The sequence below is a fragment of the Hypomesus nipponensis genome, chromosome 25 (assembly GCF_054491055.1).
Source record: "Hypomesus nipponensis isolate SF chromosome 25, ASM5449105v1, whole genome shotgun sequence".
Taxonomy (NCBI): domain Eukaryota; kingdom Metazoa; phylum Chordata; class Actinopteri; order Osmeriformes; family Osmeridae; genus Hypomesus; species Hypomesus nipponensis.
This window is the reverse complement of record NC_140385.1, coordinates 4,874,024-5,009,770: the sequence shown is the minus strand read 5'-3', so window position 1 is coordinate 5,009,770 and position 135,747 is coordinate 4,874,024. Positions and strand designations below refer to the sequence as shown.

At 46.9% G+C, this 135,747-nt stretch overlaps 12 protein-coding genes, 2 long non-coding RNA genes and 10 other non-coding genes across 36 annotated transcripts in view; 13 read left to right on the top strand and 11 right to left on the bottom strand.

Annotated features, from left to right (window-relative positions):
• Positions 1 to 1,203, top strand: part of LOC146221969 (uncharacterized) — a 1,822-nt gene extending 619 nt beyond the window's left edge. Inside the window, exons 2-3 of the long non-coding RNA XR_014746675.1 lie at positions 528 to 679; positions 1,045 to 1,203. This is a non-coding gene — a long non-coding RNA (uncharacterized LOC146221969). The remainder of the gene's footprint in view (positions 1 to 527; positions 680 to 1,044) is intronic.
• A 5,840-nt stretch (positions 1,204 to 7,043) lies between these two features.
• On the bottom strand, positions 7,044 to 16,796 carry aspnat (aspartate N-acetyltransferase). Its single transcript, XM_084691701.1, has 3 exons — positions 16,484 to 16,796; positions 15,062 to 15,226; positions 7,044 to 7,804 (listed from the first exon to the last, which is right to left on the bottom strand). The coding sequence occupies exons 1-3, from the start codon at positions 16,794 to 16,796 to the stop codon at positions 7,437 to 7,439; spliced, it is 846 nt and encodes a 281-aa protein (XP_084547827.1). The 3' UTR covers positions 7,044 to 7,436.
• Positions 16,797 to 20,078: 3,282 nt separating this feature from the next.
• nicol1 (NELL2 interacting cell ontogeny regulator 1) lies at positions 20,079 to 23,905 on the bottom strand. 3 transcript variants are annotated; one of them, XM_084691192.1, is made up of 5 exons: positions 23,775 to 23,905; positions 22,012 to 22,124; positions 21,651 to 21,767; positions 21,324 to 21,412; positions 20,079 to 21,120 (listed from the first exon to the last, which is right to left on the bottom strand). In XM_084691192.1, exons 3-5 carry the CDS (start codon positions 21,757 to 21,759, stop codon positions 21,049 to 21,051), a joined length of 270 nt encoding a protein of 89 aa, XP_084547318.1. In that variant the 5' UTR covers positions 21,760 to 21,767; positions 22,012 to 22,124; positions 23,775 to 23,905; the 3' UTR covers positions 20,079 to 21,048. The 3 variants fall into 3 exon arrangements, with proteins under 3 accessions (XP_084547318.1, XP_084547317.1, XP_084547316.1); XM_084691191.1 differs by lacking the exon at positions 23,775 to 23,905 and adding an exon at positions 22,596 to 22,750; XM_084691190.1 differs by lacking the exon at positions 23,775 to 23,905 and adding an exon at positions 22,521 to 22,680.
• nelfa (negative elongation factor complex member A) lies at positions 22,551 to 28,346 on the top strand. Its single transcript, XM_084691187.1, has 11 exons — positions 22,551 to 22,822; positions 23,798 to 23,969; positions 24,320 to 24,481; positions 24,808 to 24,897; positions 25,108 to 25,235; positions 25,442 to 25,511; positions 25,637 to 25,728; positions 26,115 to 26,226; positions 26,419 to 26,732; positions 26,979 to 27,078; positions 27,462 to 28,346. Exons 1-11 carry the CDS (start codon positions 22,613 to 22,615, stop codon positions 27,644 to 27,646), a joined length of 1,635 nt encoding a protein of 544 aa, XP_084547313.1. The 5' UTR covers positions 22,551 to 22,612; the 3' UTR covers positions 27,647 to 28,346.
• Positions 28,347 to 28,564: 218 nt separating this feature from the next.
• Positions 28,565 to 34,680, bottom strand: faah2b (fatty acid amide hydrolase 2b). Its single transcript, XM_084691189.1, has 11 exons — positions 34,406 to 34,680; positions 33,944 to 34,026; positions 33,032 to 33,168; positions 32,396 to 32,605; positions 30,989 to 31,108; positions 30,685 to 30,820; positions 30,296 to 30,411; positions 29,926 to 30,047; positions 29,531 to 29,642; positions 29,231 to 29,416; positions 28,565 to 28,974 (listed from the first exon to the last, which is right to left on the bottom strand). The coding sequence occupies exons 1-11, from the start codon at positions 34,589 to 34,591 to the stop codon at positions 28,799 to 28,801; spliced, it is 1,584 nt and encodes a 527-aa protein (XP_084547315.1). The 5' UTR covers positions 34,592 to 34,680; the 3' UTR covers positions 28,565 to 28,798.
• LOC146221964 (uncharacterized) lies at positions 34,106 to 35,667 on the top strand. Its single transcript, XR_014746711.1, has 3 exons — positions 34,106 to 34,620; positions 35,084 to 35,163; positions 35,550 to 35,667. It is a non-coding gene; the product is annotated as an uncharacterized LOC146221964 (long non-coding RNA).
• Positions 35,668 to 37,246: 1,579 nt separating this feature from the next.
• Positions 37,247 to 55,130, top strand: tesk1b (testis associated actin remodelling kinase 1b). Of its 2 annotated transcripts, none has more exons than XM_084691185.1 (12): positions 37,247 to 37,419; positions 37,989 to 38,249; positions 38,389 to 38,639; positions 44,622 to 44,743; positions 44,891 to 44,939; positions 45,375 to 45,521; positions 45,741 to 45,823; positions 51,503 to 51,593; positions 51,740 to 51,823; positions 52,274 to 52,360; positions 52,592 to 52,685; positions 53,009 to 55,130. In XM_084691185.1, the coding sequence occupies exons 3-12, from the start codon at positions 38,460 to 38,462 to the stop codon at positions 54,115 to 54,117; spliced, it is 2,046 nt and encodes a 681-aa protein (XP_084547311.1). In that variant the 5' UTR covers positions 37,247 to 37,419; positions 37,989 to 38,249; positions 38,389 to 38,459; the 3' UTR covers positions 54,118 to 55,130. The 2 variants fall into 2 exon arrangements, with proteins under 2 accessions (XP_084547311.1, XP_084547312.1); XM_084691186.1 differs by having other exon boundaries at positions 37,989 to 38,283.
• Positions 55,131 to 55,638: 508 nt separating this feature from the next.
• Positions 55,639 to 57,695, top strand: LOC146221962 (uncharacterized). The gene is made up of 6 exons (XM_084692110.1): positions 55,639 to 55,739; positions 55,940 to 56,060; positions 56,501 to 56,670; positions 56,865 to 57,043; positions 57,198 to 57,366; positions 57,565 to 57,695. The coding sequence occupies exons 1-6, from the start codon at positions 55,658 to 55,660 to the stop codon at positions 57,693 to 57,695; spliced, it is 852 nt and encodes a 283-aa protein (XP_084548236.1). The 5' UTR covers positions 55,639 to 55,657.
• pik3c3 (phosphatidylinositol 3-kinase, catalytic subunit type 3) lies at positions 57,630 to 67,788 on the bottom strand. 6 transcript variants are annotated; one of them, XM_084691475.1, is made up of 25 exons: positions 66,744 to 67,098; positions 65,844 to 66,032; positions 65,455 to 65,598; positions 65,084 to 65,213; positions 64,885 to 64,911; positions 63,895 to 63,981; positions 63,697 to 63,792; positions 63,485 to 63,556; positions 63,241 to 63,345; positions 62,892 to 62,984; positions 62,508 to 62,693; positions 62,185 to 62,324; positions 61,711 to 61,792; positions 61,551 to 61,618; positions 61,368 to 61,473; positions 60,795 to 60,911; positions 59,971 to 60,102; positions 59,389 to 59,517; positions 59,175 to 59,244; positions 58,992 to 59,056; positions 58,785 to 58,869; positions 58,591 to 58,665; positions 58,314 to 58,482; positions 58,037 to 58,127; positions 57,630 to 57,921 (listed from the first exon to the last, which is right to left on the bottom strand). In XM_084691475.1, exons 1-25 carry the CDS (start codon positions 66,806 to 66,808, stop codon positions 57,778 to 57,780), a joined length of 2,667 nt encoding a protein of 888 aa, XP_084547601.1. In that variant the 5' UTR covers positions 66,809 to 67,098; the 3' UTR covers positions 57,630 to 57,777. The 6 variants fall into 6 exon arrangements, with proteins under 6 accessions (XP_084547601.1, XP_084547603.1, XP_084547600.1 ...); XM_084691474.1 differs by lacking the exon at positions 66,744 to 67,098 and adding an exon at positions 67,771 to 67,788 and having other exon boundaries at positions 57,635 to 57,921; XM_084691478.1 differs by lacking the exon at positions 66,744 to 67,098 and adding an exon at positions 67,563 to 67,671 and having other exon boundaries at positions 57,635 to 57,921.
• Positions 67,789 to 69,654: 1,866 nt separating this feature from the next.
• On the top strand, positions 69,655 to 71,998 carry msmp1 (microseminoprotein, prostate associated 1). The gene is made up of 3 exons (XM_084691395.1): positions 69,655 to 69,945; positions 70,170 to 70,278; positions 71,292 to 71,998. Exons 1-3 carry the CDS (start codon positions 69,843 to 69,845, stop codon positions 71,470 to 71,472), a joined length of 393 nt encoding a protein of 130 aa, XP_084547521.1. The 5' UTR covers positions 69,655 to 69,842; the 3' UTR covers positions 71,473 to 71,998.
• Positions 71,999 to 72,109: 111 nt separating this feature from the next.
• On the bottom strand, positions 72,110 to 98,709 carry rgp1 (GP1 homolog, RAB6A GEF complex partner 1). 4 transcript variants are annotated; one of them, XM_084691392.1, is made up of 9 exons: positions 98,461 to 98,709; positions 76,092 to 76,207; positions 75,807 to 75,940; positions 75,033 to 75,116; positions 74,719 to 74,868; positions 74,340 to 74,486; positions 73,843 to 73,970; positions 73,275 to 73,452; positions 72,110 to 72,808 (listed from the first exon to the last, which is right to left on the bottom strand). In XM_084691392.1, exons 2-9 carry the CDS (start codon positions 76,205 to 76,207, stop codon positions 72,585 to 72,587), a joined length of 1,161 nt encoding a protein of 386 aa, XP_084547518.1. In that variant the 5' UTR covers positions 98,461 to 98,709; the 3' UTR covers positions 72,110 to 72,584. The 4 variants fall into 4 exon arrangements, with proteins under 4 accessions (XP_084547518.1, XP_084547519.1, XP_084547517.1 ...); XM_084691393.1 differs by lacking the exon at positions 98,461 to 98,709 and adding an exon at positions 77,115 to 77,149; XM_084691391.1 differs by lacking the exon at positions 98,461 to 98,709 and adding an exon at positions 76,585 to 77,085.
• gba2 (glucosidase, beta (bile acid) 2) lies at positions 77,242 to 89,714 on the top strand. Its single transcript, XM_084691390.1, has 18 exons — positions 77,242 to 77,709; positions 78,122 to 78,368; positions 81,522 to 81,613; positions 81,729 to 81,844; positions 82,005 to 82,223; positions 82,370 to 82,609; positions 82,740 to 82,842; positions 83,040 to 83,193; positions 84,134 to 84,259; positions 84,943 to 85,127; positions 85,313 to 85,417; positions 85,631 to 85,738; positions 86,338 to 86,489; positions 86,665 to 86,771; positions 87,391 to 87,533; positions 87,890 to 88,005; positions 88,241 to 88,432; positions 88,797 to 89,714. Exons 2-18 carry the CDS (start codon positions 78,175 to 78,177, stop codon positions 89,034 to 89,036), a joined length of 2,592 nt encoding a protein of 863 aa, XP_084547516.1. The 5' UTR covers positions 77,242 to 77,709; positions 78,122 to 78,174; the 3' UTR covers positions 89,037 to 89,714.
• Positions 90,011 to 90,083, top strand: trnak-cuu (transfer RNA lysine (anticodon CUU)). The gene has a single exon. It is a non-coding gene; the product is annotated as a tRNA-Lys (tRNA).
• trnak-cuu (transfer RNA lysine (anticodon CUU)) lies at positions 90,368 to 90,440 on the bottom strand. The gene has a single exon. It is a non-coding gene; the product is annotated as a tRNA-Lys (tRNA).
• trnan-guu (transfer RNA asparagine (anticodon GUU)) lies at positions 90,561 to 90,634 on the top strand. Its single transcript has one exon. It is a non-coding gene; the product is annotated as a tRNA-Asn (tRNA).
• Positions 91,447 to 91,518, top strand: trnag-ucc (transfer RNA glycine (anticodon UCC)). Its single transcript has one exon. It is a non-coding gene; the product is annotated as a tRNA-Gly (tRNA).
• Positions 93,372 to 93,445, bottom strand: trnan-guu (transfer RNA asparagine (anticodon GUU)). The gene has a single exon. It is a non-coding gene; the product is annotated as a tRNA-Asn (tRNA).
• trnan-guu (transfer RNA asparagine (anticodon GUU)) lies at positions 94,311 to 94,384 on the bottom strand. The gene has a single exon. It is a non-coding gene; the product is annotated as a tRNA-Asn (tRNA).
• On the bottom strand, positions 94,683 to 94,756 carry trnan-guu (transfer RNA asparagine (anticodon GUU)). Its single transcript has one exon. It is a non-coding gene; the product is annotated as a tRNA-Asn (tRNA).
• trnan-guu (transfer RNA asparagine (anticodon GUU)) lies at positions 95,062 to 95,135 on the bottom strand. The gene has a single exon. It is a non-coding gene; the product is annotated as a tRNA-Asn (tRNA).
• On the top strand, positions 95,496 to 95,569 carry trnan-guu (transfer RNA asparagine (anticodon GUU)). Its single transcript has one exon. It is a non-coding gene; the product is annotated as a tRNA-Asn (tRNA).
• On the bottom strand, positions 96,284 to 96,356 carry trnak-cuu (transfer RNA lysine (anticodon CUU)). Its single transcript has one exon. It is a non-coding gene; the product is annotated as a tRNA-Lys (tRNA).
• Positions 98,710 to 99,637: 928 nt separating the features above from the next.
• On the top strand, positions 99,638 to 112,880 carry adisspb (adipose secreted signaling protein b). 2 transcript variants are annotated; one of them, XM_084692148.1, is made up of 8 exons: positions 99,638 to 99,657; positions 99,977 to 100,534; positions 101,007 to 101,198; positions 103,082 to 103,201; positions 107,044 to 107,177; positions 109,241 to 109,379; positions 110,343 to 110,468; positions 111,603 to 112,880. In XM_084692148.1, exons 4-8 carry the CDS (start codon positions 103,183 to 103,185, stop codon positions 111,701 to 111,703), a joined length of 519 nt encoding a protein of 172 aa, XP_084548274.1. In that variant the 5' UTR covers positions 99,638 to 99,657; positions 99,977 to 100,534; positions 101,007 to 101,198; positions 103,082 to 103,182; the 3' UTR covers positions 111,704 to 112,880. The 2 variants fall into 2 exon arrangements, with proteins under 2 accessions (XP_084548274.1, XP_084548273.1); XM_084692147.1 differs by lacking the exons at positions 99,638 to 99,657; positions 99,977 to 100,534 and having other exon boundaries at positions 100,927 to 101,198.
• A 6,153-nt stretch (positions 112,881 to 119,033) lies between these two features.
• vax2 (ventral anterior homeobox 2) lies at positions 119,034 to 134,676 on the top strand. Its single transcript, XM_084691847.1, has 3 exons — positions 119,034 to 119,283; positions 122,652 to 122,839; positions 133,663 to 134,676. Exons 1-3 carry the CDS (start codon positions 119,034 to 119,036, stop codon positions 134,143 to 134,145), a joined length of 921 nt encoding a protein of 306 aa, XP_084547973.1. The 3' UTR covers positions 134,146 to 134,676.
• The last annotated feature ends 1,071 nt before the right edge of the window (positions 134,677 to 135,747 follow it).

Here is a 135,747-nt window from a genome sequence, read left to right as displayed (position 1 = left end):
CCAGCACTGATGAGGATGGGTGAGCTTGTCTCCAAGATCCCATTTGGGTGTAGACACAGTGATTGGGTAGACACAGTGTAGACACAGTGATTAGGTCGAATCTGCTGTGAATTATGAGAGGGGGGTGTAATCAGACAAGCCTGTCTGAATTGGATAGTAATACTAACGTGTACCTGCTTTTTTAATAAACTTCTTGGAAACCCACGGGGTCACTCACAAGAGTGCTGTTGTCAAGGGCAACTGTGAGGTACTTTTGGTTGGTAACCATCCCCATGGTGACGGCTAAACGAATTAGAGCGAGGGGGGCACTGTTCCTTTTGTGGGAACCTACATGAGGTCGGCACCAAATGCATCCGATGAAACTCCAATTTCCAGCATCCCTTCTTCTCTTTAGATTTCTGATCTCATTGGAATCAAACCACCAAAGAAACATATGAAAGCTGTATGCATCATTGTTTTAATTGATACAATATGTACATCCAGTTTTCATTCATAATGCATGAAATCTTATCTTTACATCTTTACAGTGTTCCCATTCTTCGGTTTAAAAAACAAAAGCAAAAAGGGACGATTGCATCCCTGGCGGTGTGCCGTTACAGCGGTTACCGTGGCGCCGCGGGAGGGAGCGAGCAGGGAGACGAAAAGCAGGGGCAGCGGCCGTGCCGAGAGGTCAAGACAGGTCAGCACACAGGGTCAAAACGGCCTCACCTTCAACCACGTTGCAGCCTTTTACTTTGCACCCCCCCTCAGCCCCTATGCACTATCCCTTCTCTTCAGACCTCCAGCCTGCCTCCCTTCAGACCTCCAGCCTCCTCTGCTCTAATCAGGGCTTCGCTGCATGCTAATTAGGACTGGAACAAACCCTTGTGCTGTTCGACCCGTCCTCTTGATTATTCCCATACCTGTGCTGTTCAGGGTCCCCTCTCTGGCCCTTGTCTTCCCCCCCCCTATACCCCTCTCCTTCAGTCCCCCACCCCCCACCCTCTCTCAGGGCAAGCAGGCTGACCTGGGCTGCCTCCCCTCCTCTCCTTCTCTCTCTCTCAGCGTGGCTGCATATCATCCCCCCCGCTGTGCTTTGTGTGGGCCGGTCTCCTAGCAACAGACAACCACGACAGGATTCCAAAGCGGAGACCAGTCGTAGCTAGATAAGTGGCTTGCTGACGTCGCCGTGGCAGCGTGGGGTTCTCTCCAGCGACCGAGCTAGCACGGACGCAGACCGGCTACGCACGACGCCAGCGATAACTAGCAAGCAAGCGATCTGTGACTTATAGGGGGGGGACAGTTAGACACAATCTGCAAGTCACAAGTATGATGAGTTTCAAGTCATCAGCTTCAAGTGACAAGTGAGTCAGAATGTAGTCAAAGTTGGCATCATGACTAGTTGGTAATGGCACCCCAACAGTTCCGCTTAAACAAGGCTAAAACGGCTGTGTTCTAGCAGAAAACAAGGACAGCTTTGAGTGACTCTGCATTTAAACGTACAGAAACCCCATCTGTCCGGGAGGAAGATGACACAGGCTCTCAAAGCGGTTTGAAGTCATTTTGTAAGATATGTATGAGGACCCCCAGTGTTAAAGCTACCTCTCTTTTTAAAGTTATAAAGTGTGATTTTGTTCATTTTGCAAATGTTTCAAAATATGCTATATTTAAATTCACTGTTTCTGTTACAAACAGATCTAAAAGACCCACAGATGCTATTTACAGTAAAATACACTTTACATTTACTCAATTGTAGATAAAAAGAAAAAGCTAATAAATAAATACAAAAACTTTAGAATTCCTTGCAAGAAATCAAGAAAGCTCAGTAAAGTGTTGAACCGGTCAGGTTTTGCATGAAGTTGGTGACCACTTTTATTATTTCAGTTGTAGTTTCTGTAACTGTTGACCACAAGCGAATCAGAAACAATGTTGTTGAGAGACTGACCAATACAGGGAACAGAGCGAAGATACCGCTGTTAGAGACCATGTCACCTTCCTCGCTCTGCTAGAACATATCCTTCTCAGCAAGACATCCTGTCACCCCTTCCCAAATGACAACTGTACAAACGCTCCAATCTGTAGAATTAATCTTCAAGTAAAAAAAAAAGAAGAAGAAAATAAAAAAAAAACATAATAATTTTGACACCTCTTATAAATAAAATACAAAAAGAATCATTGTACAATCTCACTTCTTCAGGCCTCTACATTTTCAGTGGGGATGTCGCCATGCCGACACTGTGACAGCATCACAGCAACCACCACCAGTAGTATAATAAGTAGTACAATAAGTAGTACCTTATTAATGGGATATAACATCAATGCAGCATTTTTTGCGTTAAAATCCTTAAGATTGTATCTCGTTGTTTGTTTTTGTTGTATTTATTGCTTGATTAAGATGGCACACGTGGGGATTTCCAAATGACACGGATGAATAGAATAGAATAGTGTTGAACACAGCAGCCAGGGAAAAACAATTAATTGCAGCAAAATGTTCACCTTTGGCAAGTTTCAACCTTATAGCCGTAAAACATCATCAGTAATACATTGTTTATATGACACTGTATATATTCTTAAGATATATACGGTATATGAGCAAAAAGCTGTCGAATATTCAAAAGGAAATAATAATCATTAAAAAATCCATAACTGTCATAGCAAAAACAAGACACAATTGTGCTACAAGTGCTTTTGTCTTCTTGGCACCTGTGGCCTCCGGCATGGGTCTTGTCCATCTCCACGCCTGAAAGAGGGGTGCTTACTGTGTCTTCACCAAGGAGATAGAGAGGTAGAGAGAGAAAGAAAGAGAGAGAGGGAGTCTGTAGTGTGAAGTTCTGTAGTAGATTCCCCCCCTCAGGTAAACTTCCACAGTGGCGCATTCCTCCCTCAGCCCTCACCCCTCACTCTTCACCCCTCCTTGCACTGGTGGAACATTCCAACGGCAGCTATCTTCTTTGAGAGTTCCGAAATCCCGTCAGAAGAATGGATGAAATCAGAAGCAAAAATGTACTGAAGTAGCTGCAACTGTGATGTCAGCAGATAGCTATATACACCATCGCTCCAAATACTTAATATGAGGGTTAGTCAAAGAAGGTTAGTAATTGTAATCTCTTCTTTCCTTTTTGAGAAAACAAAAAACAAAGATCTTACACGTTTTTGATCACTTTACATTCGTCGACTTTCTCCCCCAAGGCTTTTAAAACCAAACAATCCCAGAGAAACCCTTCTACCAGATGTAATTGTGCGGATTTTAAACTGATTCTTCTGCAAAGGCAGGGTTACCAACTTTGACAAACCGTCTGGCGTGAGATTTTTCTTGCACACACATTCACATCCAGGTTTCTATTGACTTGAGCGTCAGACTGATAGCCTGACAACGCCAGGCCAATTCGCAAATGCGAATGAGTCTGGAACCTCTCTGATCACTTCACCAGATTTTTGTTGGAGGGAAATCTGTTTGAATGAGGGAGTGGCCAGTCCCATCTGCCTGAGGAAACACAACATGAGCTGGCAGGTAAGTTTGGTTCCCAGGCTATCAGACAAGACGCCAATATTCAGGAAAATCTCACGGACGTGTGTTTGAGTTGGTAACACTGAGTGTTAGGTTCACCTGAAATATCTAGACTGATCATTGACATTGGGAATCATTTCCGGAATTTTCCAAGTATATAGGACTTAGATAAAGTACGAAACCATGTTTTAAGACTTTCAGCTAAAGAGATGAGATTGGCTCCATAACTGTATACTAAGGCCCTGATGTCCTGTTTGATGAGACAGAGAACCCTAGTTTGGAGGTTTGAATGAGGCCTTCAGTTCTTAAGCAGCATTCTAGTACCCAACAACTTCCACGTGACATTCTGATACCGTCCAAAGACCAAAACAACACTTTCCCTATTTCACAGAAACGTAAGACAGTTTCAACTTGGAACTAAAGTAAAAAGAAAGAAAGTGATTGCTGGATTGTACCTCTGCAGGGCAGCGGTGGTTTGGCGAGTCGGATGTCGTAACCATAACAGCGACATAACAGCGGTTGCATACGTAGGGGCTTTCCTCTCTACATTCTAATACTGCGTTTGCTTTACCAGTATCGTGTGGGGCGGTGGCGTCACAGGGCGCAGCGTTCGCTAGGTACACACAGCAGGTCGACCTCTCCCGGAGTGCCTTTACAGCCACGTTCCGTGTCAGTGCACTTTGTCGACATGAAAGCAAGTGTGCGATTATGCCTTATGGGGTTAAGGGGTGAGGATAGGTGTTGGAAATTTCAGCATGTCGCAGTTGCAGTTTCTAAGGCCCTTGTGGAGACTTTTTGAATAATGATATCCAATTTGGCCAGAAAAACCTATCTATGCATTCTCCCTCTCACGTCATTCAGCGGGTCCATAATCCCAGATGGGCAGCAGCCGTGATTCACGTTTGATAAAACCATCACATTCTTTTAGTTTGAGTTCCAGAACCTTCTCTGGAGCCTTACTGGCGTGTCTACTCTGTCCTGGCCTCGTGCAATACAGTAAAGAGATATTTCGATATCTGGAGAGAGAGGATAGAAGTCTCTCGTCGACTCAAATCAAAAGGAGGTAAACATGATTAGCTTCTAAGTGCCCTCGTCTCTCCGTCGAGTCCTGCGAGTGAACAGGAGGCAGGCATGAGAGGCTCATCAGAACACACACAATGAGAAGCTCTCTGACATCGTTGTGGATTGTCATGTGACACAGGACATCCCTGTCCACCAATTGTAGGCTCTAATGGGCTCATCTTTGTCTGACTGATATACAACCCCCCCCCCCCCCTCTCAGATAAAAACCAAATAGATAGATTTAACTCAATTTGTAAAGCAACAAAAATGAACACTATGATGTTTCTCCACAGTTTCCCGTGTGATAACATGTGTGTCCTTTAAGTCATTTGCATTCAAAGACACATTTCATGCACCCAAAAAAAAAAGGTTAAAACGGTCATTGTTTTTTTTTCTTTTTTTTCATCTCATAACAAACACAATTTTTTTTAAATATAGTCATCTAAAAAGAAGCGTATTATTTATCGTTCTTATATATTTTTTGTAACTGTTCATTTTTCTTTAACTACTCTTAACCAGGGCAGGCACCTTACGCACACACTGAGTACAGAGGCATGCCACACTTGCATTGGTTTAGCATTCTACGGTTGGCAGGCATGATGTCATCAAGGCAGTGCAGTGGCTGATGAGCGCATCACCCCCACACACACACCCCCCTGAGCATCTTTTCCCTCATAATATGCATCCGTTCCACAGGTGTGGAAGGAACACCACACTGCTTTGATGACTTCACAGCAGGGCGGGGTCTGGGAAGGCGGGGTCACAAGCTGTGATGGGTGTTTAAAGAAGCGCAGCAAGGAGCTCGGTGAGGCATGCAAAGATGGGGGGGGGGGGTCATAGGGAAGAGGGGTGGGGGGGGTCATAGGGAAGAGGGGTGGGGGGGGGAGGGGGTCTGGCCCAGGGTTGCAGTCAGATTCATAGAATGGGGAGGGGTTCAGGGAGGAGAGGGGCTCAAGGCAAGAAGGAATGGTGAGATTCATGGTAGTCATCTTTTTTTTGTCTTTTCCTAATTTTATTTTTTATTTTTTTTGGTCTACTTTGTTTCATCTTTATGTTTGTTTTTTTTTCTCCACATTTTCTTTAGTTATAACTTTGTACAAGTGAGAGGGACACCCAAATAGGCTCAGAGAATTGGTATGTTCTCTGCTGGCTCAGTAGTGGGTGTTGGATAGGACGAAAGGTTACCATGGTGACACATCGTTTGGGTATATTAGCTACAACACCAGCTTTATACATGTTGCACAAACAGGCTCAAAGGCCTCTATATTTGATATCATGTATCGTGTCGACATATTCAGACTCAACACATTTGTGCTAGGGGACGTGTCAAGTATCAAGTATATTGCTTATTGTGTTTTTACCCAAGTGATTCTCCTCAATAACCTGTATCTGGTTTGCTGTGGTTACTTTGTAATTGTAGGAATATCAATAAAACGTGCATACTACAATGCAGTAATTATTCAAAGTTAAAGATTGTAAAATCTCAACTGTCTTCTCAATTAGTTATCAAACAAATTCAAAACATTTGAAATCATCTTGGTTCAATTAGGAAACATAACTACAATACTATTCAACGTTTTATCTAACAATACTTTGCTAATTTATCAAGAAAAATATTCACTTTTTGAACGCATGATGACCTTTTAATGTAATCGTATTTCATATCCAAGGTTGTTGGAATAACTAATGTCATTGACCATAGCCTCACACGTGCACACACACACCTATCATACATCATATAATGAGATCTATCAGTGTGACATTGCAGCACGAAATCTCCACCCTCCTGTCGTCCCAGCCAATCAGAGAGCCTCTCCCCAGTTCCCATGCATGTCGAATTAAGGGAGAGGGAAGGAGGTAGTACAAGATGGATGGGGGGGGGGGGTGGGTGTTGGATCACAGGAAGAGAAGGGGGTGGTGCACTGTTTGTCTCCTGGCCATACAGGATGCACAGATCATGTCTTTCCTTTTCCAGCTCTCTCTTCCTCCCTCTGTCTCTCTCTCCCTCTACACGGATACAGACTGAGACTTGCCGGGCTACAATATGGAGACTCATCGTGGCTGGCTGGAAGCCAAGCGTCCACTTTAAGTCACACCCAAGACCTCTACAGGACTGGTCTGCTGGCCCAGGAGGAAACATCAAACCCCTCCTCCAGTCCACCGCCTTCTCTCTCTCTTTCCCTCTCTGTGTCCCTCTCTCTCACTCTTTTTCTATCTCTGTCTCCCCTGTTCATTCTCCTTCCCTTCCCCCTTCTCTCTCTTTTCATCCCTCTCTCTTTTCCTGTCTCTGGGGAGCTGACCCCCACACACACACCCTTCTCCTTATATCACATACTAATTACAAGAAATCTGGAGAGGCGGTGGGTCTTCCGTGGGCGGGGGAGGGGTAAAGACAGGGTTGGTGGGATGGTTCTAGAGAATTGATGAAAGGGAATTGATCCCATGACATGGAACACAAAGGGGATTCTTTGTTGAAGATGTCACTTAGATTGGCATGGGGGGTGGCGGAAGGGGGGGTATGCCAGGTTGTTTGTGTTGTTTGGTGTGTTTGTTGTTGTTTTGGGAGGGGGGGATAGTACCAAAATCAGGTAATAGGAAGGAGAAAAAAAGAAAAAAAATTACACTAAATTTGAAAATGCATAAAGAATACAAATAAAAAAACAAACCATAAAACGTTAGTGGCTTTATGAGGAATAGAAATAGTAAAGTGATAGGCAGTAGTAGAAGAAAGAACTCTAATGGTTTCAAATAAATAAAGCTGTCAAAGAGGAGAAGGCTTGGGTTAGGGCTTGGTGGTTGAGGAGGGCCGTTTGCACGCTCTCTCCCTCCTTCTCTCCCTCTCTCCGTCCTTCTCTCCATCTCTCTCTCCATCCATCCCTCCACCCCATCACTCCTCACGGAGCTGCAGGCGGTAACGGTGGTAACGGATCTGGAAGAACACCCTCTCCAGAGGAGAGCAGCTCATCCCGGGGAGCCGGTAGACCTCGCTCTCGCCCGTCCGCCGGAAGCCCAGCGACTCGTACAGCTTGTGGGCGGCCATCTTGACGGCGGTGGTTCCCAGGACGACGGCGGCGAAGTTGTTGAGCACGGCGAACTCCAGCACGCGGCGGCCCAGCACCTTGGCGATGCCCTTGCCGCGGAAGCGCGAGTCGACGGACATGCGGCGCAGTTCCACCGTGTTTTCATCCTCCCGGCCCTGTGCTGCCACGATGCCCACCACCTGACCCTCCAGCACCGCCACCCAGAAGCAGGAGGCTGGTGGACAAGGGGGACATGGTTAGACTCAGATACCCTAACTCACACACTCCTCTTAAACAATCACACGCTCAAAAATACCCCATCCGGACTTGGTCAAACTCGGTGAACGTTTAATATGTTGGTCGAATAGGTTGAGCTCAGTTGTTTACGTTTGACTGCAGACAGCATGAGGTTCCGCAGGTTCAAATCCCTCTCTGTACGTCGCTTTGGACTAAAACGTCTGCTAACAAAATCTTGTTTGTCATAAAACTGGGCACCCACTCCCACCCACATCTCCTGGCATTCCTTCCCCACCAACAGTGGCTCTGCCTGGGGCCACCTGCAGAGCCATGACCCCTTGACCACTCATGTGAACCAAGACATCTCAGGTGACCAGGATGGCACCACAGACTAGGCTCACAGTGTTTCAGTGCATGGAGGTTTAGAGGCTGCCTTGCAAGAGAGTCTCACGTTGTGTGATTGAGTTTTAAGGCTGTGCTTGTTCCAGTCACGCCATTCAGATCAGACTTGATCGATTGTATCTCTTCAGGTCTAGTACACACAGTACAAGATGGATGGAGTTGAGAGCGAGCTGTTGCGATGAGACACTATATAAAAGAATGACTTGAGGCTTATTAACACAATCTCCTTTACAATGGCTTAGATATGTCTGAATAAAAGGAGCGAGGGAAGGATGAATGAATGAGACAGAGTCTGTTGTTTTAATGGCATTAGACTCACTGCGAGATGCTGATAATTAAAACTGTGATCATGACGAAGCGGCCAGTCGGAGCAAATTAGATCCAGCCTACAGTCGTACACAGGAAACACACACACACACCCTGGCGCACTCACACAAGTTTGCAGTTTACAGTCTTGACAACACATAGATGAACGCTCCACAACTATGTCGCAGGAAAGTTGTGTGCGTCAGTGACAATAGCCAGGTATTATGTATCTGTAAAGTAAGAGAATTCAGATAGTCACTCAGCTTTTAGGTCTCCAATACGAATCAATGGGATAATAACTGTAGGAGATGTCCACACCATGCAGAACAAGTTGTTCACCTTTATGAGTATCACTGCCTTCCCAGCCATATCACCTGTCTGCAGCAAACCCTGCTGTCTGGAAACAGTTACAAATCAATATGCTGAGCTTCTGGCAATGGAAGTCTGAGAGGGAAAATACGTTTCTGTTGGAGAAAGGGGCGGGGCAGTAAGGGGCGGGGCAGTGACCTTGTTGTCCCAGTCACAGGTCAGATTTTTGCTCCCTCATTCTGACTCAGGCACCAACATCTCGTCTCCCTCTGTCTTTCTGTGTCTTCTCTCTCACTCAATCTCTACAACGTTATCGCACACACACACGCACTTACACACCAGCATTACCCCACACACCCATGGTAATGACATTATCGTAATGTGCTGTACCGGGGATTTGAGGCCCCTTGGGTGTGGCCGGGATTACTCCTCATCCCCCGGGCTTGTTCCACTAACAAACAATTGTCGTCCGCCGGTTGCCGTGACAACCACCGGCGTAGTAGAGGGGGGGGGGGGGGGGCCGGGCCGGCGGGAAGACATCACGTCATCCAGTCTACAGGTGGAGAGAGGGAGGGAGGGAGATGTAGAGGGAAAGAGAGAGAGAGAGATGTAGAGAGGAGGCAGGCAGATACTAGTGGGGTCTGACCTTGGTTTTAATGAGGGGATAGACAGTCCATGGGTGCCGAGGTGACCTGATGATGTAGGCGCCGAGGCCTACGACCACGCCCTCAGTTCCTACGCTATCGGCCAGACTGCACCGCCAAGGCTGCTCCACGCCCCGGTCACATGGCATGTTCGCCACCTTCCCTGACAGGAAGAGGCATTTTGTCTGCAGCGGGCCTGTCCCAAGAGGGTTGTGTGTGTGTTTTAGATCCCCTCCCTACCATCTGTCTGAACGCAGCCTGTGCCAGTGATCAGAACTGGACATGGGAGCAAGCACGCCTATGTGTGTGTGTGTGTGTGTGTTGTGAGGAGAAAGCACTGCAAACATGAGAGAGAGAGTGTGTGTCTCAATTTGACAGAGACAACTTTGCGGTCTACAGATTCCAAGTGTGTGTGTGTGTGTGTCTGAAGGCTGTGCCGTGTCATAACACTAGGGGAGGGGCTTCTCCCTGTGTCATAACACTGGAGGAAGGGGTTCTACAGATTCCCAGCAGAGATGAAGCTGCACCAAGCGGATCAGTAGGTGACTTTGTTCCTGTGGTGCACACTGAGCTGTGGGCTCTCCGTGTTTCAGGCAGAGCAGGGGGGGGGGGGGGTCAGTCTAACCCCCAGACTGATGACGGGCATCTACACCAGCTTTGGGGTCAAAGGGCAGGGGGGCTGGGGCACCATTGTGAAGGTAAGGGGGTTGATTCCAGAAAGACAGACTAATCAGTATATACTGTAGATACATTGTGATCATGTGGTCAGAGAAGTGTTCTCTTTGTCCAGGCGCTCTCTTTCATTCAAAATCTATTTATGAGATTTGGATGTGGGGATGGATTGGATAGTGATATGGTGTGATGTGATATGATACTGTGAGACCCCCCCTCCCTCCCCATCACCACTCATTGAGCCTAACAGGATTATCCCTTTATCCCATCAGTCGAACCCTACCAGGGTAATTCTGTTGATAAGCGTTGAGTCTATGTCTGACTGGGGCCGAACGCTGCCCTCAGATGTATGTGTGCGCGAGCGTATGTGCGCGTCTCACCTTAAACAAAAGCTTGTAAGTGATGTGCTCAATTGTGTATCTAAATTCAAGCTTCTGACAAGCTAATCCAAGATCATCATGAATCGGGTGCCCGCAAGCCCCTCCCCTCATCTCCAGGTCCCTCCCACATACCCTTCCTCCCACAGACCCTTCCCCTGGCTGGGACAGAGAGCATGCTGGTAATATGGATCCATTATTGAGCACACATCAGCATTTTATCTGCCTGGCACCCATCCCTGAGTAATGGGTGCACACACACACACACACACACACAAAAAATAGCATACCCTGAAATGTGTCCCTGCAATATACACATGTATACATACACTGAAGATCAGGTCTCCACACGAACATGTGTTTAGCGAACATGAATTAAACATGTGCTGCGACAAGCCGTGGAACTCCCCTCTCCACCCTCCCTCTTCACCCTCCCCTTTCCACCTCTCCCCTCTTCACCCTCCCCTCTCCACCCTCCCTCTCCACCTCTCCCCTCTTCACCCTCCCCTCTCCACCCTCCCTCTCCACCTCTCCCCTCTTCACCCTCCCCTCTCCACCCTCCCTCTCCACCCTCCCCTCTTCACCCTCCCTCTCCATCTTCCCCTCTCCACCCTTCCTCTCCACCCTCTCCACCCTGCCCTCTTTATCCTCCCTCTCCACCCTCCCTCTCCACCCTCCCCTCTCAACCCTACCTCTCCACCCTCCCCTCTCCACCCTTCACCCGACTGCATCCATGTTCTGGCTGAGACACGCACATGCTCGCCAAGAACTCCCAAACAAACACACACCACACTATCAGGCACACACACACACAATCACACACACATACACAATCACACACACATACACAATCACACACACATACACAATCACACACACATACACAATCACACACACATACACAATCACACACACATACACAATCACACACACATACACAATCACACACACATACACAATCACACACACATACACAATCACACACACATACACAACCCAGGCTCCCTCAAACACACATCTACTCTCGAACATACTTACACTGATGCATCCACGCACACACACACAGTCCCTCCTAGCCCTGCTCTGGGTGCGTTACAGCTCCATTAACTCAGAGACATTGTGGAGGCATTAATCACTAAGGAGGCTGCAGCACTGGCCCTGTACCATTAGTTTTAATGCCGCGGCCCACAAGAGTATGTGTGTGTGTCGATGTTCATGTGTTAGATTAATGGGATGTGTGTTTGAGAGTGCTGGTGTGTGTGTTTGTGAGCGAGTGCCTTTATGTGTGTTCAGTACGCCACTGACACCAATCACTCTGCCCTGACCACTGACATCCCGTGCTAGGGAAGTGCAATTATCCTGTAAAGATCTGATTGGTCGCTGGAGAGTCTTCATATCGGGTTGAAAGACCAATCAGTGGCGATTGTTGTTTAAGTTAACAACACATTCTGTTTATGGTATTCATAGTATTGATTGAGGTGTTTCATGACTAATGTGTATATTGACGTACAGTACAATGCATGGTGTTCTGGTCCTACTTGTTCTCAGATAAAGGACTAGACCAGTAGTCTGGGTTACTGTGCAGGTTAAAACATCGGATTCAAACATCTCTTTCTCCCTCTTTCTTCCTCCCTCCATCTCCCATGACACTGCACTGTCACTTTACCTCATACGCACTGTCACTTTACCACATTCAGTATTATTTTTTATTATATATTATATTATATTGTATAGCTCTGCCAGTATTTTGTTGTACATTTTCTACATTTTAACTTGTTTATTTTGTTTACTGTATGCACCTGCCCACGAAAGTAAATTCCTTGTTTGTGACTACTTACTTGGCGATTAAACACTATTCTGATTCTGATTCCATATCTCTGGAGAAGCCCCTGAGTAGTATAACCATCCTTGTGTGAAGAAACTTCCACATCTTCAACACGGAGGAGAGGAGGAGGGAGGGAACGAAGAAAGCAGATCAAGGGAGAGCTGGGAGGAAGATGGGAAGTGAACAGAAGGAAGGAAGGGGGAGGGGAGACGGGAATATGGAAAGCGAGAGGCAGGAAGAGAGAGGGGGAGAAAGACAGAAATGGAAAAAGGGAGAGGGAGAGAGGAAGGAAACGAGGGGGAGAAAGACAGAAAGGGATGGAGAGGTCAGATTAATGAAGTGTTTGTGGACATGCTTCAGTTGATGAGCTAGGGACTTCCCCTGGGAGCTTCCTTTGTCTGTGTGCTACCCAGCAACCACTACCCCCCCCACACACACACACACACTTTAACCCTCCAACACACTCAAATATAGCCCTGCTGAGGTGCAAACCCTTCCCCCATGTCCTCAACCAGCGTTCCGTTTTTCTACCTCCCCCTCTCCCCCTCTCCCCCTCTTCCTATCTGAGTTATATTAAGCTGCAGGTGCCAGTGGAGGTAGCACACACTCTCTTCTTCCCCCTCTCTCTCTCTCTCTCTCTCCCTCTCTCTCTCTCCAGCTGTCTTTTTTCCTATGCTCTCTCTCCATCCCTGCAGAATGTGAGCTCACACGCTCCCTGGCCTGTCTAGACTGGGACTGGCTGCTCTGCATGAGACTGGGCCTGACCTCAGGTAATACACACACGCACACACACACACGTACACTCTCTCTCAGACTTCCCTGCTCTCTCCCTCCGTCTGACCCTAGTCCTAACCCTCACCCCTTAAAAATTGAAGCTTAACTTGCCAAATGGTTGAGTGTTTTCACAGAAGACGATGCAGAAAACCTGTTACAGTTTAAGATGGAGTCATTAACACACTGCATGGGTTGTATCTATTGATTGGTGGGTTGATTGATTGGTTCCCTGTCCTCATTGGTTGGCTGATAGTGTCAGGGGGCGGGTCTAGCTTCTTAGGACTCCGCCCCCCTAGTCTCTTTGTCCCTGTGCACTCACACACGTACACACACGCGCACTCACGTGCACACTGAGGTGACAGCTGGCTTTAAGGGACAGAAGAACAAGTCATTATCAGGTATGCACAGACACACACACACACACACACAAGGGAGATAAGGGTATTGATCGGTCATCTCCCGCCCCAATGTCCCAGGCTAAGGCTAGCTGGGGCTTGTAACACTAACACAGTCCCCTCATCTGTTGTAATGTAGTTAGTCTCTGATGACTGCTCCTAGCACCCTGACTCAATGGCTCTATGTGACTCAATGGCTCTATGTGACTCACTGGCTCTATGTGACTCACTGGCTCTATGTGTCTCACTGGCTCTATGGGACTCACTGGCTCTATGGGACTCACTGGCTCTGTTTGACTCACTGGCTCTATGGGACTCACTGGCTCTATGGGACTCACTGGCTCTTTGTGACTCACTGTGACTTGGGACTCACTGGCTCTATGTGACTCACTGTGACTTGGGACTCACTGGCTCTGTGTGACTCAATGGCTCTATGTGACTCACTGGCTCTATGGGACTCACTGGCTCTATGGGACTCACTGGCTCTATGTGACTCACTGGCTCTATGGGACTCACTGGCTCTATGGGACTCACTGGCTCTTTGTGACTCACTGGCTCTTTGTGACTCACTGGCTCTATGGGACTCACTGGCTCTATGTGACTCACTGGCTCTATGGGACTTACTGGCTCTATGGGACTCACTGGCTCTATGTGACTCACTGGCTCTTTGTGACTCTCTGTGACTTGGGACTCACTGGCTCTATGTGACTCACTGTGACTTGGGACTCACTGGCTCTATGGGACTCACTGTGACTTGGGACTCACTGGCTCTATGTGACTCACTGTGACTTGGGACTCACTGGCTCTATGTGACTCACTGTGACTTGGGTACAGAGACACCACGGACACACACACACACACTCTCGCTGAAGGAAATGAAATAAAGTTAGGCTAAATTGAGACAGAGAGACAAATCAATGATTTGGGAGACTTAGCACACATCTGTCTTATACCTGCTGTGACTAGCCAACAGTGGCAAACATACCTCTGTACGACATATGTTAGTGTGCGTGTGTGTGCGTTTGTGTGTGTGCGTGTGACGAATACTTGTGTCACATCATCCAGACAGAAAATGTGGTCACAGTCTGCCTCTCTTTCCCCCAAATGGAAATGTTTTGAGGCATGAGAAAAGGATTGATTTTCTAATTAGAGCCTGCAGTTGAGGAAATGGGGCTTGTCTGCCTCTCTAAGCTGTGCAAGGAGTGTCCTTATCAGCAGTTTTCCTCCAGCCAATCAATAGGTCCACATGCTCCCTTTGTAACCAATTGGAGGAGCCTGTCTTGCATATTTTATAAGCTTGCCTATGCAGAACCCCATTGAACTAATAGCTGTACAGGCCTAGGTTACTGTGTGTGTGCGTGTTAGCGCGTCTGTCTGTCAGTCAGAGCGCATGCGTATTTTCATTGTTTACTTTCATTGAGCGTTGTTCCTCTCCTCACCTGAAGAAACATACCAGAAGTTAAGCATCACCTGTGGACGGAGACACACACACTCTACAACTACGGGATGGGTTCCCTCTATTTAGTCAGAGTTACACTCCACCCGTCTTACCTGTAGGTTTCATGTAATATTCCTCGATGTCCGCCATGTCCGTTTGGAGCGCGTAATCCAGATAGTTGAGGATAACTTTCCTACTGTAGTAGTAACGCGCGCCCATGAGAATGATCGGCGCACAGCAGGTCAGCGCCAAGGACTGGGTCACAACAAAGCACATTACTATGGAGATAAGGAAGAAAAATAAACGACACCTGTCAGAAAAGAGAATCAAATGTTGATTTTCGGCGGAAATAAGCCCAACGTTAACAGAACAGTGACAGGGACAAGAAAACAACACACTGAATAACATTCAAATTTTAACTGTTTATTATATTTCTGATTATAAGGCCAATACATCAATCATTTAAATCGATTATGAATCGCTGTACAGTTGGCATAGGCTTGTGATAAGGTGTGATATGAACAAGGAGAAATGTCGGTGCGTGCATCCTGTTCATTGAACCGATTGTACATGAAGAAGTGATGCCTGCAAATTTAATGAGAGTCCTGAGAGACGACCTGAGCACCGCTACTATTTCCTAGCACCTCGTTGTGCAATGCTCCTCTGATCTGGAACACAGCAATAACTACACGAGCACACCTAGCAAGCCTGTGACCGTTTTTTACGTAGTCCGCTGTCTTCTCAGTGATTTACTCTTACCATGTGACATATGCAGGCATCATTAAAACATTCCAGCAGTGGAAGTGCGGTTTTGAAATGATTTACACTGAGATGGCAATGGGGCGAAGAAATGAAATTTGATTCGGAAATCATGTAGGCTAGTGCTTTTAGTGCGTAATTTCATTGTGATTCATTCTCAAGTATACAGTTCGTTTCAAGTTTCAAGCATAGAAATGTAAGATTTCGGAGATTGTAATAAATGATGATGAGGCTGTTATGAACAAAGCCTTGACTGCACAAGCACCGCCGCATCCCCTGCCGTGCATTAAAGGCGGAAAGCTGTCAGTGTATGATATGGGAGGAAGGGAGACGCATATAAGCGCGCGCAGGCACACATATACACAAACACACACACGCGCGCGCCCACACACACGCACACTATGGGCCATCGTCGATTTCATTCATTCATAGCATCGTGTGTCCGTGGCCGACGTACTATCATGTGCAGCCGGGACTGCCGTCTGTATACCTCATGCAGCATGCCTTTTTGTCCAAGTCTTTGTGTTGCATGAGCTACGTGCCGGTTTCAAAGCAAAAGGGGGGAACGACGTGTGTTATTGATACTTAACTTAATTCGTTGACAGAATTAGGACTGCAGTGTTATTTATAAACTTAATACAATGCACAAAAGTAATAGGCATCATTTCTAACGGACATGACATAAATGATGATGCTTATGCTAACCCCGTTAAGCTAAATGAATCAATTAACAGACAAATAAATGGCCTATGTTGTGTTCGGGCGGAATTACTCACATGTCAGAACAACGTATATGAACTGGGTTTCTGTTTGCTGTTTTAGTCCCCGAAATGCAGTATTAGGTATCCTCTCCATAATGCCTTCATAAAAGATTCGCCGCACTTCCACATGGTCCGTGCGCTCAAACTCACGGATAAAAACCTTATCTTTTCTCACATCCTTCTCCTCGTGAGGGTTTAGTGCAGGTGTGGAAGAAGTCCACATCTGTGAGGAAGAAACGATAATATCTTTTTTGGTCCCAGGTATCGCATCATGTTCGTCAGCAACAATTTTAGTCTCGCAAACCATTTTTGGAGACGAACAATGCATGCAACTGACCTAAAAACAAAAACTGAACTTGGAAAGAGGAAAGAAACGGTGGGATGATGCGTTTTAAATAGTGAAAGAAAAAAGACCGGTGTTCTGCGGCAACCCTGAGCGTTACTCACGACCAAGACTTGCCGGCGTATTTCAAGCACAATATATAATGCGACAGAACGGTCGGATTCAGATTCAGGGGTTGGGTGGTCCACGCACTGCAGAGATTGGCTTGGCCGCTCCACCGCGCGAATCTGATTGGGTTAGAGCTACCCGAGAGAGGCGTCTCTGAACTTGGAACATTCTTCTGGAATTATTCTTAAACGCTAAGAATGGGAGGGGGGTGCTAGTGCATGTCAGGATGAGGCTTAACAGGTAGTACCACCCCTCCACCACCACCACCCACCCCCCCAAACATGCATGCCTATCGAGCGGTGTAAAATTAGTGTATTTTAACAAAAGGATGCGTCGCCCATCGTGAGAGCATACATTTTTATTATGAAATGTATATTTTGCATGGACAATGATTCTGGTTGGTCTGGCAGTTTGTAGGTTTGCTTGTCTGTTGAGTGACAGCTCTACTGCACTGCAGTGCAGCCTCCCTGGCTTTCCCCATCGCCTCATCCTCCCTACCTCGCCACTATCCAGAAGGAAGAATCTGTTAACGTTAAAAGACGCTACGCCGCACGAGAAAGGACATTCTCAATGCATAGAAGAATTATATCCCCGCCAACCATAAACCCCAAGCCTGGTTAGTTTGTGCCGCTATTTTCCCTGCAGCCAAAAATGACCATTGCGCTGCTCAGCGTGCCGGGGGGTCGTGATAATTGAAACTTGATTAAAATGCGCTTGAGTCGATGTTTGATAGTCCATTTGAATCAGATACAAAATTTGAGTTCGTTAGTTTTCGAAGCTGCAGTTGTTCACATCTCGTAACATTAAACTTCAATTTCAGGAATTGGTTTTAAAGTTCAGAGGAGAAGCAGAGTGGGGGAGTGAAGAGTGGAAATATTTGAGGAATTGAGAATCAGTAGAGCGTTAGATCATAAAGGCATTCACACGCACACATTCATGACAATCCCCTATCTCCCTCTCGTGGCCACAGTTATTGGACCGTTAAGGCAGTTGAAGAGTTGAGTCACGATAAATTAAGTTTTTAACTGGAACATGAGACAGTTTTGTTCACTTCTTCCCCATTGTTAGTAGACTAGTGTTACCCGTAGTGTAAAGTAAGAGCCTGGACCATTAATCCTGTACCAACTATAGTTGGTATATATATAGTATATATGGTCTATATATTTTGAAGTATATATGGTATATATATTCTTCAAAAGCCATTCATAATCTTGACTGTTTTAAGCAATAATACATCATCAGCGTGCAGTGACGAACATTATAAATCTTTCTATGGTATCTGTGAATCACACATCAGCCATTAGTAGAGCTGCTACTGCTAAACACCGTGTCATTCAGTAAGCTTCAGGGGTGACTCAGCAGGAGACCTCGGCTTGTAAACATACGCGAAACTAAACATGTTCTTCGGAATTTTTGTGTGGATAGGTTGGGGTTAAGCATTTTATGTGGTGTGTTTAGCATACCGAAATGAAAATAAAGTTCAACAAGAAGGAAAATTATAAATACAAATCATAAATTATAAATAATAATAATTTATATTTATATTATATTTATTTTATGACAGTCTATACATTACATTCTATTATTTAATGACCACTCTGCAATCTGGCCTAAAGCATGTATGTGTGTATTGGGAAAACGGGGTGGATGTCATTTGCCTGGCGAGTCCAGACAGGCGATAATGAAACTTAGGGACTCAACACAAAGCAACAGAAATGGGGCTGATGCCACCCTCGTCATGGCAACGGTGGGAGCGGTAGCGTGCCCTGTCCTTGGTCCTGAATCCTAGGCCCAAAGCTTTGGATTCTGGGACCTTTTGATCTGCAGTCAAATGCTTTATCACTGAGCTATACCCATATCCAGGTGCAGATCATATTTAATTTGTAAAATGAATCAGGAACCATTTCCTCCTATCTGTGTTACAGGGCATATTTAGCTGGAGGAACTATAAATAGGCAAGATTATTGAACATCTGTCTTACAATGCCTACAGAAGATATAGGAGTACATGGATCGTATTGGACAGTTTCTTGCCTGTGTCCATGCTAATGAACTTCAAACAGTAACAACTGTGCTTTTCTTTTTCAGGGAAGATGAAAAGAAGGGATGAAAGGAGGATATTTTCTGTCCTGCTGAGATATGGACATATTTTCTGTTTGGGTGATTCAGCACAACAGGAACCTTCTTCTCAGTGTTTCAGTAAAGATTTCCTTTACTAAGACCTTCTGGGAGCTTCTCCTCCCCCTACCAAGCAAGACACTCTTCAGCCACTCTCGTTCATCCCTCCTCGCCCTATCCAGAAGACAGGACTCTCAACAAGGTCGCTGGGGTGCAGACTGCAGTGAATTGGGAGGCTCTGCAGAGCAAGCAGGAAATAAATAACTACACCACCGGCAAACAGAAATCAGGGGGTGTGTGCCGGACAGGCTGGCTATAGGAAGTTTCCTATTTTTTCTTTTCCAGCTTCTGCTGCAGTGGATAGGCTGGAAGACAAACCTGACAGCTGTCATCCCTCTTGCCAGGCCAAGTCGGGAGTAAACGAGGTCATCTTAATTGAACTTAGTCATCAGTAAAAAAAAAACAACAACAAAAACACCACCTACCTGCACAATCAAAAAGCGCACTAAATAATGTTTGGGAGGTGGTGGGGTTTGGGTGGACCCAAGATTAATCTTGATTTAGGAGTCTCCCTGGTGGTCAGGGAAAGAACTGCACCAGATTGTGTAGGAGGTAATCCCCATTATGAATAATGCAATTTCAGGTCAAAGATATCAGAAGATTATCATGAAACCAGGCTCTGTACAAGACATCTTGAAGAGGTTTAAACCGATTGCATTCATTTTTGGACGATGACGGGATTTTATTTCATTTCAAACGATGACTAGACCAACAATAAAATATACCTTTTATTGAAGGTACTACCGGTAAGTTAAATAGGGCTCCAGAACTCTGAGTTCACACATAACCAAAGCATGACCCCTTCTCCTGTGGTTGTTTTGCTTGAGTCATGGAAACAGTAACACTATTCCCTGTATTCAAAGAAAGCTACTATTGGCTGACAGATTATGTGGAACTAAACAGGCAAAAACAGATAACTTTCCTGATTGATCGACAGAAATTCATGTTTGGCCCATTCCATAGTATACCACAAAACACAGACAAATGGAACAATAACTTTAATGACCGTCAAACAGTTTGCCTCTACAAGCATTTTCACATATAAAGTATGAGGCTACTTCTTAACAAGCAACAAGAAAAATACCAAAGTGATCAGCCATTAAGTACATGTTGCTACACATCTGACTATCCCACTCCTGTCTATCAAACCCCTTTTATTTATAGTGCTTCATATGAATCTATGTCTCTTTAATGAATCTATCTGTATTATAGGTCACGCAGACCTAAGACAAAATAGACTTCCTGTGTGCTCTGTGCACAAAACAATGAGCATGCGCCTAGAATTTGCCTAAGACTTGGGTGCTGCATGCAAATACAATTCAGCCCTACAGAAAATCCTACAAGCACTCTCTACTCTAAACCTTTTCTTCCTCATCTCGGTCAAAATGTTTAGTAAAACTGACAACAACAAAAATAGTTACAATTCTGAAGACGTAAGATGGTGTATTCTAAGCTTTTTTACTACAGCTTTGTGCACTTGAGTGATCTCTAGAAACCCTGGCAACACTCTTAATAAGTGTGCTTATTTGTCCTACATAATAGGATTTCTAAACAACGATATGGAACATGATGTTAAGTCAAACAGTTAAAAAGGTGCATCTTATTTCCTAACCTCTTTTTTACAACATTGAACAGCGGTGAGATTTTATCAATATAAAAACATGACATACATAGACTTCATCTCTACAACTGGCTGGTTGGTCAGACTCTTCTAGTTTTGTTATATTCACATTAAGCCACTGCAATATCTAAAGTTATATTTCAACAGAAACAATAAAGTGCCTATGTTCACAATTTAGAACGAATTACAAAATACATCATATTTCATGTAAAGTACGAGTCTATGTGGTGATGAAGAACCTTGAAGGGTGAGGCCTGGAGAGGCAAAGGTACCTACAGACACACATACACACTTACACACACATACACACACATACACACTTACAGACAGCTCAACGCAGGGAGTTTGTGGGCATACAATCACATAGGGCCTTCCTTTCAGCCCGAAGTACTAGAGTCTCCGTCTGGGGGAGGGAGAGAGAAATAAATAAAGAAGGGGGAGACAGAGAGAGAGGACAGGACAAACGGAGAGAGAGAGGAGAGGACAGGAAACAGAGAAACATTATTTGTCCAACTATCAGCTTAGACAGACGTAATAAAGCGATTGACTGTGTGTACACATGTGAGATGATGTCCTATAAAATAAAGTGCTGCACTTAGCAGTTACCCTGGCATCCAGATTAAAAGCAGTCTTCTTCAGGTCTTGCAGGGCCCTTTGCATGAATTCAAATGCATGACAGTCCACACAGGGTCGGCCTAAAGCGAACACATCAACATCATAAACATTGTTATATGTGTACAAAACGTGCAACCGCAAACGCGCATTAAATGTGACATATCAATGTTCAGTTTATTTTGTGACGCCTTGATATCACAAATATCTTAACCAACTCCTGAATTGTATCAAAATCTGATTATGCTGTGTTATCCTACAGTATTTGGATTGGTTCGCGTATAGCCTACAAGGCCGGACGAAGGCCTAAAATCTACTTACTCTCGGCAGGTATAACGGTCCCCGTCTCCTCGGCATTGCTTGCCCTATAACAGAGAAGCTGGACCGCTAGAAGAAGCATAGTCGCTTGCAAATAGCCGATCGATGCCATATTGATGCCTATGGACACAAAGCATTGTTATTCAGACATGTTAAGCGAATTATTGTTTCAGAATACGTATATCAACATCATCTGAATGTAGCCTATTCTAGTAAAAAAAAATCGAACATCTAAACCAAGCAACGGCAATGTTATGGTCTGCTTTTATCAACAACAACATTTCGGTTAAAGACAACAAGTCGTTTGGTACGTAAAGATAACATATACTTAAAGACAAAAGATAAATAAAGACAGGCTACTTACAATCTTTTACAATGTTTTAAGGAGAACAAAAACTGGTCGGATGCACATCTCCGGAGAATTCCGTATCACTTGCCGTAAAGCGCATGCGTACATTTGAGACCAATCATTTCTTCCTTCAAAAATCCCGTAATCATTATGAGAAAAGATTTTAGAAATGACTATGCAAGTGATTGCAATTCTTGCAAGTGCACTAGTTTCATCAGCAGTTTTGGAAAACAAATAAAACATCCATATTGATAACTAAAGGTTGCATTGACATAGCTCATTTTCCATCACATTGACCTTCTGAGGCAGTCTATCCCCACCAAAAAACCCAGTCCAGCTAAAGACATAACTTTTTCAAAACTTCGATAAAATATATTCATTGAGACTGTTATTTCTGGCACACTGTCTTGTCGATTGTGCAGCATGTATATGCATTAATGATCATTGAGGGATATATTATAACAACTCCAAGTGAATTTATTGTTTATGTATTAGATGAAATTTTGAATTCTCTCATCTCTCACATCAGTAGCTTGTGGGTGGGTCTTCTTGCCCCTGCTATGTTTTCTTAGGTAGCCTGTTAAAATGCCCGAACTCACAACACTTCTTTTCCAAGATGGCGTCGATGAAGGATAGCGACACCGGCCTGTGGCTTCATAATAAACTAGGTTCAACGGACGAACTGTGGGCACCTTCTAGTATTGCTTCACTCCTCACCGTATCAGTTATCGACAATATACGTTTGTGTTTTTCGAGTTTATCGCCTCCGGTGAAGCTAAAACTCTTGCTTGGGATGCTGCATCTCCCGAGGCGGACTGTTGATGAGGTGGGTTTCTGACTGACGCTATGCTGGTCGAGCGCTAGCAGTGTAGCGAGCTGTGAAATGTTATAATAAAGTTGTAGGACTTGTTTCCAAAGACAGAAAGAACACAAATGACTTACACTGACATTGCCCATTGAAACAAGGCGTAAGGTTATATTAAGATGTGCGCAGACGTCTATAAGTTTATAGCACATCTGCCATCTCTGACTTGCTAGGCTAGCTAGCTAATACGATCTAATCGTAATCTATTAGCAATCTATGAACAGCAACAGACTAGTTTGTATTACTGTTTACTGGCTAACCCAGCTAGGCTATCTAACTAGCTGGATCCGCATCTTGAACTTGCTGTATTACCCTTTGTTAATTATTGTAGTTAGAGGCTTTTTGATTAGCCAGCTAGCTGTTAAATGTCCTTGTTTACCTGGTCGGATATTATTAGCAAACAAGTTAAATTAATTAGCTAGCTAACTAACCGTCGAGTAAGGCATTTGTTCGCAAGCTTGCACAGTATTAGCTAGCAAAGTTAGTTAGCTGCTATAGCTTGCCGCTTGTAAGGAAAGCGAAGTTTAACATTACGTTCTTGTTATCAAACATGCAGAACCTTGCTAGGCTAGCATGCTTGCGGTGTGTTGGCTAGTTTACCAACCCATGCTGTCTTGCGGAGGGCGTAGCTAGCCAAACTATATAGTTGTCACACCGAAAGTTTGATACTCAGCAGTGACTGAATTGTCTTGACTCAAGTGGTTAACTTAATTTCTGGCTGTACATTTAAATAATGAAATAGAATGTCACGTCAGTGTCAACGATTCAGATATAATGTGCCTCCTATTGCTAATAACGCATATGTTTGGCGCGTACGTCAGCGTTAAACCATCATCTTTGAATGATAAAAAAAACAAATCTTGTTCCTTCCGTTATAACGCGGGCAGTTGTTGCCTCTCTCAGTTCAACTAACAATTCAGATTCCTGTCTCCGTAGATGAAGGAGGCCCTGTCAGAGATCATCCAGCTGGCCACGGTGGACTCTGAGCCGTGGGTCTTGATGGTGGCAGACATCCTCAAGTCCTTCCCGGAAACGGGCTCCCTCAACTTGGACTTGGAGGAGCAGAACCCCAACGTGCAGGACATCCTGGGGGAACTCCGAGAGAAAGGTCAGGGGTCATTAAATTGGTTTAGTGTTAGACTAAAAGTCTCTTCGATTAGATCAACATTAAATGTTTTTTTCTTCTTCTGATTGTCTTTGCAGTCACAGCAGTATTATATGCATGTAACAGCAAGCATGTCTTCATGTTGTGCTGTATGTGTGTCCGGAGGATAGCTCAGAGGGACCTCTTCTTTCTTTGCAGTGTGCACTGAATCAGATAAAAGAAAATACAAATGCATAAAAAGTTCAAAATGACACCTGTTGCTGTCCTCCACTTATTCACCCCTCTTACCCGCCCATCTCACCTTTCTGTCCCCCCTCTTGCCCTCTCTCCCCCCCCCCCACCTCCGGCTGCAGTGAGTGAGTGTGAGGCGTCGGTCATGTTGCCCCTGGAGTGCCAGTACCTGAATAAGAGTGCCCTGACCACCCTGGTGGGCCCCCTCACCCCGCCTGTCAAACACTTCCAGCTGAAGAGAAAGCCCAAGAGCGCCACCCTCAGGGCAGAGCTGCTACAGAAATGTAAGACCCCCCCCTCCCCTCTTCTGCTCGTAACACTCCTCCACTGTTCTCCATCTTCGGTCACAAACGCTGCATTCCTGTCAGAACATCGAGCTTTTGAAACGAGAGGTAGAAGCCATATGGTGGTTGGCACCTTAGTTGTTTAATATTAGTTTACCATGAAAGCCTCAATCTTTTATAATCCAGTCTCACAACCTGTATATTGAATTTGTAAAAAAAAAGAACACGCAGAGTGAAGCTGCAGAACCAGTGTGTGCTGTATTGGTGGTGTGCGTGTCTCTTCCATGTTGGAGTCCTGTTCAGATCTGGTCTCTTCCTGTCTGCAGCCACAGAAACTGCTCAGCAGCTCAAGAAGACCGCCGGAGTGCCTTTCCACGCCAAAGGTCGAGGTCTGGTCAAGAAGTTAGACACCACCAGTGAGTTTGACACGCACAAGTTAAACACACACATGCACATGCAGCAAAACACACACAATCATATATACACACACACACACACACACACACACATCAAAATGGAGAAACACACTCACACACACACACATCAAAATGGAGAAACACGCTCACTAAGTTGAACATGTCTGTATCGATAACTTGAGATTTTAAAAACGCCCGTTTCTTTTCCAGCGCCCCTCAAGGGTATCCCCAAAGCCCCCTTCCGCAGCCCCACCACCCCCAGCATTTTCAGCCCCCCCAGCAACCGCACCCCCATCGCCCCCGCACGCACTCCGCTGCGCAAGGAGAGGGGCGTCAAGGTAACCATGGCTCCGTCACGTTCTGCTCTGTCGTTGCCCAACATGGCTACTCTGGTTTCCCAGGGCGTCCGTGCGATGCACATTCTAATGTGAAGACCAAGACCGTTTTCACCCCCTGTCGGACAATATATCAACCCTACTGGACAAGAAAGGTTATTCATCAAATGTATATTTATGCAAACTGTATTGACTTTACTTGCCTCCAGTTGTTGGATATCTCAGAGCTGGACATGGTTGGAGCTGGCAGAGAAGCAAAGAGGAGAAGAAAGACTCTAGGTAAAGGACTGTTTTTTTCTTCTCTACCTCCACTATCTCTCTCTCTCTCTATCCCCCCCGTGGCTTCTGCTGTTAATGTGTTCAGCAGGTGCTCAGTGTGTGTGTGCTGCTGGTCTCTCCTACAGAAACAGAGGCCGGGGAGAAGGCAGCTAAAGAGGAGGCGGCGGTGGTAGAGAACGCTACTCCAGACTACGCTGCTGGTCTGGTCTCTACGCAGGTACACACACACACACACACTCACACACAGGTACACACACTCACACTCACACACAGGTACACACACACTCGCACACTCACACACAGGTACACACACACACACTCGCACACAGGCACACACACACTCACACACAGGTACTCGCACACTCACACACAGGTACACACACACACTCGCACACTCACACACAGGTACACACACACACACTCGCACACTCACACACAGGTACACACACACTCGCACACACAGGTACACACAAACACACTCGCACACTCACGCACAGGTACACACACACACTTTATGTCTCCCACTGTCTCTCTTTCTCTCCCCCCCTCTCTCCCTCTCTTGTGCACAGAAGCACATTCTCATATACGTTTTGTGTGTTGCAGAAACTGGGGGCGTTGAACAACGAGAGTGCCCTGCCCTCCACCAGCTACCTGCCCGCGACACCCAGCATGGTCCCCTCCTCCTCTTACATTCCCAGCTCAGAGGCACAGCCAGGTGAGGGGGACGAGTGTATGTGTGTGTGTGTGTGTGTGTCATAGCTCTCGGAATACAAAAGAATAAGATTCTTCGTAGGGCTGTGTTCTGGGTGGTTCCCTAGGCCTATGTTGCCCCCATTTCCTTATGGTTTGTGACATGGCGTTTGTCGGCTGGTTTCATGGCGGTCTCTTTCGTTGCTCCCCGCCACAGCCAATGCAGGCGGGTCAGGCCGCGACGCCCTCCAGCTGGGCCGGCAGCCCGAGGAGTCGGCCACGCCCGGCGCGGGCACCGCCACCCTCCCCAACCAGTTCAAGCAGCGGACGCCCATGTACAACGCCAGCACGGCCAGCCCGGCCGCGCCCACCTCCCCCAGCACGCCGGCCAGTACGCCAGCCAGCAACGGCCCCCCTGCGGCCGCCACCGCCGCCCAGCCAGAGACCCCCGCCCAGCCCCCCAGCACGCCGCAGCCTGCCCCCACGCCCACGCCTCCACAGCCCCAGCCCAAGAAGAACCTGTCGCTCACGGTGGGTCCCCTTCCGCTCGCTGTGCCTGCACGTCTCTCTCGGCCGGAACATACGACCCACATGCGGACGTCGTTTGTCGTCGTTTAGTCGTTTGAGCTGCTGTGACGCTCACCCCTTCATGGCTAACCACCCCCAAGTGGCTCTCAGTAGAGGCCTGTTCTGATGATGAATACTGAACCCCCCCCCCTCTCATAACGTGTCTCTCTCTCTGTCTGTCTGCCTGTGCGTGTGGTTTTACCCCTCCAGAGAGATCAGATGTACGCGGCCCAGGAGATGTTCAAGACGGCCAACAAGGTGACGAGGCCAGAGAAGGCCCTCATCCTGGGCTTCATGGCTGGATCCAGAGGTACGACACCCAGCCCGGCTCGCTGGAGCACCCTGCGGCCTGGGTGCTGAGAACTTTAGTGGAAAAAGTGTAAAGTAACAAATTGACCTAGCGTATGACCTTGGGTAACTCATAGCGACTTGGGTGGGGTCACTCGTAATAAATTGAGGGTTAGATGGCTGAGCGGTTAGGGAATCGGGCTATTAATCAGAAGGTTGCCGGTTCGATTCCCGGTTCTGCGAAATGACGTTGTGTCCTTGGGCAAGGCACTTCACCCTACTTGACTCGGTGTAGTATATCCCTGTACTAACTGTAAGTCGCTCTGGATAAGAGCGTCTGCTAAATGACTAAATGTAAATGACACTCCCAACCCCTCCTCCGCCCCCTCCCCTCCTCCTCCCCAGAGAACCCATGCCCGGAGCAGGGTGACATCATCCAGATCAAGCTGAGCGAGCACACGGAGGTCCTGCCCAAGGCGGACGGCACAGGCAGCACCACCATGCTTGTGGACACGGTGTTCGAGATGAACTACACCACAGGCCAGTGGACCCGGCTCAAGAAATACAAACCCATCACCAACGCGTCCTGAGAACAGGGGACTTGGGACTTACTACACATGCCGCACACACACATACATGCACATACATGCTCACAGACACACATTCTTTCAACTCCGTATGTACATTGTGTACACACACACACACACACACACACGTGGGCCAAATCCAGCTCTTGAGAGGCTGTGGGACTTGTAGTTCTTTGGACTTGTAGTTCTTTGTGCCTCTGCGTTGCCAAAAGGCAGAGTCCTTCAAGACTACTAAAACTCTCTTCTTTATTTTCCTCGTTTGTTTGTTGTTGTCTTTTTTTTGACATCCCCGTCAGATTTTTGAATGTTTGTGGTGAAAGGGAGGGGGGGGTTCCGACTGGGAGAAGAGCATTTTGTTCTCCTCTTCCTCCCGCGACTCCCCCCCCCCCCCCCGCAGAGACACCCTGGTCCCACCCAGCTGTGTGTCTGGTGTTAACACAGCAAAGTTAAAGCCTGTTATTCAATGCGAGATTGTTTGAATGTGGCGTTTTAGCAGCTCCTTCCTCCTACTTGTCAAGAAAACCAGAAATGGATGGTGTGGACACATTAAAATGATGAACGTCAAAAGTATGATGGGGGAGTGACTATCATGATTTTTCCTAACGCTGTCCAGTTCTGTTTTGGGAATGTTCCAGAATGTTTTAAAAGTAATCCTTCCATCAAGAAGGCAAGGAAATAAAAAGGGGCGTGACGAGACTGTAAAGTGCTTCCTGACTGCTGTCTGTCCCTCAGATACCTGGCTGAGTCAGGAGAAGTTTCCGTATAAATTAGCCCCACAGACTTACTTGTAAAGCAAGGTTTATGAAATGTACCTTTTCTTCAAGTTATGTAGATGGTTTTTTTTTTTATCAAAACTGCAGATAATACTTTCCATGTATAATTTACTGATAGTATTTCAGGAAGAAATGGTACACAATGTAGTCATGTCATGCAAAAATATTTTATTTGTTGTGTGCAAAAAGGCAACTCTACTGAAACTGCCACGTGTTGATGCTGAATCCCCCGACCACAGGACTGGTCATGCCCAACAGCAGTCAGGTGTGTACCACCATGCCACTTGAATTCTGAATCAAAGGGATTTTAATTGAAAATAAATAGGCATGGTTTTGTCTCCAGCCAGGCCAGGGAAGAGGTCTGACGTGGGGGGTCCTGGGCTCAAGAGGCCCCGGGGTCCCTCCAGCCCCCAAAGGCCTTCTCCAGATACAGGGCCATGGCCAGGGGCAGCTGGTCTTGACTCTTCCCAGCCACCAGCTGCACCCCCAGGGGGAGGCCCTCCTCACTCAGCCCCAAAGGACACTGGGTCACGGGGAGGCCCAAGATGTTCAGGATGCCTGGAGAGGTAAGAGGGGGGAGGGGGGGGAGTGATATCCGGGTTTACATTTAGTAATTTAGCAGACACTTATCCAATAAGTACAGGGACATTCCCCCGAGGCAAGTAAGGTGAAGTGCCTTGCCTAGGGACACAACGTCATTTGGCACGGGAATTGAACCTGCAACCTTCTGATTGGTAGCCCGATGCATTGGACACACCATCCAACACCTGCGTTAGCTACATTCACTGTGTCATTCTCCCTGCCCCTGACTCACCAGTGTAGGAGAAGTTGAAGGGGGTGAAGAGAGGGTGGTGGTGTTTGGGGGCCAGGTGGGGGTGGCTGGGGTAGAGCAGCACTCCATCCTCCCCCAAGAGCTCCTCCACCTCCTGCTGGAGCCGCTCCTTCAGCTGGAGGACCAACGGAGACGCTTTGGAGTTGGTCATCTCGAACAGAACCAGGCCTGGAAACGCACACACACACGCACACAGAGACGTCTGCACTGGTATTGGGCCCACACACCCTGAATGGGAAGGCTAACGTGTCAATTGTCATTTATTCATTCTTGGGATGTTACCAATGGCAGCCATGGTGTGAGAAGATCTTCCCACCGTCCTCTTCAGCAGTTCCCACACGGGCCTCACTGGCTTCCCCGGCTCCCCCAGAAGCTCCGCAAAGAGTTGAGGAGGCTAAGAACACACACACTCATGTGTAGCTGGCATGTCATATACAAGGTACACATCTTGACCAGTTTGCTCCACCACACCCTATACTTTGACCCACCCTCCAGCCACAACAGCTGTTACTGCTATACTGACCTACCTATAGTCTGCCTGAGCTCAAAAGCAACATGCAGGTGACCTAGTCTCATTCTCCACTGTCATCCATACGGTAGCTGACATAACATCCTGATTCTAGGATGACGTCCTTCCTCATCCATGGTGGTGGTGGTGTTGGAGGATGGAGCCCCACCTTGCCCTCGTGGTCAGGCAGGTTCATGAAGGTGTTCCAGATCTGGAAGGAGTACTTGAGGCCATCCAGTCGCACTTCCTGAACCCTGACCCCCAGGTTGGTCTCCAGGTACTCCACCACCTGGACAGACATTACATTTAATCATTTAGCAGACGCTCTTATCCAGAGTGACTTACAGTAAGTACAGGGAAATTCTCCCCAAGGCAAGTAGGGTGAAGTGCCTTGCCCAAGGACACTTTTCATTTTGCACGACCGGGAATCAAACTGGTAACCTTCAGAGTTACGTGTGTGCTTTTGTACAAACATATTGGATTCAGGTTTGTCTGCTAGGAAACAGTTGAGAGAGAGAGAGAGAGAGAGAGACTCCCCTTTCTCTGGGCGTGAATGAGCTGTTGGTCCACTGGAGACACCAGAAGAGAACCACCGTCGTGAGGGATGGTGAAGATCCTCAGTTTCCTCAGGTCCACTTCTGAGGACAGGGACAGCCTGGACACACACACAGCGGTGTGACGCATCCGTCTAGTCTCACTCCTCGTTCTACTGTTACACCACAACTTCACAAAGTATTTCACGTAGACTTGTTATTATCCCTAATACAAACGTCTCTGGTCTATTCTCCAAGTAGAGAACACAGTGTGTGTGTGTGTGTGTGTGTGTGTGTGTGTGTGTGTGTGTGTGTGTGTGTGTGTGTGTGTGTGTGTGTGTGTGTGTGTGTGTGTGTGTGTGTGTGTGTGTGTGTGTGTGTGTGTGTGTGTGTACTTGTGAATGTTGGGCCCAGCCATGATCCTGAGCATGGGCAGTAGATCCTCAGCATAGCGACACATGGGCCCTGCGCTGAGGTAGTCGTCGTGGAGACCAGAGGACGGAGGGTACTGGTGCTTATTAGAAACCACCCCTGGATAAACCACACATTTTTGGTCAGCATGTATCAACTTTTTTATTTGATTCAGTTGTTACTTCCTTCATTGCACCAGAGAAATGTCACCCCCGCAGGGACCAACCAACACAGAGCCACGCACACTCAAACACCCACAGACAGGCTGACACACACGCACAAGTTCACCTGGTGTCGTTTTATGGCCAAATATTCCATTGAAGAAACAAGGCATGCGGATGCTCCCTCCGATGTCAGAGCCCACCCCTATGACCGACCCAGCTCCTCCCAGCAGACTGCCCTCTCCTCCTGGAGCAAGGGATGAAGAAAGGAGAGACACAACAGAGGGGAGAGACCAGCAGCCTGGTGTGACCTGATGTGATCGTAAAATCCCCCCAAAAAGGTACAAAGTCCTCAGAAATACAATCGACCATCTGACCGTCTCCACTTCTGGCACTGAGGTCAACTTGTGCAAATGTTTGTAAACCTGATAACATGCAACAAATAAGCAGTAATGGTGCTATTGACCACATCACACTAGGTGACCACATCACATCCGGTTTGCAATGTCTTATTTAGTTAGAGTAGTTAAAGACAGGGTAGGCAATGTTGTTGAGAAGCACTTTTTGTCACATTTGCTGAAAGTAACTTCACGTGTTGATAGCAACCATTTGACGATCATTCCGACATCTGTAATAAACACGACCAATCATTAAGGGGTACCCTGACCATTGATTGGACGGGCTACCTGTCTGTCTACCTACCTGCACGCATTCTGCCCCTCCACTCAATGCTCATTACTGTACTGTAGTTTTGTGGGAGTAGCTTTAAAGGGAGGAGGTGGGATATTTTGGTTTGAATCGTGACAAATATAAAATAGCTAGCTTTGTGCAAATTGCCTACCCTGCCTTTAAGTAGGGACTTAGTTACATTTCAGTCATTCAGCAGACGCTCTTATCCAGAGCGACTTACAGTACAGGGACTTTCCCCCGAGGCAAGTAGGGTGAAGTGCCTTGCCCAAGACAACAATGTAATTTGGCAGACCGGGAATTGATCCGGCAACCTTCTGATTACTAGCCCGATTCCTCAACCGCTCAGCCACCTGACTCCCTCCACCTGACTCCCTAGTTAGTCAGCCACACACCTTAACCGCTCAGCCACCTGACTCCCTCCACCTGACTCCCTAGTTAGTCAGCCACACACCTTAACCGCTCAGCCACCTGACTCCCTCCACCTGACTCCCTAGTTAGTCAGCCACACACGTTAACCGCTCAGCCACCTGACTCCCTCCACCTGACTCCCTCCACCTGACTCCCTCCACCTGACTCCCTAGTTAGTCAGCCACACACCTTAACCGCTCAGCCACCTGACTCCCTCCACCTGACTCCCTAGTTAGTCAGCCACACACGTTAACCGCTCAGCCACCTGACTCCCTCCACCTGACTCCCTCCACCTGACTCCCTAGTTAGTCAGCCACACACGTTAACCGCTCAGCCACCTGACTCCCTCCACCTGACTCCCTCCACCTGACTCCCTCCACCTGACTCCCTCCACCTGACTCCCTCCACCTGACTCCCTAGTTAGTCAGCCACACACCTGAGCTTCCCCCAGGTGTCCTCTCCAGGTCGTAGGGGTTGTTGGTGATGCCATAGAGGTGGTTGTGGGACTCCATCCACATGCACAGTTCACTGGAGTTGGTCACGCCCAGGGGGATAGCCCCCGCCCTCTTCAGGTACGCCACGGGGGGCGAGTCCACCGACGCCAACACCCGCTGCCTTGACAACAAGCCACCTGAGTTGGGCATGCCTAAGGAAGGAGAGAAGGGAAGGAATGGGAGACAGGTAGGGACAGAGAAAGAGAGCAGGAGAGAGCAAAGAAAGAGAAGAGCAGACGTTTTTTATTCAAAGCGACTTCCAAGAGAGAGCTTTACAAGAAGTGCATAGGTCAATGATCATAAACAATGAGATAGCCCCAAAAACATTGCGGGTAGCCAAAACATGAGCATACATTGTGATAAGCAAATGGGTGCCAATAGGAGGAACCAGAAGAGCATGTAGTTAAACAAGTTACAAATTAAACAACATGAACCTCTTTAGCCTTTTCTTGAAGGTGGGGAGACAGTCAGTATCTCTGATGGAGATGGGGACATGATTCCACCATTGGAATGACGAATGTCGTGTGTGTACTTGTGTGTTTACAGGAGTAATGGTCAGTGGTTACAGTGCACATTACCTTGCAAGGAGAAGGCCTCTTTAACACTAAGGGGGACCCCCAGCAGAGGAAGCTTGTCCTTCAGGACCTCCTCTCCCCCCCTCTCCTCCTCAACCAGCCTGTCTGCCTGGGCCGCCTCCTGCAGGGCAGCCGAGAACCTGGAGAGAGAGGGGGAGAGAGGAGGAAGGAGGGGGAGAGAGGAGGAAGGAGGGGGAGAGAGGAGGAAGGAGGGGGAGAGAGGAGGAAAGAGGGAGAGAGAGGAGGAAGGAGGAGGAAGAAAGAGGGAGAGAGAGGAGGAAGGAGGGGGAGAGAGGAGGAAGGAGGGGAGAGAGGAGGAAGGAGGCGGAGAGGAGGAAGGAGGGGAGAGGAAGAAGGAGGGGGAGAGAGGAGGAAGGAGGGGGCGAGAAGAGGAAGGAGGGGGAGAGAGGAGGAAAGAGGGAGAGAGAGGAGGAAGGAGGAGGAAGAAAGAGGGAGAGAGAGGAGGAAGGAGGGGGAGAGAGGAGGAAGGAGGGGAGAGAGGAGGAAGGAGGGGGAGAGAAGAGGAAGGAGGGGGAGAGAGGAGGAAGGAGGGGGAGAGGGAGAAAGGAGAGGGAGAGAGGAGGAAGGAGGGAGAGAGAGGAGGAACGAGGGGGAGAGAGGGAGAGAGGAGGAAGGAGGGAGAGAGAGGAGGAAGGAAGGGGAGAGAGGAGGAAGGAGGGGGAGAGAGGAGGCAGGAGGAAGAGAGAGGAGGAAGGAGGGGGAGAGAGGAGGAAGGAGGGGGAGAGAGGGAAAGGTAAAGAAAGATACAAGGCAGGGTAAGAAGTGTTGTAAGAGATATGAAGAGAGAAAGATGAGAGAGGTAAGAGGCAAGAGGCAACCTATTAGAAACAGGAGGATAGGGAACTGTGATAGGGGGAAGAGCATGAGTAGAAGAGAGGTGTAACTTCAGTTTACCTGTCCTTAACCATGGCATTGATCAAAGGGTTAATCTCCTGGATCCTGTCTATGTAGGCTTGTACTACCTCCACACTCAACACCTGCTCAGAGACCAAAACACACTTTTACTTTAACATCTACACCAGGGTAGTCCAACCCTGTTCCTGGAGAACTACTCTCCTGTAGTATTTCCCTTCCAACTCCAGCTGTAATGAACCCCATTCAGCTTGTCAAACTGCCACAAAGTCTGCTGGATTACGGGTCAGAGCAAAAACCTACAGGCCGGTATTTCTTCTGGAACAGGCTTGGACAGCCCAAGTTTACATGAAAAAGTAAAAATAAAAAACATACTATTGAGATAAAAAATGTTTTTTACACAGACGACGGCCGGGTCTTATAGGATCATGTAGTTACCCACGGACACTAACGCCCAAATAACAGAGTGACGGACGTGAATAGAGTATCCCTTCATGAACTGACCTCTCTACGACGAATCTTCTCCGCGAGCTGCATCGCAGACATTGTCAATAAGGGATTGGTAACCGGTGGGAGTTTTCTAGGTTGACCGGACCGCCGCGGCGACAATAACTTAAAGATCACGAATAGTACTCCCAGGCACGCTTCAAGTAACCATGCATTTATTCGCTCAAGAACGGTGAACGCCATTATATTCCTTTGCACTAGACTCGTAACAGGTGAATAGCAACAACTCAAAAATGAATATATGAGTTCACACCCTTTTTTGTAAACAGCTGTCAGCATGCACCAAGTTGCAGTCTTTAAATAGGTAGATTGACCGCTGGTGTCACATGATAACATTTGAACACGATCGGTCTTGACGGACACCAATGTGTTTTGATAATTAGTTAATGGTTATATGGTTGTCCTGGGCGTGTACAGCTAAGAATTTACATTTGATATAGGCCTACCTTTGCTCGCTTATGTGTGTATGCAATAAATGCGTATAGATATGAATATATTGGAAAGCATGTTTATCTCAATTTATGGAGTGGATATGTAGCTATGTGGTATGAGTAGGTATAGAGTCATATTCTTAGTCTAATATTTTATAAACCTGTCCGGAACAGTACTTTCTGACCTGCATAATATTCATATATTTTGTAAGTGTAAACTTGGGCTACTTATATTTAACACTAGGTGGCAGCATTGTTATTCATCGGACATCAGTGCGCCATCAGAAATAACTATTACGTAGGCCTCCAACCTCTGCAATGCAGGTCAGTTGGTTACAAATATTGTATTGTATTTCCCTTACCATCAACGTATCTTTTCTAAGGCATTTCTAACCAGTTGGTAAAACTTTCACCCTACCATTTTTACAAGATACGGCGAGTTTGTCTGAATAGGCCTACATGCTTTTTAAATTCTCAAATTTCTGTTCGATCAGTACTTAATTTTGCCTGTAGTGTTACAGACCTATAGAGCCTCGACCTTACGCACGCATTGTGGTTCTCTTCAAACCATCGAGCATCAATGAAACCCTACAGAAAGTCCCCCAAAGTCTGTTTAAACTAACCAACCAATCCATAGGCCACAGTCCAAAACATCAAATAAGCTAGGAGTTCCTCTCCTAGGGGAACACCCTCTGTCCTCTCTCATGCAGGACTGTCAAGTCAACCATGGGGCGTGTAAGGACACGCGGAGGAGTGGTGGGTTGTCATGACACCTGAATGAACTCGCGTGCCTCATCGGCCAGAGTTGTGATGGATCTGTGTATGCTGTGTGTAACATTTATTGGCATGTTTTAATGGATGTTTTAAAAGGCAGATGTGTCTTTGCTGAGACAAGTCCTGAGGGTAATTTGATATGGGTCTGACACACACCTATATAATAAGGGGGGATGCTGAATATTTATCTCCTCCTCACCTATATTGTATCTGTTATTTACTTAGATGGACAATTTGGGTTCGAACCATTTCTAAATACACAAAATTATATATGTTATTGTCTCTTCAGTCTATGGCTAATAATTTACATTGTAGTCAGTCAGAGACATCTACCATAGCTTTAGATTTGAGAGCCTCCAGACATTGTCACAATATATCGCATTAAAATGAATTTAATATCTGTAATTGTATCACACCTCAAAGCAAACCAAGGATTCCGTCATTTCTAAATGGAGTCTAATTTACTTTAGAATCCCCAATGGATCGAGCAGAATTATTTTTCATCCACTTCGGCTCGTGCAGAGGCCCTTTGTTGGCCTCCAGAGTGCCGTGCCTGTCCCATGGGGAGCACCGTGTCCAAGCAGGCTTCAGCAGCAGGCTCCCGGGGTGGAGGAGAGAGGGGGGTATACAGAGGAGCATGTGGTGTCCCCTTCCTCTGTCCGCTTCCCTAGGGGGCGCGGGCCGCGTGGAACAGCTGGTGAGCTCCAAAAGCCAATTTCAGCCCCCTACCTCGCGACCTCACGGAAGCTCTATCGTAGACCGGCTCTGTGATGGGGAAGTGATGTGGACGGAGAAAGGAGGATCGTTAGCACCTACAGGAGGCCGCTAATTAGGTCCAGGCTGCAGAAGGTAGGACGGTTATAATGACATGTGAGACGCGTGCATCCGCTCTCTCAAGATCTGACCCTTGGCCTATTTGAAGGTCTATTGTTTATGAAAAATGGCTCTTAAAGGTGGGCGTGAATAACTGAAATTCAGTCTGAGAGGGTGTATGGCCTATACCGACGAAAATATAGGCCTAGTATTGCTCTATCTATAGTTCAGTATAGTTCACCTCTTCAGTCTGACTGTGGTCAAACAAATACACTGTTTTATTCTTTATAAATAAGTGAGTAGCTACTCTAAATAATAAATGTGACGCATGTCATTATCCGTGTTAGTGGTGTGACTGCTGGGATTGTTTTCTGGGTTCATCTAGACTGGGTTCTTGTATTAATCAGACTGGAGGTTAGTAGGCAAAAACTCAAAGCGTTGCATGATAGAATGTGGTCACATTGTGTCATAATCTGAAGTATGTCGATGTGTGGTGCGAGGTGACGCTACACTGTAAAGAAACAATTAATTATAGTTTCTTTGAACCGCAGACTACGCTTTGTCTGTTTTGCACCATGTCACAGCAAACTGCTGAAATGATAAATTATTGTAGCCAAACACTCTGAGATAAATGTGCGCATTACGCAACGGTGTGTGTTTACTTTGTCGGAAATAAGCTTACAGTAAAGGTTAGGTGAGAAACGATTCATTAAGCGCCGCCGCAGGTAAAGTTTTGCGGTGTTCACGTGCGGACACGCCCATATCGCTTCTTCCAATAGCCAGCCGCTCTGGGAAGTCTCACTGTTTTCCTCTTGCAGTCCGGAGAGCACGGCCGCTCGTGTCAAGGCAGGGGAGGTAAAACGAAACCGAGGACAATGTAAAGGCGGGAGGAGGTAGACAAGCCTGATTAATTAGTGAAATAAAACCTCGGTAACCAAACACTAGATTCGGGGTCAGGGCTGAATACACCACCGTACCTGTACAAAAGGCTGGGTAAGTCACATCCATTCATCCATTTATGGCACAATTCCTAATTGTTGTATTATTTAAAAAAATATACCCTATATGAGTAGCCTAAAACATGTAGGCCCTGAGTAGGTCAACCTTGGTGCTATAACGTAAAATCAGTCTGATGAACTCGAGTGACAGGCGAATAAAACTCATGTCAGCCTCGCATTTATAATGTATGACCCGCATAGGCTAAGCTGTGTTGGAAGTCACGATAGGCTACACCGTTCCACGGAGTGAGCATGTTCCGCATGTTCCGGTCTCCTTGTGCCATGGGCGATTCTACCACTGCGTAACTTATTTGCCGGTTTATGTGGTCTCGTTTTTCAGTGATCAACTGAATGAGCAATCAGAATATCGTCTTGAAATACCGTTTGATTTGGATCCGTTTAACAGCCTCTCTGTGTTCAAAGTGTGGTTCAAAACAACGATAATAAATTTTTTGTCTCAGTGGTCCATATCAAAGCAGGCAGAAATAACCATTCCTACAAACAAGAATAGAAACGACATTTATGCTATGTATTTAAGTCAAAATGACTGTTTTCGTTTTTAAGGACGGTGCTGGTTCGCTCGCACAAGAAACCGCACGAGGAAACCAGGCTCCAGAACTGGGAAGGAAAGGAGTGTTTAGCCTGCATTGCCCGAACACACGAAGGAAACTGACTGCGAATGTTGCCAAGACAGAAGCAAGCTACGCAGTTTCTCCTGGAGAAATAGACTGCCCACCTTCGTTTCTCTGAAGTGTCGGGGAATCGTCACACAAACCACGCACACGCCGGGGGATACGGCATGTAGCCTGCAAGTGTTGGAAATTCGTAAGTTGAGGAAAACCGCTGTCTAGTTAGTTAGGTAGGCTACAACGTTGGAGAGTCTGGGATTAATTCGGCCGTTTACGCTGTGTTTGCAACTAAATATTATTGTGAAGCCAATTTGTTTCTCCGGACTCCGCTTCAGACTGGAACAATGTAAACAGACGGGTTGGATTCCAAACTGCGCACAGGTCCCCCCCTCCCGGGATATTCGCGATGGAGCGGGTCGAGCCGAACCAGGAGGCATTGGAGCCCCCTATTCACAGCGCCCATGGTCCGAACCGGATCAGACCCTCGTCCTACCGGGCGCTACGCAGTGCCGTGTCCAGTCTGGCCCGCATCGACGACTTCATATGCGAGAAGATTGGTTCAGGGTTCTTCTCAGAAGTGTTCAAGGTGAGACAGACATCCTGGTAATAGTTCTGACATACACACGACCAATGCTGTGACATTCCGGAGTTATAATCTTAGACTCATTAGAATGAAACATGGCTGTTTTTTGTGATCTGATACAAGATGTTGTAGACTAACCCTGAGCAGGACGGATACCAGCCGGTAATGTGGTCTGTTTACAATCTTAGCTTCTAAACCATCACAGAAGACATGGTTGGCCTCAGGATGTATGGTGCTGTAGGGGTTGTTGGAAAATGACAGAATGATAAACCATCAGAACAGATCAGCATTATGATACACAGGTCTATGCTGTTTTAGAGGTGATATCCTTAGGGTGCTAGGGACTGACTTTCACTGTTTCTTTTGTCAAACTCGCAGGGAAATTCAAAGACTAGCATATATTTGCATGCATGCTTGTTACAGTTTCAGTCCTGAACAAACGAATGGAATGCTGACAACAAACGCTTAACTACCATAATAACGACCAACTACAGTGCATTGCGTGATAATGGAGTAACTATGGAGATGATGATGACGATGATGACACCACCAACATCCCAGTGTGCTTGAGTCTTCCCCACATGTTCTGGAACAGTGTTCAGGTGACCTGTGAACGTTGCCCAGGTGATCTTAGTTCAGTTGTCCACTGTCACAGCCTTCTGTAGAAGTGATGGGCAAAACCTGTTAGATGTGACCCCAATTCTGGACACCCTTACTTCAGAGACTTGCATACTTCTCCTTGCATACTTCTCCTTGCATACTTCTCCTTGCATACTTCTCCTTGCACAATGTATTCCTGGCACTTGGATAAGGGGCCTTGCCAAGACATCAAAGGTCAAATATGTCTTTGTGGACCAGTTGATAAGAGTGCAGAGAAGAGCTGTCACTGTGGCTGGCTGTATAGTCATGCACTCAACCTGTGCCCTTTGAATGGGCAATGAACATGCAAATGACCTTGTGTTTACCAGCTGTAAAGATGCCTGGCATTGATTGAACAACTCGCCCTTTTGATAATTCGATATAAATGCTAATTTGTTACACGTTGACATCTTGAGTTCAGCTGTTCAGTTCTGGACGAGGTTGTGCCAATGGTACTCCCGTGAATGAGCTTCGAAGGAAGTTGTTCTAGAGAATTTCCCTCTTACTCCTTCCTTCCTTCCTTTTCCCCCCCCCTTCATCTCTTTCCCTCTCTCTTTCCCTCTTTTTGCCATTGCCGCTCTCCCTTCCTCTCTCCCTCTCTCCCACGCATGCAGGGCATAGAAACTGTGCAGACCTACACATTTAAGCACGTCTTGTTAATGTCTCTTTGGCGTCTCCGGTAATTGTTTATTTCTCTTGCTCTTTGAGGCGTAGACTTTGATGTTCCCGTGCAGCCAGCAAGCCAGCCAGCCAGCAAGCGTGCCAGCCAGCCATCCCAGAGACCCTGGCACTGTGCCACTGGGACTTCTCTGTTGTAGCTCCTCCACTCACCCTTCACAACAGATCAATGAAGGTTCATGCTCATATCAGCCTGCCAAACAGGCAGGCAGCTAGGAGACAGGCAACCAGTTATAGGCATCGAGATGGGATATCGGCCAGGTAGACAGTTGGCTATGAGACTGTCTCTCAAGCAGTCATTCAATACTATTATGCAACTGGAGAGGAGAGGAGTGGAGAGTGCGTGTCAAGACAAATCCTTCAGGTGCTTAAAAAAAATAAATGTTTTTTTATCTTTAATATTCTTCAAAGACAGCAGGTCTCCTTAGATGCCTGTCTCGGCTGCCTCTTTTCTGTCCTTTTAGTTCTTTCACTTATGTTCTCTCTCTCTCTCTCTCTCTCTCTCTCTCTCTCTCTCTCTCTCTCTCTCTCTCTCTCTCTCTACCTCTCTACCTCTCTCTCTACCTCTCTACCTCTCTCTCTACCTCTCTACCTCTCTCTCTACCTCTCTACCTCTACCTCTCTCTCTACCTCTCTACCTCTCTCTCTACCTCTCTCTCTCTCTCTACCTCTCTCTCTCTCTCTACCTCTCTCTCTACCTCTCTCTCTACCTCTCTCTCTACCTCTCTCTCTACCTCTCTCTCTCTCTACCTCTACCTCTCTCTACCTCTCTCTATCTCTCTCTCTCCATGCATGCGTCCCCCGTTCTCTTGTCTCAGATGGGCCTGGCCCGGCCCCTCCAGCAGACTGCTCAGATTAGAACACACCATGTCACCACAGAACCACAAATAAACATGCTCATTGTTCCAGTGTTCCCAAAAACATGGGAGGGGATGATTCTGTATTCCTGCAATATTAAAACAGTTTACTGATCAAGGAACACTCGGTACCTATCCACACCTAGGACGGCGTGCGTGTGTGTGTGTGGAGTTGTGTTAGGATTTTCCGCAGCGCTGTGTCTTTGCTGACGCTAATCGCTGTTTACGAAAACGATGTGTCATTGGTGTCAAGTCAGGACTGTCAAAATCAGGTGCAGTCAAACAAGAGTTATCCGAGGTAAATATTGAGTCATGTTAGTAATTAACATTCGCTCACACACACTCTAACGGGTCTGTGGAGCTTGTGGCGTCTGATTTTCTCGGTGACATTAGTTGAATTAGTGCCTTTGTTGTGTGTGTCAGACAGGACACCCCAGAAGAGGTGTGGGACTCCAGAGGAGAGGTCTGTCAGGCCTGCTGGAAACATCAGCCTCGGGAGACCAAGCTGACCGCACACACACACACACACATATACACAGGGACACACACACACACACACACTCAGGGACACGTGCGCTTGTTCATCAACTTGCACCCTTGTGCTTCCCTGTGCTTATGGTTGGTTACAAACTTTAAAGGATTAAGAGTCAATCTGCATGTTTTCATTGGCTGAAAATATGTGTGTGTGTTTTCATTGACTGGTGTCGACTGGTTTTCACTTGAAGCTCCAGGGCTTATCACAGTGTTTTCCATCTCCCCTATTCTTTTTCTGCTCTCTAGTCAGGGCTTGCTCCACTGTCAGTCAAGTGTGTGTGTGCACCTTATTTGTTGGTGTTGTACATGGGCACCGCCCAGTCAAGCTGAGGATGCACGAACATTGAACACAGCTCCATCAGTGTACGTGCTTGGTAAAATGTGTTGTCCTGCGCTGTGTGGATCAGTGCCCGTGTCCCAACATCCCTTAGCGTGTGTGTGTGAGAGACAGAGAGAGAGAGAGAGGAGCTTGTTATCCACAGCTAACGCCCAACCTACAGACTGAGGCGGGAGGGGTCTAGAAGTAAATAAACATCTCAGGTGGTGAAGGTGTGTGTGTGTCGGGGGGGAGGGGGGGGGTGGAGCAGGAGGTGTGTGTGGGAGCGGAGCAGTGGAAAATGTTTTTGCTGTGGAGCAGAGGAAGGCTGCATTTGATGCCATTCACCCCGCGTGTTCAAACTTGCCCCCGCTAGCCCCACACTCCACAACAACACACATGCACACAAAGGGATCTGAACTGCTGTTGCGTAAGGATTGCTGCAGCCTGTGTGTGTGTGTGTCAACTAGTTGGTCTGTTTTGTGAGTGAGGGGGGGGGGGGGGGTGAATGGCAGCTTGGTGCCTGGTGTTGTGTAACACGCTAAGTGGTGTGTGTGTGTGTGTGTGTGTGTGTTGTCTAGACGGTGGATCATGTACTATTCAGTGGATCCCAGGTAGGTGGGAGATGAGGACCTCCCTGCTAGCCCGATGATGGATATGACCTGTCTGTCCCTCCCCCACCTCCTCCCTCTGTCCCCCTCTCTCCACCTCCTCTCTCTGTCCCCCTCTCTCCACCTCCTCTCTCTGTCCCCCTCTCTCCACCTCCTCTCTCTGTGCCCCTCTCTCCACCTCCTCTGTCTGTGCCCCTCTCTCCACCTCCTCCCTCTGTCCCCCTCTCTCCACCTCCTCTCTCTGTGCCCCTCTCTCCACCTCCTCTCTCTGTCCCCCTCTCTCCACCTCCTCTCTCTGTGCCCCTCTCTCCACCTCCTCTCTCACTGTGCCCCTCTCTCCACCTCCTCTGTCTGTGCCCCTCTCTCCACCTCCTCTCTCTGTGGCCCTCTCTCCACCTCCTCTCTCTCTGTGCCCCTCTCTCCACCTCCTCTCTCTCTGTGCCCCTCTCTCCACCTCCTCTCTCTCTGTGCCCCTCTCTCCACCTCCTCTCTCTCTGTGCCCCTCTCTCCAGCCCTAGAGACGTCTTGCCCTCCTGTGTTTTGTTTTGGCGCTGATTATTTTAGCTCCTCCTCATCTCCTGTGTTTACAAATCTGTGTGTTGAAATTGAGACTATGGAGTCACCCTGGGGCGAGCCCGCAGCCAGACCAAGCGCACCCGAGAGGCCAATGGTTCAGGTTGCTGGCGTGGTATTTTGTCTTCCTGCTCCACATGTTTGGTTTCCCCAGATCTCTTCTTCTAATGATAGTCGTGCGGCACTTCTCTCCCTTTCCTGTTTTTGCTTTCTCTGTTTCCTACTTGTCTCTGTCTGTCTGTCTCTGTCTTACTTCTCTCTCTCTCTCTCTCTCTCTCTCTCTCTCTCTCTCTCTCTCTCTCTCTCTCTGTCTCTGTCTCTGTCTCTGTCTCTGTCTCTGTGTCTGTCTGTCTGTCTCTCGACCCGTGTCTGACACCGCTACACATGTTCACTCCACTGATGACCTTTCCTCCGCTCCAAGCCACTCTTCTCTCTCTTCTGTGTCGGGGAGTTTTCCTGTTTAACCCTGTATGTAACCTAACTTGTCCATGTTGGATTTGAACCTGTGCAGCTTGAGGAACTACTGTGTGCATGACTGTGTTTGTGGGAGAGTGTGCTCTCTGTAATGGCGTGGTCTAGGTCAGTTAGGGTTAGGTGATATGCTATCTTTTATAGTCTGAGTTGTGGTGTGTGTGTGGCCTGGGTTATTTTTGGCGTCTCCAGACCTGCCACCTGAACATCACACACACACTCTTCACTCCTTATTGTGGGACGTTGAGACACGCACGCACACACACACACACAACCCACTTTCTCTCTGTCACACACAGACGCTTGGTGGTCCCAGGTGCCGTCTCACTCAGTGTGATGAGCTCCTATTGGAGCTCCTGGGTCCTGGCTGGGAGCCTGGGATTAGGAGGAGTGGCCAGTTGTTGGTTTGAGGTGAAATTCTGCAGGAGGACGGCACAAATCAAGCGTCCAGACTGTACACACACTCACCTCGACCGAATCTGCTAGCTCAACAGCTGGCTCAGACCTGCTCTGTGTGTGTGTGTGTGTGTGTGTGTGTGTGTGTCCCATGTCTTGGAGAATGTGTTTCAGTAAGATGGATGGAGCTGGTGTGTGTGGTTGTTTGTCCAGACAGCCTGGACAGCAGTCCTGCTATGCAGCAGCACAGAGCAGGCGTGAAGGGATCTCCTACTGCAGACACCTCTGTGTCATTCCTGCTCCCCTCAGCCTGCTGTCCTAGCCCTGCCGCTAACGTGAAGAGGAACACATTAGCTTAGTGGAGCAGTGATTTACAGTCTGCAGCTGTGTGTGTGTGTGTGATGGATGTAAGGGCAGAGATGGACTCTTATTGACTGCTGCTCCTTCCAGAGACGCACACTAGCCTTGACTTAACAGAGTTCAGATCCGTGTGTGTGTGTGTCTGAGTGAGTGAGTGAGAGAGAGTAGGTGTGTTGATGTCATCATGGCTCTCTCTACTGCACCACTGGGCCTGTTTACATCCTGAACACAGTAGTGACATCACCTCTAACGCTGGACCTGACACACACACACACACACACACACACAGTGTCCTTGCACACGCACGCATGCACCTATAAACACCCAGGCACTCCCTTTCACATAGCATACGCCTTGACATCCAGTCTATGCACACAGGCTTGTGCAAACTTCCTCTCTGTCAATACCATCAGACAACACACACACACACACACACACACATTCTTTTCACATCAGAGGCCACCTGTGGATGTGCACGTGTGTCCTGCCTCGTGGAGAGTGCTCGTCTGATGGCGTGTGTGTGTGTGTGTGTGTGTGTGTGTGTGTGCAGGTGCAGCACAGGAGCACAGGCCAGGTGATGGCCCTGAAGATGAACATCATGCCCAGCAACAGAGCCAACATGCTGAGGGAGGTGCAGCTTATGAACCGCCTCAGACATCCCAACATCCTCAGGTGTGTGTGTGTGTGTGTCTGCGTGTCTGTCATCCCAACATCCTCAGGTGTCTGTTTCTGTCATTCTTTCTCTCTCTGTCACAGGACAGACTCATGTTGAGCCTGTGTGTGTGTGTGTGTGTGTGTGTGTGTGTGTGTCTCTCTCAGGTTCGTTGGAGTGTGTGTTCACGAGGGGCAGCTCCACGCGCTCACAGAGGTAAGAAGACGGTATCTGGACATCCTGCTAAGGGAATGTGCGTGTCGGGGTGGGAGAGGGGGGGAGGGGGTTCTGGCTGTCAGGACGGCTCACACAGCGTCACCTGACATCTCCGCTTGCGTCACTCGCTGAAAGTTGTCATGGTTACGTGTTAGGCGGGGAAACCTTGGTGACCTGCTTAGATCGACAGTTATTGTTGTCATGGCAGCAGTTCGTGACATTCTTCAGATAACGCTCTGGATAAGAGCGTCTGCCACAATGACTAAATAACTGTGACCTGTTACCCAGTCCTTCGATTGACACCTGTAATGTCAACGGTTGCAACCATGATTTCGATTTACACAATTTTTTTCTAAAATCTCAAATGTATGCCTTGACAAATGCCCGCCGCTATGCGGTCACAGCCTGTGTGGTTGACGTGTGCTGCGGTTACAGTACATCAACGGGGGGAACCTGGAGCAGCTGCTGGCCAGTGAGGACTACCTGTCCTGGGCCTCCAGGGAAGCCCTGGCCCTGGACATCTCCAGGGGCCTCCAATACCTCCACAGCAAGGGCATCTTCCACAGGGACCTCACCTCCAAGGTAGGGGACACACTCTCACTCAGCACTCAGCTGACACAGCATCCCCACACAGAGAAACGTGAGACACACACACAAGTCTCAAGCACTGAACCATGGACGAACACACGCTTTCATTTTAAACGTGACTGCCAGTCTGTACTTTCTTACTCGCACAGACGTATGCACGCACGCACGCACGCACGCACCAGCGTTAACGGATGACCTGTGTCCTCTCTGTAGAACTGCCTGGTGCGCTGGGAGGGCGCTGCGTGGTCGGCCGTGGTGGGGGACTTTGGTCTGGCCGAGAAGATCCCAGAGCACAGGTCAGCCAGCCCGTCATCCCTCCCTATCAGCACACGCACACCATTTAGATAAGAACCCCGCCTTCCTTACTTTTCTTTCTTTCACTCGTTCGCTACGTGAGCATGTACGCACGGCCGTGTTTCTCGCGCGCGTGGTTCCTCTCTGTTCCAGCATTCTGCCTCTCTCTCTCTCTCCCTCTCTCCCCCCCCTCTCCATTTCTCTTCTCGTCCCACCATCCCCTCTCTCCTCTCTCTCTCCCTCTCTCCCCCCCTCTCCATTTCTCTTCTCGTCCCACCATCCCCTCTCTCCTCTCTCTCTCCCTCTCTCCCCCCCTCTCCATTTCTCTTCTCGTCCCACCATCCCCTCTCTCTCTCTCTCTCCCTCTCTCCCCCCCTCTCCATTTCTCTTCTCGTCCCACCATCCCCTCTCTCTCTCTCCCTCTCTCCCCCCCCTCTCCATTTCTCTTCTCGTCCCACCATCCCCTCTCTCTCTCTCTCTCCCTCTCTCCCCCCTCTCCACTTCTCTTCTCGTCCCACCATCCCCTCTCTCCTCTCTCTCTCCCTCTCTCCCCCCCCTCTCCATTTCTCTTCTCGTCCCACCATCCCCTCTCTCTCTCTCTCTCCCTCTCTCCCCCCCTCTCCATTTCTCTTCTCGTCCCACCATCCCCTCTCTCTCTCTCTCTCCCTCTCTCCCCCCTCTCCATTTCTCTTCTCGTCCCACCATCTCCTCTCTCTCTCCCTCTCTCCCCCCCCCCTCTCCATTTCTCTTCTCGTCCCACCATCCCCTCTCTCCTCTCTCTCTCCCTCTCTCCCCCCCTCTCCATTTCTCTTCTCGTCCCACCATCCCCTCTCTCCTCTCTCTCTCCCTCTCTCCCCCCCTCTCCATTTCTCTTCTCGTCCCACCATCCCCTCTCTCCTCTCTCTCTCTCTCTCCCCCCCCCTCTCCATTTCTCTTCTCGTCCCACCATCCCCTCTCTCCTCTCTCTCTCCTCTCTCTCTCCCCCCCCCCTCTCCATTTCTCTTCTCGTCCCACCATCCCCTCTCTCCTCTCTCTCTCCTCTCTCTCTCCCCCCCTCTCCATTTCTCTTCTCGTCCCACCATCCCCTCTCTCCTCTCTCTCTCCCTCTCTCCCCCCCTCTCCATTTCTCTTCTCGTCCCACCATCCCCTCTCTCTCTCTCTCTCCCTCTCTCCCCCCCTCTCCATTTCTCTTCTCGTCCCACCATCCCCTCTCTCCTCTCTCTCTCCTCTCTCTCTCCCCCCCCTCTCCATTTCTCTTCTCGTCCCACCATCCCCTCTCTCCTCTCTCTCTCCTCTCTCTCTCCCCCCCCTCTCCATTTCTCTTCTCGTCCCACCATCCCCTCTCTCCTCTCTCTCTCCCTCTCTCCCCCCTCTCCATTTCTCTTCTCGTCCCACCATCCCCTCTCTCCTCTCTCTCTCCCTCTCTCCCCCCCTCTCCATTTCTCTTCTCGTCCCACCATCCCCTCTCTCCTCTCTCTCTCCCTCTCTCCCCCCTCTCCATTTCTCTTCTCGTCCCACCATCCCCTCTCTCCTCTCTCTCTCCCTCTCTCCCCCCCTCTCCATTTCTCTTCTCGTCCCACCATCCCCTCTCTCCTCTCTCTCTCCCTCTCTCCCCCCCCTCTCCATTTCTCTTCTCGTCCCACCATCCCCTCTCTCCTCTCTCTCTCCCTCTCTCCCCCCCCCTCTCCATTTCTCTTCTCGTCCCACCATCCCCTCTCTCCTCTCTCTCTCCCTCTCTCCCCCCCTCTCCATTTCTCTTCTCGTCCCACCATCCCCTCTCTCCTCTCTCTCTCCCTCTCTCCCCCCCCCCTCTCCATTTCTCTTCTCGTCCCACCATCCCCTCTCTCCTCTCTCTCTCCCTCTCTCCCCCCCTCTCCATTTCTCTTCTCGTCCCACCATCCCCTCTCTCCTCTCTCTCTCCCTCTCTCCCCCCCCCTCTCCATTTCTCTTCTCGTCCCACCATCCCCTCTCTCCTCTCTCTCTCCCTCTCTCCCCCCCTCTCCATTTCTCTTCTCGTCCCACCATCCCCTCTCTCCTCTCTCTCTCCCTCTCTCCCCCCCTCTCCATTTCTCTTCTCGTCCCACCATCCCCTCTCTCCTCTCTCTCTCCCTCTCTCCCCCCCCCTCTCCATTTCTCTTCTCGTCCCACCATCCCCTCTCTCCTCTCTCTCTCCCTCTCTCCCCCCCCTCTCCATTTCTCTTCTCGTCCCACCATCCCCTCTCTCCTCTCTCTCTCCCTCTCTCCCCCCTCTCCATTTCTCTTCTCGTCCCACCATCCCCTCTCTCCTCTCTCTCTCCCTCTCTCCCCCCCCTCTCCATTTCTCTTCTCGTCCCACCATCCCCTCTCTCCTCTCTCTCTCCCTCTCTCCCCCCTCTCCATTTCTCTTCTCGTCCCACCATCCCCTCTCTCCTCTCTCTCTCCCTCTCTCCCCCCCCTCTCCATTTCTCTTCTCGTCCCACCATCCCCTCTCTCCTCTCTCTCTCCCTCTCTCCCCCCCTCTCCATTTCTCTTCTCGTCCCACCATCCCCTCTCTCCTCTCTCTCTCTCCCTCTCTCCCCCCTCTCCATTTCTCTTCTCGTCCCACCATCCCCTCTCTCCTCTCTCTCTCCCTCTCTCCCCCCTCTCCATTTCTCTTCTCGTCCCACCATCCCCTCTCTCCTCTCTCTCTCTCCCTCTCTCCCCCCCCCTCTCCATTTCTCTTCTCGTCCCACCATCCCCTCTCTCCTCTCTCTCTCCCTCTCTCCCCCCCTCTCCATTTCTCTTCTCGTCCCACCATCCCCTCTCTCCTCTCTCTCTCCCTCTCTCCCCCCCTCTCCATTTCTCTTCTCGTCCCACCATCCCCTCTCTCTCTCTCTCTCCCTCTCTCCCCCCCTCTCCATTTCTCTTCTCGTCCCACCATCCCCTCTCTCCTCTCTCTCTCTCCCTCTCTCCCCCCTCTCCATTTCTCTTCTCGTCCCACCATCCCCTCTCTCCTCTCTCTCTCTCCCTCTCTCCCCCCCCTCTCCATTTCTCTTCTCGTCCCACCATCCCCTCTCTCCTCTCTCTCTCCCTCTCTCCCCCCCCCTCTCCATTTCTCTTCTCGTCCCACCATCCCCTCTCTCCTCTCTCTCTCCCTCTCTCCCCCCCTCTCCATTTCTCTTCTCGTCCCACCATCCCCTCTCTCCTCTCTCTCTCCCTCTCTCCCCCCCCTCTCCATTTCTCTTCTCGTCCCACCATCCCCTCTCTCCTCTCTCTCTCTCCCTCTCTCCCCCCCTCTCCATTTCTCTTCTCGTCCCACCATCCCCTCTCTCCTCTCTCTCTCTCCCTCTCTCCCCCCCTCTCCATTTCTCTTCTCGTCCCACCATCCCCTCTCTCCTCTCTCTCTCCCTCTCTCCCCCCCCTCTCCATTTCTCTTCTCGTCCCACCATCCCCTCTCTCCTCTCTCTCTCTCCCTCTCTCCCCCCCTCTCCATTTCTCTTCTCGTCCCACCATCCCCTCTCTCCTCTCTCTCTCCCTCTCTCCCCCCTCTCCATTTCTCTTCTCGTCCCACCATCCCCTCTCTCCTCTCTCTCTCCCTCTCTCCCCCCCCTCTCCATTTCTCTTCTCGTCCCACCATCCCCTCTCTCCTCTCTCTCTCCCTCTCTCCCCCCTCTCCATTTCTCTTCTCGTCCCACCATCCCCTCTCTCCTCTCTCTCTCTCCCTCTCTCCCCCCCTCTCCATTTCTCTTCTCGTCCCACCATCCCCTCTCTCCTCTCTCTCTCCCTCTCTCCCCCCCCCTCTCCATTTCTCTTCTCGTCCCACCATCCCCTCTCTCCTCTCTCTCTCTCCCTCTCTCCCCCCCCTCTCCATTTCTCTTCTCGTCCCACCATCCCCTCTCTCTCTCTCTCTCCCTCTCTCCCCCCCCCTCTCCATTTCTCTTCTCGTCCCACCATCCCCTCTCTCCTCTCTCTCTCCCTCTCTCCCCCCTCTCCATTTCTCTTCTCGTCCCACCATCCCCTCTCTCCTCTCTCTCTCCCTCTCTCCCCCCCCTCTCCATTTCTCTTCTCGTCCCACCATCCCCTCTCTCCTCTCTCTCTCTCCCTCTCTCCCCCCCCTCTCCATTTCTCTTCTCGTCCCACCATCCCCTCTCTCCTCTCTCTCTCTCCCTCTCTCCCCCCCCTCTCCATTTCTCTTCTCGTCCCACCATCCCCTCTCTCCTCTCTCTCTCCCCCTTTTCCTGGCAGAGCATCAGACAGACCAGATCTTTTAAAAAGACTTTTTTCCAAACAATTCAGACGCCCCACCCCCCCCCACCACCACCGAAATAACAACCTGTGGTCTGTACTCCTGGAACTGTTGGTGTTTTAATCCCTGTTCTGGGGGGTGTGGGGGGATGCGGAGCGAAGAGGAAGGGTTGTGTTGAGTCACTGCGCCGGTGTCAATATTTAATCTGGCATTTCCTGACGCACTTGAGTCCTGGTGCTCACACACACACAGAGACACGCACACGCACACACAGGTCCTGTGTGGTGTTAGTTTAGGATGCTGACAGTCCCACACCACATTCAACTCAACTCTCCCCCTGCTCTGGGTCATCTTAGGTCACTGAGCATCCTTGCCCCCCTTTGCCCCTCCTTTCCTAATTACCATGGCAAAATGCCTCAGCATTTGTTTTGAAAACACCCTTACTGTCTCAGAGAGGAGTCAGCTGGTGTGTGTGTGTGTGTGTGTGTGTTGTCAACAGTTTCTCCCTTGCTTTGTGTGCAGTTGTGTGTCCAGTTTGTGTGTGCGTGAATGTTTGTGCACGAGGATGTGCATTTATGACCGTGTGTCATTTCCATCCAGTTTCATTGCCAGGTCGATTTTAGTGTTTCCAATTTAAATTATGAATATTGTCAATAAGGATAGTAACTGGTGTTGGTGAGGACTTTTGTAATCTAGGTTTGAACACGAGGGTCCTCTGTGTGTTTATCTAGAGGAAGTCAGCTGCTCACGGTGTTTCTCCAACATCATGTGCATTCAGCTTCTCCTTGTTTCCACCACAAAGGAAACAACAGCTTTGCATTTCTGAGTATGCAGCATTCAGATAGCCTCTCGAAATGGATTAATTTAGTCAGCAGAAATGTGTAGGTTACTAGATACGTGTTTGCCCCTGTATTTGTGGAAGGGATGAAATAAGGTTTTAGGAAACAGCTCCAAATAAGGTCAAACTATTCCAGCTCCCTCCCTCTCCCTGCCTCTCTCCCAATCCCTTGCCCCTTCCCTCTCTCTTTTTATCTCTCTCTCTCTCTCTCCCTTTTGGTCTCCCTCTTTTTCTCTCTCTCTCTCGCTCTCTACTTCTTCAAACAGTGTTTACAGTAACGTCTCACTCCCCCCCCCCCCCCCACTCTGTCATCACTTCCTTTGTTACTGCAGCATCAGAGCACAAAGTAGCAGATAGAAATAGCTCCAAGAGGAAGTATCTGCCAGCGTAGTGTGTGTGTGTCTGTCCCTGCTGTAACACATTTCCCATTTCCCAAAACACTACTATTGTAACAGGCAAAACTCAGCGTATTCTGAAACAGGCATGCCTAAACAAGCTACAAGACCTGTGGCACCTCTCGCAAATACAATGACCTTCCGTGTCGGGATCTGTGTGAATTAGAGCATGGTGATGATGCTGTGTGTGTATGTGCGTGTGTGTGTCACCCAGCTTTAACCTCCAAGGTTTCTCTCTCCACAGTGAGGGGACCAATCAGGAGCCTCTGGCCGTTGTGGGCTCTCCCTATTGGATGGCCCCGGAAATGCTGAGAGGAGAGCTCTACAATGAGAAGGTATGGAAGGAGGAGAAAAGGGGGAAAACTGGTGTTGATAAGGACATGATTCTCTTTCACCTTGTAGAGGATGTTAAATAAGTCAATTGTTTTCTTCTCTTCTGTCAATTCTCCTCCTCCCTTTCCTCTCCTCCACCTCTCTCCAGGTGGATGTGTTCTCTTATGGCATCGTCCTGTGTGAGGTCATCGCCAGGATCCAGGCTGACCCTGATGTCCTCCCTCGCACAGAGGTATGACCCCTGACCCCCCAAACTGCCCTAAGGTTTCAGCAGGGAAAACATTTTGTCTTTCAATATTTCAAATGACTGATGTCAAAAGAACCTCTGTGTGGTATGACGACGTAAGGAGAACCCACATCAAACGCAAGCTCGAGGGAATGTGGAGGAATATAAAATAATGTACTCGGTGTCATCTCGTCACTCTTTTTTACCCAAACTCGCTCCCCCCTGTGGTGATGTAGTGTAACAGCAGGCCAGATCTGCTCCCCCACCCCTAGGCTGTAGGTCAGTCTCCCTCCATTAGAGAACTCTACATTCCCTTTTCTTCTTCTCTCATATCCATCACAGCTCACTGGAGCAGAAAACAAAATCCCTCTCAGTCTCTGGCCCCCTGAAGTCCTCCATCTCTGTAGCTGATTGGTGTGTGTGTGTGTGATCATGGTGCTCTGTGCTCCTGTCTAGGACTTTGGTCTGGACGTGGAGGCCTTCCAGCACATGGTGGGAGACTGTCCGTCAGCCTTCCTGGACCTGGCCGTCACCTGCTGCAATGTAGGACCACTGTCCTGTTTGTCTCTCTCTCTTTGTCTTCTCTCTCCCATCAATCCCCGTTCACACGTTTCTCTCTCTCTCTCTCTGTCTCTCTCTCTCTGTCTCTCTCTGTCTCTGTCTTTCTCTGTCTCTCTCTGTCTCTGTCTCTCTCTGTCTCTCTCTCTCTCTCTCTCTCTCTGTCTCTGTCTCTCTCTGTCTCTCTCTCTCTGTCTCTCTCTCTCTCTCTCTCAGATGAGTGCGGGCCGTCGCCCGCCGTTCTCAGAGATCGTGGCAGAGCTGGAGCAGAGAGAGACAGAGACTCAGAAAGACCAAGCAGCAATGAAGGGTGAGACTGAGGAGGGTTAGTCTGGGAGACTGAGGAGGGTTAGTCTGGGAGACTGAGGAGGGTTAGTCTGGGAGACTGAGGAGGGTTAGTCTGGGAGACTGAGGAGGGTTAGTCTGGGAGACTGAGGAGGGTTAGTCTGGGAGACTGAGGAGGGTTAGTCTGGGAGAGTCTGTGCAGTCAGAGCTGGGCTGGGGGGTCCCAGCAGCATCTATAGGGCAGGATTACATCATTCTGGTGAGCTCAGCCAGTGGTTTATAAGGACTCACTTCTACCCCCCATCTCTCTCTTTCTTTCGTTCTTTCTTTCTGTCTCTCTCCCTCCAGTGTCCGTGTCTCCTGAGCTTGACTTGGCGAGGAGGCGGTCCCTCCGCGCCCCCTCCTCCGACCCGCGGCTTTCCCGCAGCAAATCAGACATGCTGCCCCCGGCCACGCCCCCAACGCTGGCCCCGCCCGCCCGCGTCAACCCCTTCTCCCAGAGGGAGGACCTGAAGGGGGGCAAGATCAAGCTGTTTGACACGCCCAGCAAATCCGTCATCTCTCTCACCTTCACCCTCCCCCAGCCCCCCAGCCCGGACACCTGCCACCCCACAGAACCCCGCGGAGACGGGGGGGCGCCCCCACGTGGACGACACCGGCGCTGCCATTCGCTGCCGTGCACCCCCCCTCCTGACATCACCACCCCCCAAGAGTTCACCCTGCCCCCGGGAGACGTCCCCGAGGGTGAGGAGTGGGATGGGTGGAGGGCGGAGGATGGAGAGAACGAGGAGCTTCGTCTGGGAGGCTTGGAGGAAGAGGAGGAGGGGAAGAGAGAGAGTGTGGACCTCCCAGCCGACGAATCAGGTCTTCCCCTTGATCTCGAACTGCTGTGTCTGGAACAAACGGAAGAAGAGGAGGAGGAGAGCGCAGTGGAGCCGATGGACTGCACCAGCTCCCCGGACAAACTGGACGGCCCTCTCTCTCTTTCCTCCCCCTCGCCCTGCTCCTCTCTGTCCCCCTCCCTCTACACCAACGGCTGGGCCATCAGTCCTGTCTCCAACGCCCCCCCCTCGCTGCCCCCCCTCCCCATCCTGGACAACAACAACACCCCGGTGGTGATGAGCCGCCCCCTGGCCTGGGGGGCGCCCAGCAGCAACGGATACCGCTCCCCGACCGAGGAAGGGGGGGACCCCCCCGGGGCCCCCTCGCCCTTCGGCTCCAGCTCCGGCCACTCCCTGGACCAGCAGGACGAGGTCATTTCCTGTCCGGGCTGCTGCCTGGCGGGCTTTCGTTTCCCCTCGGTGTGTCTGCGAGCCCCCCCGCGACGGAACCCCTACAAGAACTTGAACGGGGACGCGGCGTCCGCCAGGGGCCTGCTCTACAAGGGGGGCCCCAAGGGGGGGCTCTCGCCCTCCACCCCGGAGCCCAGCCGGGTTCTTCCTGGGGCACAGACATAGGCGGCTGAGTGTTGGTAGTCTGGGCCTGCCTTCTGCCTGCCCGGCACGGTCGCGGTGGGCTGGGTGTCGATGTTTTTAACCTGCCTGCTTTTCCTCTGGGCTCACCTCCATGGTGACACCAGCGATGAGATGAATCCACTCTTTGGTTATGAAGGTGTGTCTATGAAGAGGTGAGGCTGCATCCATTTTGACCAGATCTAGGACCAGATCTAGGCTATACTATTCTTTACTGGACTCTTAGTGATAAATCAAAAGCTGATCCTAGTTCAGTACTTAAGTCTGGGACACATTCCACTCCCTACCAGTTGTGTTGATGCTGCTGCCCTCTGCTGGACTGAGGTTGTAAAGTCAGCTTTTGAACAGAGCTGAATGAAGCTTAACAGAACCGTCTCGTTAACCCAACTAGGATCATTTGGTTCCGTCTAACCAATAAGAAGCAGTAATGCTGCTTGTCCCTCAGCATGAAACACTCCCATTGGTCCAGCTTGTTGGGTGTGACGTACTGTGACTGTATGAATGTTCCTGCCTTTATATTTGGACGATGGCTCCGCCCCCCCCCCCCCCCCCAAACCTTGCTGTATGTACTCTTAACTGGCTGATGATGATGATGATGCTCAAATGAGGAATGTTGCTATGACGAGTATTATTCTAATGTTATGATTTGGATGTTGTAGTCATCTGGGTGGGCAGTTTGCCTTGTTAAGCTCAAGAGCTGCACAGTGTTCCTGTGTGTGTGTGTGTGTGTGTGTGTGTGTGTGTGTGTGTGTGTGTGTGTGTGTGTGTGTGTGTGTGTGTGTGTGTGTGTGTGTGTGTGCGTGCGTGCATGTATGTGGGTCTGCAATGAATCGTATGTGTGAACGTGTGCTGGCTGCTTCTTCTCCCTGATAAAGCACTTAAACCGTGTGATTATTACAGATATTGTTATGTTTTCGCATTCTGAGACCAAGCTACAAACAGAGCTATACAGATTCCTATTATTTAAAAATGCTGTTGAATAAAAACATAGAATGGAAGTCCTCTTGTGGGTTTGAATTTGTGTCACGCTCTACTTGGCTCATGTGGTCAGATTGACGTTTTCTATTGAGATCTGTTTACCCTAAGAAGCCTTTAGGTTTCATTGGGAAAACTCCAGGGGTCTTGTTTGTCACAGTAAGCAGACAGGGAATCCATAGTGGGTCTCCAGCAGGTTTCTGTCACCTTCCCTCTCATCCTCCCTCCCTCCCTCCATCTTCCCCCTTCAGACGCGCGTGTTTCCCCTCCTCACCCACAGAGCTCTAGAAAAGCCCTCAGTGTCCTCAGCTCTTCCTGTCCTCTGTCATCGCTCCCCATCGTCACCTGCCCGTCACACTCTCCTCCGTCCGCACAGGTACGTGTTTCCTCACAGTATTCACATCAGTTGATTGGCTCTTGAATCTTGGGTGTGCTGCTCTGAGATTGTGTACGGAATGTTCCGCGGAGGACGGAGTTCTGGTTCAGTTGGGAGTTCTAATAGATTCTTCTTATCCTCCAGAGCAAAGTTCATCCGGTACAGCTGGTTTCCATGGGGACCACAGGCGCGACAACAATCCTCCAGTGGAGCGTGTTATCGGGAGTTTTTGTGGATGCCACTTTCTTCCTCACAGGTGTGTGTGTGTGTGAGATCTACCTAAAACATATTCCTGTCACGCTCCCTAAATTGTTTACGCAGCCTGGTTGAAATTATGCACTTTGATTTATAGTCAATGTCCAGTAGGTCTGTGCTTCGATGTGTCTGTGTCTGAGACCGTGAAGGGGCCAGTCAGTGACTGTTCTATTTGGGGCTGCGTTGCGTGCCTGTCTCCAGGGTCGCACAGTTCCAAGTGTGACAGCACGGTGGATTCCCTGGACTTAAGCTACCTCCTGCGGTGGAGCTGTTCCCTCGACAACCCAAACACCACCTACACCGTCCAGACCAAACAGCAGGGGTGGGCCTGAGCTCAGTACACACGCACACACACACACCACAAAGCTTATGGAAAATCGGACCGAATGAATGACGGAGGGTTATGTACACCCAGCAGGTGTCCGATCCTCACATTGTCCTCGGAGGAAAAAGAAAGGAAGTAGATGGTAGTAGTGAGTGTTTCGGAGAAGAGGGTGAGGGAGATGGGTTGAGAGCGAGACAGAGGAAGAGGAGAGTAAGAAAGGTAGGGGGGGTGAAGAAGGTGGCTGAGGAAGGAAAGAGAAATCGAGAGCAGAGGAGTGGAAGTGGTAGCAGGAGAGAAGAGATGCTACACATTGACATTATCACCACAGCCCAAAGTCCAAATGTGTGTGTGTGTATATGTGAATGTTTTAAAGGAGAGCTTTCTTCTTTGAATTTATGCAAAAAGCTAATGTGTGTGTGTGTGTGTGTGTGCTCCAGTGAGCCATGGCTGAACGTGACAGGATGTGTGCGTGTGCCCCCTCCCCACTGTGACCTGACCCGGGCCTTCCTGGACCTGAACCTGTACCACCTGCTCCGCCTGGGGCTGCATGTGGGCCCTCATGACCTGGTGTGGACAGAACCACGCACCCTGGACCACGAGGACTTCAGTCAGTACCGGGAAAGCACACACTTCCACACATCCTTCATCATCTGTCAACACTATATATCTGTGAATATCTACAGGGGTCTATTGGCATAGATATCTTACCAATGCCAAAAAGTAGCTAATTGTATAAGTGAAATAGTAATTGGTCTTACTGACAGTAAAGTTAGTTTGTGTGCTTGATGTTTTTTCTCCTAGCCTTCAGCCCTCCCTCTGTCTCCGTCTCCCTGGACAAGGCTGTGTTGGTTGTGGAGGTGCAGTTCCCATGTTCAGCCAGCAGGAGGTGCTCTCTGAGGAGCTGCTGTCCTGTGTCAGAGTTCATCGACCCCTGGACCACCATCACCGTCTACAACCAGCTCAACCTCTCCCAATACCAGGTACTCCTCTTCCTAAAAACCCGTCTCTCACTGTGTGTTTATACATTGTTCCAGTCTCTGAAATTTGATTATTTTGTTAACTTCCGCCGTGATTGGCTTGCTGTGTGAGATTCAGTTTAGTAACTTCCGCCGTGATTGGCTGATTTCCTTGTAGAGGCGAACTGTGTGGACCCTGGACGTGGTGGCCAGGGAGGAGTTCTCAGATCTGGCTCCAGGACAAGTGTTCTGCGCCGTGGCCAACTTCTCCCTCCAACCCCGCTCCTTCACCCCAGCATCCTCCCCCTCCTCCCCCCCCCAGTGTGTCCTCACAGCCCCGAGACCAGGTGAGGCCTCAATCTGCAACACTGAGATTGGTGAATGCTTGGTCCCATGACCAGGAAATGATCTCACAACCAATCTGTTCTACTGTATCCGTCACGACATTTTGACTGGATATTTCAAGATGTTGAGATTCGGCTTGTCAATGGTTTGTAAGCAGTGTGAGGTGTGTAAGGTCAATGTGCTGTTGTCTGGATGTGCAGGTAATCAACATCATGTGTTGGTGTGGATGGGGGTGAGTTGTGCCCTCCTCTTCCCCCCCCTTGTTTTCCCTTTCTCACTCCTTCACGCACACTCGCATACACACACAGAGCACTTAGGGTTACAAGATTAGTTAAAACACCTGGAATACAGCACTTAACATCAGGGATTAAAACGAGGGTGACATCAACTCTCAGGTGTCAGTCATGAAAGGCTCAGAGAGGTGAACCCACCTGGGCGAACTTGTGGATCTGCTCCACCACAGCAGCAAACAGAGCCCCCACGCTCTCGTCTATCAGACTCTGCATGTAGTGGACCGCCTCCTCGTCAGACAGGTCCAATCGGAACTTGTCCTGCACCTGGAAAGGGGAGGGGACAGAACGCATTTGATGGTAACTAACCAATATAGCAAGGTTGGTGTCTCCTTTAGAAGGGTGTGGGGGTATGTGTGTGTGTGTGTGTGTGTCCTCTCACCTTCTTAACAGTCTTGTCGGGCTCCAGTGCTATATCAGGAATGTTGGCGTCCACCATGAGAGAGAACAGGTTCAGGATGAGGTTGGAGTACCTGGGGAGAGGGGGAGGAGTCTAAGCTGCTGCTGTCACAGTGTGGAAGGGACTGTGTGTGTGTGTGTGTGTGTGTGTGTGTGTCCTATCCCACAGCACTGTGTGTGTGTGTGTGTGTGTGTCCTATCCCACAGCACTGTGTGTGTGTGTGTGTCCTATCCCAAAGCACTGTGTGTGTTTCCCCTACCTGCGGAGGTGAAGGAAGGCGGTGTAACACTGCTTCCTAAACTCCTGGTACTGCTCGCTCTGCATGCCCCCCATGCCCTCCACCATCTCCTTGCTCAGCTTCATGGGTGGGGGCAGGGGCTTGGGGTCGCGACCCAGGATGTAGCCAAAGTCAATATGGAACAACTTCCCTGAAGGGAGACGGAGGAAGAAAGATCCAGACAGGGAGAGAGAGAGTGTTTATGTAGGGAACTGGAAGAGAAGTGTAACTCTCCTTAGCGTGTGTGTTGGTCTGTTACCGGTCTTAGTTAGTAGCAGGTTGTCCAGATGTCGGTCTCCCACTCCAAGGATGTATGTTATGACGCAGTAACCAGCTGGGTTAGAGGAAAAACACAGAGATATTGCTGGACAGCATGGTTGCATGAGTGACACTTTGACCAATAGGATGGCCAGTGGCGGTGAAGTGGGAGGGCCTTAGAGGGAGAGCACTCACCACAGCTCTTAACGTAGGTGTCCATCACCTCAGGGCTGATGCCATAGGGCCCTTTTTCACTAGGGGCGTGTTTTCTGAAGAAGCTCTAATGAGAAGAGCAAAAGAATAATAAAGTGTAAAAGCATTGAAGGAAGAACAAGACTGTTGACAGTTTCTACTCAGACAGGAGGTATCCAAAAGAATGAAAAAGTTAGAACAATTTCCTACCTGGATGTTGCCTTCAGTGGCCAGTACCTCTGCCACAGGAACTGACTGGACAAACTGCATGAACCCTGGAAAGGGTTATAACAAACTTTCAAGGTCAAAGGTCATGTTGCACACTTCCTGTCCTGAGATATAAAAAAAAAAAATCACTTTTTTTGTATGAAGAAAGCACCAAACGGTGCTCACCGTGTTTGGTGCTCGTCGCCAGAACTTTGTAGGGCGTCAACTTCAGGTCCAAGTTCTCTTTCCTCAAGAGCTGAGAGAGAAAGCAAATATCACTTATGCGTTCACTTCATACAATCTCTAAAAAGGCACACACATTGCTTGTGCTTAAATGTGTACTACGGGTTAGTTAGGATCACCTTGCATATGTGAAGAATGTGTGTGTGTGTGTTGATACCTTGTCCATGAGGGAGATGATCTGCAGGATGAGCTGGTCTTGCCTCAGGTCGTCCCCGTGTTTGAAGATGACGGGGTACATGGCCCCGTCCTCCGTCTTGAAGATCAGCTTGGCAGGCATCAGGGCGCTCTGCCGGACAACGACACGCGGGAGGGTTAGGACGACGCGCGGGAGGGTTAGGGTCAGTGGACAGGTTAGAACCACCTCTTAGCTACACGGTTTCAAATAGGAGAGAGAAACGTCTAGACTAGGGGTGGGCAACCCTGGTCCTCAGGGAAACCCCTGTCCAGCATGTTTTAGATGTTTCTCTGCTCCAACACACCTGATTCAAATAAATGGTCGTTACCAGGCTTCCACATTAATTTGAAACGGGTGTGTTGGAGCAGGGAAACATCTACAACATGCAGGACAGGGGGGTCCCTGAGGACCAGGGTTGCCCACCCCTAGTCTAGAAGGAGAAAGGCAGAGAAGGAGATGGAAGGGAGGGAGGGTGAGGAGGGACGAGGTTGTTGGGAGGGCATGGATGAAGGAGGGGATGAAGGCGACAGAGGAGGAGGATGTGTGTCCAGGGTGGTGGCTCACCTTGAAGAGCGTGGCGGTGTCGGGCACGATGCCCCTGATCCTGACCTGGGGCTCCAGGGGCAGGGGGATGGGCTCAATCTCAGACAGGTTCACCTTCTCGTTGTCGGCCAGCAGGGCCTGCAGTCGCTCCGTCTGACACACAGGGGGCGCCACCGCGTCACAAAGCTTCATCACGGCGCCAGAGAGAGGCTCTGGGCCTATCTCACTCTAGCAGAGAGGGGCTCTGAGCCTATCTCACTCTAGCAGAGAGGGGCTCTGAGCCTATCTCACTCTAGCAGAGAGGGGCTCTGAGCCTATCTCACTCTAGCAGAGAGGGGCTCTGAGCCTATCTCACTCTAGCAGAGAGGGGCTCTGAGCCTATCTCACTCTAGCAGAGAGGGGCTCTGAGCCTATCTCACTCTAGCAGAGAGGGGCTCTGAGCCTATCTCACTCTAGCAGAGAGGGGCTCTGAGCCTATCTCACTCTAGCAGAGAGGGGCTCTGAGCCTATCTCACTCTAGCAGAGAGGGGCTCTGAGCCTATCTCACTCTACCAGAGAGGGGCTCTGAGCCTATCTCACTCTAGCAGAGAGGGGCTCTGAGCCTATCTCACTCTAGCAGAAAGGGGCTCTGAGCCTATCTCACTCTAGCAGAGAGGGGCTCTGAGCCTATCTCACTCTAGCAGAGAGGGGCTCTGAGCCTATCTCACTCTAGCAGAGAGGGGCTCTGAGCCTATCTCACTCTAGCAGAGAGGGGCTCTGAGCCTATCTCACTCTAGCAGAGAGGGGCTCTGAGCCTATCTCACTCTACCAGAGTGCTCCACCTGACCGTCCGGTGTGTGTCCTACCTTTTTCTTGCGGTTGCCGCTCTCTCTTTGCACAGCCTTCATCAGCATCACCAGTCTGTCTACGAAGGTCTGCTGGGAAGCCAGCAGGGAGCGCATCACCCTCACACTCTTATCACCCTGAGAGAGCCACATCGAGGGAGAGCAAGGGAGAGGGAGAGGGAGAGCAAGGGAGAGGGAGAGGGAGAGCAAGGGAGAGGGAGAGCAAGGGAGAGGGAGAGCAAGGGAGAGGGAGAGCAAGGGAGAGGGAGAGCAAGGGAGAGGGAGAGCGAGGGAGAGCGAGGGAGAGCAAGGGAGAGCAAGGGAGAGGGAGAGCAAGGGAGAGGGAGAGGAAGGGAGAGGAAGGGAGAGGAAGGGAGAGGGAGAGCAAGGGAGAGGGAGACAGCGAAGGAGAAAGAGTGGAGATGGAAAGAGAGAGAGTGGAAAAAGGGTCGAAGAGGAGAGGATATGTAATCTCAACTCAAATCCCTGAGCAAAGGTTTGTTTGAACGGAGGCCCAGCGCCCCAGGATGTGTGTGTGTGTGTGTGTGTGTGTGAGAGACTGTGAGACTGTTCCAGCAGTGCTGGCAGCCTGACCTTGAGCAGAGCCTGGCTGAACCTCCTCATGACGTTAAGGTACATCTCGTGGGTCTTGGGGTCTCTCTGCTGGGTGTCCTGGTCTTCACACTCCACGATCACGTACCTGAGCAGGAGCACACTGCGTTACCACACACACACACACACACACACAGGTGTGCACACACACACACGCACACTCACCAGTACAAGTAGTTGGCCAGGGTTGAGTTCTTGCAAGCTCTGGAGATGAGGAACGTGCACAGATCCTGCTGCACAGGAGGAAGAACAAAATGTTTGGTTTTCTTCATGACTAATATTCCTCCATCTTCCTCTCCCTCCCTCTTGCTCCCCTTCCTCTTACCTCCAGGCTCTCGTTGTCTGCTCCCTCCTTGCCCTTCTGTGTAGCAGGCGAGGGCACTGAGGGTCCTGTCTGGACCTGGGAACTGTACACACACAGGTCACCACATTTAGTAACACTGTACACACACAGGTCACCACATTTAGTAACACTGTACACACACAGGTCACCACATTTAGTAACACTGTACACACACAGGTCACCACATTTAGTAACACTGTACACACACAGGTCACCACATTTAGTAACACTGTACACACACAGGTCACCACATTTAGTAACACTGTACACACACAGGTCACCACATTTAGTAACAATGTACACACACAGGTCACCACATTTAGTAACACTGTACACACACAGGTCACCACATTTAGTAACACGACGCCCCTGATAGAATTCAGAGAATCAGCATTCCATTTTCCCAGCTCTTCTGTACGAGGCTGGACCTTGGTGCTCCAGACCCCCCCTGCTGACCTGTCTAGGTCCCCCAGCGTGGAACTCTCTCCCAGGCCCTGGGAGTCCCTCTTGCTGCCTGGCTCCAGCCCTCCCTGGATGTCGTTGAAGTTCTCGTACTTCAGAGCCTGGACCAGCTGGAGCAGGTACATCAGAAGGTCCTGGAACACCGAGGAGAGGGGGGGGGGGGGGTTAGTACGGGGACATTCCCCCTGAGGGTGAAGTGCCTTGCCCAAGGACACAATGTCATTTAGCACGGCCGGGAACTGAACTGACAACCTTCTGATCAATAACCCAATTCCCTAACTGCTCAGCCATCTGACCCCCCCCACACACACACACACCTCGTCGTCGGCCTGCTGCAGGCGGGCCACGGCGTAGCGGCGGACGTCGGGGTTGGTGAACTGGGAGGAGAGCAGCTCCAGGGAGTCCTCCACGTCCATGGGCCTCCACTTCCCCAGCAGCTCCAGGGCCTGCTTGGCCTCCTGGGCCAGAGCCCAGTTCACACACTTCAGGAACTTAGTCAGCGCCTGGATGAAGGGGTGGAGGTGGAAGGACACACACACACAGGTGTTAATAAACAGTAAATCAGCTGTTTGCTTCATGGAAAGGAGGCAAGCCTACCCAGGTGTTAACATGTTTACAGGTAAATCAGCTGTTTGCTTCATGGAATGCATGCGCACACACACACACACAGGAGACATGGGGGAGAAGGTGAGAGTGCAGACCTTCTCCTGGGTGGTGAGGTAGTACCGGAACTTCCACACCAGGTCCTGTTCCTCGGAGCTCAGCTGCTTGGTTGGAGGGTAGCTCACTATGATCTGAGACCAGAGATAGGCTGGTGTGGGTGTACTGAGAAAAACACTAATATACATAAACACACTTGTACCCATACTAGCTTATGTCTTGAAGGTGTGAACTGATATCAACACACACACACACACATACATATACTAGCTTATGTCTTGAAGGTGTGAACTGATATCAACACACACACACACACACACACAAGCTTAAGTCCTGATGGTCTGAACTATCAACACACACACACACACACACACTAGCAGAGGCACTGACGTTGAGCTGGTCCCTGGTGGCAGCATTGGGTTTGAGGTCGTGGTCAGAGGGGCCGCTCCGCAGGCTGCGGGCCAGCTTGTGGTGCTTACTCTCCACCAGGTTCTCCTACGGCGGGGGAGGAGGGACACAAAGGCAAAACGTCAACCACGTCTCAACACGCTCCAACGTGAAGATTGTGGATCATCCTATGAAACCTTGTCAACGCCAGCTCGTAGCTTGTGTGTGTGTGTGTGCGGTCTCTCACCATGCACATCTGTGGGTCTGGGACTTTGACGATATCGGAGCTGGTGGGAACAGGAGACGATTCGTCCCCATCCTGGAAGTGGGAGGGGCCAGGGAGAGTACGTGAACCAATCAGACCATCCCACCGACGACCCATCGAGCACACACAACTCTGGGTGGATACATGTTATACCTCCATACTTGCACGCGTGTACTGTACTGTGTACTACCTACCTTCTCGTAGTACACAATGCTGTACTCTTTCTCTCCCGTTTTGACGCGAGGAAACTCCACCATGAGATACATGAAGTTGGAGCTGCGCTTCTCACTCTGTTGAAGTAATAAAGGGTGCTCATGATTCGGTTTGACACTGTGAGACGTGTACATTTGAGCAGTTACAAGGTTTCGAACTCTGGCGTAAATCAAACGCACCTCATTGATCATCTCGATTTCCCTGAAGGTCAGACGGTCTAGCCAATCAACTTTCACCATGTGACCCTGTCTATGAGCTTTTGTCAACTGGAGAGAGAGAAGAAGAAGGAGAAAGAGAGGTGGGGGAAAAAAGAGTGCGAGAGAGAGAGAGAGAGAGAGAGAGAGAGAGAGAGAGAGAGAGAAGGGGGGGGTACAGATAGACAGAGCAACAGGAGAGATGGACAGAGGTTAGCACCAAAAGTACAGCAACTGAACCAAATTTAAAGCACCAGCATGCGGTGTCACCACACAGCCAACCAGAGCACAGCTTGGGTGCCAGTGGCCAATCCAGGTTTTGGAACGCACACATAGCAGCCAATCCTCTTAGAGAGTCAGTCAGTGTGGGTGTTGGAACACACAAGCACACCATTACTCAAGACCCCACTCCAAGCCCAGAGTAGAAGGCCTAGTTAGTAGTTGCTCACACCAACATCACCAGGCTCAATTATCTACAGCCAGTCCTTGACGCTAGGTTTGGTTGCCCAACATTTACTGTAAAATGACTTAAACAGATTAAACGAATGTTCTAACTAGACAAACCTGCTACTCTCCTATCTAAATAGGGGGAGTCAGGTGGCTGAGCGGTTAGGGAATCCGGCTAGTAATCTGAACGTTGCCGGTTCAACTCCTGGCCGTGCCAAATGACGTTGTGTCCTTGGGCAAGGCACTTCACCCTACTTGCCTCGGGGGGGAATGTCCCTGTACTTACTGTAAGTCGTTCTGGATAAGAACGTCTGCTAAATGACTAAATGTAATGTAAATGACAAGGGAAAACACAGGCAATATGTCTGTCTCTCTCACAAACACACACAGACAATCCATGCACATCACTAAATAGATGTGGCAATTGGCTGCACCAGTAGCACTTATGGGAGACCCTTATGACTACACACAGATATAGACACACACGCCCAGCGTTCCACCGCCTCTCCTCCAAAAGCCTGTACTCACATCACTGAGTATCTGCAGGTCAGGGCCCTGGAACAGACCACGTTTTAGATACACCCTGTTACAAGAGGTTATCGCACACACACACCAAGCACACAATGCCCACTCCATCAAATATGCTCTTTACCACCTAACCTCAAGCTCTGCTTCTTACACACACACACACACACACACTTCCCATTCTCCTCCCCTCAATGCCCACCTTGGCCAGTCTGCCCATCTGGTCTTCTGCCAAGCTGCTGCTGGTGCGTCCTGGGGTGCTGGTCGGCTCGCTTCCGTCTCCCTCCACCCCTGGCCACACCTTCAGGTCATGCATCCCCTGCCGGAACATTCTGTCAGAAAGAGAGAGAGAGAGAGAGAGAGAGAGAGAGAGAGAGGGGTGGGGGTGGAGGGAAAGAGAGAGGGAGAGAGAGAGAGGGGGGGAGAGAGAGGAGGGGAGAGAGATGGAAAGAGGGAGAGAGGCATCCAACTTGTAGCTCGTGTCAGAATACAGTCTTAAAATGCATCACCTTCACGTGACTTCTTCATCTGTTTCGCTTTGAATATATGCGTGACACGCACACGGTCACTCACCCATATTTGCCAAAGAGGGTGACGGTGGTCCCGCCCACAGGCGTGGCCCTGCCCGGGCCGTACACGTCCCACACTGTGAGGGCCACCTGGGCACTCTGGGGCAGGTCAGGGTACTTGACCGGCAGACGCAGCCACTCGTTCCAGCTTAGGGAGGGAGGGGGAAGGGGGGAGGGAGGGGGGAGGGGGGAGGGGGGAGGGAGGGACATGGAGAGACGGATGGAGAGTGTGGGAGGGAGTTATAGAGGGTTGGAAGTATACAATGCTGTTGTAAAGCCATGAAGGCTTGTCAGACAGACACTCTGTTGGATATCAGACACAGAAACAGTGATTTGTTTCCTATTACCCCCAGTGTTACAGTGTGTATGTGCGTTTTCTCCCTGTACACTCACTTCCAGCGTGTGCTGAAGGCCTTGTAGGAGGTCCGTACTGGCAGTGCCAGCGGCTTGCCCTCAGCAAACACCTGGCATGTGACGTACAGGTCGGAGCAGTTCTCCTGGTAGAGACCAGAGAAGCGCAGCATAGGGTCTTGGAGTAGAGCCTTGTAGCTCTTCTGTTCCCTCTTCCCCTCAAGACTACCGCTAGAGGAGAAAAGGGTGAGAGGAGGAAGAGAGAGAGGAGGATGAGGGGGGGATAGGGTTGAGAGATGGGGGAAGTGGATGAGAAAATAGAGAATAAAATATTCGTTTTTAACTGAAGGGGCGTTTTAAGTGTTCAACTGTCTTTTTTTTGCAGGGGTTGACCGGTGTTTACCAATTGTGAGCAATGACTTCAGTGAGCTAAAGTGAAGCATAACTAAATCAAACTGACTGAGGATAACAGTTGCGATAACTCATGTGACATAAGACAATTTTATTCCCGATCATAACAAGCTGCGAAACATCGCACAGACGGTTTGTTGAGAATTATAAATATAATTTTATTATACCCATTCGGTGGTACTCTGCTTGTTAACGGTCGTCACGAGAGGCCCGCGAGCCCATGGTGGAATGTGCATGATGTCAACAACGAGCAGATTGTGTTCCAAGAACCCTCGCAGGGCACGTTATGCCTGATATACTTGTCATAGTTGCCGAGCTCGCTTGTGTAAATATTCAACAAACAACTAACGTAACCGAGACGCGTTAGGGCCAGTTGGTAACATATAAATTACAAGTAGTCCATCTTCTTTGTGCAAGAGGTGACATACTATCAGCATCTTCTACGAGGAAGCTAACCACAGGGATTTGATGACATCTTCACCAGTTGGCTTTGAATAGCCTTTCTGAATTACTTCAAACCAAACCACTTACATTTTGAGTTGAACATTGATATCCAAGTCACAGCTGTAGACATAGTTAAACTTCTCTGTGTCCATCTTCCAGAAAATAAAACGCACTAATACAGTTGCAGATTGTTTCCGAGCAGTGGGCTTCGAACAAGGCCTCTGCTTACTTTGACTTCCCTAAAGCTGTCTTGTAAGCTATAGCTAACTAGCTAGTTGGCATATTCAAACCAGTACAACAATGGTTTATAAATTAGTTAGAAAATAGATCTATCCAAATATCACAATAAATATTTTATAGTCTTGATATTAAGGAATGACATTATAAGAACGAGTCTGTCCGGGCATGATGTTGTGTTTTTGTCACCAAACGCAACAACCGAAAGCTTGTGTCAGGGAAAAGCAATCGTTAGCCGATGAACCGTCAACAAGAGACATCGCCGTCAATCGCATTACTCAACGGTCGATTTGTCGAGCCTTAAAACGTTAAAGTTCTTCCTGGATGAAAAAAATCACAATGGGGCGGAGTCTAAAGTAAAACCTTAAAGCGATAGACTCCTAATTTGATGTCTTGCTTTACACCATTTATTAAGCATATAAATCATATTATCAATGTTTTAACCATAGAATGTTTCAAGTATAATGGCGTAAGTAGGCACTACATTAGGTGTTCTATATGCTCTATTGTCTCCAGAACTGTCTCCTGACCCTTCCTTGAATCCCCCAGTTTATATAACTTTAAGGGATGACTCAGCCGTCAGGAAGGTTTAATCGTAGCCGTGTGCCAGGTTACCACGCTCCACTAATTATTAAATAGCTGTTAAAATGGACAAGCCCCATTGCTTACCTGGTGTGATGGGCGACAGGCTCACAGTAGGGTGTGTGTGTGTGTGTGTTTGTGTGTGTTTGTTTGTTTGTGTGTGTGTTTGTGTGTATATTGGAAAACTGCTGTCTGTTGCAGATGCGTTCCTGTGTTGATGTTGTGATGAAAAGGGTTGTGTCGTGGTTTTTATGGTAAAATTATTGTAGGGGTAAGTCGGGGTTGACGTGGTTACCGGTGGCGTCTGGGACTCGTAGTCTGGAAGGCAGGAACATTACGTCTCATTTCCCAATCACTCCTCGGCAAGTCTCCACACCACATATTTTCATCGCTTCTTCAACATCCTACAATAAACAAACATGTTATCCAGGAAATGTGTTTTTAATGAACATTGCCGGACAGAGACCTGTTTATGATGATGATGACACCATCCACAGAAAAGTCTAGAAAACGACCATGATGACAGTTCTCTGAAATGTCAGAGTCAAAATGTCACCAATAAACGCACACACATGCCACCAGTTACTAAACACCCATGAGGACAGGAGGGGTGTGTGAGCAACACACATTTCATCATGAAGTAAAGATACAAGATGGAAAAGAACACCTCCCTCGTCAACACCTCGTGAGAGCAGGGTGACGATCCATCTCCAGCCTAGTCGAACAGGACCCTTGGGCTTTGATATGGAGAGGAAACCAAAACTGCTGTTGGTGCTGGTGAGGAGTTGGTGTCACACGGCCCAAGAGCCCTTTGGAAGTGAAGTTGAGATATCTGAGTCGATGCAGAGGGACAACTGAGTCATTTTGAACACACACACACACACACACACACACACACACACACACACACACACACACACACACACACAGAAGACAAACACAAGAAGACATTCCAATCTATGTGGTAGCACCCCTGGCCAAGGAAGGACACCCATCAACACTCTGACTGCTGCTGGAGAATGAGAGAACATGCACATAAAACAGCCTAGTGAGGCTCCGGGGCCACCCTCTTCTCTCTCAGATGGTCCACTCCCTCATTGCAGGTTTTTCCTATGATCTCTGAGCTCAGGAGTTGATAGTGAAAATGAAGATGAGCTCATGTTTGGTTTAGGCTCAGGGAGCGTTGCCGTGGCGCTAGCAACAATCGGACCTCCCGTTGTCAGGCGGTCACATGACCTTGACCAAGGACGACTTCCAGCACCCCATCCAGACAGCCACACGACGGGACATGATGGACCTGTGAATGTCCCCCTGTGTTTGTTCTAATAAATAATCCCTCACATCATGTATTCACTGACACACAAACATGCTCACAGACACACGCTCACAGACACAGACATCACACACACACACACCTGTACCAGGAGCCATAGCTCTATAAAAGTCGAAACCTGTTTTTATGAGCTTCCTCCTCCCAAACATCCAGTCTTCATCCGTCCTCTCCCGGGTGTGTGTGTGTGTGTGTGTCTGCTCCTCTGGGGTCGTTGCGCTGGATAGAACCTGCATGAGGTCACAGTGTGGAGACACCGCCATGACATCATCAACATGAGCTCACTCTAGCTTCCAAAGGAGGCACATAGGGGTCAGTGAAAGCAGTAGGCCAGTGCATATGTGTGTATACATACATGCATGCATGTGTGTCTGTGCACACATGTTTGTGTGTTAGGGCTCTTTAGTAACCACAGTTACACATCTGGTGGGTAAAGATGAAACGGCATCGTACAATCATACAGAAAACATGTGGACTAGGGGTTTAATCGTTGACGTTGTGTCGCTTTTTGAAAAAGAATGAGGGACTTAGGGCCTGAAACCCTCAGACCGAGTCTGAATCATGTCAGGCCAACCATGTCAGCCATTCCCTCCTTTACTGGTTCTCTTTGGACCTCACCTCTGTCTCCTCCCCCCCCCCTTCACCTCTCTCCTCCCTCTCTCACCTCTCTTCCATCCCTCCCTCTTAGTCATAGCCCAATGTGTCAGTGTTTCTATCATTTAAGGGGGTCATGCCCGACGGAGCGCAGCGCGGTGATCTCCGGAGTGCCAAAACTGTGCCAAGACACAGCCTTTTTCCCCTCATCCCCCCCCCCCCCCAGCAGCCTCCTCCCCACCTCCACCACCACCACACCACCAGCACCGCCACCCCCAAACCATACACACACACAGACGCCTCCCCTCCTTGTGGCGTCCCTCTCTACGCCCCCGTCCGGACCCACCCCTGCGCCCCGCGCTCGTAAAGATCCGGAGGAGGTATATATGAAGGTGTGAGGAGCACAGGGACGAGCAGAAGCCGAAGAGGAGCACCAGAGGAAGATGAAGAGCGCTATGAGGACCTGGCCGCTGACCCTCCTGATGGGGACCCTGCTGTGGGCCACCTGCTCCACCGCACCCATGCAGTGTCACTTCAACTCCAGAGGTGAGGTTCCGGGTCCTGCCGAGGACATCGTCTTGAGTCCGTCCCTTTCTCTATACATCTTCAATTCAGATCTGAAGGATTATCTCAGGACTGAACAATGGTTTAGGAGACTGTTAGGGGTTGTCAAGTCGTCCAATCACATCCAAGTTCAATTGCGAGTGTTTGAGCTGAATTCCTCCAGTTGTAGAAATCCTTAGGAGAGTTCTTCTCTGTTTCCTTCTCAGCGTTGTGTGTGTATGAGGGGAAGCACTACTCTCTGGGGGATACTTGGATGGACAACGGCTGTCTGCAGTGCACCTGTCTGCACCCAGTGGGGGTGGGTTGCTGTGAAACGTGAGTACTGAGATTCCCCCGAAAAGGGAGAAAGGGAGTGTATAACTGACACACAGGGCTGTGTAACTGACACACAGGGCTGTGTAACTGACACACAGGGCTGTGTAACTGACACACAGGGCTGCGTAACTGACACACAGGGCTGTGTAACTGACACACAGGGCTGTGTAACTGACACACAGGGCTGTGTAACTGACACACAGGGCTGTGTAACTGACACACAGGGCTGTGTAACTGACATACAGGGCTGTGTAACTGACACACAGGGCTGTGTAACTGACACACAGGGCTGTGTAACTGACACACAGGGCTGCGTAACTGACACACAGGGCTGTGTAACTGACACACAGGGCTGTGTAACTGACATACAGGGCTGTGTAACTGACACACAGGGCTGCGTAACTGACACACAGGGCTGTGTAACTGACATACAGGGCTGTGTAACTGACACACAGGGCTGTGTAACTGACACACAGGGCTGCGTAACTGACACACAGGGCTGTGTAACTGACATACAGGGCTGTGTAACTGACATACAGGGCTGTGTAACTGACACACAGGGCTGTGTAACTGACACACAGGGCTGTGTAACTGACATACAGGGCTGTGTAACTGACACACAGGGCTGTGTAACTGACACACAGGGCTGTGTAACTGACATACAGGGCTGTGTAACTGACACACAGGGCTGTGTAACTGACACACAGGGCTGCGTAACTGACACACAGGGCTGTGTAACTGACATACAGGGCTGTGTAACTGACATACAGGGCTGTGTAACTGACACACAGGGCTGCGTAACTGACACACAGGGCTGTGTAACTGACATACAGGGCTGTGTAACTGACACACAGGGCTGTGTAACTGACACACAGGGCTGTGTAACTGACACACAGGGCTGTGTAACTGCCCAACCACCAAACAAAAAGCCTACACATGCCATCTCATCAAGGAGAGGACCAGAGCTCAGGTTGTGGTATTGTAACGTGTCCCTCCCTCCTGTCTCCATGCAGAGTGCATCGCCCTGTGGACTTCCCCTCGTGGTGTGAGGTGCGTGTGGAGATGCTGACCTGTAAGGTGTCCCTGGTCCAGACTGCTGATCCCCGGCTCCCCTGCTCCCCCGGGGAGAACAACTTCCTGGACCCCAGGCAAGGGGGTCATTTCAACCTTCCCCTGGGGGAGTGGGGCCCATAGGGCGCCAGTTAGGGCCCAGGGAGACGGACGGAACTAGCGGAACCGATGGAACCGAATGAAGCTTCCTCTCATCTCCCTTCCTGTCTGCTGGTCTGTGCAACATAGCTCTATCAGTTTCTCCCTTCCTGTATATCGCATTAACATAACCATAACCATTAACAGGGTTAATAATCATTTTGGGGGGGGGGAAAGAAGATGGTCTGTGCAGCTTTTTTTGGTTGGTTTTGTTGGCAACAGGACTGCTTTAGTCCATAGCGGTCCTCAGTGTAATAATACACATGGGGGTACAACATGCTGTTGTATTGACTTAACTGAGAAGTATGTTTCCACCTCACCACAGGACAACCAAGACAACTAGTATAAAATTGGAAGAATTAGGTTAAAACTGCACTATTTTTTCTCAGAACGCAACTGAATATTCAATTAAAGTATGACATACAGTAAGCGTTCAGTTATTAACGGATGCACTACTGTAAATATATGCACCAATAGTAATATATACAGTATAATGGCTCTTGTATGCATCTTGTTCTGTATCGCTTCTTACTTTTTCTCAAAAATAAAATCCTTAAAAGTATTTCCTTTACCTGCGTTGTTGGAAATCACCCGGTCACTGCACTTTTTTTACTCATCAAAATCAAAACCACTGCTTTTATTTTGATGACTGCGTGAAACAGTACAGTTCACTATAAAAAAAAAAACATTTTATGGGGGCTGAAAGACAGCAGGTTTTGAAAAGGGAGTCACACAAGAAATAAATACAGAAAAGTAAAAACGACTCTTTACATGGGTCAGCTCTCAGTAATTGAGAGAAGAAAACGTGCACACAACTGGATGCACGCTATAACATACTTGTTAAAATACTGAGATCAAATGGAAAAGGTTACTCTCTCCATTTATGAAAAACTTTGCATGATTCTGCATATACAACCCTCCTTTGTCCTGCACATACAACTGTCCTTTGTCCCTGACATTCGCTCTTGTCCTCTGCTGAGACCTCTTTATGCCTTGCTTAGACAGACACACACACACACACGCACACACGCACACACACACACAGCAAAGCGAGCGTCGAGTAATATCAAACATCAAAAGCACACATTCACACACAGTCAAATATTGATGCTGTTGGTCCCTGAAAACTGGGACACGTGAGATGCCAGTGCGGGGTTGGTGGGGAGAACTTTGATTGGAAGATCCCAACTGAAAGTGTCAACGTCCACATGCTCCGCCCCCATCCACACGGTGACCTCCGATTGGTTCTTCAGCACAGTGGGCGGCTCCATAGGCTCTCTGGCGGTGACAAACTCAAAGTGCAGCTTCCATCTCAGGGTCACTGTGAACAAAGGCAGTCTTCCATTTAGGCATTTAGCAGACGCTCTTATCCAGAGTGACTTACAGTAAGCACAGGGACATTCTCCCTGAGGCAACTGGCCGTTCAAGGACAGGTTAGATGATAGAAGAACTGCTCTATACCAAAGTCATCCACTGGGCTGTCATGCAATGCCAAATAACGACTGGGAAATCAACATTCCCATCAAACTGACACCAGTACAAACAAAGTCTGACATTTTGAGACAGCTTGAAAATATACATAAATAAATAAACCCCATGACATTCATAGGTAATCCTCCCAACTAGGGTTTTGCAGAAACACTATAGGATCTGTGTTCGCATTGCCTTTTTCCCCGGAAACAACTTCAGATACACCCCGCACCCCAAACAAACCCTTCAAGCCCACATACACCCATCGACTGAATGGTAAACCAGAGGCGGGTCCGGAGACCCCCAGAGAGGCTGACCTATGTCTGTGCTGAAGCCTGGCGTGACGTTGAGAGGGATGGGCAGGGAGAAGTGGCTGGAGGCCGTGTGGAGGCAGGACTCCAGGTGACGCCCATGACCCGTGACGCTGAGCGGCTGACCAGGCCGGCGCTGGTACTGCTGCTGGATCTCCTCCTCGCTCTGCAGGCTCACAGAGTACTGAGGGAGACACACACAACACACACACACACAGAGAGACAAACACAGGTACACACAGAGAGACAAACACAGGTACACACAGAGAGACAAACACAGGTACACACAGAGAGACAAACACAGGTACACACAGACGCTTATTTACATTTAGTCATTTTGGAGACGCTCTTATCCAGAGCGACTTACAGTAAGTACAGGGACATTCCCCCCGAGGCAAGTAGGGTGAAGTGCCCAAGGACACAACGTCATTTTTGCACGGCCAGGAATCAAACCAGCAACCTTTGGATTACTAGCCTGATTCCCTAACCGCTCAGCCACCTGACTCATTTAATCCTCTAGTCTTATTTTCTGACAAACCACATTAAAAGACATTATACACCAAAACACACACACCTGCAAACAAGGAATATCACCCTCTGAAAAGTTGAACGTGCCGATGATGTCCTCCCCTAGCCGGTATACAGTCTTGAAGATGCAGAACTTGGCCACCTTCCCTCTCATGTTGGTAATGTTGAATAGGTCTGTAAGCCACAGGGGCCAAAGGTCATCGACAAATCTTACAAACTCTATGATGGTTACTATCAAGCAATGCTGTTTAAGCACCACAGATTGAAGCATAAAGGAAAATAACAATTCAACAGTCACTGACAGTACAGGACATACAGATGGTAAAAAAAAAAAATACAAACAGACAGGCACGAGGGGGGACAAACAGACACATACACACACACACACACACACACACACACACACACACACACACACACATACACACACACACACATACACACACACACACACACAGACAGACAGACAGACAGGTTTCCACACCAAACAAGCAGGCAGATGGACAGAAACAGACAGGCAGGCAGACAGGCAGGTGGCCTTACGGGGGTGGCGGCGTGAGGTGGTGATCATCAGCATCTCCAGGGCTCTCTCCAGGGGCCTGGCGTCCCTGCGGCCCACCTCCTCCTCCTCCAGGAAGGGGTTGGAGGGGGCCACCTCATCGTCCTGGGGGAACGGGGGCTCTGGCATGCCTACGGTAGGCCACGAGGGACAAAAACAACATGTTTACCACGCTTGATCTGTTGCTCAGATCAGATGATAGTTGCGGTTGAAATTGATTGATATCCAACAACAACAACAACAACAACAAAAAAGCTGTTTAATGTTTAACAGTTTGGTTGGGCTTCTGTGACTTCAAGTTCTTTTATTGACTTCCGTCTTTCTGTGCGTGTGTGAGTTGGCAAGACAGACAGGTTAGCTCACCGTTCAAGACCAGGACCCTGAAGGGAACCCTCAGCAGCTTAATGGGGGAGTTGACCCTCTGGCAGCCAATGGTCAACTTGTACACGTACTTCACCGCCTGACCCCGAAAACTGGGTGGGCCATCGCTAGGTACCACCTCACTGTAGGAGTCTGGTGGAGGGAGAGGAGGGGGAGATATGAGCTTGGGTGGGTGTGTGTGTGTGTTGGGGGGGGGGGGGGTTCTGAGCATAAGAAGCAAGTATCGAGTGTGAGGTGAAAAATAACTACTTTCTCAATCCTGACACAGTCACAGAGAACAAGAGTTGTGTTCTCACAGGTTTTGCTCTCTCCAGGGTCCAAGCGCAGGTCACAGAACAGTATCTTGGGCGGTGTGTCCAGCATGCACTGCCCGCGCTCTCCTGGTGAAAGAATGAGACAAGTCCGTTGAGCAATTTGGCAGTGGTTGCCAGGTTTTAGCCTGAAAACCCCTTTTGAGAGCATGTGGTGTTGCTTAGGCCTCTAATCTGCATCACAAGGACTTTTACACTCTTGGCTCAGAAAGACTGGATTTGTACAGTAGCAGCCAAGTCATATGATCTGAAAGCAAAAGGATCAATGGTGTACAAAGGTTAAGGTATGGATCTCAATGCTGACTGGAACCTTTTATGAGAGAACCAAAGAAGACAAGAGTACCCTCTCGTTGACCCTTTTAAACGTATGAACCAGTCATGATGAAAAACATCAAATATAAACTATCAAGTGTATTCCTTAACCCTTGTGCTGCCTTCGGGTCACATGACCAAAAGGTTCATAATGAACCATCGTTCTGTTTACCCAATTTTGCCCAATACAAAAGCAAATCAAAATAATTTTCTTTTAACCTTCGCAATGTGGGTGGTCTGAGACAGCCCAACGGTTAAAAGAAAATGCTTCATTTTGTTTTTGTATGCGGTAAAGTTGTTGCAAACAATGGTGGGTCGCAATGACTGATGGGTCAGAATGACCCGAAGAGAACACAAGGGTTAAGGTTATTCCTAACTCCTCTACAGTCCCCATCTCTCTCCCTTACTCCACTCTTCCTTCCCTCGTTCTGTCCACCCCTCTCTTACCTCTGCTGGGGATCAGGACAGTGTCACTGTCCGCCTGGACGTCCTGCTTGGTGCCCTGGGCTGGCAGTGCCACCCTGCTCTCGCTAGCGTGGAACTGGCAATGGATCTGGGCGCTGGCCCACGCCAGCATCTCACTGGCACAGGAAAGAAAGAAATAATAATTCCAGGGGGGTACTTGTATGACAGTGATGAATATTTCAGGGTAATGTGCTGGGTAGTGTTTTGTTTTTGTCCAGATAACATGCATGTACCTATAGAGAAAGAGAGAGAAATGACTGCTGATACCTGCTAGCGGACGTGGAGAGGTGGGACATGGGGTTTGTAAAGGTGATGAGACACTCCATCGCTTCTCCGGCCAGGAACACCGGGCCTCGCGCCATAGAGGCCACCACCTCAATCATCTGTACACAGGAGAATAGGATAATGTTATGTATAGGGTAAATCTAGACAGTAATCTTTAGTCTACAATAATATAACTCGACTTGGCTGAATTAGCATTTTCTAGCTAAATTCATTATCAAGCTATGACTATTCGCATCGAATGTCGTTTTGGTTATTATAGGCAGGAAGTGGCGCAGCAAATAACAACACTGACAACTTAAGTATCGTGCAACGCAAACGACCCTTATTTTCGCTCTGTAACCTTTTAGCTCAATCGTCACTAATGCAATTTACTACTTTTCTAGTAACATACCATTATCATTAAGCTAACAAGATAGACTAGCTAACTTCTGCCAATTTTAATTACTAACTAGCCTTCGCCGCACAAACGACTTACACTGGTAAGTTGGAAATCAATGCAAGAGCAGAGATATCTTACAATAAAATAAAAATTAACCGTTCAAATTTCTTTTTGGTACTGGGGAACACTAAACTTCCACAGAACCTTGCAATCGAAAACAAAACATTCAGTTTTAGCGGTGGACAACGAGACTTTAACCCTGGGTTACGATGTTAAACCATTCTGCAAGAACGGCCATTTGAAAGTGCATTGGGAGAAGGCCATTACATACATCCCCCAATTGTAATTTAACACATGTAATTATGTGTACAATCTTTTAACATTTTGAAACAAAAAAGTAATCCAACGAGAAAATGCGATAGTTTGGTGACATGTTTTCTTGGCCATCCAAAACGAGGTCCGTGGCACATTCGGCGTAAAACGGGGAATGTTTCTAAGGAGAGTGTCGCTTCTTCGAAATATGTTTGGTACATGAATAACTGTCTATATTCTTCGAGAACATAAGTCAGCAGCTCAACTACATATAATATACTATTTAAATAAGTGTAATAGATGACAGAAATTACGTCTTGCAAAAGAGATAAGGACAGTGATGTACAGATCCCCTTCGCTCCCGGCGTCAGTTGGTTCAGTCTATGAGAGGCGGAGGATTAGTTGAATTTAGGTGCAGATTGAAACTACTGTAATTGATTTGCATGTCGACTGGCCATACTTTATGGACTCACGGGCCACGGATCGTCTGTCGGCACTGTGATAAAATTCTGAAATAGACCGCTCGTAAACGCTGATCATACTCGGAGCTACTTGTCAGACATTGTCCATGTTTCTTGCTAACTGGCTAGCTAGCTTTGTTTTTCGTGGTAGATATTGGAAATCTAGCTAGCTAGCGAAAACATCGGATCTTTGACTGTGCAGTCTGGCATCAGATCAACGTGTCCTGTCTCTGGAGTGTGAAGCTAGCGAAATAGCCGCAATGTTAGCTTGAAACTCGTAGCTCCTGTTGTTCTAGTCATCAGTCTGCAACCACAACTGCCAGCGCCACCTGCGCACACAAGGAAAAAAGACTAAACTGCAGAGGATGCTGTCAAAGTACGTCAAAGCCAAGAAAGACTACGTGTCAGTGTGAAAACAATAGCAGTGAGCAAAGGAGATGTGCATAAGGTAGACTTACTACTGTGTCTTACGGGGTTTACTAAGACAGGCCTGAAAAACACAACCTACGACTGAGAGATAATATGACAGCCTACTGAAAGCGTATTCCGTTAAGAATAATATAGCACAAGTTTCACAAGGCAATGATACCTTTACTATGCTGCTCCTCCCAATTTATTAAGACATTTGTATTATAAACGGACATACCTTTACTAGAACCACCTGAGTATTGAGTTTTTAAACGAATACAATTAATTTAACCAGTTACGACAGGGGAAATGAGAAATACTTCTAAAGTGAATAAGCTACCGAAGCTATTTTACTTGACTTGCCAGTCCAGTAACTCATACATCCATAACTGATTGATTGTCCATTACTGTTTGTGCAACGGGTGTTGGCTTTATCGCGCCGGTTATAAAAGACTACCCTGGTGTTACTGCACTGCAAGTCTTTCACTGGCGGTAGCCCGGTAATATGAACATGGAGTCGACCGAAAAGTCTACATCAGACCTCATGGGTCGGTATGTGTCCACCGAACCGGGCTACGAAGTACCAAAAGAAGGCTGGAGAATCTGCCTAGCACACGAATTCAAGGAGAAGAGGAAGCCATTCCAAGCTAAAGACGTGTCGCTGTCAAACCTCGTGGATCACATCGGACTGGGTATCAGGTAAGATCACTAATGCCGCGGAACCAGTAGCTACAGCTGTTCAACCCATCATAGCTAGTCAACAGCAGAATGGAAGAGTCGAATCACATGTGTCTGCCTTGTCGCTATAGCAGCATTAACTTTTCTAATCTACAGGTTAGAGCAATGTGGTCCCCTAGGTGGACGGTGGGTCACTGTGTTTAACATAGTGGAACTTATTCCCTCAATCCTATGCTGTTGTGAGAGGCTGAACTGCATTCTGTAATGTTTTATTCACATGCTGGATAAATGGAAAAAACTGTATTTGCTTTGCCTGCCCCTTAGGAAAGGTCCATGCAAGACAGGTTCTCCTAAAGCTCTCATTTACCTCTGGTTTCCAATCTCAGTCCCATTGAACGAAGGAAATAAGAGACATGGTTACGGTGGTGTCCCGCACAACACCTAACCTGTTCAGATACATCTATGCTGTTGACTGACTGAACATGGTTTGCCCGTTTCCTGACATATACATTTACATTTATTCATTTAGCAGATGCTTTTATCCAAAGCGACTTCCAAGAGAGAGCTTTACAAAGTGCATAGGTCACTGATCATAACAACAAGATAGCCCCAAAAACATTGCGGGTAGCCAAAACACGAAGCACACATTGTGAACAACCAAAAATAAGTGCCAAAGGGAAGACCCATAAGAGCATGTAGTTAAACAATTAAGCAATAAGGTACGAGAGGCAGTACTTTATCGCTAATAAAGTACGTGTTCAAGGGTGTTGTTAGGCCCGACGCGCAGCGGATGGCGGGCAAACCCTGGAACACGTACTTTATTGTCCTGATATGAGGCTAAATTCATAACCTGCCAAGGTATGAGCCCTGTGTCAGACCCTGACTCTCAGAGGGAATGCCTCTATCTAATCTCTATCTAATCTCTATCTAATCTCTATCTAATCTCTACATCTGGAGAGAGAGAGGGGGGGGGGGGTCATATCTTGATTCAGAAATGAAAGGCGCACTGCAGTGAAAGGGATCGGTTACAGTCCAGATGACACTTGAAAATGTGTGTGGTGGTGGTGGTGGTGGTGGTGGTGGTGGTGGTGGGGAAGACAGGAATCGTCTTTCATCTCTCCCATGATGCTCTCCCAGGGGGAACCTCCAAACAGGTATTTGTGTTAAGACGGCAGATCAGGTCTGGTGAGTTTTCCAGCAGGGACATGGCATGTGCAGTTAAACCTGTCCCGCTTGTGGATCAACATTAAGTATTGGGCTAGACTGGTACATAAATACCATGCAACCTCAACCTTAATTGGAGGTTCTTTGTGTTTTCCCCTTCAGTATTGTACCTCCAAACCATGACTACATACAGCTCTGGAAAAAATTGAGACCACTGCACCTTTTTCTTTCATCAAAAACAAACAAAAAAAAAAAAGTTGAGAAGGACCATTTTGAGTGAGAAACAGAAGGGTGAAATTCAAGAAGCCAGTGCAAATTTTACCTTCCTGTTTCTCACTCAAAATTGTCCTTCTCAATTTTTTTTTGACAGAAAAAGGTGCAGTGGTCTCAATTTTTTTCAGAGCTGTATTTGTGTGTTTGACAAAGGGTTCACTTACACTGCACAATACATGCCCATATCACACTACACCAGCAAATAGTAAAAAACAACGTATAAAACATTTGGTTTCACATACATAGTTTCACATACATAGTTAACCCTACAGTACGAAATCACCCTTTTCATGTCCTCAAAACAAAGAAGGCTTTCCTGAGAGACAGAACTGAAGGTGTGGTGCTTAGTACCCCACCAGTCACCATGGCAACCATTAATCATTGACATGTGTTGTATGATAATGTTTGTGTGCTGAGAATTGATTGGTTGTGTGGGGACTGGGATATAGGTTAAGAATATAGTGGACAAAGGCAACTCAACCCAAAAATGTTATGCCAGAACACAAAGTAAAAAGTAGAATAGATTTTTTGCGAAAGTGACTCATGTTTTCCCTCATGGCCTGTTCTGTTCAGCTTAGTCCAGAGCAGAGCAAAGTGCCTGTTTTACAGAGTTCCAACAGAGATCAATGGGTCCCATGTTTATTTACCTGGTACGCCTTTGAACACCACAAGCCCTGTCTCTATTGATACTCTCCATCCCATTCAGGGCCTATTCAACACAACTCAATCCCATTGTCTGCTTCATGATCTAACCTGGGACTGAGAGCCTCAGATGGGAACAGCGTGAAGATATTTCCTACGTTGCAGATGGTGTTTCTCCACAGTACATTTACATTTAGTCATTTAGCAGACGCTCTTTTCCAGAGAGAATGTCCCTGTGGGTCATTTAGTGCGGCAAGGGAATTGAACTGGCAACTTTCGGATTAATATCCTGATTCCCTAACCGCTCAGCCAAGGACCCCCCCCCCCCCCCCCCCCAGGGGTCTACACAGTAAAAAGGTGTATACTCGAAAGCAGCTGAAACAGTAGTCTAGGAAGTAGAGAAGTCTTGGTGTATGGTGAAAGACATGTTAGGCAGATGAAGCAGTTGATTTGAAACGCCTGCCTGTTAAAACCCTCAGGCCCATGAAGTGCTTGGGTCCTTTTTCAACTCGGCCTGATCAATAATTCACAGTGCCTCCCTGGGATGCCCCCTGATATGCACCCAGATCAACACAGACACACACTCACAGACACACACCCACCCACACAACTCTGTCAGACCTTGGCAGCCCTCTGAGCCCAGGACAGACAATTCTAGACAAGACTCTCTCTGTCTCTCTCTCTCTCTCTCAATGCTGTTTATATGACGGTGGAGTTTCACATAGAGTTGGATGGACACGGGAAATCCGTTACTGATCTGACATCAGTCTCCCTATTGTTAGCTTGTCCTTACATCCACGGTGCATTATCTACTACAAGATGTGTTGAAGGACAGCTTCAAACACAGCACATCTCTTTGTACGCCTGCAACGCTGTGTTTCCAGTCGACCATGCAGGAATGTCCTATATTTTCTCCACCCTCACACCCACCCACCCCCAGAAGATGGAATCTTCTGATTTCAACAGTTCTTGTGTGTGCTTGCGTGTGTTTTTGGCGACTGTTTTGTGTGAGCTTGTTCTTCTTGGAAATATAAAGGCAAATAATGTCCAACTTGTTGAGACCTAGCTAACGTGTGTGTGTGTGTGTGTGTGTAGGTATCTGAAATGGTGGTACAAGAAGACACAGGTGGAAAAGAAAGCTCCCTTCATCGACATGTTCCGGGCACTTCCACTACGACAGATCTACGGTAAAGCCCTGAATCAGAACCCGTTTCTCTGACACATCTAATTGCCGGGCATCCACATCAACCAGCAAGGAAATATGAAGCTGGGATGTTCTGAGTGATGATCCTTCCTCTGCAGGTGCTCCTCTGGGAGGGATAGGGGGAGGTACCATCACGAGAGGCTGGCGGGGGGAGTTCTGCAGGTGGCAGCTTAACCCTGGAATGTACCACTACAAAACTGTCATAGCTAACCAGGTACTCTTTACACAAATGACATTGGAGTGGGAAAGCTTATGTACGGAAACTTCTAGAAGTAATTTGCGGCCCTCACCTTATCCTCATTTGTATAATTCCCCCCCCCCCCAATCTTTTTTCCTGTTCTCCGTCCCATCCGTTCCTCCTCTGCGGTCCACAGTTCACCGTGTGCCTGCGTCGAGGGGGTCAGACGGTGTACCAGCAGGTGCTGTCTGTGGAGCGCCCCCCAGTGCTACAGGGCTGGAACTGGGGCTACTGCGGAGAGTACGCCTTCTACCACGCCCTGTACCCCCGTGCCTGGACCGTGTACCACCTGCCGGGACAGAACGTCACCCTCACCTGCAGACAGGTGTCTCCCATCATCCCACACGACTACCAGGTGACCGGTACCCACGCATTTCATGTTATTTCTCCAACCAGCATGACTGGAACTGTCTGGAGAGTACTCATCTGGCACTTATTTTATTTTTGGCCCGTTTATCCTCCTTAACCTCCCCCGCACTCACACACATCCACCCCTCTCAGGACTCCAGCCTCCCAGTGGCGGTGTTTGTGTGGGACGTAGAGAACAGGAATGACTACGCCCTCGACGTCTCCATCATGCTCACCTTGGTCAATGGGTCGGGCCACAAGGACGACAAGAGCGGGGGTCACTGGAATGAACCATTCCACCTGGAGAAGGAGGGGGAGGCGGTGTCTGGGGTCCTGCTGCATCATTGCACCGCGGTGAACCCCTACACCCTCTGCATGGCTGCCAGAGAGCAGGTACGCACACGACATGACCTATGGTGCCCAGTAAAGACTGGATGTCTCAAACACACCGATCTTACTTCTGTGTGTTAGGGTTCAGTCTCATTAAGTATGATTGATTATGCGTTTGATTGTGTGATATCAGCCCGACAGAGAGATCAGCCACCAGACAGCGTTCAGCCCAAAAGGAACCTGCAGCGGACTTTGGAGTGACCTTATCACCGATGGACGGCTTGATTCTCCTACTGGTCAGTATTCTCTGCCAATCAACCGCTGCCCGTGAACACTGTGGGCCACTCGGAAATCACTTTTTTTAATACCAGCTGTGACGTACTACCCCAAGAAACCATAATGTATTGAAGGTGCACTAATCAAAAAGTAGTAGAGGTTTGCATCGACCAGCCTCGCAGGTACCTCTCCTTTACACCCCTCTCCTTCCCTCCAGGCTCCAGTCCTCCCACCCCCAAGGGGGAGAAGGTGGCGGCCGCCCTGGCTGTGGGCTGCTCGGTGCCCGCGCAGGGCCACAACGCCCTGGAGTTCAGCCTGGCGTGGGACATGCCCACTGTCACCTTTGGCTCCCACGAGAGAAAACACGATAGGTACAGCAGTCTGCCTCTCTCCTTAAGAGACAGATTTGAGTTGATCCCATTTGATACTGTTGAGTCACAGAGAGAGGATGAGGCTTCTTTTTAAGTCAGCCCTGTATTGGAATACAAGGACAGTAGAGGCCAGTACCACACAATGTGGACTTGGTATTAAGTCTGGGTTTGTTGTGCCTTCTCCATGTTCATTTCCATAACGTTTTGGGGGATCCTGTTACCTCTCTCTAAGCTCCTCTTTCACCAGCTTCCTCTACTTCCTCATTCCAGTCCTTGTTGTTTATGCCCCGCAATGCGCTCTCTCTCTCTCTCTCTCTCACCCCCATGTCCTCTCAATCCTCTCTCTTCCTTCCTCTGTAGTCATCCCTTTCTCCTCTTGTCTCTCTCCTCTCCTCGTCCCTGTTTTCTGGTCCCTCTCCTCGAGTTACTGAGCTGCGAGGAAGGCTTCCTCACATGCATATCTAGCTGTTGGCTCGATAAGGAAGCCTTGCAGTCAGAAGCTCAATGAAAGATGGTTATATATTGCCAACCTGACACCAAGACTGTATACATTAGCCAGCATGTGCCAACATGCCCCATACACACACACAAACACACATGCACTCTCCTGTTACACAGCCCCCTGGGTAACACACACTCATAACCGTCTTGTTTGCTGAAACCGATACGCACTTTTAACTGGAGCAGTCCGTCTTCAGTGACATTAACCACAGAGCAAGCAGTCGAAAAGCAACCAGTTCCATGCACACACACACACCAAAACACTATACAACATCATGCCCAACCAAAGACCTATTGTATCCATGTTTGTGTTTGTCATATCACAGAACTGTGAGATGACTTTGTTGTGTCAACACGCAAATGTTTGCTACAGAGTACCCGCAGCTCCCTCTTGCAATGTGTGTGTGTGTGTGTGTACACGTTTGTGTGTGTTTTCTAGGAGGTACACCCGATTCTTTGGCACGAAAGGGGATGCAGCCCCCTCTCTCTGTCACCGTGCCTTGACGCGCTACAGGGACTGGGAGAGGAACATCGAGGCGTGGCAGAGACCCATCCTGCAGGACAGGTGCACACACAGCCCTCTCTATCTACACACACAGCCCTCTCTATCTACACACACAGCCCTCTCTATCTACACACACAGCCCTCTCTATCTACACACACAGCCCTCTCTATCTACACACACAGCCCTCTCTATCTACACACACAGCCCTCTCTATCTACACTGACCATCAGTTTATATGGGTAGTTTCGTATGTACAATGCTTATATCATATTTGCATGTGTTCATTTAGCAGACACTTTCAGCCTTAGCGATGTATAAATCGTGCATGGGACCTGCAGGGGAGCGTGGGACTGGAACCTATGAGACGTGTCCACCTTGAGCAGCATAGCAGGGTGGAAGTTTACTTGACTTGACTGGGTCAATATTACATACGTTTATCATTCTGAGAATCCACCCCATTGTATTCCCATGACGCTAAAATGTCACAAAACCCTGTTCCCCTGCACCAACGTTATTTAACGCACACACAACTGTAATTAATTAATTCTCCCCGACGATGTTTGTGTTTATGATGATGGGTGTGTGTTTATGATGTGCATGTGTGTGTTTATTTATTTATATATTTATTTCAGCTTTATTTCAGGCACTTGGCCCATATCAAAGAACATCCATACAATTTTTTTATAAAAAACATACAGGACAAGATGATGTGTGTTAATGATGTGTGTGTGTGTGTGTGACAGTACCCTCCCTTCCTGGTACAAGTCGGCCCTGTTTAACGAGCTCTACTTCCTGGCGGACGGGGGCACAGTGTGGACGGAGCTGGCTGAGGACAGTGACGTCAGCGGGGGGCTTCGTAGCCAGGACGGGGGCCTCCCGGCCCAGCCAGACGTCATCAAGGAGTACGGACGCTTCGCCTACCTGGAGGGTGAGCTACGACGACGCAATAAGACGAGCCTTACACACAGGGATGTAGACAGGACTGGGAGGAGGTTTGTGTGCTGTCTGGGATGTGTTTTATGCTTGGGAGGGGACTGTTTGCAAGATTTAACACTTTAAAAGGTCTGTGTGTATGGGTGGAGATGATAAATGACCCTGTCCCCCCACCCCCAGGTCACGAGTACAGGATGTACAACACGTACGACGTGCACTTCTACGCTTCCTTTGCACTTATTATGCTTTGGCCCAAACTGGCCCTGAGCCTGCAGTATGACATTGGTGAGTAGGCGGCTTATCTCAGTATTTAGACTGCTATTTAGACTTGCCTTATGGTGTGTGTGTGTATGCTCAAAAGCAGATTGTGTTTGTATATTGTGTGTGTGTGTGTGTGTGTGTGCGTATACACACAGTCCCTTGTTCAAGAAGAATTAGTCGTTTTTTGAATAGATGTTCAAGAAAGATGTGCTGATAAGAGTTTGCTGTTTCATCCAGCTGGCAGCGTGGTCCAGCATGACCCAACAGAAAGGTTACACCTGATGAGTGGGCGCTATTCTGCCGTCAAGACAAGAAACGTGGTCCCTCACGACATCGGAGACCCAGGTTGGACAACCCCACATCCACCCCACCCTCACATCTACCCCCACGCTCCTCCACATCCACCCCACCCTCACATCCACACCCACGCTCCTCCACATCCACCCCACCCCGACACTCCTCCACTCCACCCTCACCCTCACCCTCTTTTACATGCACAAAAACACTGTCAACTGCGCTGGTCAGATTCTTTCACCTTACAATACTTCAGTTAAGTATAATCCTTCTAGAACAGTGGTTCCCAACCCTGGTCCTCAGGGAACACCTGTCCTGCATGTTTTAGACATTTCCCTGCTCCAACACGCCTGATTCAAATGGTCGTTATCCAGATCTTTAGAAGCCTGCTTATGACCATTCATTTGAATGTCTGGAACCACTGTTCTAGACAGTCCCTTAGGTCAGTGGTTCTGAACAGCTCTGCAGAAGCCTGCTCATGACTTTTCATTTGATTCAGGTGTGTTGGATCACGGAAACATCTAAAACATATAGGACACGTGTTCCCTGATAACCAGGGTTGGAAACCACTGCCCTAGATCCATTCCACAGCGTGAAACTCTTCCTAATAGTTTTAACGCGAGTTTCAGTGAGTTTCCCTCTAACCCTAGATGACGAGCCGTGGGTGCGCGTCAACGCCTACCTGATCCACGACACGGCCGACTGGAAAGACCTGAACCTGAAGTTTCTCCTGCACGTCTACAGAGACTACCATCTCACCCAGGACTCCCAGTACCTCCAGGACATGTGGCCCATCTGCCAGGTACGATGTGTGCACCAATATTTCGTACTTTATATTAGGCAGCCGTTATTGACATGTTTTGTGTCAACATTTCAAACAAGGGAGATCTGTGCTTGATTACTATAATACGACGGTATGTATGACATTGGCTTTGAGTGATTCATGTACAATTACTCTTTTTGGATTGGTCCATTAGGCAGTGATGGAATCAGAGATGAAATTTGATGAGGATGGCGATGGGCTGATTGAGAACTCGGGCTATGCAGACCAGACCTATGATGGTTGGACTGTTACTGGACCCAGGTAACAGAGAGAGAGAGAGAGAGAGAGACACACACACGCACATGTAAATTACTTACACTATAAACTGTTTGGTTCTTTTGGATATACATTGGTTGAACCCTGTTCACACGGACAAAACCTTCAAACCTGCCATGGATGTACAGAAGGACGGATAATTCATGCAAAGTCAGAGAGAGGAAGAAAGTGGGGTAATTTGGTTAGGAAAAAAAACAAAAACCACTAATGAATAGTTTGATTTGACATCCTGTCCCGTGACGAGAGCGAGAATAAAGAACGGTATTTTAAGCTTCTCCCTTAACTCTCTCCTGGGAGTGACTGTGTTCAAAGGCTGTAGCCTCATAACAAGATGCAGGACGTGCACGCATGGTAAATCCAATTTCTTAATGTTGAATAGAAGCCGCTCGGATGTGTAGCTATAAACAAGTTATGAATAGCGGTCTGCTGGTTTGTAACTGCTTCAGTTACCTAATTTTCACAGGGTACTGTTGTGTGTTTGGTCACATTGCGGTATCCTGTTAGCGGTCAGATGTGCCTGATGTGACAGCAAACATGTGACAGTTGTGATATTATGGTTCAGTGATTCACCTCTGGGCTTGACGTGTGTGTGGTCGTGTTCCAGCGCGTACTGTGGGGGCCTGTGGCTGGCGTCGGTGTGTGTCATGTGCAAGATGGCCAAGCTAGTGGACGACGAGGCAGCCTTCCTGCGCTACAGAGACATCCTGGACCGGGGCAGCGCAGCCTACGACAAGCTGCTCTGGAACGGTGTGTGAAGCACTGTGTTGTGGAAAGCAGCACTGTGTATAGTAGGGGGGGGGGGGGGGGGGGGTCAGATGGCTGAGCGGTTAGGGAGTCGGGCTGTTAATCAGACGGTTGCCGGTTTGATTCCCGGCTGTGCAAAATGATGTTGTGTCCTTGGGCAAGGCACTTCACCCTACTTGCCTCAGGGAGAATGTCCCTGTACTTTACTGTAAGTCGCTCTGGATAAGAGCGTCTGCTAAATGACTAAATGTAAATGTAATGTAATGCTACGACTTAATCTGAAGTCAAACGCTCCATCACTGGGTCATATACCCATCCTCGACTTAATGCACAGGTACAATATCTACTGCTCTCTGCAGGCAAGTACTATAACTACGACAGTGGAGGCCGTGACCTGTCCAACAGTGTGATGTCTGACCAGTGTGCCGGCCAGTGGTTCCTGGGAGCGTCAGGACTGGGAGAGGGAGAATACCAGGTCAGAGAAACCACACAACCAGACTCTCAGAGCCAAAGTTAACAAAGTTTGACACTTAAAAACACCAGGTGTAGACACAGCTGCGACACGCAACATCGTTTCCCCGCTTTGAATCATTTGTGTGTATGCCGTTTGCTTATAACAGTGTTTGATGCGAGGCTGTAGAAACCCTATTTCTCCCTTGGGGATATGTACATATTGACTATACATCTAAATAATCTCTCTCTTTCCCCAGGCCTTTCCAAAGGAGAAGATCCGCACAGCGCTCAAGTCTGTGTTTGATCTGAATGTGATGAGTTTCGCGGGAGGGCAGATGGGCGCGGTCAACGGGATGAGACCTGACGGCGTGCCAGACCGCTCCAGCGTCCAATCGGATGAAGTCTGGGTGGGGGTGGTCTACGGACTGGCGGCCACTATGATCCAGGAGGTGAGTGTGTGCGTGAGAGATGGTACTGTTTGCGTGTGTGTGTGTTCGAGAGTGTGTTTGCCTTTGTGTGTCTGCCTGTGTGGGTTATGCATATGTGTGTGTGTGTTCCTGTGTGAGGGTTGTGTTCCTGTTCTTGTGCCTGTGTGTCAACACTCTATTTTAGTCCAGAGTTGATCAATCTTTCTCAACCCAACACCGATGAGCAAACACTGCCCTTGTTATCCGGTGCACTGATTCAAAACAGCAAAGATGGTTTACAAGCACTGCCAATAAAACCTCCCATTGGCTGCATGCTTGGGAACACAAACCGCATTTGTCGTGTATTTTCTGTCTCACCTGTGTGGACGTGGTGTTTATCCTGCAGGGCATGCTGGACGAGGGCTTCCACACTGCGGAGGGGTGCTATAGGACCGTGTGGGAGAAGCTGGGCATGGCCTTCCAGACCCCCGAGGCTTACTGTGAGAAGGGCATCTACCGCTCGCTGGGCTACATGAGGCCTCTTAGCATTTGGGGCATGCAGTTAGCACTGGAGTCTTCGAGACAGAACCGGAACAACGGGGACTGTTCCGGAACACAGCCAGACGTACAGAATCATGACGGATAGAACTGAGATTGTGTGGATTGGGAAAGTCCCAACAGTTACCACGGTGTAACCCTGGGCCGTTGAAACTCTAATCTTTTGCTTCTGTGAAAGTGACCTCATTTAAAGGTGAACTTGTTCTTCTGCAGAATCAATGCAGAACCTTGTCCTACATGTACACCTGCTCACACCCAAACACAAACTATTTTACATTCTTAGGCACACTTTGCACACACAAACATGGTCACGCTTGTGTGCGAACGACGATCATTTTGTCACTGTTGCAACTACACAAGTTCTAAATTACATTTAGTTATAGTTTTAATGAGAATGTGTTTATTTCCAATTATTACAGTTCAGTGATTGTCACTGCTGCTTTTCATGACTGATGTGACTGAGTATCCAGTCTACAGTGTCTGACTTGGACTACAAAAACTTGAATGAAGTTTGTTGATATTAAGAGTGTCTTTTCCGTTTTGTATGTTTTGAATGCTTTATGAAGTGATGTAAAATTTATTGTTAAAATGTTAATTCTTTTTATTTCCCACCCCCCTTTTCCAGGCATTATTAGTGCACCATAGCACCTTTGCCTGTATTAATAGCAAAGTAGCAGCAGCATTTATTGTGTTTTATAAAATTCGATACTGTTCATGACAATGGAGACAACCAAATATAATGGAGAAAATAAAATCATTAATTTGACCATATTTTGTGCATTCATTGGTGGTGGGGTAAAAAGTGTTAATACTACACTTCAGATTACAATTTTACAATCTTTTGGCAAGTAATCCTACATAGCTTTGGGTGAGACAGAGCTGCTACAGCCATGTCGGTTAATCATAAAAACAAGTAACAAAATATTAAAACAAAATATATATATATATGATTTTTTTTGCTTAGGAAACTTCAAAACAGCACTTTGCATTTTTTAGTATTGTATTTAATAGTGTATTGTGGACATGATTTTATTGCGTTTTCAAGTAGGCACAACACCAGCTGCCCGGCTAGCTCAGTCGGTAGAGCATGAGACTCTTAATCTCAGGGTCGTGGGTTCGAGCCCCACGTTGGGCGCATAGTTTTTTAACTGTGTTGATATGTTGGGCACAGTTGTGTCAATTCATTTGCTGGTAAGCAGGTTGCTAATCTAATACTGTGTTTTGGATCATATTAACTGCTGTTTTTATTTTTTTACAAATTATCATTTATTTTACAAGAATACTGGTTTTAGTGTTAGGACAATAACTAATAAATTTTTCTTGGTTTGAATGTAAAATTTTATATTTTACAGATAATTTTCAGCATTTCCTGGTACTGAAAATCAGTAAGTGTACAGCCATGCATTTAAAAAAAGTATGCGCCCAACGTGGGGCTCGAACCCACGACCCTGAGATTAAGAGTCTCATGCTCTACCGACTGAGCTAGCCGGGCTACGTCACATTCTAACAAGCAATCTAATTGGTCCAACAGGTGAACCCTCCCCTTCCAAACGTCCACATTTTCCATTGCATTATGGGAAAAAGTCCCAAGACCTTTCCCCGACGCCACAATGTCTCTGTGGCGCAATCGGTTAGCGCGTTCGGCTGTTAACCGAAAGGTTGGTGGTTCGAGTCCACCCAGGGACGGTGAGTTTTTTGTCAATGAAAGTATCTTTTTGAATCTCGAAGCTAACTGATGGAACAACGGATCTCGCTGGCAAGTCCAGCAGTGAGGTCTCTCTAGATGGCTAGATACAGACCGTGAGCTAGTTATACTAGTTATTAGATAAATTGTCATTGTAATTCATATATTTTCCCGCAAGCAACAATCCCTCCTCCTACCTACTACTTGTGTTATTGTCATATATTATTAACCGACTGCTGTTGATACGAACAATACAAGAATTAAACTAAAAACACTCAGATTTGCTGGCTAAAGTAACATGACATGATCAAGCAAGCTACTGTATAGTCCGTTTAAGCCTACTAGTAGTAACAAGATGAGCAACCGATCTTAATACAGTCTGTGACTTAAGCCGACTACTGTACAGATACAAAAACGTGAGCTAGTTAACTAAATAGTGTGTAACGTAAAATATTAAATATGAGCCAACTACTGTAGTTAAAACTATGTGAGGTACAGTACAGTAACAAACTTCAGAAATTTTTTGCAAAAAATGTAGGTAAAAATAGGTCGTTTTGTACATCCTAAAACACACACTTTGTGACATCTCCAGACAACATTGGTAGAGTAGCTGGCAGTAAAACAATAGGGTTTACTTGTTTTTTTTCGCTCGATATGTATCCTTATCATCTATTTTATGGGAGTCAAATACTTAAGAGTAAAAGACTGACCAGAGGCCGTCACAATCTTACATCCGTAGTGGTTTGGCACTACCATAGACAATGAATCGGAAACGTTTTAGGGATTTTACCCTACCCACAATTCCTTGCAGTATGCGTTGGTGGTATAGTGGTGAGCATAGCTGCCTTCCAAGCAGTTGACCCGGGTTCGATTCCCGGCCAACGCAAACATTCTTTTACAAAAGATATATCACAGTTAAATATAATTTATTAAAAATATTAATTCATGATTTAGCTAGCTATCTTAAGATCTATCCAAATGTGAGGATATCCTACCTTTGATTGCAGAGACGTGTAGTAGTTCTTTCAAAAAATCTGATCTGAGATGCTTCTCGCAATCGCATAAGAAAAAGGCAAAACAGTGCCCCCCAAATCTCTATAGTGGCCACAAATGGTAGTATTCGGTAAGGTTAAGGCCGAATCCTGATACTACCCTTATCCCTTAGTTTACCTTTAGCCCTTGTCCCTCGAAACTGAGGGGCAAGGGCTTCATAGCCCTATGAAATGAGACACCACTTGGTTACAGTTACGTATAGGGTAACAAAGTGGTATGTCATATGTCTACTACTTTAAGGTTGCCAGTTTGATTCCCGTCTGTGCCAAATGACATTGTGTCCTTGGGCAAGGCACTTCACCCTACTTGCTTCAGGGGAGTGTCCCTGTACTTACTGTAAGTCGCTCTGGATAAGACCGTCTGCTAAATGACTAAATTGAATGTAAGGTACTCAAGTAGTGTTTTTTAAGGATTTTTCCTGCATAGAGGAAATTTGGGCCCGCACCTAAGCCGTTTTTCCCGAGCGCCTATGACAAATCCCGAGCGCTTAAGAAAAAAAGTCAGATGAAAAGAAAAAAAAACGCGTGCAATGCATGTCAGCGAATATGTTCTCAATAGTATGTTTCAATTCTATTGTCAATCTATTTTAATCTTAAGTGGAAGCAAAATGATTTCCTCCATAATTTATGAAATGGTAAAAAAAAACAAAAAAATCATAATGTCTGCTAATAAGGTGACACGGTAACACAGACAGTTTGTTTTTTTTTGCATCGAAGACCCATTTTGACCCAGGAAAAACCCTGGTTAAGCACTGATATCAAATGGAATTCGCTGCTAATGGAGTTTCTAAAACTGTAGACAGGCATGGAGTCCATTCAAGGCTCAGTGAAATGCAGGACTGCTGTGCAAATCAGCAATGTAATGTTGGCGTAGCGAACTAGCGATTTTTTTAAATGTTTCAATTAAGAACATGGTTGCAAATACATATGTATAGGACTGTGTAGAACACAAAACAAGACTGTCGTAATTTTTTGATCAATTATTTAAGCTGAAAACATTACATTTATCGAATTCTGCTTTCTCACATTCAAAAAGGTGAAATTTAGATCCCAAAAACTGGAACCAAAAAATTCTGATTGCAACATCAGGGATAAGGTTCAACTGCTTGCCTCAGACCAGAACCTCTCTCCTCAGACCCCAGGCTCAGGCTGTGATTGGATGACTGATGTGCATGTATGCATGAATGCCTGCTTGACTGCTGCATCTGGATGAGAGGGGCCTGAGGAGAGAGGTCTGCAGTTGGACCCATCTCAGAGAACTGAGATGGTTCGATTGCATTTAGGCTTGATTGCCTTACCTATCCTTGGTGTCCCGATGTTGCAGTCAGAATGTATTTGTATTTTTTTTACTTTTGATTTTATTGGTATTAGTGTGCATGTTATGAAAGTAAAAAGATATTAAGCCTAATATGATTTGGGAAAAATTGTCCGGGCAGGGCCATACAAGTTTCAGTGATCCAATTCTATAGACCCCCTATACAGTTCAACTGTAGCATATACAGTTCTGGAGACCGCACATTTGTTTTCATTTTGTAAAAGGTGAGAAGGACAATTTAGAGTGAGGAACAGTAAAGTTAAATTTGCACAGGCCTCTAAATTCCACTCAAAAATTGTCCTCCTCAACTTTCAAAAAAAAAATCCAGAGCTGTTCACGTTTGATTGTGTTTTCAGTGTAAATAAAAAACTTCGTCCCTGGGTGGACTCGAACCACCAACCTTTCGGTTAACAGCCGAACGCGCTAACCGATTGCGCCACAGAGACGGGGATGCACTCACCTTCAGCGGTAGGGTCTTTAACTCTACTCTATCATAAGCATCAATCCATTTAAAGACCTGGATTTTCAACATATAAAAGGTATTGGTTATTATGTGTATTAGGTTTAGTTAAGCAATAAGCCCCAAGAGGCCGTGGTTTAAGCTGATTTTAGAACAGGTAAGGGGAGTTGTTAGGCACGACGCGAAGCGGAGTGCGGAAAACCCCCTTACCTGTTCTAAAATCAGCGTAAACCACAGACTCGCGGGGCTTATTGCTTTTCTAAAACTGTTACTACAAATGTTTTATATGGTTTTATCAATAAAAACAATTAGAAACAAAATAGTTTAATAATAAACCGTCATTCTTCCGCTACTACAAAGTATAGCTCCTACATAAATCGTTGCCACGCAACAGCCAGATGGACATCTTTGCCGTCTTTTTCAATTTGAATTATTCGATGCGCAGTAATATGGAATGTTAAAGAATGTTATGAGGACAACCGGTGAGGTTATGCTGGATTGTACAACGGCATGGAACACGATATAGCCAATCACATTCAATTATGGGAACAACCAGTTTTAGAATATACTGTATTGTATAGGTCTTGTAGTATGTATAAGTCATTATGTGTTTTAGTGTATAATGTGTATTATTGTATATTGCATACCTTTTTTGGTATATTAAGATGTTTATTACTAATATTTTATTTTAATGTATTCTATTTTAGTTGAGCTTATCATAGACGTAATCTCTATTCTTAGTACTTATGTTATGCTAGGTTGCTTGCGTTGTCTTGTCCCAGGAATTTCAGATCCCAGTCTGATCTTGTGTTGTGTACCTAACAATAAAAACTGGATTCATGAAAAACTCTCGTCCCTGGGTGGACTCGAACCACCAACCTTTCGGTTAACAGCCGAACGCGCTAACCGATTGCGCCACAGAGACAGGGATGCACTGATCATTAGTGGAAGGCTCTTTCTCTCTACTATGTCACTGCTCATTTTAAGGACTTGAATTGTCAACGTATCCCCAGACACATTAAAAGAATAGCGTTGCTTCAATAAAGGGTCAGAACACTAGGTGGTCATGTGGTTCATGTGTATGCTAATAGTTCCAAACAAAGCCAAACAGGAGATTTAAATGAATAGAAAACTAGCTGAAAAGAATGCGGAGTTCCAGAAAAATGTAATGTTCTGTAACTGAAATAAATATTGAACATATAACTGGATTCAAGAAAAACTCTCGTCCCTGGGTGGACTCGAACCACCAACCTTTCGGTTAACAGCCGAACGCGCTAACCGATTGCGCCACAGAGACGGGGATGCACTGGGCCTCAGGGGTAGGGCCTTTGTGTCTACGCTATCACAAACATTGTTTCAAAAGACCTGGATTGTCAACATATCCAGACACATAAAAAGAACGAGTTGCTTCAACAAAGGGTCAGAAGAACACTAGGTGGTCGTGTGGTTCATGTATACGCACATAGTTCCAAACAAAGCCAAAGAGGAGATTAAAATGAATAGGAAAACTAGCTGAAAAGATTGCAGAGCTCCACAAAACAATTTTTTTCTGTAACTACTGAACTAAATATTGGATGTATAACTAGATTCATAAAAAACTCTCGTCCCTGGGTGGACTCGAACCACCAACCTTTCGGTTAACAGCCGAACGCGCTAACCGATTGCGCCACAGAGACTTGGTGTGTATTGCAAAAGTGGAATGTGTTTTTGAATCTTCATGTCCAGCCCCCCACATTCAAAATCTGTTAATTTATACATTGAGTGAATTCATATTATCACAATCTATTACACATAAAAATCTGAGGGTTAGTTGGAGGTTGGATGCTTTGAGGTATTGCTATAAGAAAGATTAATTAACTGCGTCATAGACAATTCTATTTACTAAAAAGAGGGGGCGTGGGTTCCACAGAGGCTAAATGTAATTCCTTAAATTAAATCTGAAATATACTGAGTATTACTTTTATTTGAAGGAAACTTTTAGTTCAGACACACTCAGGGTAGCTGTTTAGTTACACTCCCATACTGTTAGTCATATGGTCTCTGTGGCGCAATCGGTTAGCGCGTTCGGCTGTTAACCGAAAGGTTGGTGGTTCGAGTCCACCCAGGGACGCATCTTCTTTTCCTTTTGACAATGTTATCATTTACTATTCTTAGCGTGTGACAAAATCACCAAAACTTCAAACAGCCCTGACAACATTAAACAGATCAACACAGAGACTAGAGCAGACCGAGTGAGAAAAGAAAGCTACAAACAACAGATGCAGGAGGATCGGGTGAGGGGAGGTTGACACTAGGTGGGGGAGGGGAGGATAACAAGCGTTGCCTCAGGCGTTAGTCACTCAATAAAAACTATGGGTGGCAATTTCTTTATTTTATCTTATTTGATGTAAAAGAGTGGCTAGACCTTCACTTAGGAACATTGTCTATCTAAATTGTATTACTATGCCTTTCCTTAATTGCTTACAGTAAAAATTAAAAACAAAAATGGTCACTCCCCCGTCCAACCACAAAGAAAATCTTTACATCCCTGGGTGGGCTTGATTCACCAGTCTTTGCTCACACAGACAAGGCACAAGGCATTCAATTCCAAAGCTTTATCAAAGAAAGGTTGGTGTTGGGGGAGGAGCCGAGACAGTTGCCTGTGTGAATGCCCCATAACCGATTGTGCAGAACCACAAGGAGCTGGTAATAACAGAGTTCTAATAATAACTATGACACAAAATCATATACATTATGAAATTATGTCATGATATGATCCAAAACTCAATATATATCTACAGCAAGATTTTTACCATCAAAATGAATCAACTAGAAAAAAATCTTGCGCCCAACGTGGGGCTCGAACCCACGACCCTGAGATTAAGAGTCTCATGCTCTACCGACTGAGCTAGCCGGGCACCTGTCATGGACTCTGGTAGATCCCTTTAAGAAAGCACGCGCTAAATTCTACAACCATGGACTGCGTCCAAATACTCATACCACCGTACCAATAAATAGTCTCTAGAACAATAGTTTGTCCAATAGGCCTGCATAACTCTACATAACCCTAGCCTACTCCATCCAGTCGCTTTTGAAATTCAAACCTATAACCGTTTATGCAGAAGACGCGTCAACTGCTGCGTCGTTGCATATTGCATGCAAAGGTCTGTACTTTGTACAGGTAGCTGCAGACCATATCATTAAAATCTACATGAAACATAACAGAAACCGAAATTAACACACCTATCGCTGAATCTACAAGTTAGCTTTGGAAAACACCAAGCATTTTAATAAGGCCACACAAATGAAAGCAGGCTGTCTTCTGTAGGTATACGAAGCACCATTGTAAAACTACAAGTAAAACATTACATTGAGAGAGACATGGGGATAGTTTACAGTTCAGTGTACACGTATTTCTACCCAGAGGTAAGTGAACTTAACTATTTTACTTCTAAATGTATGCCTAGGTCTTTAACATTGACTTCGGAGAATAGCCTATCCTCAAAACGAGTCTGAGGCCACGTTTACACATAGCAGGGTATTTACAGAAACGAATATTTCTGCCCCTCCGTTTTCAAAAATAACGTCGTACACACAAGTACGTTTTCAAAAATGTTTACTTTAACACGCATATACGCCCCCGAGCGCCATCATAACTATGCCAAACCTGTAGGCGGCAGTGTAATGTGAAGGATAAAGCCATGCAAACCAATCTGAATTTTCAAAATCAACAACTACGAATAACACGATCGACTTCCTTCACCTTTCAGGAGCGAGGATCATTTGCTAAAATGATTCACAAATGTGATGCACAAATGAATTTCGTGATTCAGAAATGTAACGCAATTCACAAATAAATGACCCCATTACGCATATTGTGTTCGACTTCACGCCTCACCGGCAGTGCCGACAGCCGGCTGCGTTTAAGCTGAGAAAGCCATTGGCTCCTTCAAGTCAGCCGGGCTGCAGGTGGCTGCAGGCGACGCCGGCGCTGCATGAAGTCGAACACACCTACTACTATAAACAGGACGCTCACATGACGTGATGCTTTTTTAGTCTCCTACTGTGACGTTTGAGAACCTAAAACTCCGTTTAAGCTAGTGCACACGCAAACACAAAAACTGAGTTTTCAGAAATCTCCACTTTGGCCGGAGTTTTTAGAAATGATCGTTTTCCGTGATAAAACCTCCGTTTTTGTGTAAATGAAAGGCCAAACCGCATGAAAATATATGAGTTTTTCTTCCGTGTAAAAGGGGGCCTAAGACGTAAGCGGAATTCAAACTGTCCGGTTTTCCAAAAATACATGTCAACTGCCGTTTGCCACTGTTTCCTAAGCAATAAGGCAATGCCGGCTGAGCTGTGTGAATACAGTTCATTCGTTATAATTTAGAATCGCATTCTATCGTTAAGGAGGATACAAAATGTAACGATAGAAGGCTACTCAGCCAATAATCGCATCTTTCCTACCCCAACAGCAGCCAGAAAAATGTGCAATGTGTAGTTTACAATAGTGTGTAATAATGTAAAAAGGCATGGTGGCTTTCATTAAAATGTAGGCACTTGCCCGCCGACTTGTGCAAAATGTAGGCTAATGGTAAACCTGAAAACGGTGAAGGCTTCAACGTGTAGTCTTTGCTAGGCCGAAATGTGCTGCTAATGCCATGCCCCTAGCACGTGTCCCTTGTGAACGAAAAAAAAAACATTTGTCACCCCAAACAATAGACACAGTAGGCTATCCATAATGGTTTTGAAACCAAAATATTTTGTTTGCTTGATTTAAATATAACTAGTAAGGTCGAACACTTACGCGGCCTAGCCTTCATTTCTCAAAGACCACGCACGAGGTGGAACGTTAAGGACATTAAAAGAAACTCTGAAGCCACTTGATAGAACTAACAACGCGTTGTAGTTTGATAATTCTACGTTCAAAAACGAGACATAGGCTACACTATAGGCTAACTATATGCTAACTTGCAACTGGTTAGCTGAATACATTTATTTTGCTAGTTTAACAACACTTACCTGAGGGACACGACCATAAAATGGCTGCGGCAGATTCTGAGGCTTTGATTATATGCTAGTGGAACATTGTAAAAGCAACGAGGCATTCTTATTACATTTTTCTTTCATATTGTCTGTTTAACGGTGAAGTAGCCTATTGAAATACCTAGCCTATCTGAAGTTCAGTCCGCCGTAGTCTACTCGGATTGAACCGATGGTTCCAACTTTAATAGACTAATTTTGTGCCACGACTAAGCACGTTGAGGGTCTATTGACCTCACACGCGCACCTCACATTAGTTGAAGACCCGGATGACACACTTAAAAAAAAAAATGCTGGATGAGACACTTTCTTAGAAGGCCCAATGAAATTGCGTCACATGTAAATAAAATCGACACAGGTCTTTATTTTAACTGAAGGAAGAGCAGTCTGTCTTTTGGTTCCACACAAACAGTAGTGTAAGTTGTGGAAGGAAAAATGTTTTTTATTAGGTGTTTACTACGCATATAATTTCTTTGACATTGTGTATAATTGTTGCCAGACTGGGGATGAAAGGTCATTGGGGAATGAGGAACAGACAACACAACACCCATCAACACCTGACAGGCGAGGCCTACAGTCTCTTGTTGTCTCTCTCTCTCGTATCACTCTGTCACTCTGTCTTTCTCTCTCACTCTTGTATAAACTACTTTTAAAAGCACCCCCCCCCCCCCCAACCCCTGCACATACACTTCAACTAGCATGTTTGCGCTACTCTCAGGGGTATTCTTTCTTCCTCTCCCATCCCCTCTCTCTCCCTCCCACTCTCTCATGTTTCTGTGTATGTTTCTACAGTCTACGTGCAATCTCTCTCACTTGATCTAATTTGTATGTATTATGATTTTTTTTCCATCCTGGTCAAAGTCCATGTGCTGCCATTTTGTATAAACAACTTGTTACAATTTATTTATGTATTTGTTTATTTATTTGTGCTTGGTTTGTGGCCAATCTCCTTCCCTCTCCACAGTCTGACAGTGAGAGAGGAGGAAGAGGCTGATCAAGTCAGCTTCAAAAGGGATGATGAACAATCGAGCTCTGATAAAATCAACCTCGTAGTGAGGTTTGCAGGAAAGGGTTGGGAGGTCAATGTATTTCCCCTGGAAAGAATCAGAACCCTGCTGGAGGATGTGTGTGAACAAGTAGGCAAGACTCCCAGCAAAATGCAACTCGTGTATGAAGGTATTAAACTAAATGTGTCATTCCTGTGACCCTGCTCTCTATTTAATTAAATTTGAAACTTTATTGATTCCCAAGAGATGGGATTGTACATTGTTATAGTAGTAGAGATTAATAATTTGTTTTATAATATACTCAATTAAATGTACAATATGATTATACTAATTACAATATCTAGTAGTGCAATAGCTGAAGTGATTAGCATGCATATAAATGCAAACTTGCAAAACACTGGTTTCAGGTATGTTGTCCTTGTGCCGTTATCATAGAGGTTTAGAATATATCATATAAGGTAAATGTATTTATGGAAGTTTGCTCATAGGTGACATTCTGGATGAGAAGAAAACAGTGGGAGACTACAAGCTTCGTGGAGGACTGACTATCAATCTCCTTTATAAGAGCACATAAGCATGATTTAAGATGATTATTTGAGTTAACTTGAGTTGACTTGTTTTTAAAAGGCTAGCTAAAAAATTTGTGGTTTAATGAGACAAATGAATAGATACATATTTTTGCTGTGAAAACTGCTGGGCGTAGCCAGTATTGGGCCTGGGCGGCATGGCCCGCCCACATTACTCACTGGCCCGCCCACATTACTCACTGGCCCGCCCACATTACTCACTGGCCCGTCCAGACAAGTTTGATCAAAATGCATTTTTTGCAAAATGTTGGTTGCTAGGAGTTCCGAAGACTCTGGGTGGCCTTTAGCCAGCTAACTTTGCTCAGAGCCATAGAATTTTTGTGGGCCTTTTTTCTACGGCTCTGACTTTGCAAGACTAGCAGCTTTTTAGCCAATGTACTAACGTCACCACAATAATGGCTAAACAAGACCTTTCCCGGACCGTTTTAGCCCTAGATACCTCTACTACCCTGTCGTCTGGTAGGCTACCTTTGCCCTGTCATCCTGCATCAGTGTGTACCAAATTCTGCCCAGATTAATTTTTTGCCTTCTGTCTGCTCCGTTTTGTGCTTGTAGGCCTACTAAAAGTGTACGCTTGTATCATCTACTGTAGCCTACCACTGATATTCTTATCGGTGTTTAACCAATTGATTACTGAAATAAAATGTTTTATTTTTTCCTTAACTGTGTTACTGTATTGATGCGGAGTTGCCTATTTTTCTTGACATCAAGTTTAAAACACCGCTTTGTATTAGAAATGTAAGAGCTTAGAATTTCCATTAGGTGGTGCCCTCACACCACATGGCATTTGGGCGCGTGCAAAGCCCCCTTTGAAATTAGCGATATCAGATATGGTATGCAATTTTAACTGTTGTTGAGTCGTTTTCAAGGGAAAAGCTTGCTCTTCAATTTAGATACAAAGATCGAACTGAGTATCTACACTTCTGCACAGGTTGCAAACCACGTGACCCAATACGGAAGCTGGCACAACTGTAGTCGAAAAGGCGAGGGGATACAGAAGTGAATGTTCGCAGGTGGTCGGAATAAACTACACATTTCGACTCCAGCGCCCCACTTTGTCCTAAGGCAGCGTTTACAGCGCAAAGGTGCACGATCTTCCAAAAAACAGATTCTGAACTGCGAGGTAAGTTACAGACCAAAATTTGACAATTGACTTCCATCAACTTGGTCCTAACTTTGCGACAGTGTGTAGGCTATTCGACAAAGTCGTTTCCATCAGGTTTTTTTCTGCCATGGTTACTCAAAATGCATTCGGTAATGAGTCAAATAAGGCTTGCGTTTTATGATAGGGTTTGTTTTAAAGACAATAATCAATGGACCACAATATGTTAAGTCATTTCAAGCAGCGACGCACTGTCCTATCCTGTCCTAATTGGGCATTATTGAGCAACATTAACGCAGACACTCGCCTGAATTGATCTTGTAGCTGGTGTGTTTTCGTTTGATAAAGGAGAACATTTACGTAACCCCACACAACAAACAAACACGAGAATCGCATGATATTATTTTTTTCCATGGACTTAAAAAAAAGTCTCGGCGTCTGTTATTTCAATTGTCGGCCACAGCATGATGACACAGCTTTGAGTTTTATCATCATTTGCTTATCAAGACCTTAAACTCCTAAAATGTAGAAAAGGGACACTTAAATAGCCTACTGAAAATCTCAACTTCAGATTCTTCACCACTTGATTACGTTAATGAACACTGAGCCTCAGGCAAAACTGTCATTCATATCAACTCATTGTTTACCGTGGGTGCCCTAATAATCCTTGAATCGTGGATGTTGTGTTTAGGGTTACATCGGGTCCAGATCCTCCTAATGTCTCAGTTACACAATAATCGTCTTTCAATATGATGCAACTCTCCAATAGTTTTCATAATATCTCCAGTATGTCTGTCCTCCTATAAGGAAAGTCTACAGACAGTGATTTCTCCACCCAGGCTGGGCTTTCAGAACAAGAAGGTTGGTTAGCCTATATGTTTACGTGTCCCAAGTGGCATTTTCTAATGATAGTGACCCATTTAGCTTTTCCTGTGATCACTGACACATTACACTGGGCTTACATGGAGAGCGACAAGGATCTGTGCTGATATCATCCAGGGAGCTGAGCTTTACTGAACACTCTTGTTCACTGTCCATGTCTGTTGTGCTGCTTCTTTGCTGGGTGAGAAAGACGATTCCTCTTTCCCAGGCTCTTCTGAACTACAGGGAGGAAGTTAAAAAGATCACAATGCCAAACATCTGTGAAGGTCCATCACCCCCAAATCCTGGTACTCTCTAAAGTTCAAAGATCTCAAGAGTACTAGGGTATGTGTCCCCTAGCTCACAGGTCAAGTCCCTTGACTCTCAGTTTTTTGGACTCGTCCAGTCTTGGACATTGGGAAAACAACGGTCGATTTATCTCGCCCTGCGAATCTAGAACGTGCTTCTTATCAACCGATAACGGTAGCTTTAGTTTTGCTCAAATGTTGCACTTGTTTCATTTATCTACAACCAATGGCCCGAGGCCTAACTCTTCACCTAAATGTTAGCCTGACTTTAAAGGTCCAGTTTGAACTCTTAATCCTCATAAAATGTTTTCTGTTGTTAAAGTTTGTATTGAGTCTCTGCCGGTAGTACGTATGCTCTCTGCAGGACATGCACCTCTGGGCTGTCTGCCTGTTCCCACCCTCATGCTAATCTGGGATTCAGATTTACTCGGACAAACACCAGCCTGTTTTAAAATCGTGAAGCATTCATTTCCTGATTTCATTAGGTGGCTTTGCCCATTTCCCCCCTTCGTCTGAAATATGAGTAACAGTGAAGTTGTTATTGTGAACGTTCGACCAATGGTTTTGAAAAGACTGAATTCATTTCAAATAAAGATGGCCCACCACTTCCTTACTTATTCTGGGTAATCTACCCCCCCCCCCCCTCCCCCCCCCCTCTACTTAACGATGGTAATCTGGGATGTCATCCCTACTTTCTTTTGTTTTTTCCCCCTTTCTTCTTTGTAAATCTTCCAGGGTGTATTTGAGGCCAGCCGGTGTTGAGAGAGATGAGCGTGCTGTGAGCATTAGTGGGACTGAAACAGACACCGGGAGGTTGTGGACGTGCCTGTGTGGGGATGGCTACAGCCAGAAAGAGTAAGTACTAAACTATCCACACTTCTTGTAAACGTTGAACAGTTACCTGATATGTTTAGGAGTAGAGCTCTGAGAAACCAACAACCTTTGACCTCCCCCCTCCCCCATCCTTGGGGGCCTTAGGAATGCAGTGTTTCTAGAACCTAAACGGATAGAAATGGATTGTAGTTGTAAATCAGTGTATCGATATAATCCTGTAACCTTTTTACCTGTGCACATTTAAAGTTCTTTGTCTGTTCTAGTATGAAGCTTTGTTAGGACTTCAATTTGGCAGACAGAACTGATACCACACAACTGCTATGAATCATCTCGCCATGCATAAATTAACTTGGAATAATTGTATTATTGCATCCAGGAAGTCTTAATCATTATTTAACCCAGACAGTCTATATCAGTTACCCTGGTTCTGCTGTCCTGTGTCTCTTATTATATTATGTGTGGCTTTCAATCAAGATGGTGTCATTCACTGACTGGCTGCTTGGCCACTTAACTCTGTCCTGTTGTTGAATTCCTCTTCTAAGATGTTCTACCGGTTAAACTACCGGTCAACATGTGTAAACATTATTGGTGTTTAGGAGAGCATTAAACCCCAGTTGTGCAGGGATTACCATCAAGCCATGGCTTATTTCAATCTTGAAGCAGTTGTGGCATGATTTGGGTGGAAATTTGTAATAAATTGATTCTTTTTAGGGGGTAAATTTCAGAGGCTTTGTTGCAGCATGACAGAGATTCTGGCTCGGACCCTGTATGCCAGTGGCTTAATTTGCCCTTATCTAATCTCAATTAAATAATTTCTAGTTTTGAGAAGCGGTTTTATTTAGTTGTGTGTTCTTCAGAGGCAGAATAAACAGGAAGGTGGCCTGGAAGCTGAGAGGAAACAGACCAGAGAAGGTGCCAGTCTGTGACTCAACATGTTTTTACTGTGTGGGTCATTAATACATGTCACAGCACCTCCCCCCCTTCCTTCCCCCAGGTAGAGCTCGGGTCTTTTGTTGGTACTCGAAAGACCCATGCCTGTGTCTTTGTCCTGCTTTGATAAGGTTACTGAACAGGAGTAATCACTGTCTAAACTGGCCTTCTATGCGGATGCTCATTTGGACAATGCATTTCTGTATTTAAAAATGTTTCCCTCTCCTCCCTACAAGAGTAAAGATATTCTACAGTAGGGGATCTGGGGAACTGAAAGGTACTTGCAGACACGTCAGTAGTTTACAAAGGCAGTTACCATGGTTATCAGGGAAAGTTAACGATTTGACAAAAGATTGTCGCTCAGTGTTCAGGCTCAATGGGAAACACCTCTTGTTCTCTGGAGGGAAAGGCAGGAGAAGAGAGGCAGAGGCAGAGAGAAAGAGACAGACAAAGAGTCAGATGCAGAGATAAATTGAAGGGGAGAGAGAGGAAGAGGAGAGAGAGAGGAAGGGGAGAGAGAGGAAGGCGAGAGAGAGAGGAAGGCGAGAGAGACAGGAAGGGGAGAGAGAGGAAGGGGGAGAGAGAGTAAGAGTGAGGGATGAGGGGGCAAAGGGGAGAGAGAGTGAGAGAAGTTGGAGGCAGACAGACAGAAAACCTCTCCACCTGAATCTGAAATGAGACCCAACAGACAGATTAAAAGTCAGGAGAGACGGAGAGAGATTACTTTTGGAGACACCTCTTTATTGCGTTGTTATTGTTGTTGTTGTGTGTGTGTGTGTGTGTGTGTGTGTGTGTGTGTGTGTGTGTGTGTGTGTGTGTGTGTGTGTGAGAGAGAGAGAGTGTGAGAGAGTGTGAGAGAGTGTGAGAGAGTGTGAGAAAGAGAGAGACAGACTGGGTTGCAAGCCATTTGCTGTCCTGGTCTCCTCCCCTCAGTGGACTGGGCTGCTGGCCAGAAAATTGGGATTATCTGGCCTGTCTAAAAGGGCACTGGTCTCTCAGTCCTGTGGTAATGAGACACAGGCAGCACCGCCCCTGGCACCCTCGTCATCATCTAACCAGAGAGAGAGAGAGAGAGAGGGAGAGGGAGAGGGAGAGAGTGTGTGTGACCACGGCATCATCCTCATCAACTGAACTAACCGACCAAACAATGAAGCTTCACAGACACACTTAATTCACTTTTAGGCAGGCTGAAAGTTCCTCCCACCTTACACATCTGCAGCTACAAACCTAATATCTTTATCTCCAGTTTTAATATCCTCTTACTTCACTGATCCCGTGCATATTGACAGTTACATAACCTCCCCTCCAATCACTCACCGTGGCCCAGATAGTAAAACATAAATAAAGAGCTAATGTCAGTATGTTTCAGTGATTGACAGTATATTTGTGTAATTTACAGAAGATACCAGTCTAAATTCACCACCATCAGTGCCTAATAGGACTACATTGTTAATGTGTTTTGCCACATTCAAGACATGACTTGGCACATTGTCTAGTTTGGTCTTGTAGAAGTCAAACTTCTCTTTTAGTAACTGCTCGTCGGGATCCATGCGACTTGTTCCAAATGCTGTGTCAGTATGTTCATGGCCAGAAAACAGATTATTTTAAGGAAGTGGTGGGCTGCTTATGGGTCTTTTGAGTGATTGTGTTTAAGAGCAGTTTGGCATTGGGATGGTAATTAGGGGCAGGGCATGATTTACAACCAAACAAGTTCATACACCTACACACACACACACAAACACACACATACATCTACATGCACACATGCATCTACGCACAAGTCATGGAATAAGAGTCACAATAATAATGAATGCATTTTTTTTAATAATGGAAAAACATGACATTTTGAAAACTTGATTGTAAATTAATTATTTTTTTTGTAAATCCCTTGAGCACTCTGTTAAATGGTCTGGAAAAACTAAAATCATTGAGCAAATTATGTCAAGTCAAGAAGTTTTGACAATATTTAACCTTAAAACAAGACTTGTAGATGGAGACAAGAAAGAAAATATTGCTCTTGTCATGTTGCAGACCAAACAGAAGTACAGACATAAACAAAGTTCAAATTCTCATAGGAATCGTTCTGTGTTTAAATAAACAATCTTGTTTGGATGTGGGGAGGTTAGGCCTGTTCATATCTGTTCATATCTGCTCTTCCTGTGGATGTCAGCTTGGGGTTATGGCAGCTGTAGTCCAAGCTTGTTTTCATACGTGGTGTTATTAGGAGGCAACTCTTGCTCTCGCGCTCTCTTTGCCTCTCTCTGTCTTTCTCTCTCTCTCTCTGTCTCTCTTTTTGTCTCTGTCTCTCTCGCTTTCACTGCCTCAAGCCCATTTTTGTTATTTACCCTTAAGGTGTTGACTACAGGTGCGGTCATATTGAGACATGCTGTCAACAACCTTCTGTTTTGCGTTCCATGTCTTTCCTACATCTCTACCTCACTCGCAGTATTCCCTCTCTGTCCCGTTCTCACTCACTCGCACTTTCTTGCTGTCTCTCTCTGTCTGTCTGTCTGTCTCTCTCTGTCTCTCTCTCTGTCTCTCTCTGTCTCTCTCTCTCTCTCTCTCTCTCTCTCTGTGTTTCTCTCTGTCTCTCTCTCTTTCTGTCTCTCTCTGTCTCTCTCTGTCTCTCTCTCTCTCTGTCTTTCTCTCTCTCTCTGTCTCTCTCTCTGCCTCTCTCTCTCTGTGTCTCTCTCTCTCCTAGATGAGAACACTACTGAGAGTGATAAAAGGTTGTGATTGGGGCTCAGAGGCTCCTGGAGCTCTCAAGGTGCCAGCTTGGATTGAACTAATTACAGGCTGCGTGTAGTTCATTGTGTTTTCAAGAGATTGCCATTCTATAGCCAGGCTTTCACCTGTTCTTTGGCTTGAATGTAATGCTTTAGTGTGTGTGTGTGTTAGACACTGTACTAAGTCCTGTTGCTCTGCCCCCCCAGAATCCACAGAGAAGACGGGGGGGGGCGTGCGTTTCTCTGAGGAGCCGTCTGCCTCCCACGTGCACTTTGACGAGAAACTGCACGACTCGGTCGTCATGGTGATCCCGGAACCCGATGGCAACTTCTTGGTCAAGGTGAGTGTTTTTTTTTTTTTTTTTTTTGTGTGGTTGTTGGATGGATTAAGGGTCGACGTTGTGGTTTCCACCGACGTTACTCTCCATCAGTACCGGTTCGTTCATTAGCGGTTCAGTCGCTTGTCCTTGGTCCTTGCCCCAGAACAGCCAGTGCCAGTCTTAAGTTCGACTCCCCCTGTGTGTTAGAACTGTAATAGGTTTAACCTGCGTGACTATGAAGATCAAAAATGCTCTCTCTCATCTGGACTAATCTGCTCGATGTGGCCTGAAGGCTCGGGACGAGGATGTCGGCTCCTCTCCTCCTCTCGTCTCCCTCCTCAGCCCCTACCTGTCGTCATATCGTTCATTCCTCTGCTCAATCATTTACGTAACTCGTCTCATGATTTAGTGTCATCACCCTTTGACATTTCTTCATCTAAATATCATAAAGGTGTCACAGTTGACTTGAACCCGTTCAGTCTTGCTCCACTGGCTCTTGTTGTTCCCACATGCGGTGGCTGGGCTGCTGGGGGGCTGGGCGGCTGGCTGGTTGGCGGGCTGGGTAGCTGGCTAGCTGGGTGGGTGGCTGGCTGGCGGGCTGGCTAGCTGGGTGGCTGGCTGGCGGGCTGGGTAGCTGGGTGGCTGGCTGGCGGGCTGGGTAGCTGGGGGGCTGGGCGGCTGGACACTGTGGAAGACTACCAGACAGGGCAGTCTGGCTGCAGGGAGATTTGTCAACAACACCTGCAGCAGAGTCCCCCTCAGGATAAATCATACATGCAATCATACATGTCTTTTATAAACTCCAGGCTCAACTGCCATCAGAGTTGCATTGTAGACACAGTGCATAAATAAGAGAGAGTATGTGTGTGTGTGTGTGTGCGTGGGGGGGGGTGCATACTGCATACATAATGTGTGTGTGTGCATAAGAATCAAGAGCCACACTCGTTCCAGCCGTGTCGTGCTGTGTGTGTGTGTGTGTGTGTGAGCGATCACAGTGTGTCGAGCGCAGCATGGAGCGTGGGTGTGTACGATTCTAAGGCCCTCTTTGATTCCGTTGCCCCGGAGTGGGAAACGGGGGTCCGCCGGCCTGCTGAATGTGCCGTGTGCCGGAACCGAGGTGGTTGCCATGGAGACGGGGAAAGAGTGGAAGGGTGGTGGGGGGGGGGGGGGGTGTATTCAAGACTTTTGATAGGGTGTGGGATGAAAAATGGAAGGCATAACTATACGGTTACACATAGCTGCATGATTTAGCTCCTTGTTCTCCCACAGTGCTCTCCTTGTCTCATCTGCTTGTTTGGTTAGTGATTAAGAGTGCTGTCAGCTGGTGGCTGGATTGTTTGCGCTTACAATTCTTGCTGGAAGAGCTGAAGCTTATCTTAGGCACCCTTGCTGCTCTCTCTCTCTCTCGCTTGCTCATTCACCCTCTATATCTCTCTTTCACTCTGTCTCTCTCTCTCGCTTGCTCATTCACATTCTATATCTCTCTGTCTGCCCCTCTCTTTGGATTATTTTCTCTTTTTCTTGGTATCCTCTTCGCCTCCAGCTGTTTTTTTGCTCTGCGTTTCACTTTCATGTTTCTGAGATCTTTCTCCATGCCAGTTCTCTCCCTCTTTCGCTGTGTCCAACTCCTATTTCAGTTGAATGTGTGGCATGTATCAAGAGCATGATTCCAGAGAGCAAATACCATCAAATCATAGATCTTTATTGATTCACAGTGTTCCACACTCCAATCTGACCCCCTGTCACTGTGTCTGTGTCCGTCTCTCTCTCTCTCTCTCTCTCTCTCTCTCTCTCTCTCTCTCTCTCTCTCTCTCTCTCTCTCTCTCTCTCTCTCTCTCTCTCTCTCTCTCTCTCTCTCTCTCTCTCTCTCTCTCTCTCTCTCTCTCTCTCTCTCTCTCTCTCTCTCTCTCTCTCTCTCTCTCTCTCTCTCTCTCTCTCTCTCTCTCTCTCTCTCTCTTCTCTCTCTCTCTCATTGCCGCTCTCTCTCATTGCCGCTCTCTCTTTCTCTCTCTTGCGTTCTTCCTTGCTGTCTCCTTTTCTTCTTCTTTTTGTTTCCTCCTCTCCTTCCCTCCTGGCTCTCCTAGGTTGGCTTCCTGAAGACCCAGCACAAGTATGAGATCATCTTCACCCTGCCGGAGGTCCCCTCCCTGGGGAAGGAGGTGTGCCCTGCCCCCATCCCCAATCCTCACCTCCGCATCACAGACATATCCCCAGGAACAGACGGTAAGTCTCACCCTCCATCGCTCCCTCTCTCCGTCCTTCTCTCCCTCCCTCTCTTCATGACCAGTCGGTGACCAGACGATATCCAGGTTGAAATTGTGCTGGATTTGTTATCCATTAACCAGCAAATTGAATGACTAATAATTGAACGACATTTTAAACCACATTACTTATTTTTTTCTTTCCTGGATGATTAGAGTTTGGTGTTCATGATCACAAATGGGACCAGTTGGAAAATGTAAACTATGTATCATCCTCACCATTGATTTCATTTAGGAAACAGACCTTTAGCTGTGAACCCAACTTAAAAGCAAGGAAGTGTTGACATTTTTGTTTTCTGGATTTCATCACCTACCTCACATGGCTATTACAACACACTTTTCTACGAACTGAACAGAGCCTATTAACCTCTATATCCTTCTCATGACCTGCGTGTGTGTGTGTGCGCGCGCGCGCGTGTGTGTAATATTTATGATCCTCTCAGCAATGTTTAATGACCTCCCAGTGTTCTTTCTCTGTGGTTAACTGTTAGCTCCCTTGGTGGGCTGACTGTGTGTCTGTCTATCCCCGGTCCAATCAGTACACATACTCAGTCTTTTCTCTCTTTCCTCCTCCTCTTCCACTCTCTCCCCCTCTCTTCCTCTCCTCCCTCTCCTACCCCTCTCTCCCTCTCCTCTCCTCTCCCCCTCTCCTCTCCCCTCTATCTCCCTCTCTCCCCTTCTCCTCCCCTTCTCCTCCTCTCCTCTCCCCCTCTCTCTTCCCCCTCTCTCCTCCCCCTCTCTCTTCCCCCCTCGCTCCCCCTCTCCTCTCCCCCTTTCCTCTCCCCCTCTCTCCCCCTCTCTCCTCTCCCTCTCTCCCCCTCTCTCTCCCCTCCTCTCTCCTCTCTCTCCTCCCCCTCTCTCTACCCCTCTATCTCCTCTCCCTCTCCCCCTCTCTCCCCCTGTCCTCTCCCTCCTCTTCTCCCAGGGGGTTTGAGGGTGACATGCGAGTACGTGGCCCAACACGAGGGGGTGCTCTGTGAGGAGGTGTTGCTGGTGAGCGAGACCAAGGAGGACGCGTGCATCAGGGTCAAAGTTCACGCCAGAGTCATGGGTAAGGACCTGCGACCAGACGCATCCAACACAAACAACATAGCTGTTTGTTTGTTTGTGTTGAACGTCCAGCAGCAAAAAATAGCAACTGCTATTCAACACAGCTACATTCAGCTACCACAAAAGTGTTCTATTCTTCTGTCATTATTCATCCTTTAAGTTTTTTTTTTTTTTTTCAATTTGCAGGAATGGGAAGGGGGGGGGGGGGGAGTCCACTTGAAGGTTTGCTGCTGCCACCTTGTGGTGGCTAAGGACCGGTTCATGCATTAGTAGATCAGCTTAATAATAGCTTCCATACAAGTCAAATCACTACCAAGTGGTGTGCTGTAGACTCTTTCGCTTACTCATCATGACAGTCAACATCTAAATGCATTTAGTGGTCTCTCTCTGTCTTCTGCGTTTGCGGCCCTGGAACAAACCAGTCATTAATTTGCTTTCAGCCTGTGTTTTATTTTCCATTATTTTAAAAACAGAATGCTGTCTGGATAGTTTGAAACAGAGTGGCAGTGTGAATTAGAAATATGCGTTTGGGTCAGCAGATGGGGGTTGGGGAAAGGGATGTGTGTGTGCGCGCGCGCGTGTGTGTGTGTGTGTGTGTGTGTGTGTGCGTGTGTGTGTGTGTGTGTGAGAGAGTGTTTCATTCCCATGGTGCAGACCTGAACATCTGTGGGGATGCTGTGAGTGCGTGCTGAGGCCAGGAGGGCACTGAGGATCTTAAGCCTCTTATCCTCCCAGTGCTGCCTGACCAACACCACCACTGCAGCCCCAGACTGCACACTGGGGGGAGAGGTTACAGAGGAATAATGCTGTTTTTCATGTTGACATCCCCTTCCCTTCCCGAACCCACCCCCACCTTCCTCGATCTACCCTCCTCCGTCTGTGTCTCTCTCACCCATCTCTCTTTTTGCCCTCCCCCCTGATTTCTCATTTAAATGATCTTTCTATCCATCTGTTTCTCTCTCTCACACACACACACACACACACACACACACACACACACACACACTCTCTCAATCTCCCTCTCACTCTGTCCTACACCCACTCTCCTACATTCCCTCTTGCTCCTACACACACACAATATTGCTCTCTCTCTCCCATTCTCTCTGTCCCTCTCCCTCCCTCCTCACTCCTGCAGACCGCCACCATGGTACCCCTATGCTGTTGGAGGGAGTGCGCTGCGTGGGAGCAGAGCTAGAATACGACTCTGAACAGAGTGACTGGCAAGGATTTGATTAGAAGAGATCTCGAGTACCGCCAACCACCATTCCCAAGCACACACACATACACACATACACCACACAAACACACACTGGCACAAATACACACACAAAGGACTATGTCACGTGTGACATTTCACCTTATCCTCAATCATCCCGACATGCCCTTGATTCTTAAGGAGACCAGGGCAGACAGTGGTTTAATCTGTCTGAACCAGAACAGGAATTACATGAATACCTAAAGTATATCTAACACAGGCCCGATTTCCTCTCAAATAAATAGATTTACTCATACTTATTTAAAACTGCTTTGAATGTTACTCTGGTACTGCCTCTGTGTGTTTGTATGGTCTCTCCACTGAGTTTTTGATCATGAGTTTAACTATTGCCAGTCTTCTACATTGTTTTTAAACGTATCCAGCCTATTATAGTTAATAATTACCTCCAAGGATAATCTGTCTCTCAAGGTCCGTCGTGTCTCACTCCTACCACAGGGGGGCGCTCAAGACCTCACTGTGCTCGCATTTGAGTAACGTGCTTGATTTGTTAAAAACCTTTTTGGGGACTTTTGGTTTTACATTTGAAATGCAAGTGCCTATGTTGCTCACCAGTTAAAAGCTTTGCCATTTTTTTCCAGCTCCCAGGGCTTGGAGAAAGTCTGAGTGTTTTTATCAAATTAAATTTTAAGTTTAGAAAAAACGTTTATCTTTAGACATGACTCGTGACATTGATTGATTGGCGGCATGAAATACTGGGTGGGCAGAATTTAACACTACACCCTTACAGACCCCCCCTCTCCCCCTTTCAAATTGATCCTGTGTCACAAATCAACACAAATATCCTAATCTTACCATCTTCATGTCCCCTCTACGTGCTTTAGATGCCTATAGGCCGTGCTTATAGATGCCTAAATGAGTATTTTGGGGGTGATTTCTGGTAAACGTAGTCTGTTGCAAAAAGCCGGTCTGCTGGTCTTGCACCATGACAGACCAGAGATATCCTGGTTGAGTGTTTTGAGTAAGATTAGGGGTGTGGGAAAAACATACTAATTTGTGAAGCAACTGTCCAGCCAGGAATGTAGCTTCTAGAATTAGTCAATACTGGTCAATACTTGTGTTCCCTGTGTATGTGTGACATGGTGTTTTCTGTGTTTTTCTTATGCCATGAAATAATAAATGGAACATGTTAAACAGAAAGTTGCTGTTTTTTTTCCCATACCGCAGGATGTAGTTCAAAGTGCATCCTCTAGAGGGCGATCAGCACCACAACTTGACTGGGGAGAGAGAGGCGATAAGGTCTGGTAACCCAGTTCAGGGAGAAGGGAGGTGGCATTCTGAAAATGTAATAATCATGGGGTCATGGAAGTGTTTATCCTGTGTGTGTGTGTGTGTGTGTATTTACTCTTATTTCCATACAGATTTACACAGTCACACATACCCATTTCCAACACAGACCTTTGCCATGCTCCCCCTTGGCCAGAGCCAGTTACCCCGCCACCCCCTGAAGCTCAGACATGTCCTACTGTCTTACAGCCCTGACCTAAAACACTGCTGGGGTAGAGATGTCATCCAGTCTGTCCTTACTAACAGAGAGGACTCTCTCTGTTCTCCAGTCTTCATGGAAGCAGACACTCAATCAAGGCTGGGCTGTCTGCTTCCCGACAGAACCGATCTGTAATGAGCAGGTGTGTGCGTGTGTGTGTGTGGGTCAAGTGCTCGAGCGTTTCCATGGCAATGGTGATGGTGTCAAAAATGTATATGTTTCGTCCGGTCTGTTGTCACCCCTTCACGTCTCTCCTTGATCCACTTCCTGGTTTCCGTCTCTGTCGCCACCGAGGACAGGCCAGGGCAGCTGGCCATGTTGGAAGCCAGGGACTAAACACCAGGTGCACTGTGGGTAAAAGAAAGGCAGGTGTGTGTGTGTGTGTGTGTGTGTGTGTGTGTGTGTGTGTGTGTGTGTGTGTGTGTGTGTGTGTGTGTGTGTGTGTGTGTGTGTGTGTGTGTGTGTGTGTGTGTGTGTGTGTGTGTGTGTATGAAATATGTGAGTCCACCACATATCCACTGTCCACACAGTTCAACATGAGGATGTGGATATGTACTATTTCCACCCATACAAAGGTTTCTGTGTATTTGTGCTATGGGGAGCTTATAGAACACAGTGACATCATACTACGTCAGTGAGTGAAGCCCAAAAATACAATTTACACAAATGGATCAAATGAATTGGCCTACATAACATTTTTATCCTCAAATTCTATCAAACTTTTAAAGTAGGCATATGACAAAGTTCAACTTAATTTACCAAAGACTTATTTATGGTGTACATAATTCAGATTTTTTGCATTGAAAACCAAACCTGCTTTTCTGTAAGTGCTTATCAATAAGGCGAATTATTTTGATTGGGCAAGAGGACAGTTCTGAACGTATTTTATCTAGTGATTGTTAAGTAGTGACAACAAATGTGATTGTTCAATCTTCCCCTGCCTAAACTGACAGGCGCAAACTCGGAGCACTGTTTTGGAACTTTAGATAACAGTTTCACCATCAAGATACGCATTTTAAAATTCGTCTCTACTCTTTATGCTGTTCAGCCTATATGGTCTGAACTTCTCTGTGCCACCGACCGTCTGGAAGGACACTGAATTAGTCCTCCCAAGCTTTCGTCCGTTTTTTTCTGTGTTTTCCTTTGAGTTTTCCTTGTCTTCCTTTATGGTTTGGGATGCAGTTATATTAGCATGTGTGAAGCAGTCTGGGACATTGCGGGTAAAAAAAGCAAGGCTATACAAAAAAAGACAATGTTTGTATTTTTTTGGAAGATGTTTAGGCCTACTGTCTGTACATTTAATCGAAGTTACATTGGAATTATTTAGATTCAAGACAACTTTTTCCCTTGCTATAGGCTACTCACTTACAATTTTAAACAAGAATACGTAGGCTACATAAATGTTAGCGTGAATAGGCCTACTACCCCACCTTTAAAAAAGAGTCTTATCTCAGTAGGCATATATATCTTTAACACTGGGCTACTTCTAAAACAAGTGCCTGTTAAATGCGTGAGAAAGACAAGGCTGTTTAAAAAATAGTAGGCCTGATTGAACTGTTTTAGGGATTAGGCCTATAGTGTTTAGAAATTAAGACTTTGAATGTTTTTTTGGTTTGGTATGCATAAGGTTTGTCTGTCATATATATATATATATGTATGCTTAAATTACACGGCTTCCCTGTATTTCGTTTGACACCACATTGTATTTGCTCTTCGAAGTAATTAAAAAATTAGGTCTATAAACTCAGGAGTTTCCATTTACTTTGCCACTATATTCTGAATTATAATGACATAATACAATGACAAGTTGACAAGACCTTTATGACTCAACTTCGGTCCGTGGCCCGTTGGGGCCCTTTGGAACTCTCTCAAAGTGTAAAAGGATGAATGTTCGGTCTTACCGTTCGGTGGGGCAAGGATGGAACCACACGTATCTGGACTTAATTAACATTCAATTCAAAACTATTCAATTTGTCTTTTCGGTTGAAGGTCTGTATGCTGCCAGAGCAAATTGCTATGTCCACAGAGACTGGAATATTATCCTAATCGTCACCCAGCGGTCCAATAGTGTGACACATGTCAGCGGGGCTGGCACAGCCTTGTTTTATGTTCACGCATCACCTCCGGTGATGATGCGCCCCCCCCCCCCTCTCTCTCTCTCGTTAATTTTAATATATCTGAAATGAATAGAATGATGCCCCTGGAGCTTTGTTCTGTTCAACCGGAGAGCGCCGCCCGGTGTGTTAGCGTATAGACTCCCGCCCCTGCGGGCCGAGCTGGACCCATACAGAGTAGCAGCCTGACACCCTCTCGTCTCTATTCCGGCGAACTAAAACATTTTGACAGTTGAAACAGAGCCAGGCGCATATTGAAAATGTTAGGTGAGACACATTGAAGATAAGCCTACAGATACAAGCCTGCTGAATGATAGTTTAAGTTCACACAGTTGAGTAGCCCATTCATGGCGATATCAAACTGTGGAACATATTGTAATGAGGAAGAGCTTTAAGCTGTACATCAGTGCGGTCCTCAGGGAAATCACCTATTCTACCTTCATTCGAGACCTTCTAGCCTATTAATTATTTGTAAATTAAGTTTAACATTGTCGCCCTTCGGTTTCCATAAACTCTAATACTTTTCCTGGAGTTTGGGCCTATACTTAGACTTCAGCTGGTCAGTGTTTTGCCGTATTAGCCATCCGCCCTTGCAAGCAGACAGACGGTTTTGTACACGCGAGGTCTCCTTAAATTCTTGTAGAGATTTGGGTGGAGTTGTAGAGTGTGAACTCTGAATGGCCTAGTCCCCTCCCTGTGACCCACTGGATTACTGTAATCTCTGTTGATTGATCTGATTGATCAGATTCATCCATTCCTCAAGGACACCAAGCAGACAGGGGACTATACGCAACCTAAAACCGACCGGTAAAGGCCACGTTTTGTAGCGCATAGACCATTTTTTCATTTGTCTAGGGCCTGCAGGTCTATTTGCCTGTTTAAAACAGCATATATCCTATATAGCCTATGTATCTAAGTCATTTTTAGTGGAAATATATGGATTGTATTAAAAAAGAGGCAACATTTTGGGTCAGGAAAAAATAAAGACTTGCACGGGCGTAATTTAAGGTTCAAAAATAGTAGAGCTGCTTTCTGTCTAAGAAGCCTAGGTTTTTAGCATTTAAAGTCACTTCCCGCCCAATTAAGGTATAGAGATATGAAGGCATTTTGATCTAAAGGCCTAAGTCATAGGTTCAAAAAATGTCACAATGTTACAATACACATTAAACAGCAGGGCTGATTATGTTAATGTTTAGGTCTACAAAACAATTGCCCATTAAAGGGCAATTTAAATCATGCCTGAAGTAAACCTATAAAACGCAAAACTTTACCAAAGTCTTTGGGCAATGGACAAGTTTACAGGCCTATCTCAACCCTACGAATGCAATTTGAACCGTTTTCATTATAGGTGTAGCCTATACAAATAATATGTTGATATGACTCAATAAAAATGAAACAGGCCTACATATTGTGAGTGTGCGTGCGCAATGTATAGGCTTACAGATTGAGAGAGATAGAGGGAGAGAGAGTGTGAGAGTGTGTATGTGTATGTCTGTATAGTTAGCAATCAGCCTGTTCTTGTCTAGCTGGTGAGTGCGACCGTGATTGACAGGTCTATTCACTGGATCCACAGATTTTGGCCACTGAGTCACATAATGAGCCATTTCTGCGTCCAGTAATTGTCACCTTAAAACATGGCAAAACTGTAGCCTAATTATATAATGCTATTCACACGGAGAGTGTTGCGCTTTAAAGATAGTTCAACTGCATCCACAGGCCCAAACAGTCAAACCACCTGCTGTTGTCTTCATATTGTTTCCACCAGTAGTACCGCAGTCAAAACAATAAGACCGGCTGTAGTCTATAATCAACACGGCAAGAAGATTGGTGGTGTTACGGTGTGTAAAAGGGACAGGGACCAGGCCACAGCCGTAACAGGTGGCCATTGAGAAAATGTCTGTTCAGAGTAGACTACATTTGCGAACACGTAGGCTATTTAAAAATTAAGATAGCGTTTATATTTCTGGAGTTGCCGATAGGCCTTTATGCCCTGGGACTGGAGATATATTTGGAATGTATTCGTAAGGCCTGTAGACATGTAGACAATGGAATCCGCGCTGTTTGTAGTAGGCTAACTGATCTATCCGGCAGATGAACAGATGAACAGATGAACAGAGCTCCAAGATCACAAAATTATACACCATTACTATAGGATTTGATTTAATAAATAGTCTACGGATAATGTGAACGTCTCAAGAAAAAGTTATTGAAGTTCTAGTTCCAGTAAAATAATCAGCTTATTTTTACTCTAGCCTAATATTAGTTTTTCAGTTTATTTAGTTAACGCCATAAAAACCTAGGTTTTCTGTAGGCTATGGAAAGCTTAATCAAACAGCGCTTCCAAACTATGACAGGAGACAATTATCAAATAGGCCTAAATGCATAAAAAAAGACTCTGTGGCAGACAGAGACAGACACATGTGACAGACAAATGACGTTACCTCCAAAAACCAACATATTCTGTCATAGTCAACATGCATTTCTTTGGTCCGTAAACTTTTTTGGGGCAAAAAGTATTACTAATACAAACAGTTTAATACATGCATCTGTATGGGGCGTTAAATGTATAGGATGACTGTCTTTAAAAACCGTAACTTTTCATGTATAGGCTACATTACTACACATTGTAGGCTATTGTTAACGGATTAGCAGGATATGCCTAACGAATAAATGCAAATTCATTTTAGCATCTAGATATATATTTAAAGTTTTTTTGTAAAGTTAACCCGTAATATTCCTTTCGCATTTAGTTAACGCCATAAAAACCGGTGTCGGTTTTCTATAGGCAATTGAAAGCTTAATCAGACACCAAAATGGAATTTCTAGCCAATCACAAGCGAAACCTCGTAAACCGGAAATTACGTATGACGTGACTGCCACTTTAAAGTGCTCCCTGCTACTATCAAATTCATCACAGGAATGTGTTACAGCCTCGACCAGACGACACTACTATCATCCACATGATTTGAAAACCATGACAGAATGATGAAAGCGAATGGCACAGTCGAGAATTAATTTGTTTTGACCAACCAGATATAGCAATTTCCCTGTTTTATTGCCCCCCTCCTCATGGTTTGCAAAACAGATCGGTGCGCTCTCCAGTTGAAGACACCGACCTCCAAACCAAAAGCCGTGAACATGCCATCAAGGAAACGCTGAAGCAACCAAGTCTGACGGGGGTAAAGTAATTGTTTTGGGCCCATGCATGGTATGTGCATCTGGAACAAAAACTTTCCCTTCATAGATACAGAGTGAGCTATAGCCTCTTCAGTGTGTGCCGGGTGCGCGCCGTCTTTCATTTATTTATACGTGGGTGAGCAGCGTGGCACCTCCCCGTTACTTAGGTCATAGATCTTGTGCCCTCTTGTATACTACTGTGCGTACAACATGCATTTTTCGTTCAGCCTATAGCCAAGGAGGGTCCCGAGGCTTGTCTATAGGGCCCCCTCCCTCTCCATATCCACCATCTCTTGCCCTTCGTTCGGACTCCGGATTGTGGACCATGTCGAGACACTTTGGGGGTTGTCCGGTTCCGTTGCAGGTCCGCGTGGTTTGTTTGTAACTGGATCACAATTTCGGTATGGTCAGTCCAGCTGGTCTGTCTGGAGAACTATTACAACGGGGGTAAAGTTAAATTATTGCCGGAGAAATACGAGAGGCAGACGAAAGGAAAAAGTCGATAGCAGTAGTTCCATGTTTGATCAAGCCACTAGTATGGGCGATGGGATCGCCGAGGACAGAAACGATCACTGTGGATCCAAATCACTTTGTCCAGACCGTATGGAACCCAAGTGCCGTACCGAGATAGGAAGCAGGTCCCCGGTCCAGAGCATCGCCGACACCCCGGGGACATCAGCATCCACCCCAACTTCCTCAAGTGAAGATGGACATGATAAACTTTTGGGAGTGGACCCTGACTACTGCCGAAGAATTCTAGTCAGAGGTTAGTCAACCGAATATGTTGGGGGGTTTTGTGCGTAAAAATGTGTGTATTTCAGATGAGTTTGACATATTGAAACACTGCACGTGAGTTACTGCTAAAACCCTCGTTTGCCCCAGGCATTTCACCTATCTGTAAACTCCCCCGCGTAATTCTACATTGTATTTATTTAAAATAACATAAATGCTAGGAGGCTGAATTGTTGTCAATACTAATTAGTTAAAGCCCATAAAAAATATGATGCTACTACTCATTTGATGTACGACGGCATTTAGCCTATTATTCTAGGATATTTATATCATAGCACATTTTCTGATATGGATGTTTAACAGTCTGTAGCTTAAGAAAACACGTATAATTTAAACATCTTTAAAGTCAAATTTGTAAGGACTTGAGTCATAGGGTACACGGCATTGCAATGGAGATCTTAGTATTAATTGTCGTCGTTGTTTTAACTGTAGACTGAAAAAGGTAGCCTGGCAGTAGTCATGATCCAACTATATAAGTGTTGGTGAAATAGTGGCCACACCCCGACCCTTCCAAAATGTAGGCTATATATTATAGGCCTTTTTTGTGTAAGCTACCTGTGTGTGCAGAGGTAGGCTATTTTATCAAATCCAATTATTTTGTTATTTTGTGAAAACGTGTCTTTTTTTAGAGGCTAATTCATCTCCAAATGATACACAAACAAATACGAGTCAGAGTTCCTATTATAGAATTAGGTCCATACCGTTCAATCTAATCAGGTTACATTATTATATCATAGATTGTGATAGGCTAGATGTAGACTACCTTTACTTTCCAATTGACACACACCTATATGAAGTCTAAAAACAATGATCAAATTGTAATTGTTAGGTAAATATTTGCTAAGAATATTTATTGAAAATATATTTTCAATAAATACATTAAATACATTCAGTATATAAAGTAATTCACAGTTATGAATTTATGACTTAATAATAAGCCTACTTTATTCTTTTATATAAATATTATTGTGTCAAAGCGAAAGTAGAAGCTTAATGTTCAAATGAAGTAAGTCAAAACATTCCCTCCCCTACAATAAACATAGGCCAATGTAAACTTTACAAACTAATTGTTGTTGTAGCCAATCGGTATGAAACAAATCAACTATGACTTTTAATATAGTTTAGGCCTACAAGGTTTCATATTAACATTTTAAGCCAAACAATTAATTAAGGATATTTATTTCACAGGATTATGCTTTCTACCTATTTCAGTCTAAATACGTTGATGAGACCTTCAGTACCAGGCACAAAGACGCGTAGGCCAATAATGCTCATTCATTTCAGATTCACAAAGAAACTTTTACATAATTTAGTTCAGTGCTCCACGCAGGGCATGTGCAAGGGACGGTGATGGCGGTCGAAAGCTCGCAGTAACAGGGCTAGGCTACAGACACAAACTGATTAGAAGTAGTGTGGAGGATCTGAGCGGTTTTGGCAGAGATGCACGGGGACACAGAGCTAAGCCCGCGATCTCCGGTGTCACTATTTGTTGGTAAAGCTGACGACTGAATGCGCTGGATACCTCGTGAGGACCCGGGGTCAACGAAAGGTCATCGAGTTAGTCTGTTCGGTACCGAGGGACTTGCAAATGTACGGCATGCAGGAATGATAATGTAGCTCTTTCAGCAATTATGGATGTAACAGAATTAACTTCGAATGAACATAAAGTAATTGTTGAATGTTATGGTTTGGCAACGTTGGTTAGAAATCCCTATTAGCAAATAACCTAAACTGTTTTTCTGGTGATGCAGAGAGAGATAATTCAGTGACAGGCGGATTTATATTATTGAAATCACATAGCCTACTTTTCTCAAAGTGATCGATGACATGATTTAGATATTCAGGAACACAAAATTCCTTCCATACAAATGGACTTAAGCCCTGTGTTCAGATATTTGAAGTGAAGTCTACATATTCAAAATAATCATATGTGGGTTCAAAATTGAATTCGTGAATATTTTAGTATTTTGTGCCTCGGTGGTTTGCATTCATGGTGGCATATTCGAAAAAAACTAAACCTCCTAAACTAGTAACTACTAATGGTTTAGACGTCAGTGGACTGCAGCCCATAGAATTAAGTCATTGATCACTTGTTTTAACACATTACAATTGATGACAACAAAACAGTGATAACAGAAAAATGATTATTATTTTGGCGAGAGTAATGAGTTATAGTAGCCTATAGCCTATATATTCCACAGGCTACAGAAGCAATTGTCAAATTGGTTGGGCAATAAAACATGTTGCCATATCTTATGGACGTGTTCATATATTTTCTTTTAACACTAGTCCACTTACAATCGAGGTAATTTAGGCCTACTATTTTCAAGCTTTTTAGGTTAAAATAGTTTCTCGACTATGGAGTAAGACCGCAGTAAGAGTCATTATTTAGACTATATTTTACATCAGTGGCTTTCGTTCACAACGATATTTCCAATACATATTTGAAATGGCATAATAGTCGTTTGGTGTCCTGAAAATATTTATTTTTGAAAGGTAATTCTTCCCTTAACGATTCAATTTAACGGTAGAAAGTCCCCTTGTTTATTTATCACAAAGACCATATTAAAATGAACAGGCCTGTGTGTATAGCAATGCCTTTAAATTGTAGGCTGATATGCAATGTTATAATGTTTACTGATGCATTAACTATGTGGATGATGTCTAGGACTCAAGCCAAATTCGGAGGTAGCATAATTAAAACAGAACTTGCGCTCAAGACGTTCTTGCTATGTGTTGCTCCTATTGAAGCCCTAGCTGACTATTTAAAATTGGGGATGATTTTATAAATTATTTGGAGGATCCTCCTATAATCAGCTAGTTACCCAACATAATTAGGCAACTTCAAAGTAGGGATATCTGAAAATAAAATCAATATTAGCCTAGTTGCCTTTCTAAAGTGTCATCAAAATATTTGTTTTAGCGATAATATTGTTTGATTATCTGGTTGCTGAACGATTTTACAATGCACCGTTAATTTTTTCCAAGAAAATATAGGAACTAGGAGATCCAAATAAACACATTCCTCATCAGCACGCCTTATGACAACGTTACTCCCATCTTAAGTCCGTTTTAAGATCATGTATGCCAATGCAGTCTAGGCTAGGTCATTGTTTTGTGTTATCACCGAACCATAAACCTATATACACTTTCAATTAGCTGCATAGGCCCTACTTGGGGATTATTCCGTTATTTTGTTGATTTTTGTAAGCCCAAAATGTATTAGGCTACGTTTATAAAAACCAAAGAAAGTAAAGTATAGGCCTAGCATATTTGTTGACAGTATTGCAGGATTATTTATTTTGACCAGTTTTTTTTCCATCTGTACGTAAACACTCACAGATGCCAAGGGCACCATCCGCGAGATCGTTCTGCCCAAAGGCTTGGATCTCGACAGGCCGAAACGCACGCGAACCTCCTTCACCGCCGAGCAGCTCTACAGACTCGAGCTCGAATTCCAGCGCTGCCAATACGTGGTGGGCCGGGAGCGCACAGAACTGGCGCGGCAGTTAAACCTGTCAGAGACTCAGGTAAGATATAACTAAGCAGAACTGCAAAAATGTGGTGACTTCTGGCTGCATTTAACGTCAAGTTTCACACGACAGATAAAGCAATTGATTGAATGGTCTCGAATGATCACAGGAATAGCCTATAGCCTATGCAGTCATTTTTACTACTTTTGACATGCTGCATGGACATTGCCTTCAGGCTAGCGTAGCCTACAATGGATCTAAATAACCATTCATTTCCAGTAAACTATAACTGTGAAAAGAAACGATGAATGCATTACGCTGTTAACATAGACGGCATCAACATTTCCGTAGGTTTGTTTGTTTGTCTACAACAATCGAATCGAAAAGATGGTGTCTCTCCTCATTAAAACAACCATATGCAAAGTCGGACTGGTGAAATGACGGACTGTATTTCTGCAGGGGGACTATTCGAGTTCAAGTTGATCAGTTCTGACATTTGTGAGTGGATCTTCGTGATATTCACGGTGACCCTATAGCAGGCTCTTCTGAATAAGGCAGTAGCAGGCTCTTCTGAATAAGGCAGTAGGAGCTACACCCTCAGCGCTATGATTGTTTGATGTTCATGGGGACAAAACATTGTTTCACTGCCATTCCCTGATTGATAATGAACAGAATATTTTTTGTGTTTTAACATAGCCTATTGGAAACAACAATCATTTTAACGACAGCAAAATTAAAAAACAGTAACGACATTAGGCTGAATTTGTTAGTTGTTACGCCTATTTGTTCTTGAGCACAAACCAAGTATAATTGTATTTGAATAATTATGTTTAGCCTGCTCAGCTAGTACATTTATATCCCAGTGGTGATGAAAAATGCCACAGGTCTATATGGTTGTATAAACAATACGTCTGACTGAATGAAACTTGTGTTTGTCTGAAGGCCCAGACGCCCTCGGGTGTTGATAAATAGTCTACCCCAATGGTATTTATGAAAGAGAACATAATAAAATGCAAACAATTAGCCAAAAACCTCACAGAAAAAATAGCCCTACTATAAAAGCACGTGGGATAGCTACTTAGAGTAGAGTAAGACCAGTGGCTTCCAACATTTGGTGGATGAGACTGTTATTTAGTTAATAGTCTACGTTTTGAGAGGATAGATATGTGGCCGTATAAGCTTAATGTTTACATTGACAGATCTAAACGATAGCCTAGTATTGACTGTAATGTAGACTATGCTTCATCATCCAATAAACGAATTTCGAAAGGCCAGCACTTTTAAACGGCAACATACAAAAATGTGCCTTCATACGCTTTTAAAACAAACAACAGATGATTTAGCAAATTTTGTCGAATTTATGTACTATACTAGGTTATAACATCAGAGAAACGGTGTTTGGGGACAACGCTAAGCGGCCGCGTTTACAGAGGCCCCTCTCATTAGTTTTGACACTTTGGGTGTCAGTGGGCGGAGCTATTGTTCTCTACTCTCCATCTTTTGGTGCAGAAGAAATGTTTTCAGCTTTTGCGTCTTCATTTGCATAAAGAAGCGGTTACTCATTACATTATTAATTCTTAATTATGAACTTTCTGTAAATTGTGTTTACTTCTCACGTTCAAATTAACTTTATTAACACTGAAATTGTTAGTATGGAATTGTCTGGTCGGATAATTATGCTTGGTGGTTTATTGCACGTTTGTTTTGAGGGAACCACTTTTAGCGTAATGCTGAGCTTATGGACATTATTCTGAGAGAGCTACCAATGAAGCACGTGGCTGGAGACATTTGGTCAATCGAAAAATATGGAAAAAAATAAACTAAACCTAAGGCTAAACCACCCAATAACTGCTAAATAGAGGTCCCTTCAAACATGAATTAAACAGCATAATGCCCGACAACCAATTTTAGAATTAAGTCTAAAAGCATTTCTAAAGAAGCAGTTTTGTTCAATGCAGAGTTTAAAAAGCAACACTTCTTGGAAACGCACTCAGATGGTCGGAGACCTTTTAGCGTTACATTTTATCTAATGTATTTTTGTTCTTTAGAACTAATGGAAATGTATAGTGATTTGAATTAATACATGTATATGCTCATGTATAGACCATAACAGTAGTTACCAAAGTAGGAGATTAAATTAGGCAGTGTAAATATTTATACCACAATAATTGCCATCCCTCAAACGCTTACTTGGGGGATTAAATTATCAATTTGTTATTTTTAGGGTAGTTTTATGTGAACAACGTTTAAAAAAAATCTAAAATAGAAATTTAATGTTAACAACCATATAGTTTTAAACATAAATTGTCATTGTTTCCCCCTATGATATATTTGATACATTTAATTGGAACTCATAGGAATTTCAATATAATATTCATGGTTTATGAAATAAATGAGACATAATCTTAAATAATGTTAGGATGTAAACACAGTTTAGTTTTCCTGATTGAAAGGTACATTTTCCCTTGATTTCATTCTTTTCAAAGGACGTTGAAATAAGAAAGTATCAGATGTTTTTGATTAAATAATTACATTCTCTGTACCTTACATGATAATACACAGTCCTAAAACAAGTGGAATAGCTATGAATTGCCCTTGAACAATTATGTTTCAGTGCAGAATAAATTGGTTTATTCTGAAAAAAATGCAGTTCTGTTGTTATGGATGAGGTTGTTTTGAAGTCAACCAAGTCACCAAACTTAATCGAACTTAACACCTCACATATCATCAAGTACATTATTATTAATATGTGTGAGAGCATTGAATATTAATATATTCACTGGCTAATGCTTAAGAACATTTACGTGGCCACTAATGTTTCAAAAGATTTAAGATTTGTTTTTGTTTGGATTGGATTTAAATAATAATGCCTTTTGGATATCGACCTGAAAATAATATGAATGAGTTTGTTTGCAATAGTTGACACAACAACATAATGCCCTTAGTCCCAAAAGAAAACTAATACAACAATCGAGAAACCTCTGACACATTCAAATGATCGTAAAAAAATATTAGAACGCGTCCATGATGTCTAGTTTAACTACAGAGCATGTATTTAATTCAATATCCTCAAGTTAAACAGAGAGTCCCACCTTGAGACATACGAGAGCCGCTTCTCACTCACTCGTTGGTTCCGGACCACTTGTGCGAAAAGCCCCGAGTGTCAGGAGAGAGCATGCCCTGAAACCAAACCATATCCGCGGCGGGGTACTTTGGTGAGACCCGGTTCTGACAGGCAGGACCCCGCTTCTCTCTTCCCCTACCCCAGCAGGTGGCTCCCCGTGACCAGGTAACACAGCGGGGGACCCCATGGTACGCCATCAGGTGTTCTGGGTACTGGGCATGCTGCACACCGTGTACAGGTGCCTGGATGGTTGCTTGGCAACTCGCTTCCTCATGGACACACTTTTAAATGGTTGTTACCATTTTATCAAGTTATGATATTAACATGACAGATACGTAAATAGATCTTGGAATGTTATGGAATTGATCACAGTAATTGCTGTGGTAAACTCGTAAATACAGATTCGTCCACCAATGCAATATTTTTAGATATCAATCTATCATCTGTTTTTTCTTTAACCCTTCTATTTGGATTTATTTTGTAACAAACAATGGATTTACTTTCTGTTTGGAATTGAGTTTTTCTTTTAAATACCAACCCTGCTTGTGTGTTCCCTTAAATTGTTTTCCAAGATCCTTGTTCTACATCAAAGCTTAAAACAATATATTTGGTGGACCTCGGCTTATACCTCGTACAATTTTGAGCACTTTCATCCCATCACCTTGTAATCTCTTGCAATTGAATAACACGTTCAGTTTGGTCACTCTGCTTCTGATTCGTTTACAGTAAAACGTTATGTTTTCAAACACTACACAATTTCTCCTTAATAGTGGAGGAATGGAACAATTGAGATTCAGAATCACATACAGAGATCAGACATATCATGAACATCTAAAGTGTTGGGATGTGGCATTTCATTAATTGCATAGTATTCTATGTATTCTATATTCCACTGTGCTCCGCTGCATCCATTGGTGGAACAGGGAGCAGTGGGTCGTAATGCTACAGGCTACTGGCTGCTTAAAGCTATTTAATCCCAGGCAGGAGAAATAGTGGAGAAGCTATAGGAGCCACCTATGACCTCCAGTGTTTCAAAAAAATAACTGAGTGTGTCTGTATTTGATTTTCCTCATTGACCCGGCATTGACTTTGGCGTGTCCATTTGCAGAGCGCAGTGGTTTAAAACTAATTTGTATCGTTTGACGTAACGGCAAAGTACAATCGAAATGTAATCTTGTCTAATAAGAGACGTGACACTGGGTCTTTTTGTAAAGAGTAAAACATCAAGCCCAGTAAGAGTCGATGTTGATTGAAAACCAAGGGGGGTCTCATGTCCAACTGAGAGGGTTTAGAGTATTTTGTGTGTTTATTTGTTTTTCTTCATGATTGATATTCTTATCTATACTTTTTTAAATACACATATTAGATGAAGTGAGCGCAGACATCACCACCACACAGAAGTGAGGGTTAGAGCTTAGATTGAGCTTGCTGTCCCTGGAGGAGATCTGTGATTGGGCACTATAGGACACAGCCCCGACATGGTCACATGTCTCTTTCGAAATGGAGGGCCTAAGTCATACAGGGGGAGCCTGGTCCGTTTAATGCCCTGGTGATCAGATTCTAATCTTACTGAAACTGCACTGGGAGCAGAGTATTAGAATGATGTGTATCACCTCTGTTTTGAAACATCAGCTCTTCTCACACACATAGACTAATGCCCTCCCTGCTGACCGTAGCCCCCGACCCCCCCCCCCCACCCCACCCCAACCCTCACCAACCCCCATAAACCCCCCCCCCCCATCTGCCTCACTATCTCTTCTCCTTCTGCTCAGCTGTACGCCTTAGCCAGAAAGACATCTGATGAGATTTAGAGATGTCTAGTCACTCACTGCGAGTGGTATCAGACCCCGTTTCGGCCCGCGTAAAGAATGTGGATGTCTAGTTGGTCTGTACAGCTGTGAATCTGTACACCCGCGCCAAAGAAACTGAGGGGGGGGGGGGGGGAGGAGAACGAAAGACAAGGAGGAGGAGGAGAGGAGGAGAAAGTGGGGAAAGGAGACGGGGATGTGTCTGTCCGTCTGCCTTGCTGGCTGCTCCTGAATGTCCCAGCTGTGTTCCCTGAGTCTCCCCTCCAGACAGTCTGAGTCTCGGCACCCGTATGGAGTGAGGAGTGAGGAAGGCCCGGGACCACAGACGCAGGCCGAAGTCCAGATAGAAGAGGGATTGTCTGTGGGTGGGGTGGGGTGGGGTGGGGGGGCGGGCAGAATGTGGAAAGAAAGAGCGAGGAAGGGAGACTTGACAGACAGCTGGACAGACAGACAGAAAGCCAGACAAGACACTGGCCTGAACAAGGCTCCCACGAACACTTGCTGTATTGTGTGTATTGTCATTGCGAGACTGTTTGGGGGGGACGTTCTAGATTTCTGTCATTTGGAATACGGGCAGGGTGGTGACGGAATGGGCCGATCGGGCGGGTCCGTTGCTGGAGCCTGTCGCTATTGGGTGTCACGTGGTGTCATTATCGTGGCGGGTCAAAGTGACACAAAGTGGTCTGGATCTGAGTCTAGCGGCTTGTGCTATGGAGCTAAAAGCAAAGTGAACTAGACTACAGCCAAGTTGGCAGTAATCTACTTTGTTGGAAAATAAAATGTTGACAGTGATTAGGCTCTTATTGTCTTTTTGAGGTGAAAAGTTAATCACTATGTGGACGACCTACTGGTCTAATGCTGACACTGGGGAAGGTGTTTGTGTGCGTGCAAGGCTTTTGTGTTATTTTACGAGCAAGCTGTAATGCAATTATGTCGTAAGATTAGCTGGAACAGACACCTGTTGCAGCCCATGGTGAGAGTTATCCTCACCACCGCCATGGATTCCCCCCCACCCGCCAAAGTAGTTCAAACACGGGCACACATGCATAAACACCCAGTCTACTGCCTCTCTCCATCCCTCCATCCATCCCTCCCTCTCTCCATCCCTCCTTCTCTCCATCCCTCCCTCTCTCCATCCCTCACTCTCTCCATCCCTCCATCCCTCCCTCTCTCCATCCCTCCTTCTCTACATCCCTCCCTCTCTCCATCCCTCCATCCATCCCTCCCTCTCTCCATCCCTCACTCTCTCCATCCCTCCATCCATCCCTCCCTCCCTCCCTCCCTCCCTCCCTCTCTCCATCCCTCCCTCCCTCTCTCCATCCATCCCTCTCTCCATCCCTCCCTCTCTCTATCCATCCATCCCTCCCTCCGTCCTTGGTTATGGCCTGTAACACCCTTTCGGCCTAAAAGGAAAAACACACTGTAGACAAACAGGCAGACGGAGAGGTGGAAAGCTCCATCGAGAGTGATGGACGTAGGCGTTGACCACAGGGGGGCGCTGTGCCCCACTGGGCTGCGTGGGCGGAGGGAAGGGGCGTGGGTCTAGCCAAGGCAGGGGTATCCTCTCAGTCTCCACACACACACTGTAATCCTAATTGCCTTATCCAAACCGCAACATTATAGGCTGAGAGGTCTGGCTGGACTGGCCTGGGTTGGAAGGATGGAGTGAGGGAATGAGGGAGGGATGGATGGAGGGATGGAGTGAGGGAGGGAGGGATGGAGGAAGGCAGGGATGGAGGGATGGAGAGAGGGATGGAGGGATGGAGGGCTGGAGTGAGGGAGGGAGGGATGGAGGAAGGCAGGGATGGAGAGAGGGAGGGATGGAGAGAGGGAAGGAGGGATGGATGGAGGGAGGGATGGAGGGATGGAGAAGGAGAAGGGGGGGGTTTTGGGCCTAATAATAGTCCCAAGTGCTTTTGCACTAATCAGGATTAGGGCGCCATATCTACCAGTGATGCTGTAAGAAGGGCCTGACCCTTGGCTGAACCACCCTGCGACATGTGTTCAACAAACTCAAGGCAGGGATGGAGGCATGGTGAGGTGCAAGTGTCAGGGCAGAAGGGCAAAGGGTGAGCAAGATGAGGATCATGAGGGAGAGAGAGAGATGGAGTTATTGAGCAGATAGGTCCGGGGCAGTCCCTGTGTGTTATGTCATAGTGTTAACAGATTACACATGTTACAGTGCAGAGGAAGAGAAAGACGTTCTCCTGTTTTAAACCCTTGACAATCCGACACCTGATGAAACCCACGTACAGCACTGAATACAGCCTTTATTGGATATCTATCTATCCAGGATGGATATTCATTTCCCTTGGTCCAATGATGCATGACAGTGAATAAATAGTGCGAGGACAAAAACCAAGTACAAAAGTGCTAAACACAGTAAGGGGGCAAACTTTGAGGAAAATGTTACCCGGGTCGCATTTCTCTAGAACCTTCTCTGCATTGTACTTGGTGTACGAGCATTTATCTCCAGGCGTGGTGCTTTTGCGGTGGGGCAGAGAGGCGGTCATTGTGCTCGTAGAGGCTTGGGGGGGGGGGGGGGGGGGGGTCTGATGCTCGTCACATGTCTAGGATCAGGGGGCGGGGGGGGGGGCTTGGGAGGTAGGGGCGTTATTAGCAGGGGGCTTGGTGAGGGTCACGGTGAGTGTTGGATAGAGACTGTCAGCAGGTGTCCTTCTCAGCGGATTTTGCCTTCTCTCTGAGAGATTAGCCTCCCTGATACTACGCCGACCAGCAGCTTGCCTAAACATTTAAAAGAGGCTTTACCCAAAATGTTTTTCTCCAGAACATTTATTAAAATAAGACAACATCTGTTTGTTTTTGTTTTTTTTTGTCACGAGTTTTAGACATGATCTTCTTTGTGATACGAGGAGATGGTCACGCTTTAAAAGTACGTGGTCGGTTCTAATTCATGTTCTCAGTCTCTTTTCAGCCTGACTTCTCTGTCATTTGGAAGGTATATGGTTTCAGCTGTCTAATGGCCTAACCCACACATGGCACTGGCGCTGACCTTTGCCCCAGGGCGATAGGCGGCTTATCATCAGCCGTCTTTATCTCTCTCTCTGTCTCTCTCTCTCTCTCTCTCTCTCTCTCTCTCTCTCTCTCTCTCTCTCTCTCTCTCTCTCTCTGTCTCTCTCTCTGTCTCTCCCGCTCTCTATTTATCCATCTGTGTTTGTTGTGTGTGTGTGGACACTTATCTGCTGTTTTCCTCTGCTACTCCTCCCCTTTCCTTCTCCTCTCCTCCTTCCACTCTTTCATACTTCATCCACATACTCTGACCAGTCATGCAGTCGTAGCTCTTTCCCAGCTCTGCCTGAACTCCCTTCTTTGGCCCCTGTCCAGTAAGTGCCATGCCCTTGCTGTACCCAGCCCTGCAACATCTAGCTCAGCCCCACCCCTGCCCCAGTCAACCCTGCCCTATCCAGCTGTACCCAGCTCGACCCGAGCAGTGGCCTAGTGGAGCAGAGTGCAGCTGGGTGGGGCAGGGAGGGCCAGGGCAAATCCAGGTCACGCTAGATCTCCCTCAGTAATCTCTGCCCCAGCACTGAACCCTGGATCCCATTAAAAAGGATTTATTTCCAATAGTGTAGATGTACAAGAGGCAGATTTGCTTTCTTCTCTTTTCATCATTTCCCCTTACTATAGCCCCTGGTAAAATGCTAAAAGCTTTTCTCTCTCACTTTCTCACCCTGTCTATCTCTCTCTCCCTCTCTCCCTCCCTCATTCTCAAACAGGTAGCTCAGCCACACCCTAGCTGGGGCAGTGAGGGTATTGGTCGTGATTTCAACCAATCAGAGGAACAGGAGCCCAGTCCAAGCCATGTCAGGCTCTAACGTGATGGCTCTCAAACAATGTGTGGTGTTAGCTAGGCAGAGCACTACATCAACACAGAGATCATGAGGAGAGAGACACTCAAGAAGTAATGGTCTGGGATATTAAAACACACACACACATACATACACGCACACATAAACACACACACATACACACACCTACACACGCTCAGCCCTCCATCCTTACATTCCTTCTCCTCTCCTCTCTAAGACGTCAGTGTCCTTCTCTGAGCTGTGAGATCTTTATCAATCCCATTATACCTGTCTTAATGGGTCTCCTCCAGTCATTACATTACTGGCTTACTCGGCCACATGCACAAACAAACACACTACGCTAATGTTAGCCTCGACTGCGCACTTACCCCACACACTGCTCTAATCAGCAACCCAGGCCACTAGCCCTATAACTGGTCAAAGACATTGGATTGTTGGGATTGTCGCTAATGCTAAAGCTTGCTGGTTAAGGGGCGGCTAGGGTCTTTACATTCAGTTTGATCATGTAAAGGACGGCTCTGAGTGCTTTGGAGAAAGGTCACTGTTTGTGTGTGTGTGTACAAAGAGAGTTAACACGCTCAAGTCAACGTGACCCTCTTGTGAATGAATGCAGCTGGAACTGTGTATCCAGCTCATTTGTGAGCAGTAGCGCCCTTAATGATATCACTTTGTATGTGTATATATATATATATATATATATATGTATGTATGTATGTATGTATGTATGTATGTATGTATGTATGTATGTATGTATGTATGTATGTATGTATGTATGTATGTATGTATGTATGTATGTATGTATGTATGTATGTATGTATGTGTGTGTGTGTGTGTCTCTGTGTGTTGCATTTTCGAATTTTGTGCGTGTGTATGTGTCCACATGGTAGCGGGCTCACATGATTCTGGCTGTCAAATCTCTCAAATTGTTGTGCAACATTAATAAAATGACTGGATGAATACTTAATGTCTTCCTGGCAGCGGTGAGCCAGCCTCTGGCTCCGATGACCAGCAACATGGCCTGATGCTGCTGCTGTAGCTTCAATCCCCACTTTAGACAGATTAGGTCACAGGATTCCCAAGATAAAGACATGGAATGAGTTGATGGTTGTGTGTGTGTGTGTGTGTGTTGGTGAGTGTGTAGGTTGACGGATGTGTGTTTGTGTACACACAATCCTCAAGCACATGCCCACACACAAATGCCTATACACGAAGATGGGCATTAGCAGTGAGGGGTGAAAAACGAGAGGAACATACGATTTAAAATCGAACACAGTCTTTTGAATTGGCTTAGCGGAGATGAACAATGTAGACTTTGTGTGCGGAGCTAGGACATAGAGGAAAAAAAAAAAAAACTGTCAGTTGAACTCAGATATATTTTTCATGGGCGTCATCTCTCCGTGTGTGTGTGTAAGCTGTATCTAATCGTCCCTGACCCCTCGTTGGCCTCCACCCCCCCGCCTGGTGCCCAGCCACAGCCTCACAGCCCCACAGCCCCACACCATACATCAAATACGTTAAAGCACCAGGGGCATCAATTAAACATAGAGCAACGAGGACAGCTGGAGTTCACTGAGCTTCTCTGTTTTGCTACGTGATGGAGGACGAGGGCCCGCTGACGTGTCGTTTTTGTGTAGCGCTGCACAGCGCCCCCTCCCACCCCTCCTGCCGACACCCCCCCCCCCCACCCCCACCTCTCCCCCTGGCCTCTGCCCTTCTCTTGACACTCAGTTTCAGAGACTGTTTCAGCGAAGGATCTTCTGCATGTTTTATTGTTTAGAGTGAGTCAGGGGTGGAGGGGTGATTTACTCATTGTCTCCCACCCACCTGGGTCGCTCCGTGTATCAAAACGAGTGCACCCTCAGGAACCCCGTTTCTGATTGCATTGTTGTCTATTCTGCTCCCATCAGCACAGTAGGGAATGATGGTACCCAAGTAGAGTTAAACGTCCTGCTTGAGTTAAACGTCCTGCTTAAAAACAGAAACGTTAAACCAATGACCAGTGTTGTACTCGTGTGGTTGTTCCTGATGTCGGATGTTCTTGACCACGACCCAAAACTTGGTTTCTTCCGCTTCCTTATAAACCAACAAAGTCACAATCTAACTCTCTCTCTCTCCCAGGTGAAGGTGTGGTTCCAGAACCGCCGCACCAAGCAGAAGAAGGACACCACCAAGGACTCGGACAAGCGCTCCTCCTCGTCCTCCGAGTCGCTCGCCACCTGCAACATCCTGCGCCTCCTCGAGCAGGGCCGCCTTCTCTCCGCCCCGCCCCCCACCCCGCTCCTCGGCCCGCCCCACCACGGGAACGGCGGCTCCCTATTGGTCAGTCCCGGGAGCTCCTCCTCGCCGGGAGTGAGCAGCAGCACCCCTCCCTGTTCCGTGTCCGCGGCAACTTTCGGGTTGTCCTTGCCGTCGCTCGGAGGGAACACCTCTTCTCCGAGGCTGGGCGTGCCGCCACGCTCCCTCTGCTTCTCCATGCCGCTGCTGGGCGGGGCTCACCACGAACTGACGTCGGTGTACGGCTGCGGCTCGTCGGCGTTCGAGCCGTACTCCCGCTTGGACAGGAAGGAGCAGGACATCGGAGGGAAGAAGACAGTTTCCTAAGGAATTTGGCGACCCAGCCGGGAGAGGAGTTTGGCGTGTGACAAAATCTCCCGACCTGACCCCCCTCCAACACACACACACACAGGGTGGACAAAGGGGGAGAAGATGCACCCTAATTCCTAGAATGTGGGAACGAAGAGGAAAACGGACTACTGAACTCAGTTTGAGCGGCCATTTTGGGTCACTGCCACCTTGTCCTCGCCATCTCCAGCTACTGCCACAAAATGGCAAAGACAGGACACTGGGGGGCGGGGGGTGTGTGTGATGGTGTAAGATCTGTGGTGATGTCAGTCACACACTCAAAAAAAAGAATACAAATTGCTTGTTAATTTAGAAAATGACGATTGTGCGTGTGTGTATGTGCGTGATTTCTCCAGAACAGGTATTTTTCTTAACACTACAGTGGTTTTAATGATGACCCACTCTGTCTTGTGTGTTTTGTGATGTTGTTTTTTCTTTCTCTATGCTTCCATTTGTTGTTTAGTAAAAAATATATATCACGCAAACCTGACATTTTAGACCCTGTTGAGCCAGTCAGAAAGCAGAAGTAATTTCATAAAAACACAGGAATTGTAATCAGACATTGCTTTGTAAATTATCAGGTTCATGCACTGAAGCATTTTTTAAGCTAATCAATCTGTGTTGTCCAACACTGATTTCTGTAAATTCTTTCATTTGCTTTTGTTTGGACGAACTCAGAACTTGTGCTATAAGCAACTCCTAGATCAAATCCAAGCCGAAGTTGTAGAAAGATGCGGTTCGTTCAGAATGTTGGTTAGGACCGGTCCTGGTCACTGTCTGTGGGGAGGTTTGACAAGCCACAATGCTGTAACCCTTGTGTTCCAATCACATGAAGCAAATTTAGGTCAACCTGAAGAGATTTGACCTCTGACCTTGGTCTTCCCTCCCATCATCCCTAGATTAACCCGTAATTCACCGTTCACGCACCATCCCGCAATATGGACAGATACCGATTGGCCCAGAGCCAACCCACGCTGTCCGTCGCCATGACAACCCCCCCCCCCCCCCATTTAAGATAATCTTGGAATGTTTTGAAACAACTAAAGGGCTTATGGCTTCAAGGCCATCGGAGGATGTGAGACCGTTTAACTGTGTACATACATCGCCCCCCCCCCGCCCCCCCCCCCCCTTTTTGCTTTGGTGTACCACCAGACTCGAACTGTGTTCTTGAACAAACTGGTCATATCAACCCTTTTCAGTTTCCCTACAGATTGAATGGAAGTTTTTTTTCTGGTGGGTCAGCTATTCATTCATAACACTCACTCACACAGTAAGCTTTTTTTTTCATATATATTTTTCAATCTCTCTCATACCAGTGCTTTTAATGTGTTTTGATATTTATCAAAGCCAACTTGTCTCTCCATCATGAAGAGCTTCATCCAGTCTGCCAGCCCTTCTCTTCTATCATTTACTTTCCTTACTTTTGATCAAAAGCACTTTACTTCCCTAGATGTATTTAAATGAGCCCCCACCTCCGTCCTCCCTTAGAAAAAAACCTTTCAATAGAACCCAGTCCTATAGTTTGTTAACCTTGCTCTGACTGAACGTTGATGAACTGATGTTCTCTGAGAATCAGTGAAT

What these genes read in the sequence shown, in the direction of transcription:
- aspnat (XM_084691701.1), bottom strand. Translation starts at nt 16,796, where the DNA reads ATGCATTGTTCGTCTCCAAAAATGGTTTGCGAGACTAAAATTGTTGCT. An exon ending in CATATACGTTGTTCTGACAT is followed by an intron (nt 15,227 to 16,483) that starts GTGAGTAATTCC and finishes TTATCTCCATAG; the next exon opens with TAATGTGCTTTGTTGTGACC. An exon ending in ATATTACATGAAACCTACAG is followed by an intron (nt 7,805 to 15,061) that starts GTAAGACGGGTG and finishes CTTGTCCACCAG; the next exon opens with CCTCCTGCTTCTGGGTGGCG.
- nicol1 (XM_084691192.1), bottom strand. Translation starts at nt 21,759, where the DNA reads ATGGCATCGATCGGCTATTTGCAAGCGACTATGCTTCTTCTAGCGGTC. An exon ending in GACCGTTATACCTGCCGAGA is followed by an intron (nt 21,413 to 21,650) that starts GTAAGTAGATTT and finishes TGTTCGCTTTAG; the next exon opens with GCCGACCCTGTGTGGACTGT. An exon ending in CTTTTAATCTGGATGCCAGG is followed by an intron (nt 21,121 to 21,323) that starts GTAACTGCTAAG and finishes TCCCTCCCCCAG; the next exon opens with ACGGAGACTCTAGTACTTCG.
- nelfa (XM_084691187.1), top strand. Translation starts at nt 22,613, where the DNA reads ATGGCGTCGATGAAGGATAGCGACACCGGCCTGTGGCTTCATAATAAA. An exon ending in CGAGGCGGACTGTTGATGAG is followed by an intron (nt 22,823 to 23,797) that starts GTGGGTTTCTGA and finishes CTGTCTCCGTAG; the next exon opens with ATGAAGGAGGCCCTGTCAGA. An exon ending in CAGCTCAGAGGCACAGCCAG is followed by an intron (nt 26,227 to 26,418) that starts GTGAGGGGGACG and finishes TCCCCGCCACAG; the next exon opens with CCAATGCAGGCGGGTCAGGC.
- faah2b (XM_084691189.1), bottom strand. Translation starts at nt 34,591, where the DNA reads ATGGCGTTCACCGTTCTTGAGCGAATAAATGCATGGTTACTTGAAGCG. An exon ending in GCTCATTCACGCCCAGAGAA is followed by an intron (nt 30,048 to 30,295) that starts AGGGGAGTCTCT and finishes TAATGTCTGTCC; the next exon opens with AGGTGGTGGAGTACCTGGAG. An exon ending in TGCCTGACCACGAGGGCAAG is followed by an intron (nt 29,643 to 29,925) that starts GTGGGGCTCCAT and finishes GTGTGTTCTTAG; the next exon opens with CCTCCTCAACTCTTTGCGGA.
- tesk1b (XM_084691185.1), top strand. Translation starts at nt 38,460, where the DNA reads ATGGAGCGGGTCGAGCCGAACCAGGAGGCATTGGAGCCCCCTATTCAC. An exon ending in AGACATCCCAACATCCTCAG is followed by an intron (nt 44,744 to 44,890) that starts GTGTGTGTGTGT and finishes TGTCTCTCTCAG; the next exon opens with GTTCGTTGGAGTGTGTGTTC. An exon ending in TGGCCGTCACCTGCTGCAAT is followed by an intron (nt 52,361 to 52,591) that starts GTAGGACCACTG and finishes TCTCTCTCTCAG; the next exon opens with ATGAGTGCGGGCCGTCGCCC.
- LOC146221962 (XM_084692110.1), top strand. Translation starts at nt 55,658, where the DNA reads ATGGGGACCACAGGCGCGACAACAATCCTCCAGTGGAGCGTGTTATCG. An exon ending in TGCCACTTTCTTCCTCACAG is followed by an intron (nt 55,740 to 55,939) that starts GTGTGTGTGTGT and finishes GCCTGTCTCCAG; the next exon opens with GGTCGCACAGTTCCAAGTGT. An exon ending in CCTCACAGCCCCGAGACCAG is followed by an intron (nt 57,367 to 57,564) that starts GTGAGGCCTCAA and finishes CTGGATGTGCAG; the next exon opens with GTAATCAACATCATGTGTTG.
- pik3c3 (XM_084691475.1), bottom strand. Translation starts at nt 66,808, where the DNA reads ATGGACACAGAGAAGTTTAACTATGTCTACAGCTGTGACTTGGATATC. An exon ending in GCCTTCCTTCACCTCCGCAG is followed by an intron (nt 58,128 to 58,313) that starts GTAGGGGAAACA and finishes CCCTCTCCCCAG; the next exon opens with GTACTCCAACCTCATCCTGA. An exon ending in CCGACAAGACTGTTAAGAAG is followed by an intron (nt 57,922 to 58,036) that starts GTGAGAGGACAC and finishes TCCCCTTTCCAG; the next exon opens with GTGCAGGACAAGTTCCGATT.
- msmp1 (XM_084691395.1), top strand. Translation starts at nt 69,843, where the DNA reads ATGAAGAGCGCTATGAGGACCTGGCCGCTGACCCTCCTGATGGGGACC. An exon ending in GTGTCACTTCAACTCCAGAG is followed by an intron (nt 69,946 to 70,169) that starts GTGAGGTTCCGG and finishes TTTCCTTCTCAG; the next exon opens with CGTTGTGTGTGTATGAGGGG. An exon ending in GGGGTGGGTTGCTGTGAAAC is followed by an intron (nt 70,279 to 71,291) that starts GTGAGTACTGAG and finishes GTCTCCATGCAG; the next exon opens with AGTGCATCGCCCTGTGGACT.
- rgp1 (XM_084691392.1), bottom strand. Translation starts at nt 76,207, where the DNA reads ATGATTGAGGTGGTGGCCTCTATGGCGCGAGGCCCGGTGTTCCTGGCC. An exon ending in CTCTCCACGTCCGCTAGCAG is followed by an intron (nt 75,941 to 76,091) that starts GTATCAGCAGTC and finishes TTCCTGTGCCAG; the next exon opens with TGAGATGCTGGCGTGGGCCA. An exon ending in TGTCCTGATCCCCAGCAGAG is followed by an intron (nt 75,117 to 75,806) that starts GTAAGAGAGGGG and finishes TTCTTTCACCAG; the next exon opens with GAGAGCGCGGGCAGTGCATG.
- gba2 (XM_084691390.1), top strand. Translation starts at nt 78,175, where the DNA reads ATGAACATGGAGTCGACCGAAAAGTCTACATCAGACCTCATGGGTCGG. An exon ending in GAGCCTGCAGTATGACATTG is followed by an intron (nt 85,418 to 85,630) that starts GTGAGTAGGCGG and finishes TGTTTCATCCAG; the next exon opens with CTGGCAGCGTGGTCCAGCAT. An exon ending in ACATGTGGCCCATCTGCCAG is followed by an intron (nt 86,490 to 86,664) that starts GTACGATGTGTG and finishes TTGGTCCATTAG; the next exon opens with GCAGTGATGGAATCAGAGAT.
- adisspb (XM_084692148.1), top strand. An exon ending in CATATCCCCAGGAACAGACG is followed by an intron (nt 109,380 to 110,342) that starts GTAAGTCTCACC and finishes CTCTTCTCCCAG; the next exon opens with GGGGTTTGAGGGTGACATGC. An exon ending in AGTTCACGCCAGAGTCATGG is followed by an intron (nt 110,469 to 111,602) that starts GTAAGGACCTGC and finishes TCACTCCTGCAG; the next exon opens with ACCGCCACCATGGTACCCCT.
- vax2 (XM_084691847.1), top strand. Translation starts at nt 119,034, where the DNA reads ATGTTTGATCAAGCCACTAGTATGGGCGATGGGATCGCCGAGGACAGA. An exon ending in CCGAAGAATTCTAGTCAGAG is followed by an intron (nt 119,284 to 122,651) that starts GTTAGTCAACCG and finishes AAACACTCACAG; the next exon opens with ATGCCAAGGGCACCATCCGC. An exon ending in TAAACCTGTCAGAGACTCAG is followed by an intron (nt 122,840 to 133,662) that starts GTAAGATATAAC and finishes TCTCTCTCCCAG; the next exon opens with GTGAAGGTGTGGTTCCAGAA.